This window comes from Lutjanus erythropterus, chromosome 13 (genome assembly GCF_056507025.1).
Source record: "Lutjanus erythropterus isolate fLutEry1 chromosome 13, fLutEry1.hap2, whole genome shotgun sequence".
NCBI lineage: Eukaryota > Metazoa > Chordata > Actinopteri > Lutjaniformes > Lutjanidae > Lutjanus > Lutjanus erythropterus.
This window is the reverse complement of record NC_139329.1, coordinates 30,465,003-30,586,551: the sequence shown is the minus strand read 5'-3', so window position 1 is coordinate 30,586,551 and position 121,549 is coordinate 30,465,003. Positions and strand designations below refer to the sequence as shown.

General features: G+C 40.3%; 1 protein-coding gene across 1 annotated transcript; it reads right to left on the bottom strand.

Moving 5' to 3' along the window:
- Positions 1 to 5,560: 5,560 nt before the first annotated feature.
- On the bottom strand, positions 5,561 to 119,326 carry nell2a (neural EGFL like 2a). Its single transcript, XM_084734413.1, has 20 exons — positions 118,933 to 119,326; positions 118,527 to 118,655; positions 104,242 to 104,392; positions 101,985 to 102,158; positions 100,160 to 100,256; positions 95,748 to 95,820; positions 93,544 to 93,626; positions 93,003 to 93,131; positions 89,837 to 89,939; positions 86,318 to 86,409; positions 84,250 to 84,355; positions 83,070 to 83,198; positions 58,459 to 58,584; positions 43,037 to 43,159; positions 40,516 to 40,611; positions 22,422 to 22,562; positions 19,656 to 19,849; positions 15,064 to 15,240; positions 9,697 to 9,921; positions 5,561 to 5,887 (listed from the first exon to the last, which is right to left on the bottom strand). The coding sequence occupies exons 1-20, from the start codon at positions 118,982 to 118,984 to the stop codon at positions 5,846 to 5,848; spliced, it is 2,442 nt and encodes an 813-aa protein (XP_084590539.1). The 5' UTR covers positions 118,985 to 119,326; the 3' UTR covers positions 5,561 to 5,845.
- Positions 119,327 to 121,549: the final 2,223 nt, after the last annotated feature.

Below are 121,549 nucleotides of genomic sequence, written 5' to 3'. Positions count from 1 at the left end.
CCAGCATAATTGAAGAATAAAAATCAAAAACCCCTTCAAAATATGGTTTTGTCGCAATTACCCTCCTAACCCTGCGTACTGCATAGATGGCAATTACTTAGTCTAAACATACACAAATTTGAGTAATTTGAGCATGCTCCTGTTCTCTGTGATTTCAAAAAAAATCTTTCTCCACAAAGATCTCTTGAACAGTGCAGTGAATTTAGCAGACCAATTAGAGCCATTTGAAGAATGGCACATCGCTGAAAAAGGTAATGAAAAAACTGTCACACAGCACAAAATATTGCACGCTAATGCATTTTTATCAATTTAAACTCTCTGCTAAAGTGAAACTGACTTTTCTCTGTTGCTTTGCTTCACCAGCCACAATCACAATGATATGTGTGGTCATTAACGGTGAATATAGGACAGGCAGTGAAGTGGACTCCCCGTGGGTCCAGGCATCTGTTGCAGAGGGTTCAGCACTGCCATGGAAAATTGAACATTTAGGAGCCAGCTGGAGGACCAGTCTGCCCTGCTGTGCCACCACTACTCAGGTGCCCACTGGCTGCATGCCACCACCAGCTAGAAGCCACTGGACCAAAGCAGGCCAGATGGTGCCCTTGCCAACCTACGAGCAGCCACTGCGAACTGCCCACTGTCCACTGCCCGTGTCCCCTGCCCTATCATTCAACTCAGGGATGAGTTTGGAGTCCGGATAACCCGAGGTAAAAAAGTTTTTTTGCAGGAGCGAGGAGCAGAAAAAGCTCAAGTGAGCAGAGAGTGTGTTGGAATATAAATGGGGCCCATTACGTTGTGTGTTTGTTAATGTAAGCAGCTGCGAGGTAGAGTCGGGGAATCAGTCGGTAGGAGAGAGACTGCTCCACGGGGAAATAAAGCCATCTCCAGGCTGAACTCATTTGTCCATGGCTGTGAACTGATGGATAATTATATTAGGAGCTTTAAGTGCTCTTCTGCGATACAAGTATTACTACCATCTCTGGAGGCACAGAACAAAGTAGGGAGGAGAGGAATCTGTGTGCTACAACCAGGATCGTCATTGCTCTGCATCCAAAATATGTGGATGTTGAAGTGTATTCAACACAAGGGGCCGCAATTAAAATCCACATCATGGCGCAACACTATTAGTATTGGATCTATGAAACCCACAAATTAGATTTTACTCATTACATTTACAGAATCAATCAGACCCTCTGTATCACTCAGGTTGGTGTCTGACGAGCAAGAGGCGAGATCTCTAATCTCAGTAGACGCCGAAAAAAATCGTGGCAGCATTTTACATTTCAGCTCAGAGGTAATAACATGGTAATAGTTTAGTTCAGTGGTTCTCAAATAGAGGTCCGGGGACCCCCAAAGGTCCAGGGGATCCATGACAGTTTTTCAGATTCATTCATTTAAATTATCATGATATTCACAAAAATAGGGTGCTTATTACATCATATTACTTCTACACAGAATTAAGTACAGACTTACCTTGAAACAAAAGGGAACGCTTGCAACATAAGTGAGGATGAATTTCAGTATACTGTATTTGCTAACTTGAAATATGTTTTCATCTTTGTTTTTGACCCTGTTACATAAATTTCAGTCTAATTTTATATGTATTACACACAGCTATTACAAAGGAAATTATATGGTATTTCTTTATTATTTCTTCTTTATTATCAAACTATTGCTCTCTATTACCATGTTATTACCAAGAGCTGTAATGTAAAGTACTACCAGAATCACACTAAAATGAGATTACCAGTGTTACATTTAGCCGCTGCAGTTTCATATATATACTGGTTACACATATCCTGTATGTTTACTCCCTGATAATTATATTGTGATAATTATGAGTGGGCTGCTAACTGTATTTATTCGTTTAATTGTAAGCTAATATATGAGACAACTACACTTAGTTTATATAAGGTATAAAGAAATATAGAAGATTGAAAATTGTACATTTATTCACCTATTACACAAGATGACTGAGTAAAAAAAAGATAAAATATTGTTGATAAAACATTCTCACCTCAACTGCATGGCAACAAAGCGAATTAAAGATGAGGTGAGATTACTTTATGTCGCAAGGTCAAGATTGAACTCTTCCAAAGTTCAAGGATGCAGGATGATCTTTTTTGGTGTGTAAATGATTATATGTATGTAAAGACTTTTAAAAGTACAGATACAGAGAAAAAGAAAATAAACATTAATATACATGTACATGTGCTTAAGGTAACCCTGGCCCCACTTTCTCATAAGGCTCCCTTTATAAAGGGCTTTTTAGTTGGAACCAGTGACTTTATTAAAGTGGAACTAAACAACTTTTTTGCTTGAACTTATCGTTTTGAAGTAAATGTGATTGCACAATGTAATGGCTATGGGATAATGACATCAACCACATTTAGATCGGTTCCCTTTAAGTCTTGCTTTCACCGTGTAGATTTGTCTGCCACGGCCACCAGTTTTCACAGAAAAATGATCTCCATTATAAACTTAATTAATGAACAAATTCACGCCTTTTTTCATGTTTTCTTCTAAAGTTACTCCCCCATCCACCCTGACGCCAACCCTGCTACTTGTGCAAAGCAATAACCTTACTCAAACTGTTATTACTCATGCACATGATTAAAATAGCTTTTGCATGTTCCCAAAATCCACATAGACCTTGGACAATTTCAGTGTACCCAGGGTTTCTGCAGGTTTAAAGACTTTTTAAGACCTTTCCAAGACCATTATCATGCTGAACATACACCTAGAAACAATCTTAAGTTATTACTTGTAGAAGTAGCTATTTTTTTTATGAGAAGAGACGCCATGTTAGCTCACACGCCACATCACGACTCGCTAGCTGTGTGACATGATCTAGCCAAGACCTAGACCTTGACTCTGAGGAAACTGAGCAATCCATTTATAGTGTTGTCAACGTTATGGTTATTGTTAGACAGGGAAACTGACAAAACCTGTTGTCTTTGCCACAACGTAACATCGTGGGCTAAAAAGTTGTCTGTTTCCACTTTATGGTTAAATTTCTTCTTAAATAAATTTCTTCTTAATAAAAAGTGTCAGTAAATTATGTATTAACCTTTAGAAAACCCATTATTTGCAACATATAAATATATTCACCTGGTAAAGAGGACCTCCAGATAGCATTAGCTTACAGCGGGCCCTTATTTTGTAAGATGCCTTTAAAAACGCAAAGTGGACTGTTTGTTAGCTTCAGCTGGGTTCTTTCGCTTCCAATGACGTTGAAGTTTAGACTGATTTGAGAGGGTCTCGAACGCATTTCGGACACTCGTAGCTGTTCCTCCGTGCGGCAGTAAATGTTCATGTTTTGCGCATCATACTTGTGACTTTCACTTGGCCAGTTCTTCAGATTTTTTGCAGCGGAGCTTTTGCCAGCTGGCCCGTCGGTCTGCTCATCAGGTGTTTTTATTTTCAAAAACACCGCCGTTTTTGTGAGTTAGCACTAAGTTTCAGGAGCACAGCAGCTTTGTGGCAATCCAGCCCAATACTGACAACTTATAACATGATGAATGATGTTTTGAGTCACAGGCAATTAGAAACCTGAGCACGGCAAGTAAGATTTTGATGGTATTTATTATTCTAAAATTATATTTTATAATAATTCACATAATGATCATTTGATTTTTATTAAAATTATGTATTTTAGCATTTTGCTGAGGCCCCCTACTTCAACATTGCTCAAGACCTCATTACCAAATATCCACAGCCAATTAAATGAGTGCTTTCACTACAGTTTAGGCCCACATATCTAAAATTAATGCAGCACAGTTCAACAGTCCCGTCATTAATCCTACCATCACGAAAGTTACAAAGTTAATTTGTTGTCGAAACTGTTTTAAAGAGATGGGTGTAGTTTGTAGTGTCGTTGAACTGTGTTACATTACACAGAGAGGTGTTTCTGTTATTTAGCCAACCCTCATTGATATAAATGGGCTGGCAAATATAATAGAAACACTTGAGTAAAATGAAATCCAGTTCAACAGCACCACAAACCGCAGCCTCCAAAATGACCATAAAGTTGAATCAACACCTCTCTGAAACAATTTCAACAACAAATTAACATTATAACCTTCGTGAAGGCAGAATTTATTGCAGGACTGTTTTATTGTGCCGCATTAGAGTTAGCTGGTGGACCTCACAAACTGCCAATAGACTTCTTTTCATGGCAGCCATACTGATATGAAACAGCAGGTGAACAGGGTTAATTAATGATGTTAATTAAGGTCCCGTTCCATTTAGTGTAGCAGGGTCTTTACAGTGAGCTAGCAGCAATATTTATTTTTTCCCCAAGATGGTAACATCAAGTTAGAAATATTTAATGAGCGTGAAAATTTGTTCATTCAATCATAGCAAACAATTGTTTCAGACGTCAAACCCTTTGGTGGCCACATAATCAAAAAGATGAATTCATATTGTTATCTTTTGTTCTGAGCTGCACCCTGACTCCGGACTTAGGCGTCGTCTTCAAACACACTCACACATGAGGCAAAGACAAGAATTAAATGTAAATGGAAATACTTTATTTCACTATTACACAATAACAAGCTCGGGAAAGAAAAATTACAAAAAAGAGAAATGGAACAAAATGCTACAAAGCACCACATAATATAGACGACTCATAAATGTGGCAACGGAACCTTATGCTAACTGCCTTTTTACTCTATCTAAGGTATCATCATCATCATCACTGAGAATTTAGAAATCAGCAAAAATGTTTGGACATCAAGCACAGTCATGCCAGTAATAGTAATATCTTACAGATTCATGTAGCGATGAGTCAGAGTGGGGAACGTCGGTGATCCTTAAAGGGACGGTTCACACCAAAAGTAAAAATACATATTTTCCCTCTTGCCTGTAATAACATTTGTCCATCTAGATTGTTTTGGTAGTACTGGCCGTCTGCCTTCTCTGATATAATGGAACTAGTTGGCACTCTGCAATCATTTGAAAAACTCAGCGGCACGCCTCTTTCCAGAAATCATGACCTCGTTACCGAAGATAATCCACAGTCCTCGTCATGAGCAGTTTCATGAAGGAACTATTTTCTTTCTACAGTAAAATCTACCGGAACTACTTTCTTGCTGCCGTAGAATCTACCGGATCTACATTCTTTCTGCTAGACAGGAAGTAGTTACTACATGAAACTGCTCAATACAAGGTCTGTGGCTTATTGGTGTTGAATTTCTCAAATGTATGCTCCTGGCGCTTTGAGCACCACAAGCTGAGAGCCATTTAGTCCCATTATACTGAAGAGAAGGCAGACATCTCTACAGCCGATACCTCCAAAACACTGCAACTCACACCAAAACAGTCTAGATGGATAAATGGCACTACAGACTAGAGGAAACATGTATTTTTGGATTTCGGGGTGAACTGTCTTTTTAAAGGTTCACTCTTAAGTGGTGAGACAGAACAAAGAGAGTGGGTTTGAGGAAACTGTAGTCCATCATCTGTTTGGTATGACATAGGTTTGCATTTGGTATAAAGAGTTGAGGAGGCAGACGCGGGTCACGGAGTATTTGCAGTTGTATTTGTATTGTATTTGACGTGCATGCGACACCAGATGGGCGGGGTCTACCAGGTAGAACGTACAATAATAACAAGTACCTGAAGGTTAAATTTGTACAGTTGTCTGTATTTGACAATGTGATATTGTATGAATTATCCTGATCTGTAACCCACATCCATCTGGTTCAGCAGGCTAAAACAAACCCTAACAACGCAAACACTGTTTGACCCACGCCTGTGACGAGGAACGTGAGGAGACATAGGGGTGGTGTTACTTTTTTTTTACATGGAGAACACTGTACAGGTGCCTTCAGGTCTGCCAGGACTAAAGGCACATGGGGTCCACTGAGCAACAGATGTGTCCATTCTACAAATGACAGAGGAAAGAGAAGGCAAAGAAACACATGAGTCGATCATTATCACATTTAAAGGAGCAATATGTAGCAATTGCACATGCAAAAAATGTCAAATAGCAAGTTGGAGCCATCAACTGTATATTAAATAGATTGAAATCCTATTTAAAGGTGCTAAATACCACATTCAGCTTAAGTAGATGTCAGCAAACAACTATTTGCCATATAAAGATATAGTGGAGTACTGTCTTATTGAGCAGAGAGTGACGTCACACTCCCTTCAGTTGTCTTTGTTCAGCTGGGACAGATGCATGTGCATGTTCACGCATACGCTCGTACGTATTTGTGTGTGCGTGAGTTTCCGTTTTCAACATGGCGGCCTGTTGAGTAACTGACCTCAGCTAAGCAGTACACTGAAATATGTTTCTGAAAACATTTTGGGGCAGAAATAGTCAATGTAGTAACAGATCCTGAGCCATTCCTGATCAACAGCGCCGAATTTTACAGCTTGAGATGAATTTAAGGAGTCTCTGTTAGGAATAATTGTGTCTGGAAGGGAACCCCAGATTTGTGAACCTCCTGCGAGATTTGCTTCAAGTTTATTTGTTAAAGTTTAGGGACAGGAAAGGAAAGGAAAGAGATCTTTTGTGGGTCTGAGGTTCCCTTCGAGACACAAGAGCCAAAATGGCAGCTGCCTGGATACAATCTTTCTCGTTTTACAACTAAATAGTCACTAAAATGTGATTCTGACAACATTTTAAGCAATGTAGTGACACACTCTTGCTCCATATTTAATCTGTTTTGACAGTTTGATCTGAGTTTTGTGAGCAGTGTTTATTCAGGTGAAACTTTTTGCTCTCAAACTTTGTTGAGTAAATGCTGGTGCTGGTGTGTTTGTTTCGGTCTGAGATGCTGGTGCTCTGCTGCTTCCTTTAGGGCAAATGTTGTATACAGCACCTTTCATGTATGATCTATGCTTGAAGAAAGTTGTTTCCCCCTGCCCCTCCTCCCTCCCTCCTCCTCAGACTCGAGAAAGCTCAGACAGGCTGCAGGGACCACTGCTGGACGAGTCCTACGCTGTAAGTTGATCAGCTGTTTATAACTGTCGATTGTCTGTCAACGGAAAGCTAAGGCTGAGCCCACTGCTCTGAAAATCACACAATCTGGACTTTGAGTTAAGTGGCTGCCTGTCTCACTGCCTGCCAGACTCAATCAACATATTGCTCAATTAAACTGTTATAAAGATCTACTCCTTCTAAAAGATTACTGATGACTCACTCATTTGACGAACATTCAGCTTTAATTTGAACTCTAATTAATGTCAAACGGGCGCACAGAAACAATTGTTCCGGCCTGGAATAGAAGTTTCAAATTGAGCATGCTGTGGCGTTGAGAAGCGAATATTTCAACTTTCCTTGATCTCTCATGACATATTGTGATAATTTTATGATTTATTACAGTTAATTTATCATGGATTTCTCCTTTAAACCATGGGAAAACAATTTTTGAATCTCAGCAGACAGTATTTTCAGGTGGCAGCGGAGCTGCAGCACACAGACTCAGGTTGGCATTTAGAATTCCTCTGGGTGTCACTTCGGCACCAACCGATCCAAGAGGAGCGACGTTCTAGCAAGAATACAAATGCGAACGGCCTCAGAGTCATTTCACTGTAAACCTGGGGGACTGATAAACTGCCTGAATTGCTAAAGGTTTGCAGGCACAGCTCTGAATGTGCAAAAATCAGCAGACTGACCAAACTGACAGTACAGAGAGCAAAAAGATGAAATCCATGTTCATGTATTTGAATTCAATGTAAATCTTTGAGTTCTTTTTGAAAGATAGCACAGAGACTTTGAATATTTATCAGTTTGTCCACTGAGAATGGCTGCTATCATTTTCTGTCAAGCAAGCAGAGAGAAAATATTCCATCCTAGAAACTCCAAGCAAGGGAGTCAGTCTTGGTGGATTAGTCCTAAAGCTGAGGCAAACAATTTATGCTCGCAATTGGTAATGAAGAGGATGTTCGCCTGCATAGTTTACTTTCTCAGTCATTCATCTGTGCCACACGACTTAAAACAAAAAGTTGTAAGGAGCAGCTTTCTCCACCTGATTTACTAGAACCAATTATCTCTCAGGTTTCTAGATGGAGTATCTGAGGCTGTATACGTGGTAAGTACTGCGTGTGCAAACATGTCTGCTTGTTGAACACAGTGTACAGAGAGGAGAGAGCAAACTGTGATTCCCTGCTGTAGCTGAGCCAGAGGCCCGGAGATGAGGGGCTGACAGATGTTTTCTCAGCGTGTGTTTCTGTTACTCCAGAGTTTCACTTCATTTTTATCAACGAAATAGTTCTCACTGAGAAGATTAATTATATTCTCATATCTGTATATTAAATATGAAGCCGCAGCTAAGCGGCTGGCTAGCTTAGCTTAGTGTAAAGGCAGGAAAACAGGAGTCTTATCATTGCTGTGTGGTTGCCAGGCAACCAGCGGAGACTCCAGGAAGTTATTCGCCTCAGTCAAGAAACAGTCTGGCACAAAGCCCTTGTCATTTTCAATTTTCAGTTTTTAAATGGATATAATGAGAGATATAATGTGATAATAAGTGAGCAACTAGCGAATTTTTTTATGGCCTGCAAATCAGAATGGCTTGGGTGTGATATGATAAATAAAACTAAGTTAAATATCTGAGCTACGTTTAGACATCTGAACCAATACTGTGTTGCTTCTGTCTTTTTTAAGCATATATGTGCTGTGATTTGCTCCAACCTGCTCTGCACCTGCTCAGTCAAGCCTCCTTTTGCGCTCATGTTAGCTAAGCTACCAACAAGCTACATTAAGTATGTATTTACTTTGCCAGCTGCAACAAGTAATAAGCTGCTGTGTCTATTGTGCAACACATGCATTGCTCTGATTAAAGAATACAATGTGAAGATGCGCTACAAGTGAAATCATGGTCAGTTTTCTTCAGAGGAATATCTATTACCCACCGTGAGACTTATTTGCAGCCATTAATTGATAAAGTTTACAATATGGCCCACTTGGTACTGAGGATGAACAGCCTGTCTTTGGACATACGCTAGCTGTTTTCTGCTGATCTGTCTTTATGCAGACAGATGTGGGAGTAGATCTTCATACATAACTCTCAGCAAGAAAGTGAATATGCATATTTCCCGAAATGTTGCACTTTTGCTTTAAAAAGAAGTAATAGAACAGAATAGATTATCTTCTGTATGCTTGCTAATAAATATAAATTGGACACGGCGATCTATGAGCCTTAATAATATCAAATAGCGATTTGAAAGCGATTTTTTCTAAAGGAACATTCATATCTTATTTGTTATACTCTCTGCTCTTTATTGTGCTTTTGAAAAGAAAACATAGCAGCTGTCACATTCTTATGAATATGAGTATAAATATCAGATTTTCTCTCTTAAGGCATCACTATCATGTGGAGCTGTGTGTGCTTTGGTTTTGTAAAGAGAGTGCAAGCTACTCCTTTCGTTTCATTGTCTTTTCTATTACTGTTCTGTTAAAGTTTGGTGAAATGTGTCGTTTCTATGTGCAAAAGGTTTCTGTGCAGATCAGCATCAACACCTACAGACATATTTACCACCATGTGTGATAAATACAGCCAAGGGGTGTTAAAGATGCACAAATTGCCTCTCATGCAAACTCCGGACCACAGTGTACTTTTTTTTTCAGCCAAAGCACAAAGAATTCTCCATTTCCAAACCATTTTTCTTTGCTGTCTCGTCTGCCACTGAACTAGGCGAACTGTAATTTGCAGTTTCGAGGCTGCTGGTGAGTCTGTGGCGCCTTACCTTGCACTGGCACAGGGTGCACTCGGTACCATGTTTAATCCAGGAGGAGCCACTGAAGCGTGAGATGTTGTGCTCGTCCGTGCACGTCTTGGTGATGTCGTTGCGGATGGTGTCGGCCTGGCAGGGGTCGGTGACACAGCGGGGACAGCACTCGCCCTCAGGCACCACGGTAAACTCGCAGTCCACGGGCGGGCACGGCAGAGGCCAGCAGTCCACCTGCCCCTGCTGCGGAGGCGGAGAGAGACAATTTGAGATAGAAAGACAGACAGAGAGAGGAGTTCAGAATCATCTCTGCAGTGCAAACGCACTATTGCATTTTCCAGAGCTAAACAAGTTATTCATGCAAATACACATATTTCTCCTGACGCTGTGTATTTGCATGCTAGAGGGAGCGTTTCCACTTGATGATGAAAAAAAAAGTTGTTAAGGTACCTAGAAAATATAGATGAGCAGAGCAATCTTCTAACACAGTCAGCGTTTATTTTTTTCAGAGGTAAATGCGCCAGCTTTTTAATTGACTTGTTCTAGTCACTCTCTCTCATTGTTGTTCCATATTAATCTCACAGCAAACTTCCAGCACAGAGCACCTTATTGGATTCCTCCTGCTGCCATCTTTTATTGGCCGGAGGAAACAGGTCATATATATTCTGGCCAGCGTTACACATGTCCTACCTGCTGTATGCTATATCATTCTGGCCTGACCCACTTGTGCTCACGCTGTCATCCGTGAGCATTTCTGCTTCACACCTCCTCAGGAAATGAAATACGAGCTCAGACTGTATGTTTAAACACACAAGGAGACACAAAAGGTACACACACACGTAAAGTTACAAGAGGCTCGATGCGAAGTGTCCCACTGGGGATATTTAATATCACTGGAAACTGTCTGGCTCAGCATTTTTGAAATGTTGTAGTAAATTAGGCTGGCTATAAAGCACAGGCGCACGCCGCGCTAATGCCCACTCCCTGCCTCCGCGGTAGTGTGTAAACATTTGAAGTGGGAAATCCCCCCCGAGTGGTACTCTTTGCTCGTAGCCAGAGGGAGGGATTGAACTTAGCCTCAGGTATCTGTCCCACGCTGCGATACGGGACACTGTCATCTTTGTCTGTTTATGCAGATGTGATCACAAAGGAGGGAGGGATTTGCCATACAGTCAGCCTTTATTTGCCTTTCACACGGAGCAGTGTGGCGAGGAAACTTTATCAGCCGAAAACTGAACTGAACTTTCTTTGTGATATTTCAGAAGGTTATTAATTCAATCTGTCTTTTCATGGTATCTCAGTGCAATTTAATTACTTTGTTTTTACACTGACAGATGTAAGGATTGGCTGCAGGTTAAAAAATGGCTCCAGGAGATTAAAACTAGTGACATTTATTTTAGCCTGCAGCTATCATGCGCTTTTCTTTTGTGCTCCACGACCTAAAGTACAACCTATGTCTGAGGGAAACCCCGCATCTTTGATCTTCTGGCGATTTAACAACCTAGCAAATCACAAGTGGCCCATGTGTGCGCATTCTGCAAAGGCCACATTCTTGGTTTCAAATGATTGCACTGTTAGCAGGAGAAGGATTCACATCTTGGTCTTGGGAGAATGTTTTGCCCATCTGCCTGCTGTCACTGTGTATTTTAAGGCCCCTGCTGAGCCTGGACAGCCATGGCTCTGCTAAGTGTAGCAGCATTCAAGGTTCATTTCACGTCCCTGTCACGCTACTGGAGCCCCTGTACAGTATAACGCAGCAGCCTTCTTCCTTGCCCTTTCAAGTGCTGCTCTTTATCCTGAGCGGCTGGTGGTCCTCTGCTGTGCGTGTACGTCTCTGCGCATCTTTAATTGAGTGTGTTTTATGTCATGAAAGCATATGTAGCCATGGTGACAGCTGTGCCTACATTCTCAACATGAGTACATGCGTGTTTACACCTTTATACTATGCACATACTTGTGTTTGTATTCTGTATTATGTGCTCTGGTGCTGCGGCCGGAGTGCCTGCATTCTCCAACCTGTTTGTGTCTGTTTATGTCAACATATATAAGCGCCGACAGCGAGCAGAACCTCAGCGAGTGTGCAGCCGAGCGAACCCATTTTCAGCCGACTGTGCTTCCCCGCTGCCTCTCAGCTGAGCGGTGATTTTCGAGCTTGTCTATAATGGCTCGCTGTAAGAAATCCAAAAAGCAGCCCTCGGGTCCGGGCATCAGGACAGCATTACAATGGCGGGGAGGGGAGGAGAGGAAATGGCACTGCTGTTGCTACTCAGACCATAAATCTGTCAGGCTGGAGCCAACTTATATTTGACGCAAGTATGGCTAATCTTTAAAAGCAACAAAAGGAGGGAGAGAAGAAGTTGTAAAGTGCTTTTCTGAGATCCAAGTGAAGACGATTTGTGAGCCACTGAGCAGAAGGAGTGACACTGGTGGTGTGGGTGTGTGGCACAGCTGAGTGTGGGTGACACAAGACGGTGGGGTAGAATGTAAAGCATGAGATTTGCATTTAAGATGCATTTGGGTATGTGTCGTGAAGGGCATCATGGGTAGGATTTATTGTTTTTGTCAGGTTTATTGGGTATCACTTGTGAAATGCCTCTGTGTTGTTTGAACACCAGCGCCGTGCAAACACTGGAAAAGGTCGACAGAAAATGGTGCATATGTCTCACTGTGAGAGATTCATGTGCTGAACACAATGTTATTTTGTTTTGTGTGAGAGAGAGGACCGTGTACAGAGGACACTCAACACCACAAAAACACACGTGCTGCAAATACTCATCAATCAACACCGGCGTACACTCTCAAAGCACACACGATGGAAACACAGCATCACATCCTCCCACTCTCGAAGTCATCTGCTATACTGCACATTAATTCATACTCAGATATAATCGATATATTGCATAGCCCTAGTATGGATGAGAGCAGCCGTACTGCACGTACCGTGACCACATCACATTTGGGTGAAGACATGCACTGTAAATGCAGCCAGACAGTACGTGCATCTGTGGCAAACACTTAATAGTCGTCACAGGTTAGTTAAAAATGTTACTGAGTAACAGACGTGTGCCAACTGTGCCTGTAGATTGAACTGAATCAGTAAAGAGTCTTAGTGATGAGGGAACTAAAGTTTTTACTGCAAACTAAAGTATCTTAACAACGTAAAAAGTAAGATTTGGGCTCCTAACAGCTAAACAGCAATTTGATGTCCTTAATTTATGCATTTAAACTCGGAATTTGCACTGACCACCACAAAAATAAGAGTGGTTGTTTTCACCCTTAGAGGGGTGGAGGCATGACGCAGGAGCAAAGTAGCCAGTTATTCGCATTCATAAGGGGCCTGACGATGTCTTTTTCAGGGACGTCCCTGCTTATTTCAGCACAACAATGCCAAGACACATTCTGCACACGTTACAACACTGTGCATATGTCTCGCTGTAGTGAACTCGGTGTTATTTTGTTTTGTGTGAGAGGCAGGATTACATGCAGAGGACACTCGACGCCGCAAAAACACACATGCTGCAAATACTCATCAATCAACAGCAGCGTACACTCTCAAATCACACACAGATGACACACAGCGTTACACCCTCCCACTCTCGACTTGAGGCGCACACATTTTCTCCTGTTCTCTTAACCTTGGAAGTATCCTTCAATAAAATGTATAATTCCATCACAGCAGACAACAGTGCAGAGGGTCCTTTGAATTCTTTAAAATCTCACTAATCACTCACTCCCTTTCTTCTGCCCAGAGATGAAAAGCAAACTTCATTTTCTCCTCTCTCCAACCTTCCTTTTCACCTCTTAATCACTCCCTCTCTCTTTTGCTGCAAAACTTCTCTCCTTGACTTTCTTCGCAGAGCACGTCTCTCATTCATGAGCATTTCCATGGAGACTGGAGTATTTGTTACATTTCTTGCGTGGGCACAGGAGTGGATGTTGTTTTAGATCTCGCTGTAACTCGCTCTTGATAAAAGCATTCACTAAATACCTGTGATGTACACACTTCCAAAATAGTTGGGATGCTACTTAAAACATAAATAAAAACAGAATGCAATGATGTGCAAATTCTTTTACCCTTATTCAATTGAATACAATACAAATACAAAATATCTAATGTTCAGATTGATATGCCTTATTGTATTTGTAAATATAAACTCATTCTGATTTTGATGCCTGCAACATGTTCCAAAAAAGTTTGGACAGCAGCAACAAAAGACTAGTTACTAATACTCAAATAACACCTGTTTGGGACATTCCACAGGTAAAGAGGTTAACTGATAACAGGTAACAGTATGTGATTGGGTATTAAGGGGGCAGCCTCAAAAGGCTCAGTGGTTCCCAAACAAATATGGGCCGAGGTTCACCACTTTGTGAAAAAGTCTGGGTCACCTGCAGGGTCGCCAATTCAAGTCCGGCTGACCAAAGTACATAGAATGGACTGGTAGCTGGAGAGGTGCCAGTTCACCTCCTGCGCTCTGCTGAGGTGCACTTGAGCACCTGACTATATGTACGTACATGTATGTGTGCCCTCACTCCTGACATCTCTCTGATGCATGTCTATTGGCCCTATCTATGTGTGTGTTTTTTGGGGTTTGTGAAGACTGAAAAGTGAAAAATCTCATTTCCCCAGGGGATTAATAAAGTTTGCATCCTCTCCTTCTTTAAGATCAATGTTTCTCAATGCACAGTTGCAGGAATTTACAGATCTCACTGTCTACAATTTATAATCATTGAAAGATTCTGAGAATCTGGAAAAATCTCTACACATAAGGGGCAAGACCAGAAGCCAACACAGAATGACTGTGACCCTACTACCACCACCACTACTACTACTATGTAAAGTGAAAGCCATAAATCAACAACAACTAGAAACGCTGCAGACTTCTCTGGGCCCGAGCTCCTCCGAGATGGACTGACATAAAGTAGAAAAGTATGCTGTGGTCTGATGACGCCACATTTCAGACTGTTTTCAGTAATCATGGACATTGTGTCCTCCAGCCTAAAGAGGAAAAAGGCCAATCCAGACTGATACCAGCATTAACATCTGCTGGTATGAGGGTTAGTGCCCCATGGCATCATGGGTAAGTGTTACATCTGTGAAGCTCCCATTAATGCTGAAAGGTACATACAGGTTTTGGAGCAACATATCCTGCCACCCAAAGTGTTTTTCAGGGATGTCCTTGCTTATTTTAGTAAGACAATGCCAAGACACATCCTGCATGTGTTACAACAGCATGGCTCCATAGTAAACAAGTGCAAAATACGACAATGAATATTGTTAATAGGAAAGGTGATTTACAGTGGTAAATATGCCCCATTTTTTGGGAGCATGTTGTAGGGATCAAATTCAAACATTTGGGAGTTTGTGCACCCATCACTACTCACCAGGCACTGGCACTGCTGGCAGTTCTCCACCCACGTGTCCCCGCTGCCGTAGGTGAGCAGGCCGTTCTGGTGCAGACACTGGCTGCTCAGACGCGGGTCGCACTCGGGGCAGCAGAACAGGTCGGCGTTGGGGTTGTCGCAGTCGCAAACCATCCTGCGACACATCACCTGGCCAGCCTGAGTGGGGTGGGGGGGGGCACAAACACATATATCACATCAGCACAATTAAACATTAAACACAGGCATGAGCACACACATGCATGCATAGACAAGGCCATTTGTTTGATGGGAACATTAAACATGCATGCTGATAATAAATATTGTAATAAAGGCTATGTAGCCCATTCCTAGCAACTGTTTTGAAGCTGTATTTTATGGTTACTCAGTCTCAGCTCGCACCGTAGGCTAGACACCCCAGACTGAAATATATTTTATGAATACTGATGCACAGAGGTTCCTCCAGAGTTCCTTATTCATCACTGTGGTGTTTGAGGAAGTGCTGTCTTGTTGTCTCGATGATTTAAGCTGCCTTACACATATACGAGACCTGCTGTGGGTCTGAATTCAGCTCATTACCTTTGTCACATACTTCTCTCCAACTCACATCTGACGCTCCGATGTGTAACTAAGCCTTAAAGGAAATAAATGTACCAATGTTTATTCCAGACATAATGTTAGGCACATGAAAATGGTTAGCTGACTAACAGAAAATCAATCAGGAACTATTATAATAAGTGATTAATAGTAATTTTTAGGCAAAAAAAATCTTTGGTTACAGATTCTTAACTGTGAGTATTTTATGATTTTAAACCACATATCTCTGGATTATGTATTTTTGTTGGACAAAACTCAATATGATACTCAATAGATATATTCTATGGCAACAGCTGTACATGTAGATGCTGCAGCAGGTAGCTCCTTCAAATTTCTCTACTTATCTCATTTAAATTGTTATTTCTTTGGCCGTATTGCTGAGACATGTATCACCCATGACAGAAATACACTGGAAATCGAAGCGTGGGGTTTGGATTGAAGAACAGTGGCTCTTGAAATAATCAACAATGTGCACACGGCATCTTTTAACACCCAGCCAGACCAGGTGGACGCACTGCTGCAGACCACCACAGGAGGGGAGGAGAAGAGAGGGAACAAGAGCCAACCTAATCCAGTGTGGATTTAAAGCTGCTCCTGGATAATGTCAGGTCAGGAGAATGAAAATGACAAAATGGGACTCAGGCTGGCCAAGAGACTGTTGTGTCCTACACAGAGAGACCTGCTCCACCTCAGGATCAAGAGTTATTTACTGGGTGTATATGTATATATATATAAATAACTTCATTGTGCAACCTTGTGTTGTGTGATGATAATACATTACTAGATATATCTATACATGCTATCAGTCAGGACCTCCAACATTTCCTTAGATATTTAGAGCTCTGCCTTTTGCCTGTCTTGTACCAATAATTATACTGACCCCAGTTGTGCCCATTAGACTAATAGTCAACTGGTGCAATCATAATTTACTCAAATTAGTCCTTTCATCAACATGGAGCAAAACAGAATATTGCATTAATGATCTTGACCCCCCCCCCCCCCAAAAAAAAAACAACACCAAGATAGAATGATGAAAGGGTATATACACCACTAGACACAACAACTTACTTTCTTAAATAAGCAATTTTCAAATTTAACAAAGCTTCAACAGTGACTTAACAGGCCACTTGTTTTGGTTGTGATCTTATGATTCTTTTTCGGGGCATTTTAATGCCTTAATTAGAAAATTAAAAAAGGAAAGATGACAGTAAACGAGGGGAGAGAGATGGGAAATGACACATAAATGTTGGACACAAACCAAGGACTTTGCTGTTCACCACCGTGCCCCCAATCTCATGATTCTTATTGGAAATTTTAATCACGATGATGATCTCATTATTGTTTAATTCCTATCCTGTGACACACTTTGTGTTATCTGTTTTTTATATTTTTAGTTTGTCACAGTTTTTGCTGCCTATTTTAGCCAGGAAAAAAAATAGATTTTTAATCTTAATGAGGCTTTCCTGATTAAATAAATGTTCAAAGAAATCTGTTATAATTGGAGCCAGTTATTGACAACAACCTCAAATACCGCAATTTGTATAGAAATTAGTGTTTAGAGGACAAATTTTTACAAAATGCATGACAAATATAAACTGGCATTTAAACCTGCAGGTTCTGCATTGCTCAAATATTAATTTGTCTTTATTGCCTCCTCATTTAGCATTCTGGACCACTTCAACTGCAGCGATACCTAGAGTTTCTGTAAATTGATTTTCCTTCCACTGCCAATTAAATAAAAGCACTTTAAGTTTTGCAATGTTTTAGAAATTAGCGACCCCACTGACAGATCCACCGATGCGGTAAACCCCACCCATCTGCTGCTGCAAGCAGATTGAAACAGTAAACGATGTGCATTCTGCTCGACCTCAGTCTGGACACATCCCCAGTCTTTGTCTCCTCTGTGGTGTTTGACCTTGGTTTCCCCCCCATCAGCTCTCCATATAACATCCAGCTGTGTCCGCCCACCTCCAAAACAATAACATGTTTACGCCTTTGCTCCCTCAACCGCTCAATACAACTAATTTTGACAGGCAGCTCCTCAATCTCTCAAATCAATTAATATGACTCATTTAATTAAGAAGCCATTTCTGCCCTGGTCCTTTGTAATCAAATGAATAATTTGCAGCTTGATCATTCACTACCGACACTAATCCACTATAATCACCTTCCACTACTGCCAGACACTTGGCATTAGGTTGAGTGAAACGCTGAAATGCAAAGTATGACTGGTCCGTGACCTGATAATCACGGAGGAAAAAAAAAATGTGTTTGGGATGATGGAATGAGTTTTCCGGATCAACTGTTCCCAGATGCCTTGTCACTGCGGTGTCAGAAATCAATCAAAACAGCTACATCAAAGGCCTGAGTCACTTTGGTAGACCCTTAAAAAGCACTACATGTAGCTCAGGCACTTTAATTAAATTGCTCGTCACAAAGGCATCACTGTCATTGTCAACAGCACTGTCACATCAAGGTTTATCGTGCCAGTATCTGCACCCACTTTTAGTCTCGCTCCGTGTCAACACATTATCCTACACATTTGTTTTAAATGTGAGAGAAGCGAGGGGGCAGAGTTTGATTCATCTCGCATTCTAATATTTCGAAAAATGACTTGGCCTGATTTGTTTGTTCACTAATGTGTCAAATCAGTGGATTTTAAAGGCCTGTCACATCAGAAAGTGAAATGATTGATTGTTTCATTCCAACTACAGACTGTACCAGGAGCTAGCTTGACAGCTATTAGCTAACTTTTACAATTCACACAGTATGTAAATTCTGTCAATACGGTTCTCTCTCACAAAAGACATAGCTTAATGACATGAAGAAGAGTGGGATTATGGGAGTTGTTATCTTCCACCACAGCTGATGAGAATCTATCTGACATGACTCAGGCAAAAAAAACAAAAAAACATATTAATGGATGAGGCGCTATTAAAGTTTTATTCATGTTTCATATATTCATGTTCGCCATCTTCCTTCCTCACTCTCTGACATATCTGACGTATCACATTTTGCCAGAATTCATAGCAACATATATTAATTTATAGCATAGCCACTAGCTACCACCAGCTAGCAGGAAACACACTGTTACCTTGAATAAATTACAGCTTTCTCTGCATTTGATAACTTTTTTGGTCTCCACCAGCTCCTGGCTTAAATATCTGCTCTTCAGCTGCTCCACTAAGTCAGTCGCTAACTTTGTCTGCTGTTTGATGCTAGACGAGTAGCATGCAGAGAGTTTTTGGAGCCGTTTTCCTGAAAACTGTTGGGGTTGGAGACCATAAAATCAATCAGCAGTGAGGTGAAAGACAACACAACACTGTAAAAGTGACAATAATTGTGGGATTGTTGATAATTACCAAATTTGAACTTGAGAAAGCTCTGAAAACAATTTACTTAATTGGAATTAGCAAATCTGCAGGCTGAGGTGAGTCCATTCAAATAAACAACGGCAAATAACTGACTTTTGTTGCAAGATTTCCTAAATGTTGATGTCACTGGGTCACGACACTATTAGGTGTGAGGTGGGGTGGCTTTGGCCCGTCATCCAACATTACATGTCATGTTTATTTTGTTTTTAAATGTCACTTATTGGTTGAAGGAGAACAGGTTGGTTACAGGACAAAATAAGGTGACATTTGTCGCTGATTGGCTCTGTGGGGGACGGCATCACTCACGGGGAAGAACAGGTTTACAGTTGCTTTGTTTTTCTTTGTTTAGACACTTGGAGAGCGGAGAGAAAGTAAACAAAGAACAGACAATTCAATCACAGACCACTCGGATGCACACACACACAGACTGAACATCGCTGTTCAGCTATCTATGGCACTGGGCACATTTCCTTTACTTCTATTTGTGTCTCCATCTTTTTTTTTATCATATCCATCTCATCTATCTGTCTGTCTGTTTCATCCCATCCATCTACCTCAGCTCTGGCTCTTCTCTGTCTGCCTCCCCTCCCTTTGTCTCCGCGTCCATCTCCCGTTGCGTCTTACCTGACAGGAGCACACCGAGCACCTATCGCTGTCCAGCACCCAGATCTGCCCGCTGTGCTTGACCTTGTTGTCGTGGATGCAGTCTCCGGTGCAGTTGTGCCCGTGGGGGCACCGGCAGTCATAGCCTCCCTCCAGGTTGAAGCACACCGTGTCGTTGGCACAGGTGTTCCTCCCCGTCTTGCATTCATTAATATCTGCAGGGCGCACAAAAAAGATGACATCATACATATGCTCAGCGCTGGTAACACAGTTTATGCAGGGCTTGTGGAAACGGGGATTTTTTTTTAAACTACAGGCCCCATAATGTTTGCCTTAGGAACATGGGGACAGGATAAGGAAGCATGTTCTGTCACAGAATAGTTTTAACTTCAAGAACTACACCTTTGTCCTCTTGAGCAAGACCTGCTGTCTGCACCTGCAAGATGCCAAACACAACAGCTTCAAATGCAGCTGTAAAATGTAGCAATACAACATTTTTCCGATCTTGGGGGAAACATACAGTACACAACTGTAATGTAACCCAGAAACCTACTTTTGGTCAAATTATAACTTTGCTTTTGTGAAACCCAGACAGGTTCTTTTTTTTGTGAGAGTGTCTTTAATGTGCTTTTTCCTGCCGCTCCCGACTCAAACTGACAGCCAGGATGGGGTCAACGAGTGGAGCAGCGCTAGCACTATTGTTACAGGCAATGCTTCCATGTTACTGTAGATTGAGGGTTTCTATTTTGACAGCTGACACTTCTCCTGACAGGCTGCATCAGAGAGAATGTTCCGGAAAATGAACAGGCTGCAAAAAGCAAACCAACGATTTGGGAGGAAAAACACACTGATAATGACACACCTATCCAATCAGACCATTACTTAGACAAGCGTAACAAAACATCTTATTAAACAATAGTTGAGTCAGTGTCTGATGCCGGGTGACGCATGTATTTCAAACACAAATCTCCTTAATTAAAAGGCACTATTTTCGGTGCTTCCTTCTCTGCCTTCAACGTCTCGATTCTGAAACCAGAAATTAAAGAGAAGACCCATAAATCTGTGACGGGACTGAGAAGCAAAATCAGGAGGCATTCAGGGTAAAATTAATGTGGTTTTCATTTTTGTGGAGCTATTAGATGCAAAAAATTATGTTCTGGTACCACTTTCTAGTAAGGGTACATGAATTACCATGAATTCAAATACGACTTCATGCATGATTCATGCAGTGCTTCACTGACAGGAATGTACAGGAATTAACAGTATCTCATGGACGACTTAATGCAAGAACAATATTTTAAATGAGAAATATGTAGCAATTATGCACCCAAAAATGAGTACAGCAGCCCAAATCGCCAATTGGAGCCACAGACTGTATATTAAATAGGTTGAATCCCCATCTAATATATTGTCGATGGTTAAAGCAAGTTGTTCCCCCTGCTCCCTCCTCCCCAGACTTGAGGAAGCTCAGGCAGGCTGCAGGGACATTGTAGAAGCCTGAGTTGAGTGTAACATGGTAATTTGACATAAACAAGTGTGGACGTGTCCTCCACTGTAAGTTAACCAGCTATTTAAAACTGTCACTTGTATGTAAAGCATTTATTAGGATTAAAAATTAAAGCAGAATGTTTGCAGAATGAGTTAAATATCTGTTAATGAGTGGTAAGAAATCAGTAATAGTAGATGTTTAAAATGGTTAATGGGTTTAGCGTTATGTCAACAGACAACTGACAGTTAAAAACAGGTGACCAACTTATAGTGGAGGACTCATTATCGCTTGCCAGTGTTGAAATACAATATTGCACTCAACTTGCTCTTGTGTATGTTGTGCTCCTGCAGACTACCTGATCTTCGAGTCAGGAGAAACACCGTTTTCAACCACAGATCATATTAAATACAGATTCAATCTATTTATTATACCGTCTATGGCTCCAACTCTATTTGGACAGCAGTACCAGTTTTTGGACACTAAGGTTTTCCACATTCCTCCCTTAATACATGTGATTTAACATCTATGCCACCTTTGATCATATGTTATTCATCAGTGTTTAAGACAGACAGGCACAGGTTTAGAAGTAATGGCTCTAACACTTGGAATTCAACAGAACACATGAGCATTGCTGTGACTCGTCATTTTTTTGTTTTGTCCCTTTATCTGCAGGGTTACCTATGAAGAAGACATGAATATCATTAATAACTCAGAAATCATGATGATTGAAATACCTTAGTTGTTGCATAAATGAATGTTTTGTTCTTGCATGAAGTCATCCATGAGATGAGAAGTCATGGAGGATGTATGAATAATTCATGCACCTTTGTTATAAGGTATTACGCATATTCTTGCTATGCTAAAACTTAGGAGCCAGAAAGAAACCCTCTAAAATCAAACAAAGTAGGTGCTATATCCTGTATCCTGCAGATTTTACATCCAAGCGGCATCACAACTTTAACAGTTCAGACACATTTCAGAATAGACACAATTAAATATTCACATTTAAAAAACATTTATGGGCATAAACTATCAGAAAGAAAAATAATAGAAAATAATTAAAGATTAAGATAATTTTTCATGGCATGAAAAATTCCAAAAATGTTGGCTGTTTCATTTCATGACACATCCTTAAAAAACCCACTCATTCCTATCTGTAATTTTTCACAGGAGCGATTATTGTTCTTTACAAGAAGACTGTGAAATTTATGTAATCCTAACATCAGACAACAAACGAAAAATTTTCACCATATTTCTTATATAATTTGTGCAAAGAGAGTGGAAGGTGGGCAACTCACCTACACACGATTCCCCATTGGTGGAAAACAAGCCGTTGTCATGGTAGCCATCACGGCACTCGCAGTGGTACCAGCCGGGCAAGTTGACACAAGTGGATTTACTATCACACTCAACAAAGCCGTCTGCACACTCATCAATATCTGAGGAGAGGAGAAGAGAAGAGAGGAGAAGAGAAATAAGACATCCATATACAGTACAGTCACTATCCAAAATATGCTCTTTACAGAGAATGAGCTATTGAGCTCCATTCTTGCCTGATAGGCATTTTCAGCATTGACTGATTCATAATTGATAACACAACTGTATCAAGTCTGTAGGCTTTATTGATCAAGAATAGTTCCATAGCCAGAGAAGGACATCTGTATCAATAAAAGATAGCAGGGAATTAATGAATCTAATATAACAGGCCTGTTCTTAAAGGCGGGAGATTGAATGGGCTTTTATTTTGAAATGACGTCTGCAGTCTAATCCTCCAGCACATGCAGAAAAACACAAATTCCAAGGTGCGCGTACAGTTTCATTGAACTTTGATTTGACACGACGAGGTTCTATAAGGTCCGGACAAAGAGGCTCATCAGAGGTCTTTGACACGCCTTTGAACACTCACCCACTGCTGTGGGTGGTTGTCAATAGATGGAGCTGATGTTTGTTTTCACAGAGCTCCACTTAGAAATATCCTTGACTCTGCCCTCCTCCTTCAGCTCTTTAACAAAAGACGTAGATTACTCGCTCTGACTTTCTTCTCTCTGTATTTTAGTCCCCTCCCCCTCCGCCGGTCTCTCTCTCTCTCCGTCTCTGTTTACAACAGACCAGCATTGAACCCTTTTATTTCAACGGGCGACCCTGCAACTTTCCTCTAGACCTCAACCAAGAACAAATCCAATATAATTTCCAACAATGAACATAATACACACACACAGAGACAGATCACTCTGATATGCCAGCTAACATTTAATTAAACTAAGGACCAGGCCCACACGAGAGAGGAAATAAAGCCTGTTATTACACAGTAGGGCTAAATATGTTAGCTCCAGACATGCACTGTGATTAAATGTGTCTGCATAGCCAGTGATGGCTTTTTTATGATTGTGCATGATGCATGATGCTCTGCTCTCATTATGAAAATGGCAGTGTGCCGTGTCTGACCTTCTCCACGACTGCCTGACTGCAACAGTATCCCCCATAGAGCGACAGGCAGCCGGGCTCACGGTCCCCCACCGCCCAGGCGGTAATGGGATTAAGATCTATTGGCTAATGAGCCCTCAGCCTTTTAATAGAATTTCTGCAGCAGATTAACCGTTGATCAAATGTCCCGCAGATTAGGGCCTTATCTATTTAAAAATTACCCGCATTTGTCTGAGTAGCAGGTTGGCTAAAAAAAAAAAACCTACAGCATATTCCCTTTTTCTGCATTTCAGGTTCAAAAAGCTCTCTCTGTCTCTCTCAGTGTAGGAGACTTAAAAGCGAGCGCTCGCATTTCACTAATTACATCAGTTTGGCGAGAGCAGAGCACCTCATTTTCTCCCCTTAGGACAGCAATGCTGGGTTAAAAGGACACTGCTTAAAAATCATGAGACCACAGCAAATAGCATAACTAGCCTATCTTTGAAAATTAATATGAATTCTCCCCACTCCTGAAGAGAAATATCCAATGCTCTTTGTTGCCTGCGAATTTCAGTGCGATAAAAGCGCAGGGAGCTTTTTAAGGGAAAAGCTGGATGAGGTGTATTGCAAGTGTTCAAAAAAAATAATAATAATCAAGCTGAATTTGTTCAAATCATCCTCTTCTCACCAATAAGTCTGTATGAAATTGTTCAAAGTGCAAATGCGCAGTCAGATACTATTTATAACAGACTGATGGTGAGGTAAAGTCTAAAAATATGCAAATGGGTTATTTTCAGCTGGTTTCATTCAGGCGTTTTTTTAAAAAAGCTTGACTGTCTGGCTACAACAACAGAGGGTTACACCCTCAACAAAAAGATTCTCTCTTTTATCTCAGCCAAACCTGTCAGCTATGATTACGGCACGACGCTTCTCCGCCCGCTGTCAAATCAACATTTTTTTTTTAACGTGCCGCCATGTTTCAGGACAGTGAAACTCGCTGCTGTCGCACCTTGGACTTGACAAGACTGAACGTGTGAGGTACAGCGAGGAATACAAAAGTCGCGCCTTCTCTTTTATCGTCTTGCGTAAATGATAATGGAAGATCATTGTAATTAAATCATCTACAATGACAATCAGACAGGGGCGCTGCCTGGAAGCTCTCTCTCCACCGAATCATGAGGCTTCTGTTGAATCATAGATGTGGATGGCGCAGTGTTTTTCACTTGTTAAATCATGTCATGTTTTTCTTCTTTCTGCTCTGAAAAAAAAGGCTACACAAACAAAATAAAATCTAGCTTTCTGTCTGTATCACCTGGAGAGGTCGAGGCCGTGGAAGAACAGTTATTTTGAAGTTATCTTGCTGACTGAAAGGACGTGAAAACTGACATAGAAACAGCAACACAAAAAGAGAGGAAGATTAGCTAGATGAGTAGGAGGAAGAGGAGGGAAGAGATGGAGGAGGAACAGAGCGAAGGAGGAGAAAGGGAGACGATAAGACAGACTGCAGTTATCCTTCTCGTTATCCTGAGTGGCAGCCTGGAAACAAGGGCTCTATTAAGGCAGCTCTCGGAGGACAAAGTGAGGAACAAGCGGACAGACTTTTCCTCTGCACCCTCCTGGGCTTGTTATGCCACTCTGCCACGAGCACTTCCCTCCTCTCTTTCTTCATCCTCGGCCTTCACCTTTCCACGTTTCCTTTTTTTTCCCTTTTTTTTTCACTCCGCCCGTCTACCTCCGTCTCAAAGCTGAGGCAAAAACAGAGGCGCCCTCGGCATCACCTTTCCTCATCCCTGCAGTTTGGTCTCGCTTTGAGCAGAAAAAGGCAGAGTTTGGAGTTTAGTCCAGCCTGTCCTCGTCTTTTCATCTCTGCCTTTCATTGTCCCTGCTCCCACCAACCTCTTCACTTTATCCTGGCAGCCTATTCTGATCCTGAACACGTACAGTTCTTTGCTTAAGGTGCTTGTCATAAGCCTTAGTTAATAGGTAATAAGGCCCTTATAAGATGGTTATTAATATTAATATGTATTAATAAGACTATACAAGGCTACTCCTGGATAATGCTCGGCCAGGAACAGAGAGACCTGCTGCACAGCATCCTGGATTGGATGGAGCAGATCGCAACATGCAAGACTTTGACAGGTCTCCATGTTTTGACATCGATGATCCTTTATGCTCAAACAGACACAATTGATGGACAAACTCTTAATGTGAGAACATCGGCCATATTATCACCATCTTGCTGCTGCTTTTTACATAAATCCTGTTGCGAATTTAGAAAATGCTATACTGAATTATTTCTTGGATGTATTCCTCTGTGTGAAAGAACCACAATTAAATGACCTTCAATCTTTCAATAAGTGTGAATAAAAACATCATTAACTCATTCATGATTCATAAGCATTTATAAGGAACATGCAAAAGTTTTTAAACTGCTTTAGTAAAAGTTAATAAAAGTCTCATGAGATTCTTATAATTCTTTATAATAACTTGAAATTCCCTTTAAACTAATCTTATTAGAAGTATCCTAATATAAAGTGTTGCACTGCCCTCATCATCACCTTTCCTCATCCCTGCAGTTTAGTCTCTCTTAGAGCAGAGAAAAAACAGCATTTAGAGTTTAATCCAGGCTGCCCTTATCTCTTCATCCTCTCTTTCATTGTCTCTGCTCCCAACAGCCTCTTTACTTTGTCCCGGTTGCCTGTTCTGATCCTGGACAGGAGCAGTTCTTTGCTTTTACCCCGTCTTCCTTTCCATGTCTTCTCCATTCTTTGACTGACAGATAGCCTTGGGGGCCGGGATGCGGCTCTGCTGCGTTGCATCACTCAGTGCAAAACCTGCCACTGCTGCCACATGTACATCTCCCGTACAGTAACCTAATTCAACCTGATTTCCATTTCCATGGAGGACTACCTGATAATCCTGACAGGCTCCAGGAGGAATCATTCAGAAACATTTCTGAATCCCGTCTCAACATTTCCTCCTGCTCCCAAGTCAAATGCCTTTTGACAATAAGTGGATTTTAAAAATGAGCTGAATTTGTCATGTCAGATCACGTTTACAATGACGGCTCAGCAAAGGCTGCGGAACCTTTAAGTCAATAATAATGTGTACAAAGCTTTTATTGGCCCGTACATGACACAGCGATAAGGTAAGAAATGGATTTCGGCTCCCTGCTCTTTCATGTACAGTAAAGAGTAATTGAGTGATTGTCACTGGTCCTCAGTCTTCATTACGAGAAAGAGCAAACTCAAATAATCAATCAATCATCGCGAAGCCCGAGGCAAATTGAGTTACACACTGGGTTCCAGAAGATGAAACAGACACTGAAACACAAATCCATATCTGCAAGCACTTGAGTGGGAGAGTGGATGAGTAATCATGGCAAATTGGAAACAAGCCTTGTGAACAATCGGTAGCTGCAAGCGCATACAGAATGCAATCACTCTGTATCACTTACCTATAGCTGTAAAATTCCTCCACACTTTGAAGTACAATGAAATCCTAATTTGTAAACTGATTTATGCAGTCAAAAAAACATGTAAAGTGAATTTCAGAGTGTTTTTTTATATATATTTGACAGCAAGAAGAAGACAGAGAGATATCAGAAATGCTCCTTTAGTCTCCACACCTCTGAGCGGGAAGACAGATGCATGTGTTTGACTGACAGCTGGGCCAACAGGGCCACAGATAGACAATAAGATATATTAGATCTCTTTCAAATATGTTTATTGTGAAGCATGTACACAGTATTAGAAGAGACTTCTGTAGAGTGGATATGCCTCGTTTCAGAGGCTTAACAACAAAAGACAAACAATACAAGTGAGTAAAAAAAAAGATAGAACAAGCAAAAAAAAACAAACGAAATAAAAACCATGAAGCACACAGATCAGGTAATGTGCAAATAACATGCACTCTCCCCACAACCTTCCCATCACTGAGCTGCGTCACCTAGGGGTGATAAAGTCCTTCATACTGTCATTAAGGATCTTCTCCAGAGGAGGGTATTAGTCAGTGTTGTTGTCCAGGATTTCAAAAGTCGAACATGAGAATACATTTCTTTGCACAAAGGAGACCACAGGACAGGAGATGACTGTGTGTAGGTTTTTAGAGTTTAGGGACAGACCCAAATCTGAATACGTTATTTAGTAAAGCACAGATATTGAGATGGAAACGGATATTTCATCCATCTGAAGTTGGTCAAGATTATCTCAGCATTATTAAAACAGGTTGCATCTACCGGTTTAATGCAACAAGATTGTTCCCTTCAACTGATGGACATTTCCATATATTTGTGTATTTTTACTGTCGAGTTTCTATTTCCAATACTAAACGGAATTTTTGATTTATAAAACTTAATTTTCAACTTGATTTTCAATATCCTCTGATCAAGGGGGAGGTGACGGACTGTTTCACACACATAAATCTTAATTTAGTTAAAATAAAGACAGAGAGAGATGTAGATGAAAAGTACAGTATGAAGATGTAGAAATATTTAATTATATAAATTCTTTGATCCATCATAGGCACAGCAATTGCTTTGCCAATAAATATTTGGTAAGAAAATAAAACATTTGCCCAATTTAATGTGACCTCCAATATAACCCACACCCACTTCTGCTCTTCTATCCAAACGCAGAGACCTCTACGGCCAGTATAACCAAAACTGGATCTGATCTCATTTGGACTTTAACTATCCTTTAAAGGAATGAAAATATTGCAAACTATTGCAACCCAGAATTCTTGTAAGTTAGGGCATAATGCAGAGCTATGAAATAAATCTCAGCTCTGCTGGGTCACATTTCTCACAAATTGGTGACATTTCTGGGAAGATTTTATGTAGCTTTAACTGAGTAAAACCTGTGTAATACTTTAAACTGTATCAAACAGTGTCTGACATTAAGGGAACAGATATTAACATATTTCAGACTCTTGTCCCAGATGTCCTCTGCTATTTATACCCCCGGTTCTTTTTCCCAGATCATATTTACTCATCCATGGTCTAGCAATATATTGTATACAAATTAAACTGTATGTCTTTCCACTATGCAGTCTGTCAGACGCGGGACAGTCTGTCAGGTGTTGCGTTCTCAAAAAGACGAATCTTCACAAAGTCTCTAATTTGGAGATATCTAATATAATATATAATATAAATAAATGTGCTGGTTACTGTAGTTTATAGCTAATGACTCAAGGAGCAGCATCAATATATTTGTATTAACGATGGAAAAAAAGTGAAGTGTTGCTCATGGTGACAAACCCACAGAGACTTGTCACCCACTCTGCAGCTCCCGTCAGCTCTTCTGAGTGCTGAAGCATCTTTTAGCTCATAGTTTTGGTTTGAATGGCTGATTCAGTCTCTCTTCACTCTCATCACCGGTTCCAGCCGCAGCTGTTTCTAGTGAAAAAGCTCTGACAGACTCACAGAGTTAGCAACTTCCTTGTGATCACAGCGAAGCTCTGAGCAGCTAAAGAGCCACATATTTCTCCCAGGAGGTGGTGGAAACCAAACAAACAGATCTAAAAGATGACAAATGAAAGATGACAAATGAATGCTAATGTTGTTCTGTGTCTGCTGCTAAGCAACGGTTTTCTAAAAGGTTCGGGATATAAACACTTTAAGGTGTCAATGTTGGGTTGACAGCTTGTGGAGCTGCCCTTTAAGTGACCAAAAAAATCAGTTAATGCAGGTTCAAGTACAAGGACTACACCATTTAGCACCAAAACTGACCGGACTTGACATTTGCACTTCAATGTGCTACAGCTGACTTTGTAATTTGCTAGCAAGCCTGAAAAATATGTGGTGAAATTGTATGAGGATAGTCAGTGTCTTAACTACAATAGATGCTGAAGTTAAACAATGAAGCTTAAAAAAGGTCCACCAAAAAAACAATATCAGTTTAATATACTATGTATTTATAACAATTTCACTACTTTTCTTTACTTTGCCATCAGGCAGGCTTTTCTCACAGGAAACTGCTGTTATATAAGCCAAATATCGCTCTCTCCAAACTAACCAGACTCCATGGGTGAAATCAGTAATATTATCTTGCTGAACGCAGGTGTTGCTGGTCTCCTGCTGCAGTGATCCATTAGTTTGTTTGTGTTATTATGTGGCTTTGGAGAAGCCGGAATATCCAGACCAGCAACTCCTGCTGTCTACGAGGTAAAATGACTGATTACACTGATTGAGTTTGGTTGGTTTAGTGAAAGCTATATTCGGCTTTCATAACGGAAGTTTCCCATCGGAAAAAGCTGTCTGACAGGAGAATGAAGCATTGAAAATATTCTGAATATAGCTAAACTTAAACTGATGTTGATTTTGTTTAGGTGTGCTGTTGCCGACCCCATTCACAGCAGTACATTTTTTAGCTTCCATGCCAGTACTCTTTTCTGCTTCTCCAAACTGGGAGCGTGTCGACAAGCATTTACTGTAGGTAATAAACTGACTATTGGTAAGTACCTCATACGACCTCGCATCAAATAATCCGAACTATCCCTTTAAAAGTGTCTGCACGCATTTCAGCACACACTTCATTTCCAGCAAAATAAATCACAGGATTAGGAATCTGAGTTTTGGAGTGAGATTGAAGATGATACAGGAAATAAATATGTTATTTGAATATTAAATCTATTATATGTTACACAAATTTTCACTTTATTTTACTTTAATTTTTGTGTTTTATGGGGTTAAAGGGTGGGATGGCATGGGAGGGATATACAGTAGCTATAAAGTTGTTTCATACCACGGTTTCTTTACTTTTGTGAAGTAACTACTGTAAGGGATGACAGACCGATAAAGTATACAAATAAACAAAATTAAGTGTCTGCATGTAGAGAATTTACCCACAGACAGATAAATAACTGCTATGTGCAAAGACAAATGGTTCCACCATGAAACCAAAAAATGAAGAAAGATACATTTTCCACTTCTGGATGCCAATTTTCTTCTCAAAACACAGGGCGTCTAATTAACAGAGCAGAGCTGTATGCTGCATTAGAGGAAAACATGCCATTTAATTTCCATTGGCCTTTACAGCACTGTAGCTGTCCAGTTCCCAGTGCAGCTGACTGCAGTGCAGCAGCTACAGCAGCGAGCTATCCCTGGGAGATGTGTCATTTAGGTAGAAGCAGCAGGTTGCGCTCAGCTAAACGACAGCTCCGGCCATTAGCAGGGTCTAATTAAGACACACTAATTACGGGTGATGGAGTGAGTGCTTTGTGAGGCCGTCTCTAAATAAATAATGAATACATAATCACTGTGCTTAAACAAGCCGCTTGAGCTTAAACAGTCACAGGCCCCCGGGCCTTGTGGGTAAAGCGTGGAGAAAAAGGAGGGAGAGAGGGAGAGCTGCAGCGATGCATCACGGGAACTGTCGGGGGGAGCGGGTGGGCAAAAAAAAATTTAATATGGTTTTAAATATTCACTACCTGAGCCTGAGTGTTGGGTGGGAGTCGCCCAGGGGAGATTTCAACTATGATGAGGTAGTGATGTTTCTTTCTTACCTAGCATTGTGTAATACTTGCTGTGGCCCTCGCTGTTTCACGTTACACAACAACAACACATCAACAACTGCAGGCAACTCTCCTGTCCTGCGTAACTGAACCTGCACAGGTCTGTTTTTCATGCTCATCTTCACACTTGTATCCGTCGAAGGACCAGTGTGTAGGATTTAGCGGCATCAAACGATGAGCTTGCAGGCTGCAAATACCTCCGCCTCAACATTGTTTTTTTAATGTTTCCGGTCACAAATCTACTTCACAAAGTCAATTTTACCTTTTTGCAAAATTTATTTAACCCTGAATCATTTACATTGTTCTTCTCCCACTGTTGCTGCTTCTGTCTTTCTATCCAGCGTGTATGGTTCTTAAAGTTTTAGACCCTACCAACTAAAATAACTAACCTACAACTCCATCTCATGGAAAAGGTGACCAATTACAGAAGAGCATTAATGTGTTAGCCAGCTCTTAGCTCACATTTCACATTTGTGCTGGGTTCAATGTTAATGTTTTTGGGTTTTTTTTTCACATACCCAGTTGGCCAGTTGGGTCAGAAATCTACTTGCCTGAAGTCAATTGTAACTTGCCAGACTTACTTGCCCAACATGGCATTTTACTTGCCCAGGTGAGCAGATGATCCTTATTGCTGAGGCCCGTTTGTGTCTAGCCCTCAGCGGCCCGATTAGTTTCTCAAGTGGCTCACCATGAAAAGTAACTGCCACCGCTGTTGTGGTGGCCGTCACACCTGTGCAAAACGCAAAAGGACCTTCGTAGAGCCAGAATTTGGCTTGGTCATTCTGGGCTACTGTAGAAACATGGTGTCACAACATGGAGGACACACACCTCTGTAAAATAAATGTTCATTTCGGAGGTAACAAAAACACAAAGATTCTTATTTTTGTGTTATTATACACTAATGAAAAAATACTTATGAATATTATATGTAATTTCTAGCATATTCTGCCAATACACCCCCTTAAATCTTACACACTGGACCTTTAATGTATCTGCTCATATTCACCCGACCATCTGCGTGTCTTGCTATTTATCTTCCTGCTATTCTATCTCTTGTTTTGTCTTTCAGTCTGCTAAGTTTTTGTCTGTCTGGTCTGTCTTTCAGTCTAAAACTCTGACAAGCTTCCAATCAATGTAAATGAGGTCTGAGGGAACAAATTGTTTGTCTGGCCCCGTTCAGCTCTCCGTCCTGGTCGATAATTCAACGTGACCTCGGGGCTCCTCACTCCTCCTCTCACCGCTTTCAAAGTTTCCTCATGAACTCAGCAGCCATCCACTCATCTCCTCCCATCCTCCTCCTCCTCCTTCTGCTCTTCTTCATTGCTATTTTTCCTCTTCCATTTTTACATCTCGTTATAAATCACCTCCTTTTAGCTTCCTCCCTTCCTCTCATCTTATCTCCTCTCATCTGCCATTATCCAATAATTAAACATCCTCTACTTTCATCACTTCTTAACTGTCTTTTTATTCTCAAACTTTGCTTTTCTCTCTCTTCTCTTCCTCGTAGAAAAGGTTGGAAAAACTTGGAAAAAATACTGAATATTTCATTGGTGTAACAAAGAATACGGAGGCTCTGATGAAAAGGCGCCATTTCACTCACATAAACAGAACATTTCCCTCCTTAGATCACTTCCCTTTATGAGAGTATCACTTTGGAAGAGGGAGTCTGCTGGTAAATGATCACGACTTGAGAAAATGAGAGTTTTTCCCTACCAATAAAACATCAATTTACAGTGTAGGTGTATTGCACCGGGGCTCCCTGATGGTGCTCTTGAACATAACCCTCCAGGAGTGTGTAGGAGTCACAAATCTAAACTGCATCATTAACACCAAACATAAAAATCTTTTATCTCTCTCTCCTTGTCCTGAAAGAAGGTTGTTGATGCTAAAGTAGCCTCAGTGTGATTCAGCACCGCTGATTAAAAGTGCTCGTGAGGACATGAGACTGCAGATGAATTGAAAGATGAAAGGGAGAGGTGTCCATCCACAGCATCTGATCAAATGCTCCTCTCCCCCGAGGAGCCCGCAGTGTCCTTTTGAGAGGCCATCCGAGGACAGCAGAGACGGCCATTAGTTATAGAACTGACAGCGTAGTGACAGAAAATTTTAACCGGTGGCCAAGGGCCCTAACAAGCTTAGAGGGACTTGAAAGGAGAAGATAATGAGCTGAAAATAAAGGAAATACAAAGGATACATTCACATTCATCTCATAGGAAGGAACAGTTCGGAAATTCAGTCAATAAATACGCAAAAGAGACAGGGATGTTCACAGATGTCGTGTCTAATTATTTCATGCAGGGGATACCGGCTCCTAAAAAATCTTTACAATCCAACGGAGCCTGTCTCCTAAAATCATCTTAAAGCCCAGATGATCATAAAGTCCGTTCTATAAATCTTCTTATATTTGTGGACTATTTTCTAAAGACTCATACATCACAAGCTCTTTCAGCTAACTTATCTTGATGGAACAGCAACATGATTTATTTAATCTGTTTGGTTTTGTTTATTTCAATTAATCATTAAGTCTATACTTTTATCAACGAGTGCTGTGATATATACTTTGTGTATAAAGTGGTGTTTTACGCAACGTGAGTGAAGATCTTTAAATGCAAACAACAAATAAATAAATAGCCCCGTAAGCTAAGATAGGATAAAATAGAAATTATGAATGATGATATCCTGCTTTTCAAGGAAATATTTATTTATATTTTTGCTTGTAAAGTGCTTGATGCTTTGCAACAAATAACCATGAATTGTGCATAATTATATCTGCCAATTTCCATTACAATTCTCCTCTTCATCAGTCGTCCAAAGGTGCCCAGAGCAACCTTTGCAATGATGACTACACTTTGATGGACAGAGGTGTAAGCTACAGTAATCAATTATAATAAACCATTCAGGTATTTCATCCTTATTTTTCACTGCACTCTTGAAATAAATTGGTTTTCACTTACATATGCCAAAGCCAGCCTGTGACTTCAATGTTATATCAATCTCATCTTGCCAAAGTGCCACTTTCCCTGATCTTTTGTTCTCTCTTTCAGTCTCTCATCTTCTTTTATTCTGATGTGTTATGTCACTTGTGTTTTTCTTAGATATAAGCTTAAGTGCAATGTCTAGCAACTAATTTGTTTGAAGCACGCCAGGCTTACTTTCTTACACCTCCAGTCAGTAATATATAAAACTGCTGGAAGCTCTGATTGTTGACTTTAAGTTAGGCTACTTTTTAATAAAATGTGTATTGCATGCTTCACATTTTGTGTATCTTAGAGCTACAACAAAGAACTTTCATGTTGATTTTGGAGAAAAGCCTTGGATTTCCACCACCATAATGTCAAAGAATAAAAATGTCACCCTGCTTCTTTCTAAATGGCTAGTGTACTACTCACAGCAGTTTTGTCTTGGACAACACAGACTCATTTCATCTGACTTCAAGGAGAGTCTGACCTGGCAGCAGCCAATAAGAACAACTACATAGAAATAATAGTCTTCTTGTGAAGGGTCTTATTTGTCTTATTTGTTTATGTGCATCATATTGAGGCATCCATGGTAACTTTAACATATATATAATGGTTTATTTTATGGCAATAAAAGACTTGTTAAGAAGTTGCTTTTCAGGCCAAGACAGGCAGCAGCACAGATAACATGGCTGCAGACATAAGACAAATATAAATATATATATATATGAAATATATATAATACAAATGAAAATAAAGGATAAGTTATAGAACTATAAGATATCAAAACAACAACTTTCAAAACATCTACACCCATATCTACCTGTTTCCAGGTCATTTAGAATCGCTTTAAAAGCATCCAATGAGATTTACGTGATTTTGAGAGTGATTTCAAGCTGAGTGAAGCATTTAACTGCCCCCTTTTTGGAAAGTGTCATTGTAGAGATTGTAAAGCTCCCTGAGGAAAAATTGTGATTTGTGATTTTACGCTATTCAAATAAAATTTGACTTGACTTAAATTGTACCACACACCATGGGCAGTGGACATTAAAAAGCGGCGCATTTGTTTTTACTCTATAGTGCTGTTTTCAGAAAAATACGTGGGAAGATTTAATCTCTAAAATCAATTTATATTGGGAAACAAGGCCTGGGAAAATACATTGGGGCAACCTTGCTTCTCTGCACTTAACAAACCTTATGAGAAAAAAAAAATCACTTGAAACAGAAAACAAAATGGAGTCACAGTCAAATTTAACAGCGGCTTCAGCCTTAACAAGACACAGTGTTTTGATTTTACCACATCACAGAAATTCAGTTATAGGTAAGTGATCAATCACACAAACTAATTGCTGCACTCCTTCTATTTGGCATTCAAGCAATTATCGGTAAAAAAAAAAAAAAAAAAGAAAAGAAACAGGCTTTAACAGACATATTAGGCCTGACTGTGAAGCATCCTAATAGCTACAGCAGCACATTTTTATTCTCTGGTTTTCTCCAAGCTGGGGGAAGAAAATGGCTGCCCATTTTACTGAAAAATAAACCTAATATTCCAGCATTTGCCCATCTCTCACCCGAGCCATATAAGGAACAGCACCAGCCCGGGGCTACAATATTGACTATGCGGCATGTTCAGGGCACACATTACATGGCTGGCCCTGCGTACATTTATATCCATGACTGAAGTGTATGTGCCCTGCCGCAGCTGTATCCTGCATAATTCATGATGTGTCAGAGTTCTTCTCTTGCTGGTGTCTGTCTGTCAGCACTGCATGTCCCCTGTCCCTCCCCATCCATTCCCCCCGAATGGTAATGACAAGCCACCGAGCGCGCACACACACACACACACACACACACACACACACACACACACACACACACACACACACACACAAAATGATCATAACACAAACAGAAAACACATTAACACACATCTACATACAATTACACCCAGATAGACACAGAATTTTACCCAAACATAGCCACGTACAAGAATCCAAAACGGGGAAGCAAACTGTTAGTGTCGCCTCATAAGTAAATGTGTGTGTATGGTCCTAGGTGTGTGCGTGCGTGTGTGTGTGTGTGTATCCACGCTGCCTTGAAGAGCTCCTGTTCGGTGTCTTATGACAGGCCGTCAGTCTGCCGCTGCAGCAGCAGAAGTGCTGGAGTCCCCCGAGAGGCCTCTAAAAGCTCACAGGGTTTCTCGGGGTGGGGAGCCCAGACTTAGTGAAAGCTTTTCCATGTTCATCCACCCAGCCCTGCTCCTCCTCCTCCTCCTCCTCCTGCAGCACCGACTCTGCGCCAGCCTCATTCCGCATCCAAATGCGGAGAAAACTCGCTAACCCCTACCCTCTAACCACCCATCCCTTTCCTTACATTTCCCATCCCATCTCCGCATCTGTCAGTTTTTCCCAACATCTCTGTATCTTCCTTTCCACTTCACCTCCTCTCACCCCCCTCGTTGTTACCTCCCTTTCCACTCCCTCCTCGAGTTTTGCATCTGTCACTCTCCCCGTACGTCTCCATCTCTTCTCCCCAAACTGCTGCTCCCACCCCCTCCTCCCCACCAGCAGAGCAGCATATCCAACAGTACATTAACCTCCATACATCTCTGTGAGCTTCTCCAGTAGACACTTGGCTCACTGGGAGCTGCTGTTACACTGCGAGGAGACAGTAAGGAGGACGCCTTCTTTCACACTGAATGACTGGTGAAGTCTCTAAACAGTGCCAGAGGCTGTAGCCCTGTAGCACTGGGGCCCTGACGGTGGTCCTGCACTATAAAACCACAACACACGAGGACGTAGCTGTCACAAAGCCAACTCGGACGAGATTAGGAAGGGAAAAGAGAGATAGACATGCACGCTGAAGCAGCAGCTGCGGTGACAAACATCTTGTCGCCTGAGGCATAATGAGCGTGCAGGAGGCTTGGCGTGCATGTGAGCGCTTGTTTGTGTTCGCGTCCCCGAACCTGGAATTCTAATCAGCCTCAATGATGAGAGAGAGCAGAGGAGAGGAGCCTAAAAACAGACTGATCCCTGAGCCACCAATCATTCATCCCCTGATTCCTCTCATGGTGTGATTAAGAAAAAGACAACTGTATTCATGGAGAAAATTGTTTGCAACCAGTTGTTTTTCAGTCACATTTCACAGAGGAAAGAGGATTATAAAGGGTTGGTTCACCTAAATTAGACTAAAACATATTTCCTCACTTACTTGTACTGATATTTAGTCACGCAAATAGTTATGGTTTCATTTATTATTATTAATAATTAGATTTTGGGAAAACGAAGATTGATGCCACTCTTATACCTGTCATATAAATATGAAGTTGCACCAAGAAATTTTGTGTTCTATTAATAATACATAAACGAGCAATAATGTCTTCATTTAGTAAGCTTTAGTGGTCCTGATATTTATTTTCTACCTTTGGAAACAGCCAGGTTAGTTGTTTCCCCCTGTTCCCAGCCTTTATGCTAAGCTAACCTGTCTCCTAGCATTAGCTTCATATTCAACAGATAGGCATGAATTATATTGATCTTCTCATCTAACTTTTGGCAAGAAGAAGAAAAGATGAAGAAGTGAAGGGAAATTAGTCCCTATAAAATTTATACTGAAGAATTACATGCAATTAACTTACAAAATGAATTTAGTTGTAATCTGTTACAGTTACTGAGAAAAAAATATGTAATTTAATTACAGTTATGAATCAAAACTTTGCCTGGCAGAGATATGGACTCTCTTTTTTAGTATCTGCCTGAATCAAATCAAATTTAACTATTTTTGTTCGTTATACCCTTGAAATGATCTTGAACAGAGTTTTCAAGGATTTCTGACATTGGTGGAACGTCACACTGCTTTAAGGAAGGGAATGAACATTTTTTTTAAACATTTCTGTCATATGATCTGCCTTTCACGGTGACTGACCGCAATAACAGAAAAGACAGTAGTCAAATCTATGGATACATACGGGTCACGCAAGGTTAAATTGATTTTTTCAATGCAGTGAGCATAATTCACCTGCAGTAATTGGGGTGAAGACAGAAATCTCAAAAACCCGTGCAAATGAAACCAAAAGTATTTACATGGCTAGATACCATTAACATTTCAGCTCTATGAATTTCATGGAGATATTAAACTGATTTTGAAAAAGCTGATGAGGAAGCAGTTCTTGGATCTGACAGCAATGCAACACAAAGCTGGAGCTCCTGACGCACAGATAAGCAATCAATGTCTACAAAAAAAGTCACAGCTCTGTGTTAAGGTAAAGAAAAGGTCAAGAAAATCTATATGCACACGTGTCTGTCTATTACCTGTGACACAGTGTTCATTCATTGAGTATTGAGCACTGGTGTGATGGGAAAGTTGAACGTGACTGAAAACTCTCTTGTGTATGACTGAAGTTGTGCATTCACTGTACTTGCGATCGTTTTACCCCGAGGAAGATCAGTGTATGGTCGATATGTGGCTTGTTTTTAATCATGTAACTTCTACAGTAAAACTTTTAAACTTTTTAACTTTAACAAAGCAGTGTGCTTTGACTTTGTAGGGTATTTCATCCCTTTTTGCGGACAGGGATATCCATTAATGAAGACCAAAAAAAAAACCTTCAACCCACCCTCGATATGATTGATCTGATGAAAATAAAATCGTGAACTCTACAACAAAGAAACGTTTCCCACAAAATTTAGCATTTATCGTAGATCTCTGCTTTTCACATACCGAGAAATGAATAGAATCACCTTGGACAAAGCTGCCGTCCTTTGATGGACTATCCGGTGAGTGTTTTTTGACGCTCACAAAAGTGGGTAAGGGTAGAGAGGGAGACGAAAAAGAGAAAGGCAGGGATCTAAAACACTATAGAAGGTAATGAAATGTGTGATTGCCTGGACTGTGCCATTACTAAGAGGTCCTCAGAACCTTCTCTGCTGCAAAATGGGGAGGAGGATAAGTCATTATGGTTAGGTGTGTTAACACATTCTCAGTAGGTCTAACACACACACACACACACACACACACACACACACACACGCACACACACACTCCTCTTCCTCAGCATCTCTGAGCACCATGAGGAAATTCATTTACTTTAAGACGGGCAGTAAAAAGGATGCCTCGTAAAAAAAAGGTCCTTTATGTGCAATCAATACCTGAACCAATGAGCAAGCAGAGAGGCTCAGTTTGCTCCGCTCAAACACAAGCAGCACACACTGAGAGAACCGTCATGACTTGACTTTCTATTAGCTCGGCTGCTTTTGTCCTGAAGGACACTCCAGGAAAGGTTCAAACGGGTTATGAGGAAGGTGTTTCTGCTATAGATTAGACATACGGCACGTCTGCCACGACCACCGGGATTATCATCTTTGCTGGTTAACTTAAATCAGCAGCACTGCAGGGGACGACACACTGAATAGGATTCAAAGCGCGGAGTCTTATCACAGCATTGTGTTTGACATATTTCCACGTAAAAGAGCAACGACTGATATGGTCTCTGTTATAAACACAGGCTGACTTAATACTCGGTTAAGCTATCATCGCCTATCGGATATCATGCATCAGGAGTTTTTGCAGCTGTAATTCTGATGTGGCTCGGAGCCTACGCTCTTAGAAATAAGGGTTCTCCCTAAAGGACTCGTCAGAACCATTTGCTTCTGAAGAACCCCTTTATGAAGAAAGGGTTTGTCATTAAGAATCCTCTTCATCCAAAGAACCCTTTTTTAGAATCAAAGATTGTTGGAGTCCCTGAAGAACTCTTTCGTCAAGGGTTCTTTGTACCATATTATAGTTCTTGAGAGAACCCCCTAGGTAGGTTCTAGATTGAACCTTGGAATATGAAAACTTCTCAGAAGAAACCCAAGTGTGTTCTAGGTAATAAAAAACTTGGAATATAAAAAAGTGCTCATTATGTCGGGTTCTAGGTAGAAGATTTCCAAGCGGAAACTTTATCAAAGGAATCAAAAAGGGTTCTCCTATAGGTACAAGCCCAAAAACCCTTTGTGGTTCTAGTTAGCACCTTTATTTCTTAGAGCACATGAGGAGGAACGGCACACTGATTAATATGAGCTGTGATATGAGGTAATTCCCATACTGCTGCAACTGCAGTTCAAACTCTCCGTCAGGCCGTTGGAAGAGGTACAAGCTCATTATTCACCATGGAGCGCAGACACACACCGTCAGACGCACTCACGGACACAGCAGAACGGAAACATCTCAGCATTTACGCCTGTTCTGTCGAGATCAGAACAAAGAAATCTCCACAAAAGCGAGAATCATCGCTGCCTTTTTAAACAAGAAGCCCCGATATGCCCGGATAACTAAAGCAACAACTTTGATGTTAAGTACCTTTCCACTCTAATCTCCCCTCCTCTTTCTGTTTGTCCTTTTCCTGTTAGATCTGAAGAAAGTAAAACAGCCCCCTCACTTTACGTCACCTTCTCGTCCCGTCTTGCGCGTTCAGGCAAAACTCTTCCTCGAGATTTATTCTGAGGAGAGAAATGTAGGAGTGGAACTAAAAATGAACTCTTACCTGTCTCACATCTCTTCCCAGTAAATCCTTGCTGGCAAACGCAGTTGTTAGGTGAGACGCAGGTTCCTCCATTCTGGCACAATCCGTCACACATAGCTAGAGGTAGACCAGAGGAGGAGAGCTATTACTCACCAAGATTAACGAGCATTAACTATGTAATTAGACCAGCAGCAGCTTATGTATTTGCATACAGAATAAGAGCTAATTTGGTGATGTGATTCATTACAGGCTCTCACGATATTATTTCGGATGATTAATGGATCTCACCAAGGTTAATTCAGAAATGTTCATTATCCATGGCTAGGCTGTTAGTTAATGTGTCCCCAAAACACAGAGAAGTCATTGAAGTTGACAGAATGCAATGGAAATAAATGAAATATATGCACAAATCTGCATCCCAAGAATCAAAATTAAAAACAATAGAAAGCCCTGTCCAACACCAGGAGTACCACACAGAGCGTCAGGTTTTCTTAAAGAGACAGTTAAGGTTTATTTCCATTGTGGTCTTCTAGTATTTAATTATAACACAAGATAAAACAAAAACAGCAACAACAACAAGACAATATAATCAACATTTAAATATATAGCAGACAGCAGGGAAGGTCACTAACAGCTAAGAATTAAAATTGTGTATGCCATATTGTGCTTTGTAATAATTTCATTTCAGGACACTTTAAAGGTGCTACATTGTATTTCAGTTTATCTTGATTTTATTTTAAACAGAATAGTCAAAACTGAATAAAAAAGGCAGAGATATTCTGACCTTTATTGGGAAGTTTGGATAAAGCTCTGAAAACATTGGATACCACAAAATGCAACCAAAAGCACCTTTCATAAAATCCTCCTCCTGCTCTTGCAAGCCCCAAACCCTGATGACAATGACATCATGAGGGTTTATTTTTAGACCTAAAACGATTAGGTCATTGCATCTTGTCTTTGTCTTGATATGATATGGTAAAAAAAAAAAAAATCATATTACAATTATTTTGACAGATATTGTGACATGATTTCCAATTATTAGGAATAATCATTTTTGCATGATAATTTTCATTTTCACTGATAACATTTCTTTAAATCATGATGATGAGAAATTTGTCAGCGTCTTTACCAAAAAACATGTTCTCTTACATCCGAAGAACAAGATTTGCAGGTCAGGGCATCTCTGCAGCGCTACAGTACTTCATTATAATACTATTTTGTTAAAAATGTTTCCTTTGTCAGAAAATTGCTTTGGATGTTGCACTTGGCTATACTAAGATTTCCAATAATTGTGCAACCTTATTTCCAGCCACGGTTATTTTATCAAAATTAAAAAGCTCCTCCGGAGCCACAGAAGGCATAAAAATATTTTCACAGGATGTGTAGTACTTCCCACCATGAGTTAATTGATCTTTATGTGTAAAATCAGCGCAGTTCCCCTTTAAATAGATTTTTAATCAAGGGATTGATTAACCAGGTAAGGTCAAGTCAATTTTCTAGTAAGAGCAGAGATTACAAATAGACCAGCAACCACAGAGAAGCACTCATTAAACCTGGGTCACACAAGGCTTTGCAGAAGGTGCCCGTGAGAGTACAACCACAATACAGTTTCCACGGTGGTAATATGAGGTTGGGAACCTCCATATATGAGGGATGATTCTACTTTAGAAGAGATGTGTGAATATTTCTCAACAATGGCTCACTTTCTTTCATCTTCCTTCTTTTGCCTTTATGCAAAGACAGACAGGACACAGGGGAGCCGCATGCCACAAAGTTCTGCAGGCTGGAATCGAATCCATGGCTGCTGCTGAGGGCTCAGCCTCTGTACATGGGGCAACTACCAACTGAGCTACCAGGGAGCCCCTGATAAAAACATCTTTAATTGGTCGATCCCTCAATCCCTGGATTAGTAAGGAGAAATCTTTATTTTGGTTGACTGATTTATCTGTTTTGTTGCTCAATATGTGATCATTTAAGGACAAGACTCTTTTGCAAAATGTCCTTTATTTTTGATGAATGATTCCAAATTTTTGAGCTGTGATTTTTGTGGCAGATTTTATTTGTAGAAGCTGAAACAGAATAAAAAGTTCTTTCTTTGCAAATTAATGTAAGAAGACCATTCACACTTGAAAAGTGCCAAATATAGCAGCTTGGTCAGTGCCTCTATGCCTACGACACTATAGGTACCAGTCTAGTGTCCTTCCTAGAGGCACTTCTTTAGCTTTAATTCATTGATGCACATTGGAGTAGGGTGGATCGATGGGTCAAACAAACACAGGACTTTCACCCAGGAGACTAGGGTTCATGCCTTGTGTGAAACCAAGAGTCAAAGTTTATACGTTTATCCTTTCTAAACCTAACCAAGTAGTTTTTGTGCCTTTATTTTGAAGATCTACCTGGGCACTCCATATTTGTAATTGCCAACTTGACTGCAGCGCTTTGCACGTGTAAAACTGACACTGACCAAGCTGCCATATTTCACAAGATTAAGTGAGAACATCCAGTCCACCAATAATAACATAATTAACATGATGGTGCTTACCTTTGCAGACTGTCCCATTACCGGTGTAGCCCGGCTTGCAGGAGCAGCTGTGGCCTCCAACCATGTTAAAGCACAGGGCGTTCTCATCACAGTTGTGGAGCCCGCTGAGGCACTCGTCATGCTCTAAGGACAAAAAAAAATAAAAATACAACAGACATCACTGCAAACAAGCTCATTAGTCTCATATAGATTTGTGCTAGATCTTTTTTTAACAAGTGGAAAAAATGCAGCAGCGACAATGCCATCCCCACATCTGCAAATCACTATCAAGAAAATAACACTTGATTAAAGAAAACTGTTTATTTTCCTTGTAAATATGAGGAATGATGGCATCCAGCTGGTAATTTATTTTACTTTCCATTAAAAAAAAAAGAGATTTGAGACTCGGTCTTGGAGTAAATGACTTGATAGTTAGACAGCTGCGAGTCGACTAATAAGACATCAGTGACTAACAGCCGGCTGGAGGACGAGCCATGTCTCTATATCCCAACGTGATCTGTCATGAGAAACTGTTTGAGATGTTTTCATATAATTTGTTGTTCTGTTTTGGCACTGTATGAGGGATGGAGCAGTCTCAATGATGAATCTGAGTTTTATAACAACTGAAAACAAACTTGCTTCATTTGCACATACATGTATACATTAATGAGGTGCTGTCTAGTGTTGTACTTTGCATTAATGAGCTACTGGCTGTTAGTTTGAGTGTTAAAAATTGGCACAAAAGACCATGAAGTACCAAGAGAAATGTTTTCTGTAAGTTTCACACAAGCATTAACGAAATGTCCCCTTAAGAACCAGGCTCTCATCGCTGCCGCTGCTGCTGTGGAGTTAGCGATATGGTTTGTTATGAATATCCCACTGACAAGCTTGACTAATGGCTACAGCCCATGACAACACACTGTATCCAACTGGCAAACAAAATCTCTTCCCCTCTATTCTATCTGGAGAGGGGACTGAGGTTGAAAATAAAATGTAATAAAAGCCTGGAGAATAATCTGCAAATATTGTAATGATGCCGCATGGAAAAATACCACAAAGTCAGAGCTGAGTAAAGCAGAAAACAAGTTAAACAGCTGTAGTAAGAGAAATATAGACGGAAAAGTGTGGTAAAGTCTTCATATACAGAGTAAAATCAATTTTGAGTGGCAGAGAAGTATGAGATACTAAAGAAACAATATTAAAATATTATTTTGTGGTGAATCTTTTTTTAAAAATATGTTAATAACACCATTAAGTCAGATACTAAATACTGCAAGCCCCTGCAGGCACACTGAAGGATTATAATACAGGGTGTGAAATTATAAAGTAATAAACGTAGTGTTTTTTAACCATAACATGCTAATGTGTCTCTATGGAGCTCAGTTTGTGTGTTGGAGACACTAAAACTGTTAAGTGTCTTTATTTTGTTACTACAACCCCAATTCCTAAAAATGGGATGCTGTGTATATGAGAACATAATGTGATTATTTGCACATCCTTTCTGATCTATATTCAATTGGAAAGTTACAATACAAAAACAAGATATTGTTCAAACTGATAAACTTTATCATTTTTTGGAAGTATACACTCATTCTGATGCCTATAACATGTTTAACAAACCTCTATGTGGCGTTTAGCATTACTGTCACACATTAATGCCCATGATGCCATGGACACACACCCATACCATCACAGTCGCTGGCTTTTTAACTTTGTGCTCCTAACAATTTAGGCAGTTTGTTTCCTCATTTGACTGGAGGACTCAACCATCCATGATTTCCAAAAACAACTTGAAATGTTGACTCATCAGAGCCACAACATCCTTTTCCACTTTGCGTCAATCCATCAAGAGGACCCCGGGTCCCAGAGACATCTGTAGCGTTTCTGCAGGTTGTTGATATCTGGCTTTCACTTTGCTTGACAGATTTTTAACTCGTAGATGTAACAACAAACTGCGGTCACTGACAAATTTTTCCAAAGTGTTCCCGAGCCCATGTAGCATCCTTTATACAGTCATGTCAGTTTTTAATGCATTGGTGCCTGAGGGTTCAAAGGTCATAGGCATTCTACCAACTTTTTAGAACTGTACTGCAAGCATCAAATTCAGAATAAGTTTCACACAGCCTCAGAACTTTTTTTGAATTGGGGTTGTATAATAACCTTGTGTTGGGTGTATCTGGCAACCCAAATAACAGAATACTAGCCCATTATGGTGACAGGTTACTAACGGTGGATAAACCATGATTATTAAAGTGATCTTCTTGTCATAATAAAGCCCTCATCTTGTGTTACCCTTTTTTGTGTTAAAAAAAGGGTCATCAGACCAATTTTAGATGGGAACAGAATAAATAGGCCTATTTTGAAACTGAAGGCTGTAAAAATGAGACCATTTCTTATTTTTACGACCAGATTCTAGTGTTGCTGTTCCAAATTTTATTGTCAAGAAGCTGTGAGCTCAGATAAATGTGATGTGAGATCTGTGGTGGCTGCTGGGTGTGAGCATTTAACTGACTTGAAATAACATTATGTTTAGCTGTCATATCGGTGCATGATATCAGCAGTTTATAGCTTTCATTACACCAAACATCACAGCTCACTCTTTTCTTCCCATGTTTTAAATCTCTGGACCAACTCCACTGCTGTGTATCTAACCTGAAAACAAATCCTTTGCACTAACAATTAATGCTTATCGCCCTTAAACTGTAGTTCATCGCACTGTGCTGACTTATTGAACCCTTCAGGCCATCTCCTTTGGTTTGTTTACGTGGTGAGATGTTTTTATTTTTAGTCCCTGTGGCAACCAAGATACTGAAACTGCAAAATCAATTGAAAATCTCTTCTGATGCTGCCATAAGACTTCAACTAAACAGTTAAAGAATTGTAGATCATTTAAGCTCCTCTCCATGGCTGTATGAACAGGCATTTTAATGCACGCCCTTCATCTGCCCCTGAACACAAAGGCAGATCTTTATCCCTCGGAGACACACAAAAGAAGAACCCTCTATCGTATTTTGGAGATTCACATAAATATTGCTTTCTGATAAGTACTTGCTTACTGAGCACTACATCAGCTGAAGTGTAGAAAACTTCACGGACTTGCTTTCACCTTCTGAAATGTTCCTTTCCTTACTTTAACAACTCTGTCTCCTGACACGACCCACAAGGATACAAAACTAAAAACGATGCATCTTTTGGCAGGGGAGATCTCCATCAAACTTCAGTGTTTGTGAAACATTTAGTAATTTAGCCAGACAACTTTTTTATTTTTCGTATTATCTTGTGTATATAGTGCAGAGAAAACTTTCAAAGGCTGCTGCAAGGACAAGGAGCCAACTGCATCTCTTAAAAAAGGTTAAGACTCTTGGAGAACACAGACCGAAAGACTTTAGCGCTAATCTGAGGGCAACAGTGTGTTGTTAGTTTTGCTAGTGAATTGGTGGGCAGGGAATGTAAATCAATTCATCTCTCCCAGCTCCCTCTTGCACATTTTCTTATCCCAGTCAGGAGAGCAGACGATGGCTTGTATGTGTGTGAGCATGCATGCACGATCAATGGACCTGAAGCTTATCCGCAGCTAATTTTGAATACTACTGGACTGATCAGCTCAAAGGTCAAAGGACAAGGTCACTGTAACCTCATGTCCATCCTGTTCTTGTGAAGGCAATATATCACGAACACCTTGAGGGAATTTCTTCGAACATGGTCCACCTGGACTCAAACATGAACTGATTTGATTTCGGTGGTCAACGGCCAGCCTATGCTAATTATGACAAAGTTTCACACAAATATCTTATAGAAAAAAATGATGAGGTGATGACAATTTATATCCCAAAAGGTCAGAGGTCAACTTCACAGTGACATCATAATGTTCTGCTCTTTATCGGTCCTCTGCACTCCTCTGTAAAAAAAGACAAAGGTCTGTGAGGACAACATGTTTCCCACTTGAGATTACACTCTTCTTAAATGACGACTGGGGGCCACAAGTCATCAAAAACTTCTTCAGTTCAAAATCTTGTTTCATAACTTATGTGGGGGTCATGTTAATGTTGACAGAACTTTACAAATGTCTGCTGGTTGCATCTGGCAGTTGTGGTGACATTGCAGTAGGTGCTTCATCATCTGTTGCCTGGCAGGTATCTGCACTCTACTGAATGACCTCTTCTGGTTCAGGCATTAAGCAGATCTGAGGAGCCTCCCTCAGCCACAGAGATGCAACATTTTCGTGTCTAGTGCGTACTTATGGGTTACTTGGGGCTTTTTCAAGGCACACGGTCGTGAAAAACAGTGAAGTTTGAGGAGTGAAAGATGGCACCTGAAGAGTGAGAGGATCAGAAATGTGGATGCTTGTTGCAGGAGACCTGAACCGCATCATCCATTTCCCTGCCATCATCCAATCCATTATATCTCCCGAACAGACCGTGGGCTCATCCAAATTGAAAGTGACATTGTGATGAGCTCCTCCATCGAGGCTATGATGTATGTGTGCATGTGTGTGTGAGATGGATTGAAGGGCACTTAGGAGGGCCGGCTGCTCTCCTCTTGTTGCTGCATCACGCATACATACACACACACACACACACACACACACACACACACACACACACACACCTGCTGTTGGGCCAAATTAAAGTCTGCTCATAGGCATATAAAAACAGTAATAGGAGCACAGGAGAGATGAAAGAGAATAAGGCGTTTTTTGTTTTTTTTTCCCAAGGTCACATCTGCCAGAGCAGAGAACAGCCAGCCGTCAGTCTGAACAGACAGGACCAGCAGAGCCACCAGGTGCCCGCGTGTGTGTGCGCAGGGTGTGTGTTATCACCCTGACCCCTGAGTTTGGTACTGGTTACTTGTAATTTTGGTTATTTAGGAACTTAGGCTTATTACGCTTCTGCACTCAGGGTCAGCGACTCTAAATTTAATCAGGAGCTAAATCCCTAGAATGTGTGTGTGTGTGTCTGTGTGTGTTAGCTGAGACAGAAAGAGAGAGAGAGAGAGAGGTATTTCCTCGCTGACTGCTGCTGCTCAGGCTGTAGACAGATAAACAATCAATTATGTACAGCCTGTCACCAGGGATCTTTCTCAAGCTGGCCGTCTCTCCTCCTGCTTGACTCCCTCCACCTTCTGCCAAAACAACAGCAGCCTCAGCGAGGTCTGACCTCAGGCTGCTCGCCTCAAAACATTGTTGCCGCGACTTTAACTTAGTGATCTCATGATATGTATTGTATGGCAGGGAAAAACTGCATTTGTCTGCGAGGGTGACATAGACACTGGAAAACAAAAATCCTTGAAAATACTGATTGTTTGGACAAATGTTGTCTTCTGTTTAATTTAAGATACCATAAATGGTCTCATTATACCTATAATATTCTCTATACTGCAGATGTATTTTCTTAAGGCATCAAAGGTGCATTTCTTTACATTTAACACTAATACAAACACATTAATTTGGATAATCACTGTATATAACAAACACAACTACTGCTTGCCAGAAAAGCAGGGTTTAAGCAAACACTGAGTTTTCTTTGTGGGCCAAAAGTTGTAATTCATGGGAAAATGTTTTGTATTATGGAATAATATCTGTCAACATATTTAAACCTGAAATAACTTGTTTTTTTGGCCACATAGGGGAAGAACTTATTTGCACATCCACCAGTTTTGAGTCATGTTTCTGGTCATCTGATTAATTTAAGTCCAAAATTCATTCTCTTTTTAGCTCTGTTTTTCTAATCATACTACAAGTGATCGCTTTTATGATGTCCCAAGTTTTCACATTGACATTTTATAGATTGTTAATGTAAAAATATCAATCAAAGCTGCTCATCAAAACAAAAGAGAGCCTTTGTCCAAATCCTCCCTATGCAAAAAGCAATGGTACATTTTTTAAAAAAATCTATTCTAGGCATAAAACAGTAATTATTCAAAGGTATCCCTTATTATGGCATAAATAAAGGTACCCTGTGGAGTTTTTGACCATTAGTAGCACTATGGAGCACTGTCCCTATGAGCGGCTAAGCATTTTGTTTGTGTCCTGCACCAGCAGGAAGATGCATGTGCATGCAGAGGGTACTGGGGCGAGGTGATACACAGACCGGCGAGCTGGTTTCACGCTACTTGATTGACAGTTGTTGGCAGTAATGAACCAAGAAAGGAAGAAGATGACTGCTAGTTATCACAACATGGATATAAACAATTGTAGGGTTTTTTTTTTTTTAAATTGGCTTTGCATGTGTTTTTTGAAAAAGAAAATTTATTTAACATGTTTGTCAATCTTAATGATACAAACAATGTGTTCTGTAAGTCAACAAAACTTTTGTTTGTTTACAAGAAAACTCTACAGTGCACCTTTAAAATGTAATACACATAGCGCCATTAGCTTCCCCAAACAGCAGCAATTAAAGGCTTATAAGTCCAACTGCCTCTGTGATTCTGTTATTCACACAGAACTTCTGGATTTCACATAAAGAAGGCAAAAATTCTGCTTTTCTAAATCCCCCCCAGCAGCCAGACCCTTTGAGTCGTCAGGCTGAAAGTCATCTTTTCTGATCTCTGTTGTTGTCAAACCCCCTGCTCCACCTTTGGCCCCTGTCCATCCCTTCCTCCACGTCTTCGCCCAGCCCTCCCTCCGTTCCTCTGCCTCAGGGGCCTCGGGTCTGGTTATCACAGGATTAGAACAAGGACACACACCCTGCATACACACCTCAGGCACAAGCGCACTCATGCACATGTACACCTAGCACACACGCACACCTCAGGACAGACTTCTTTAATAACATTCAAAGGGAGAGCACAACCAATCCGCTACCTTTCATGGATTAGCTGCTAATCTCACAGAGCGAGGAGCACCTTGGGCACTTTGGGGAAAAGACGAACAGTAGAGGGGAAGAAAGAGGGGGAATGTTGACCTTCAAGATCAAGGATAAAGCGCCGATCAAAGAAAGGGGCAAAAAGAAAGTTGGGGATGTTTCCTTTGCTAAAGGCTCCACTGGATACAGAGTCTGAGCCACGCCAGGACATTTGGTCGCACATATTTCATTTAAACAAGTACATGGAGTCCACATGTTCCAGTCGACCACCAGCTGGGATCTGAACCGGGGACCTCCGTCGCCGCAGGTGGTCTTGATGTAAAATACAGACTTCTGTCTGAGCTCGCTGACCCCCTGACAAGCTGAGGAGAAATATAACCAGGGATCCATGCTGCTTCGTCCAGGCTTAAATCTGCGGATCAGTCCTTTAATCCACTATTCTGCACATAAACACTGAGCCATGAAATGAACTGCAGTCAACTTAATCCTCTTTACTAAGCAGGCTGGTTCACATACGACACTGTAATGCATGTGGAAATATGGCTATCAATACCGGGACATTGTTTCTGCTGAGTTTGCGATTCATTAATTGGCGAAAGCCATTGAGGATGATAAAGACACTCGTATATCATGTGAATGTACAATGTCAATAGGTACTGAAGGGGGGGGGGGGGGGTTAATGTTTCCTTCCACAGCTGTAATATTTCTTCTGTGGGGAACTTAGAGGAATCAGCACTCCCTTTGGACTCTTTGCAAACACAAGCAGATGTTCAATTGCTATTAATAAGCAGTAGATTCCTGCAGCTACTAGCTTAACATCTTCTTACTTTTATTGTCAATTACCATCACCAGGACCAGAGAGGTGACAGTAAACTCGTATCAACATGTGGAAATAAAAGCACCCTGGTGTGTTTTCCAGCATTCCTTAATTTCTTCATTTACGGACCTTGAACATTACTGTTAATACCTAACTTTGCTGCTCCCTGCAGGGGATCAATAAAGGTATGTCTTATGCTATATTCATCTTTCTAATATTGGCTGAGATGTGGGATGTACCTACAGACTGAATCACTGTGACGTTGTGCAGCAACAACAACAACAGTTAGTTCCCGGTAGGCAACTGTCACTTGATTTGAACTGACCCTTCCTAAGTCCCGCCTCTTTTTGCTCTGTGCTCCAAGAGCTTGGCGCCATCAGTCAGTCTTCTCCTTTCCCATTTCCTATACTTTTATGATAGGCCCATCTATGTTGAAAAGAAAATGGCTAAAATGTGTTTCGCTAGCTAACTAGCTAGCTAAGGATTGATGTAGATTTGCTAGGAAGTAACGAAGCATTTTGCTGACATTAGCCAACTAAAATGTGACTACATATGGCTTTTACAGGTTTTGCAGCAACATCTTTTAACCAGCTTCAAAACTAGAACACAGAGGAGTTGGAACTTCCAAATTCCCAGTTGGAAATTTCAAATTGGTGCTACCCCTTAAGTGAGATTTCCAACTCGGAAAGTCAGAGGAACCTCACCAACCCCAATTTCAAAATCCAAGATGGTTGCTCCATTCATCAACTCAGGTGAGACATCATTCCCAGGTCTGACTTCTGACCTCCAGGTTAAACCGAAGGCACCGCAGAGGTATTTTATTATTTCTGCTCTCATTTTCAGACATAACTGTATTGTTTAAAGATACATGGTTAAAAACAGTGGCACAACCTATTTTATTTGTTGCTTTGCCAGCATCTTTAATAAACCACCCAACAGTGACTCTCACTGTTGTTGCTGCTAGTTTGGGGTAAACTCAAGCTGATAATCAAATAATTTAAATAATTAAAACTGAAGTGAAACGAAATAAACCCACTCTGGAAACTAATTGAAACTAAAGTGAATTGAAAACAACTGAAAATGAAATAAAAATAAAAATCAATACAAAAATAAAAAAACCTCTAATAACTCTGTTACCCGGAAGTTGCTGTAAACAAAGTTTGTGATTTGTTCTATAGTCATGATTGTGTTCGGTATCAAGCTCACACTGACGGTGGATGTGTGGGAGCTGATAGTCCAATAACTCAGGAGATTACAACGGTAATTTGACGGAAGCCGGGAAAAAGTCATTACATCAAGCCTCTGCATAAGCCGTGGTTTAATCACACAAATTGACTTTTATAAGGCGACGCATAGCTGTGTATTCCACTACAGCGACGTGAAGGCATTTTAATAGGAGACTACATAAAATATAGTGACACAGTTTAATCCACTGGGTTTGGGGGTATTAATCTTCATTGTGAATCTGGGGAATGAGCTCACAGTGGAAGAAAAGACAAATGAGTAAAACAATAAAACTTGCCCACAGCTCAGGAGATTAGAGAAAACATGGTGAGTGAAATCACATAAGGTACAGTGGCTGTCTAAAGATAATATGGAAAAATACTGAGTAAGCAAGAAGGTTTCAGTCTCTAAATAAATCACAAGAGCACAAGAAAAGAGATGAATGTGCATTTGTTAAAAAATATATTCCTCAATCTCAGCTCTAACTTGTTTATGCCGCGCAGAAGCCTGCTCATAAAAAGACACAAAGTCACAAATCCTTAACTTTGCTCTATTATTTCCTGATTTCCATTGACAGGGGAGGAGAGAGGCTCTACAGGGGGCCCAGATGGAGCAGGAAATGGGAGTTATCACCGGGTGTTCGTTGTGTTGCTGAGTCTTACGGCTTTAATTCAAACTCCAATGGCACGGCAGGAAGGCTGCGGGCCTAAATCCTCCGGCGCGCAGCGCAGGCGGCTGCCAGCCCCTTCACTCTGTCGCCGCTGAGTTAGTTTGCATTGGTGCAAATTGCTTTTTTAATTACCGACACTGTGAAAATGCAGCATGTTGCCTCCTCTTCAGAGATGATGCACACAGGGAGCTACTTAGCATCGTGTTTCACAAGCTGCAAACAACTGCTGAGGAATGAGGCGGATCTGCCACTCACCACTGTGGAATGACATGGTGTTATTCTAGATGAAGGACAGAGACATTACATTATGGAAGGATTACTGACTCAGATTTGTCTTACGGATTTTACTCCATGTGTGGTCCCGCATTTATGACAAAGTGATAACTTTAGACTGCGCTACTGGTGACTTTACAACACGCCTCAGAAAGTCTTTCCGTGTGTCTGCAGCATCAGTTATTCTGGCATTAAAATTTGGATACAAAATAGCAGATTTTCTCAAGTAAAAACTAACATCTTATTTTACACAGATGTTTGCACTTAAACTCCTGTGCTAACATTTATTTTTGTTTACAATTTTGCTCCAATATTTGGATTAAATTTTGAGAGGCTGGGGCTTGATGACAGGCAAATACAAAAACATTTATGTACCCTTAACTGGACTGTAACTAATGATTATTTTCCTTACAAATTAATCTGCTGATTATTTTCATCATTAATCAATTAGTCTGTAAAATGTATTGGTTATTTTCCAATCCAGTACAGGTGAAAATGCCCCAGAAATACTTTTCAGAAGAAAGCTTGATTGTGAAAGAACCAAGAAACCTGCACACTTTAAATCAATTGCACTCCTCAGACCTTCAATTGGTAAAAAAAAAAAATCATCTGTCTAGATGTATTTTATGCAGTGAAGGTCTGAGGAGAATAAGTAAAAAAATTCATAAAGACTCCCTCTTTAAATCGTATCTGGTGAAGTGAATACGGTGAGAAACAGTGATCACGCAGGATTTCTTTGTTCTTTCACAGTCGGTTTTTCATCCAACACACCTGTTGATATGAATTTGCCAGAACTTTGCAGAGTTTGATTCCCTCCAGTCTAAAAATCCCTGGTTACAGTTTTAGCTGGAGGACCCAAGATGAACGTCTCTGCCTCAGACAGCTCTACGTAGACTTAGGGTCGGTGGAGGTGAACAGAAGTTCATGTTGCTGTTTTACAGTGCACTCTTAGAGAGTATTAGACAATCTGGAATAACAGGCTGGTATGGTGACCTGTCTGTACAGATGAAAACACAACTTATGTGGTACAGACAGCGATGGGTTCCTCGAAATAATCAAATAATCAAATAACCCAGCTCTTATTCTGTTGTAGAAGATGCACGTTGATTCATTCTAAGAATTAAATCCAGCCTTTGTCCAAGTCCAAGTAGATTTTTCAGTTATCTGTACTTCACTTGGGGATCTATTTTTCTGACAACTTTTTACTGTTACAAAACTCGCACATCACTTTTGTTTTAACACATTTGAGGGGAATTATTGATTATTTCTATCTTGCGTCACCGTGCGCATCCCGATCACGTCACGACTCCTCGGTGTATCCATCAGCGCGTGTCACACGAGAGTGTGACAGACGTAACGAGACGAAAACGTAAAAGACATGACAAGAAACAACAGACAGAACGGGAGACTCGACTGAGGAGAAAAGGCGTCTAATGAATCTGTCAGCTGCCTGTGAGAGGCATTTTAGCTCTGCAGGACTGATTTTTAGACCCAAAAGGGCACGCCTTTATTCAAAACACATTGAGAAACAGCTGCTGCTGAGGCTGAACAAAAAGATCTTGGTAGTCCTGTAGCGATGATGGAATTTCCAACAAAAGTAAAAAGGCTTAATTAGACCTGAAGTGCGTTCTCCTGTTGATCATAATATTTCAAGTTCTGCTGACATTGAAATTCCCACATTGAAGCAAAGCTAATGTTCTTTATTTTCAGGAAATTTATCTTTTTTTTTTTAAAGTTAGAACAGTTTAAGATCAATAGTATTTGAACTATATTACGACTCAAGCTTCAGTTAGCTTTGCACAGCAGGTTTTACTTTTAGAATCTGAATACATACTGCATTTCTTCACTTTAGTAAAGAAGTTGAATCAGTAATTCTACTACTTCTAGTATGTAAGATTTTATCTTCTGTGGAACTGCAGGACGGAGTCCAGAATAAATTTCCCCACAGGGATATTAAAGTGTGTTTTATCATATCTTATCAGAACATGAAAAATGACCAAGATTTGTGTGATTGTCCGCTGAGTTAACAATGTATTTGTGTTATTCAAGGCACCCCTGTGGCTTAGGGGTTAAGACACCAAGTATGTACCATATAATGAAACAATATATGAACCACCCATATTCATTACTCCAATCCACCCTGAGACCTGTGTTTCAGCTTTCTCCCTAATAAAGGCATAAAATACCCCAAAACAACAACAACAAAAAAAAACAATTATGGCAAAGAAAAAAGATGTTATGTTTGAGGTTCGTGGAACTATCTGACTTTAAATACCAAAGCAATATATCAGGAAGTGGATCATCATTGACACTCATCTACCAAACATCAGTGATATCTGGGGCTGGAGGACACTAAAAGACGATACCCACCCCAGCCACAGCCTGTTCACCCAGCCGCCGCCTCTTCAGCCAATTAAATCAAAATCATCTAAATCTTGTTACGCAAATAGTTGTTGTAAATGATAAATAAATCTTGTTGCATCCTTAAAAATGCAGTATGGTGGAAAGAGTTACCCCCAAAACTTAGGGAAAGACAATAAATATGTATATTAAACCTATTTTAACCAGACTACATTAAAAATTTGATTATGACCTTGAAACAATTACGTCCCAGCAAAAATCTGTTATATTACACTTTTAATATATGATAGTATATATGATGCAGGAGGGTATTATGACCAATAAAAACTATTAAAAACGATTGCAATTCGCCCCATGTTAGGTGCTTTTTAAAGTTAGATTGATGGGACTAATATGATTGCTTTATATCTCATACTGATAGCATATTGAAGTTACTAATCAACGTTTCTATCGCAGTGTTCACATCGCCCAGCAGATAACTGTTTATAGTTTGTTGTGGCCTTTAAAATGCGTGAATGAAAAAAATACACCTTAAGGTTATATTTTATTTTGCACACTGTTTGATCAGTCGGAATGATGCAACATGGGCCTTTTCTCTCATCTGTATGAAAATTTCTCTTATCTACCACAAGTTGAGGACAAACTATGGTGAAAGAAGCCATTATGAACGAGCGGGGCTACCACCACAATCGCCCACAGCACAGACAGAGAACAAAGACTGTGAACCATCCACGCAATCTTTTTAGATTGATTTGGTTTGCTTTTGAAATTGACTTTGATTTCAACTTTGATCAGGAACAAATGGGTCTGCCGCCTCCACTCACAGTCTCACAGTCTCTCTGTTTCTCAGGTTCTCAGTGGCTTTCTTTCCCCTTATCACACACACACGCATGCACAGAGGAGCACATTCACACACCAGACGAAGACTGTACACACACACACACACACACACACACACACACACACACACACACACACACACACACACACACACACACACACACACACACACAAACAAGGCAGAAAGTCCAATAACACTTTGACATTTCTAAAGAGGCCTGACGCTAATCTATGTTGCTTTTCAAAGTGAAGATTTCAAAGGATAAAAGTCTTCACACAAACTATGGAAATCACTTTTAAAAAGCTCAAAGTTGCACAGATAAACAACAAGCTTGTCTCATAACATAAAGTTCAGAGATTCATTCTCAGGCTTTCTTATAGAATAAATACGTGTGATTAAAGTTTGAACAAAGCAGGGAGATGGATGAACTTTGTAATCTGCACAAAGCAAACGCAGTCCAAAATTGATTCGACACTTTCTCTCAGTGTTCAATCTTTTTCTCTACTGCCAGCTTGTGCTGAATCATAAAATAGTAAGGCTGGTATTGATTTCTGTGTGTGTGTGTTTTATTTTTATTTTAATGCGGTGCTAGTAATCAGAGCAAAACCAATAAGAGCAAATCAAACTGAGACATTAATCCCTACGCATATTAAATGAACAGACCGTGCATAATTGCAGGGTGGCAGATTCACAGACCACTGTGTCTAACCAGGCGCCGTCTGGAATATGACAAAAAAAAAAAAAAAAAAAAAAAACTGAGGGGGAGGAAGTGCAGCACATTACTTAGGTTTACAGAGTGTTTTACAGGTGTTGTATGATAAATGTCTCTGTTTTAACATGATTTTCTATTACGCAGCTCCCTTATTCAGTCTCGCACTGCACTCTGACACTGATAACTCACTACATTTATGTCTGAATATCTGGCTGCCTCTCCCTCTCTCTGGCTCTGGAAGTCTGAGCCTCTCTTGGCTGCAGAATTTATCATAATGAAATCAAATGCCATCCTCCAGTGGATGACTAAAGATGCAAATTAAATCATTTCTAACTGGCAATAACCTACTGTAGGTATATATAAAATGCTTCTCCTTAAATGCTCCTGCAAGCTGCAGTGAAGACATCCTTCTCTTGAATTTCTTTACACCTGCATGCCTCTCCTTGGCCCTGTTCAGACCTGGTATTAACATGCATCCTGGGTGATCTGATAACAAGTGGACAGCTCCAAATACAGGAGTGAATGTGCTTAGGACACATTTGAGATCCGCATGTCACCACATAATTCTAGCAGTGAGAAGGCTTAAGTGTCCTGGGCCACACTGAAAGACTGCCTACTCAAATGATGTTCATCATTTGGTTCAGGACTCCCTTAAAATATCGCGACATTTTGAGAGTTTTTGAGTGAGGAGAAACTCTATTAACTTTTTGAAATTCTGTCTAAGACAAATTCTTAGACAAAGACTATTTTCTCTGACTCACCCAGAAATTCCACCCGGCACGGCACGACTGCGCTGTGGCTCTGATCCGTCCTCTGCACGGCTGCAGCGCCCACCAGCAGCGTTTCAGCAGCAGAGTGTTTTGCCCACCTGATCATGTTTACTTGCTCAGTTTTTGTTGATTATGTCCTCTTTCCTTTCTCTTTGTGCTTCTACCATGGATAAGCAAGGTACTTGGTTAAATAGTTTCTTTTCTGTCTTTCTTTCGTCTTTATGATTGCGAGTCTGCACGGGGTCTTTTATTTTGAAAATTAACCAGATTCTCCCCGCCTTTTCTGTGTCTAACTTCCTGCCCATTTGATCTGCTCTGTGCTAATTGACATAGCATCCATCAAAATAGACTTTGAAGCGGAGCGGAGCGCCGCGGCTGGTGGCTGTAATGCGGTGCAGCCGTGACTGGTGGAAACTGCACTAATACAGTCAGATAATGACTGGAAAAACTACCCAGAATTCTGACAAAGTGTGCGTTCAAAATCCCAGCGCAACACAGAGCTCTCCTGCCAGGCTGCTGCAGCGCAAGTAATGTGAGGCTCACTGTGGGCTGACAGAGGAGTTTAGTGTTGTGCTGAACTAAAAAAATAAAAAAAAGGAACAAAAAAGGGCCAAACAGACAGTGATGGACACTCGACTTACAAAACAGCCCTACTGTTAACTTGCATACAGAGCGAGGAAGTCAGATCTGATCACAAGTGGTCACTCAAGACGCATATTGAGATGCATTGGTGTAAACTCACATGCTTAGAGCTTTCCACTTGTGATCGAATCAGTGAGGATGCATGTTAATACCAGGTCTGAACAGGGCCCTTGTTTCCACACACCTTGTCTCCTCATTATTTGTACTGTTTCAAGCTTGCTCGCAACCTCCACACAAAATGGTTGCTGTAGAAGCTGAAGCCCACAAGAGTAAAATCAGTGCCCTCTCCACTTGTTTCCAGCCTGTCAGAAGGGCCGCAAAGGAGCTCACCTGTGCAGGAATAGTCATCGATCCTGATGTAGCCCGTATGGCAGATGCACATGAAGGAGCCAGGGGTGTTAACGCACATGGTGTTCTCCCTGCAGTAGTGCTTCCCTTCGGCGCACTCATCAATATCTGAAGAGAAAAGAGAGGGAAGGGGAGAGGAGAGGAGGAGAACAAAGCTGGGTTAGATGTGGATTGCTGTCACATTTCTATCAACTGAGTCTGTCAATTTTAAATCATTTTCTGATGGTAGAAGGTCAGTTTAAGTTTAATAAAGTTATATTAATAGACCTTCACATACAAATCAGTATGATATTTGTTGGTAGATTACAGGCACCCTCTTGTGGTGCAGCTCAAACAATATTTTTAATCAGTATTCTGTATCGATACCTTGAGCCTCAGACCTCAAATTTGAGTGTCATGATCGACTGTGATTTACTTTTTATTTTTCAAGCCCCTTTAGCTTAGTGATATTTAACAGCTTTTCCTCCCAAAACGAATGTAAATGTCCTCATTACAAATCTTATATGTGAAGTTTGAACTTTTTTTTTGCATGGTGGAAGAAATGTTTTCTAAGCTATCTACCAAACTCTGTGAAAAGCAGAGGAGTGGGAGTTAAGCAAAGTTTGGACTGACTTTAAGTGCAGTCCTGAAAAAATCTGGGAGACAACCAAAAAAAACAAATCAAACCAGATGACTGTGTTCAACAATTTTTACTTCATCTGAAGGTACAAAAATGTTTGAAAGGGTGCTGCAATTAAGAGACTTGAAAGAAAGGAACGGCTGATGTTAATTCTAAAACTATAAAAGAGCTATAATTTGTTTACAAAATTATGATGTGTCGTGACAAACATTTAATTCGTTTATCATATTTGTTGATGTACATATTCGGGTCAAGACAACCTTAACACATAATCAGTGCTGGTTTCTTTGAAAAAAAAAATCCAGCTTTTCACAGCTTTAAACAAAAATAGATTTTTTGTTCAGGCCCTCTAGAGTGACACATCTAACACCAGTATCAGTAGGATGACAGAGAAGGTTAGGTTTAGGTACAAAATTACTTGGTTAGGTTTGGGGAAAGATCAGGTTTAAGAAATGAGACTTAGTTAAGGTTAGCGGAGCTTTGTTGTCATGGTTACCATAATAAACATGGTTTAGGTTAGGGAAATGTTTGTCTATTTTTGGGCACAAGATTATAGTTAACTAAAACTCAACTTGGTATGAAATTTAACATTTTATTTAGCTGAAATAAAATAAAAACTAGATTTCTGAAAAAAAAAAAAAAACTGAGAAGATATTGTGTACTTACAAAACTAACCAAAATAAAATAAAAACACACAGAAAATGTCTTTAGTGTTTAGTCTTTGTCACTTTGGTCACATTTGTCGACAAGCATGAGGAGGCATTTGTGCATAATGTTTATTGAGACTAAGATGTCTACATGACTGTGAATCAATTGTCTGAACTTCTTAAATCTTGCCCCTGACAAATTCCTCCCATATTATAATTTTAAAAAAGGTAAAACTAACACTGAAACAAATAAAACCTAAACTAAACCAAGCAACTGCGCTCTAGAAGCTAAACTGAACTGAAAACAAAACAGAAAAACAGAATAAAAACTAATAAAAAACACAACTGTAATAACTCTGCTCTCATTCTTAGGAAGGAAGTCTATTTAGTCGTTACAGTGACATCCCCCTCCATTATACTGAGGGTGTCTCCCTGGTCCTGGGAACCACCCTGTGCAGTTGGTCCTGGTCGGTTCTCACTACTGAAGGTTCCTAAAGGCTCCTACGCAGCCAGTGGGAAAAGGCTATTCGTCTTCATCAGAGGGAGACAGAGGTCGAAATGCAGAGGGTCCTTGAGAGGTGGGTGTTGAAGCACTTAAGGTTGCACCACTCGATTTTCAATCTAGTCAAAGTAAAGCTCTCCACGTAGTGGCTTCGCTGCTTTTCCGCGGAACACCGCTGGTCATTCAGTTCATCTGTGTGCTCGAGGACACTTTAAATCTCATATGCTGTAAATAAATACTGTAGAGTCAGAGTTAGAATTATTCCACTAGAGAAGTTAATTCAAAAGGCCCTGCACTCAAACGCAAGGTGTCCTCAATTATTCTTGCTGATTAAAGCTCTGCTCAGTTGGGCAGAGGCATGCTGGGACTCAGATGAGGTCACCGAACTTCATGTATAAATAATAATAATAATGATAATAATAATAATAATAATATATGTGATCCTATCGTAACACATGGAGCAAGAGGCGAGTGAAGTAGATGTCAATAGTAGATGTTGACATGAAATAGGAACCACAGGTGTTAACAATTATATTAATTAAGGTCTCGTTCCATTTAGGGTAGTGGGGCCTTTACAGTGAGCCAACATGCACCATATTTTGTCCTGAAAATAATTCAACCTTAATCAGCATCTCTTTTAACACCTGTGTTTACTATTTCATGTCAAAATGGCTGCTGTGAAAAAAGGTTTATTCTGCTCTTAAATATTAACTATGTCTACTTCATGTGTTCATAGTCCAGTCAGTACATATCCACACTGTCAAGGCAAAGGTGTTTAATCAGGCAAAATAAGTGGAAACACATGTGGGTGTACCACAGGCATCTAAGCCCTTTATTAGACCTTTTTCATGGCAGTCATATTGATATGAAACAGTCAGGCTGGCTTATTTGTTTGCATTTTTAGAACGGCTTTATTTGAGAAAGAAAATTCAAAGGGGCTGGGAGTTTATATTTCCTACATCTGACCTGTATATGTAGGAATTTCAATGTGTAAAATGCAGCTTTTTATTTGTACCTCCATTTTATTAGTTTTCACATCTGGAAAAGAAACAATCCATGCAGAAGTAGAGGAAATAAAATGCACCTTCATAATTCAAGGTTAGAAGTAGCTTGTTGTTTTAATAACCACAATGTTGCATATAACATCTTTTTTTTTTTTTTTATTCAGTTTGACTCTCCTATATTTCCTCTGCTTAAACAGCCTGGGGTTTTTATAATATCTCTGTGCTTAACAACATACGTAACCAAAGAATGAGCTAATTAGCCTACTAATAGAATGATGACCTTCGAATAAACAATGTAAACATTCGTAAACATGGAATGTAAAGCAGGTTATGTATATAAAATCACCATAATATTCTTAATTCGTATTTATAAACGATGAAAGGGCTGGATTGAGGCTGTTAAAGGGCCAGATTCGGCCCACGGACCACTGACTAAATAGACCTGTAGTAGGGTAAACGTGTATCCAGTGATACTAAGTAAGGAGCTGTTCTATTTAGTGTAGCAGAATCTTTCCAGTGAGCCAACATCCACAATAGCAGCGCTCTGACTGTGTTTGACCTGAATCAAACAGAACATTAATAACTATCATTGGTAACACCTGTGTTTAGTCTACTATTTCATGTCAGAAACCCTGCTGTGAAAAAGGCCTATTGAGCTTTTATGAACTCCATGTTCTAAATTCATGAAGTGCTTATCAGTAGTAGAGTATTTCATATCCCACAGTGAAACAACACAGTTTTCACTTATTTTGCGAGATTCATCTCCATCACTCTGCTGTTGCACCTGTTGACAATATGCATCATTATGTCCTTTTTCCCCTTAATTTCTCTGTGTGGAATTGGTGGGCTACACTGAGTTTGGCATCCTCTCATAATGCCCAGCATAGCTCCGCCCGACTTCAACCAATCTAATGGATGAGAGCAGCCACATGTCACAAACCTGTCTTGAGAAGGACCACGTCACCCTTTAGGTGGCAACAAGCACTGTAAAAACACCCCGTCAGTGTGTGCGTCTGTGCCAAACACTTCATCACAGGTTAGTCAGTAATGTTACTGAGTAAATGACATGTGAGCCGATTGTGCCTGATGATCAAAGTGAACCCGAAAAGAGTTTTGGTGACAGTGCAACTCAAGTTTTTACTGTGAAAAAATACGACTCTACCATAAAACACGTGATTTTAGAATGGAGTTTGGTTCAACAGCACCAAAAGAGAAAAACAAAGTGACTTAACGATATAAAAAGTGACAGATGTCTGAAATACATTCCCTGAAGATTCAGTGCGTTGGTTGTATATGTCAGGTTCATTCACTTTGATGAAGACAGACTGAAAGCGCCTCTACTTCTTTTATCTTTTCTATGTAACAGCGGCAATCATTAATCTGCAATTGCAAGTGTTCACCTGACTGGCCAGAGGATTTGGGCTCCTAATAGCTAAAAAGAAATACAGTATTCCTCTTTGATGCCTTTAAACGGGCAAAGACCTCCAACTTTGTATTGACCGCCAGTCAAATTAGAGTGGTTGTTTTCACCTAAAAAGGTGTGGGGGCATGAAATAGGAGCAACGTACCTGGACGGGGCTGCTCTCATCCATCAGCCAGAACACCTGAATAGAGCCACACTGGACGCTGACTTAATGTGAAAGGGCAGATACTGGCAGCCACACAGAGTTAACAACCAACTCTGCAGCTCTTTTTAGCTTTTGGCCACTTTTACCTTACTGTTGTAGTTATTTTGTTGGTGCATTTTGTTCTTGACTGTAAGGTTGAGTCTCACTGCTCCCTATTTATAAAAAGTTATGTGGCTGTGCCCAGCTAACAAGCTCAGGTAAAAAAAAAAAAAAGTGTGTACCCTACCTGTCATGAAAAAAACAGAAAGAAGGAGGAAAAGATCGGTGAAGAAACTTGGGCACAGAAAGTAAACACTGCAGTCTTAAAGAAAAACACAGCCGTACGGGCATCAGGTGGCCAGAAAGTCATATCCAATGGAATATTCATGTGGCCTGACAATTAGACTAAATTGCTGTTTTGTTTCACCTCTTTTCAGTCTACTAGAACAACTTTTTGGATCAAATTGCTAATCAGCAATTAAAACATCTGTTTTCAGCCAATTTATTAAAAAGTCAGTTGATCAGAAGTTTTTTATTCTTACATTTGGTTGACCAAAACTGACCATATGGAGTGACAACTGCTGCCTTCAAAAGGATCCAGTACATGGGACATCATGTACACGACTTGTGAACTCGGAGCTTTCAGAAAATTTCCACGAGGTTGTGAATACCACAAAAAAACGGGCCTTCATATGAACTCTTCTCGTAAACACGGTAAACATGACCGCATTTGAAGACAGCAAATAATCAGGAGCAGCTGCGAGTTCAGATGCATCGCTTACGTTCAGTGTCTCCAACATGGCGGACCCCTGGATTGATGACGCGCCGTGGAAACACTGTGCTGTCTCAGGTTGTGTTTCTGTGGGTTTGTTTTGAAGGGTTTTTGCCCTCTATTAATTAAAACCTAGTTAGTGCAGCTTTAAGAACATGATTTATTAGATTGTCCTTTGTATTTCCTTCTCACTCTCAGGATTCCATATTTAGATCCATATTAGCTGTTGCTAAGGCAACAGCTATTCCTGGGTTTTAAACTGCATGCCAAACCATCAGACAGAAGATGCACAACACTGCCAGGGTAAACAAAATAATCTTGATAATGTGATGCAACCAAATGCAACTCGATGCAAATACAAGATGAACCGAACAAATCCGACTGTGTCATGTGCTCCGGGGCCATGTTCCCGTTGATAGTCCAGGTCAAACGTAGGGCCCTTTTTTGAAAGATGAGTTCCACAGTCCTTGACATTGCTAATTTATTATTCATTCACTGTATTCAGCGTCTGTTAGAGCACAGGAGAACATTCACCCCTGGATACGGTTTTGTGCCAGGTGCTTTTTGCGAAGAGCTCTCGAAATTGAATTTCAATAGATTTGCATTGGCATTCACTCGGCTCGCGTGTCCTTGGGTAGAGCACCGCCCACCAACCCGCAAACTAAGAGCTCAGCACCTGCCTACAACTGTGGCATTCACATTTCCTTGGTCCTCTTCCTTTCACAGTTTCATCAATACTTGCTGCCTCTAGCTATTCAAAAAGCTTCACGGATAAATGAAGCAGACAGACAATCGTCGATCACCTATGAAAGTACATGTGTCCTTCACTAAATGAATGGAGGCTAATTAAACCCTGTGACTGGCTTTGAGAGACAGTGAGAGAAACAGAGATGTAAAGAGGACGTTGAAAATGGGAAGTGGAGGGAAGGGCAGACAGCAGGGCAGGTAAGGAGAAGAACTGAATTAGAGACAAAGAGGAAGTCACGACGAGCTGTGCAGAAAAGGGAAGACGAGACAGCAGGGGAGAGGGTGAATGACTGAGATAGTGAAGTGGGAGAGATACAGACGGAGGACAGAAGGGGGTGCAGGGAAAAGGGCAGGCAAAGTAGTGGATTAAACACAGAAAGATGAAGCATGAGAAAGAGACAGTGTGAAGTAGAAAGTGTGGAGTGTGTGTAAAAGAGGGAACAATTGAGATAGCAGGAGAAAGAGATTTAGATGGTGGAGAAGCAGTGAAAGGTATTAACTGTCAACTGAAGAGACAGAAAGTAGGAGAACAAATTCACTCTGTCCGCAATCGCAATGGTAACCTTGAGCGGAGGTCTTAGGTGACAGCTTTCCCACTCTCTGATTGGCCATCCGTTGTGCGGCTTTGATTTAGAGCCTATTAACTGTAAGACACCATCCATCCTGCCGCCGGTGACAGCAGTTACGTTTGCTGAAACAATATGTTAGGAGGTGAGATGATGAGGGGCACCACACCGACGCGCGGGGGAGAGCGACCATCTCCATCTCCATTAACGCACTCCATTTTCTTGATTGGCCTGTCACATGGACACACGTGATGCGCCAAGCAAAGAAGGCCGGCCAAGAGTCGGCAGCAGCTTTTATCGCTGAACGGAGCGCTCGGGGTCAATCTTCTACCACGCCACGATGGATGGATAGAAAACGGCTCTCCTCTCTTTTTTTTCCACCTTTGTGCATTCCTGCATGACTAGTGAATCAATCACAGTCATATCTGAGGAGGGCTGGTAACTTGGCATTATTAGGACAAAAAATGTCCTTGTTTTGCATAAAACATTTGTTCCTGCTGTCAGGCACAAATTACAGAACGCTAACAGCTACTTTAGTATTTAGAGCGATGTGTGAAATCAGAACTCTGCAGTTAATATCCATTCAAAATCACACTGGCATTTTTCATAATCCAAATTCTTGAAAATCCAGAAACACAACATGACCTCGCTCTACAGTATGACTCCAGAGAAGTTAATTCTGTTTATCAACAAAAGGAATGTATATTTTCAAAAAGTGATTTAATAAATCTTTTTCACAGCAGCCATATTGTTATGAAATAGTCTGGTAAACACAGGTGTAACTGATGATACTAATTAAGGTCCCATTTAAGTCAAACTGGAAAAACTCAATGGAAAAGGACCTTCATCAGTATCACTGGTATCACCTGTATTTATCCGATCATTTCATATCAATATGGCTGTTGTCAAAAAGGTCATGTTGTTGTTTATACAGTGGAAACCACATCTGTCCAGGTCAAACTGATGAATACAAGTAGATAATTATCATAACTAAATTGTTTTTTTTTTATTTCTCATGCAGATTGCCATCTAATTAACATTTGCATATTTATTGCATGAATATAAAAATGGACAGCTTCACCACTTACTGAATTTTATTGACCGTTTCAAGATAAAGTACAGTTGTTTCAGATGTATTTAAAATTATTGTGGCCTGATGTGCCCCTGTGCATGTCAAAAAAAACAGAAGAAGAAAAAAAGAATTCCTGTAGTTTTATTTTTTTCACATATTTTGTTAGCATCTAACGATTATTTTTTAAATGATTAATCTGTCAATTATTTTTTCCATTAATCGATTAATCTGTTGGTTAATTTATTGATTAATCAAATGATGATGTTATGATGTTATGATGTTATTATTCAATGATATAACAATGCATTTACCTAAAATACATATAAAAAACTTGTCTCATTAATATTTCAATATTTTATTAAATCATAATCCTGAAAAACAGACAAACAAATCACACTAAAATAATGATGATAGTGGCATATTTTAAAATTTGTCTAATTTCCACCCTCTTTAATAAACTCTATGTCAGACGCCTGATCAGAAAAATACTGGACCTCAAATTTTAAAGGAGCTATGATGCATATTTATTATGTTATTTAATAACTAATCACTGTCATTCCTTCACTGAACTGAAAAATCTGTTTTTCAACTTAAAAATTAAACTGGTTATGACTACAAGTTATTTCATCACTCACCTCATTGTCATTGCAAATAAGATGATCACTGGCTGTGTATTTTTGCATCACTGTGAGCCAAACAATGTACTTTTTGTTGGGTTTTTTTTTTCTGAAATGAATTACAGAGAGTCTCAAACATTAGTTTTAGCCATTTCTGTCTCATATGTGGCTGATAAAGTGAACAGAAAGTACAAAATGGCAGAATAACACCTTAAGATGACTCATGGTGTGAAGTTAACAGCAGCGGCGCAGACATCACTTTTAACACAGCGCTGATGAAGAGACTTATAGAAAATCTATCTTAAGTGACTTTTACTAACAGAACGATGTTCCACATGTTGATAATCCTCATATATCATGTTTGGGTGCTGACAGAAAGTAAACAGGACGATGCTGCTGCTGCTGCAAGAGGACGACAGGTTACTCGGTGCTTCACTTCCAGCATCGAGCAGAGCCGTTTGTCCTACTGTGAGCTGAAGAGAGCCAAACTAATGCATCTCTGTCTAAAATACGACAAAACATGATCCCAGCAAAGTCTTGCTCTCTGCTGCTTGTTCTCTGGGTAAATCCATGCTCTGAACAGGCGTACCAGTTCATAGTGCGTAGGGTAACATATTTGTGCTGATGAGCTGGAAAAACACTCATGTAAGTGTAATGCCCCTGGTGCGATTCTGGCCAGGGACTTTTGTTGCACATCATATCCCTCTTTCTGTCCATGTTTTCCTGTTTGCATCTGTCAGTGTATGCAATAAAAGGCAAAAATGCTGAAAAAAATCTTAAAATAAGAGATTTGCTTTGAGTTAAATGCAAAAATCAGCATGCTAACATGGTCACAACGCTAAGCAGGTATAATGTTTATCATGCTCACTTGATTAAAAGTCACTTTTTATGCAAAACCAAAAGCGTCAACCTGCTGGTGGCAGTAGAGGAGAAGTCAGAGGATCACTAAAGTCAGCAGCATTCGTCCTCTGAGGATCATGCTTGTCTGTACAAAGTTTCATAGCCGTCCATTTTCTGTTTGTTAAAATACGGGCAGAAACCAAAGGAACATGTGCAGGCTGCAGCACTGACGAGGACAGGGAGGGCGGCTGCTGCTTTCGTGAACGTGCACAGCGTTTCACCGAGCTAATGATGGCTCAACTTTTCCAACTCACCACAGCGGCTCACCGTGTGACCATGGCAACCACCGACACCACAGAGAGGGGAATGATACTATATAGGAGCTGATTTTACAGGTATCTGAGTTTTGGAGGGCCTACCCCTTCACCAGCAGAGAGCAGACAGATCGATGAAGAGAAACATCAGCTTCAAAGTCTGATTATCTGGCCTGAGACAGCAAACAACATTTATAATACTAGTTAGCAAAATTTGCTTTATGAATCACGTCATATTGCTATCCTTCTCTTCTATCTGAAGCTCTCTATGCTGTCCAACAAAGCCAAAATGCTGTAATTCCATATATCATCAGAATGTAATTGAGAACAAAACCATTTTTTATGCCATGCAAATGTATAACTTCAAAGACTATGGCACGTTAAATGTGCAGTTACAACAAAACACAGTTCAAATCTGCACATCCAAAGCAGGGTAGCCAAATCCTTAAAGCCTTGACCAAAGCCCCCTAACTGTTAAAAAAAGAGAATTAAAAACAGCAAAATTAGTCCTGCTAAAAAGATAACTAGCCATTAGCTTAGCAGAGTAGAAGGAACTGACAGAATTTAGAGTTTGATATGGTCAAACTGTGGTTAAATCACATATTTCAAGTTTCTCCAAAGGTTTAGGTCAATTATTTTTTGTGATAAAATATGCACAAACAGGAAAAACAAAGGAATTGCATCCTATCCACCTGTTACCCAATAGCCTTATACCACCTTTGTAGAGCAGTATAAGCTACTACTCTTGACCCTGATGTAGGCCAAATCAGCCTCTGTAACATGACTTAGCATATGTATCTATGCATTCAAATCCACAGTGATGCTACACATGGTATCGCCAAGTGTTGTTATATTGCTGGGGGTCATAACTCTTCAGACAAGTTTTAATATTTCCACATTTACTCATCCCACAACTAGTAAACAGGGAATAATAGCTTATACCTCTCCGCTTGCATAACATGTAGTTTGTAATAGGGAGCATTCTCACTATCTGTGTTTCATACTGCAGTAAACCGAGGTCTGGGAGTAGGGAGATAACACTGCTATTGCCTTTGGATGTCCCGCAAAGACACCCCAATCTGTGCCATTCCACCAGCGGCCCCCCCTCTTCCTCTTTCCTTATCTCTCTTTCTTTCTGTCTTTTCATCATCTATCCATCCGTCCCTTCCCTAAACAGCTCACTCACTCGAGCAGATGGTTTTCAATACGTGGCAGAGGGACGAGGCCTGCCAAAACATTGTCTGATATTCCTCAGTAGCCACTTCCCTCATGGCCAGATTTATAACAGTCAGAGGGAAGAGCGGAGAGACAAAGAGCCGTCCCTGCTGGCCAAACAATGTCCCACTCAGCAAATAATCTCCACTGTTGGCCTTGGTTCCTCATGGGTGGAGAAAGGTGTCAGAGGACATTACAGGATGGCTCTCTTGGTTTAGGGGAGTGTCACTGGATCCAGTACTGACTTATAGGAGGTGGTTCAGGATGTATGGAAAAGAATGCTTGCTTCAAAGGTACACCAAGCATTTTAAAAAGGCAGTATGTTTTGAATTTGTATGTGATTAGCAAGTATTTCAAATTCAAGTTTTTGTTTTGCTTTGAAACAATTCTTTTTAGTGTCCCCGGGATTGTATTTTAATACACAGCTGCAGGGAGGCAAAGTTAGAAACTTTCATATTTTAGAGATAGTGTCTTTAATAGCACTTTAAAGGAATAATCCAACATTTAAAGAGATACACTCAGGGTCTGTGTTCACATTTTTTATTTCTGGCAGAAAACGTCTGGCAGGATGCTGAGATGAAACATATGTGCTGCGAGGGAAAAAAAAAAGCTCTGTGTGGGTTTGACATTGTGATTGACATTAGCTAGTTTAATGCTACATTAACAGTGGGTTGACTACAACACTCACCAGCAACGTTCAGTGGCTGGCCAATCTGCTCCAAGAAATTAGCTTTTCAGTCTCTGTCTCTCTCTAGTTTCTGACATTTAGACAGACAAGGACAAAACAAGCTTTTCCTCCATTTTCTTGGTTACCAGGGTGACAAGTCTCCATCTAATACGCGATTGGTTGCCTGAGAATGAAGTGACAGGGACGACATTAACCTTTTCTGAAAAGTTCAGAGATTTTGAACGAGATGCGGCTAGAGTGGCCACACAAAAAAGGCAGAGCACTCAGAAAAAAAGACGCTCCGCCCTCATTGGGAACAACTGAAAAACAGGACACTGGCACGTGGACACGTTCCCTTATTTGCTTTCTTGTCGAGGAAATGATTAGCTTAGCTTTGCTTTGCATAAAGACTGGAAGCAGGGGGAATCTACTATCCTACGATGACTTCCTGAAAGACAATTGAGGACACGTTGGTGAGAGTTAGAGGCGCTGGTAGGTGGATTCTGTTACCTACGGACACTGTTTCCATGTTTGCAGTCATTATGCTAAACCAGTGGTTCTCAAACTGTGGAATCTAAATGACCAGGGGAGTAAATCTAAGCTGAATGAGTATGATTCATGCAGGGATAAAAAACAAACAAGAGTTTGCTGATGCTATCATGGTGAGCTTTATTTCACTAAAATTCAACTTGCATCCTTTTTTATTAGTTGCTTCCCCATGTTGCTCATTGTTAATGATTGATGTGGAGCATGGACTTTTTCGTCTTCTGAAGTGGGGCATGTCAGAGAAAGTTTGAGAACTACCATGCTAAGCTAAGATAACTGGCTGCTGGTGGTAGCTTCATTAGAATGGACACACATACTGGCTGGTATAGACCGGTATGAAACTTCTTATCTAGCTCTTGGCAAGAAACTGTTCCTTTGATATTCAAAACTGTGCTATTACATAACTGCAATTTATCTCTTTCAGATCATTTTCAAAAATCAAAGGTTTTACACAAATGAATTAATCCACTGATTAGTTTTTAAATTAGTTGATTATTCACTTAGTCCTGACAATAATTCTAAAAATTGTGACCATGTTAGCAGAACCAAAAGTGATGTGCTCAAAATACTTATTTTGTTCCCAGTGTAGGTGTAGACTTTGCTTTCATTGTGTTTGCTGAGGGCTAAGTGTTGTGGGCCGTTAGCACATTGTGATGCTGTTGATGAATGATGATGTGGTTGTATTGCACGATGTGTCTCTGAAAGGCAGTTCAACGAGCGAAATTACTCTAAATCCTCTCCACTTTCTTTCATTCAGGAGAAAATTGCTGTAAATGACAAAGTAGCGGGGTGTTTTTTAATCAGGTTGCTCCTTTATTGTTGAAATCTTTACGAACAATTGCTGTTTTCATATCTGCTTTAATGGAAACCACGAGGAAAAAAAAAACTCAGACAAAATGAGTTTCTTTGAAATGTAACAGAGCAGCTCATGGTTTCTTTTCTGAGACATTACTTGAGCATGAAATGCAGATATATTTTTTTACGAGGCAACTCTTTTCAACTTACCAAATTGGACAATCACGCCTAAATAAACAGGCCCAAAAAGACCCAAAACAAATATGCAAAACGTCACTGCCAATTTGGGCAGGAGCAGGAGCCAATTAAGATGACTGAGTGGAAAAAATCCTATTAGGAAGCAACAAGAGTGAAAATCTGCATTCTGAAAAGCACAGTCATTGTCTAAATACCAGACACTCACACTGTGATCAATCACTGTAAACACTTAGAAGCCTGCTACCTGACTTAGAACAATGAACATCAAATAAAGAAAAGACGGAGGAGGAGGAGAAGGAGGAGGAAGGGAGTGTGTGTGTGTGTGTGTGTGTGTGTGTGTGTGTGTGTGTGTGTGTGTGTGTGTGTGTGTGTGTGTGTGTGTGTGTGTGTGCGCGTCTGCTGCTGGCATTGCAAGAAGGTGTGTGAATGTGCGCTATTGTTTTTTTTTGTTAATGTGTGCACTCAATCCGTGCACATTCACCACACGACAACCTGACAATTTCCACATAAAAGTTCCATCAAACCTAAAAACAAATCATGGATCCGTCCTTGCAAATATCTACATGTGCTTGAATGACGGCATCAAGTGCATCTGCATGTGTGTGTGTGTATGTGTGTCCATATGTCACATTAAACATGCACTTAACACACTTCGACTTGGCAGGACTTAAATGAAGACCGGTAGACAAAACGGCCTTGTTTACGCGTGGCAGCGTAAATGGGGTTTTGCTCTCCATCATGGCTCTCATTAATCCAGGAAAGATTTTCCACCACGCGTAAATCGATGGAGCATCATCATCCATCACTCTTCAATCTGTGAGCGAGTGCAGCCTGTAGGGCAGAGGTCTAAACAATGAGCAACATGAAGCTGAAACCGTTATTAGAGCTCCGTGACAGGATGACCTGCCGGTTATTTTAAATCAGAGCCCTCAAAACATTTCTGTTTGCCACTGCGTTTTATTAAGTCAGGACTATTCATATGTTTATTCTCTCTTATTCTATTTTAACTTATTTATACTGAAATACTTCACTGTTTCCTGGATCCTATAATGTTTTTTTTTTCATACCGCCTCGTGTTTCTTTAACATCTTCTTAAAGTCTTATTTAAATCTGCTTCTGCTATTGTTGCATTTTTTGTATTTCATTTAACAAATGTGTATTTATGTTACATGTTGTTGCTTGTTGGTTTATGTCAAACACACAGGGTTTACATGTAATAAAAATAATATTATAAATAAAATGCACTGTTTGCAGAGATCGACATAAGAATCTTTATTGGATATTTTTGATTATATCAGATAGAATGGAAAATTTATTGCAATAAAACTCAGATGCGGTTACACACTGACTGATTTATTCATTAATTTTCTTTGCCCCGATTATTACTAGCAGAGCTCAGTCATCCATCAAAGACATACATCATAAAATCTAATTGCACTGTGTTGTAAAATGCTTAATTCATTGATGAGATGTAATAATGAAAGCAATAAACAGTTATTTTTTCTCCGTCATGGGGGATATTTGGATCTGTCACTGGTAAAGTAAAAGTTGATATACCACGCTGTAAAAGATAATACAATGAAAGTAAAAGTCCTGCATTCAAAATTCAATTCATCATCAGAGGTAAAATTCTCATTATACTATTTTTTACAGTATATTATTCTTTTGGATTATTGCTAGTGATGCATTAACCTGTAACAGCATTTTATATTACAGCCAGTCGAGGTTGAGCTAATTTTAACTACTTTATGTATCATTTGATAATAATCTCTACTAACGCATCTGGTTTAATAGATGATCAAATGTTTTTTGCATAAAAATAAAATCTGAAAAGTAACTAGCAATAATAAGTAACTGTAAAGTAAATGTAGTTTAGTAGATAGTACATTTTTCTCTGAAGTGTAGTCGGGTAATAAAGTACTATTAAGACCATAAACTGCAAATACTTACAATGGCTCCCCTCGGTTTTACGGAGCTTAATACCGAGTTTCATTTCTTTCTTTTTTTTTTGTTTGCTGTCCGACTGCAGCTGCTTTGGTTCACTTAGCCTTGCTTCATGTTCGCAGAGATCTACATATTCAATGAATAATTTTAATTATATCAGATAGAATGGAAAATTCCTATAACGGATTATTACTAGCAGAGCTTACTCATCCATTAAAAGAGCATCATAAAATTTAATTGTAATGGGTTGTAAAATCCGTAATTCATTGATGAGATGTTGTAATAATGAAATATTCACAGTAGCCAAGCAATAAACAATCGTTGTGCTCAGAAGATGTGTTAAGATCCTTCACTGAAGGAAAAGTGAAAATAGACAATGGAATATTTTTCTATTATGGTTGCATGTGGCTACATAGCAAGCATTCAAAAATTCAATTCAAGTACATGTGCAAAATTATTATCAGGAAAACGCTGTATTTGGTGATAGCATGGGGCAGATTTCAGTAAAATAAAAGTCAAAAAATCCATTGTACACTGCCTGCTCAGCAGCAAACAGCAGACAGTTGGAAACTAGCAGCCAAAGAGCCAGATATTCCCTCAGGAGTTAGTAAAGACCAAAAACAGAGATAAAAGTGAGTGAATATTGGATTTATATTGATCAAGTAGACAGGAACAAGACTCCAAGTGAACGATAATGTTGCCCCCTAACTGCTAGACAAGTAAATACGCAGCTGTTTGCTAACAAGTTTACTCTATCAGCTTAAAAGGTGATGATGTCAGGAAACCCGGTAAGATAATGTGCAACACCGTGCCCAAGAACTACAGTAAATGTACTCTGGTCTTTTGTTTCACGTAGGGTTTTTCTACACTTAACTACAACAACTTAACCACGACTTAAAGCACAGACATCATACAGTTGTCACCGTACCAGCATGTTAAACTTTGATATAATACTAGAATAAAAAAAAAAACAATACTCTATACCTCATTCGATATCACAGCAAAAAGAAAAAAAGGTTTGGTTTTGCAGCAAGGCAAAATTCAGGCAAGACAACAAAGTCTGACCTTAACTGAGGTCTTGAATGAGCACATAAATCATTTCTTTTTTGTAGCTTTCATATTGTCGATACTATAATCAGGTGATATTGTATCGTTTTAAACACGTGGTATCAAAAAAGTATTAGAGTACCGATACTTTTGACATCTTCAATACAGCAGAATCATCCAGGCATCACTGATGTGAATTTGAAATGAAGAAAACTGCACCTGAGTGTGAAGCGTGTAATCTCATCTGGTAAAGGAGCAGACAGGAGATTTCTCCCATGTGGCATTTGAAGGATATTGGTTGAGCAGCGCTCAGATACTGTTATTTACAGTGGAGGGGACTGTCTGGATGATGGTAGGACTGTCTGTTTTGGGTGACATTTCAGCTGGGTCACAGAGGTGAGGAGTGTGTAAACACACACAGCCAGTCAGACTGTGTATTTGTTTGCCTGAGTGTGTGATTCATCTGTGTGTGTGTGTGTGTGTGTCTGTACGTGTGTGTGAGGGGGTCACGTCCGTCGCAGGTGTGAAGCTCAGACGCTCGTGGCTCATCCCACCAGTGATTGGGTTTCGGAGCGGGCCGTGCTCTTCAGTCAGTGCCAATTAGCCTGCTGCAACCTTGTGACATTCAAAAGACAGCGGTGGCAATCGGATCGGTCTGTGTTCACATATGATAAGCTCACACACACATGCACACACACACGCACACACACACACACACACACAGTCAAGGCTTACAGGCAATAAAACCTCACTGTGTGCAACCAGGCTAGACTTTATTTTCAATCAGTTAGCTTACATAATAAAAACAATCCAACAAATTTAATTAAAAATTCAGTTGTTGGCCTTGTTCTTAATTGTAATGCTATATTTTGTTTTCAGTGAATTGATCTTATCTTACTGGTCTGTGCCATAGTTGCCCAAAACCTATTAAAAACAATTCATTCAAGCCAAACCGATGCACAGGATAACATGTTCCTTCATTATGATGACCAGAGACACTGTAGATTACATGGAGTCAATCCGAACCCATCATCCTGGTGCTTTAAATACTCACTAAAGAACCACGCTTGATAATCTGCAATGGAGAACAGTCCCCAACAAATTTACTCCAACTGGAGTATAGTCTCCTTTCATCTTTTGCTCTCATCTACTTTAGGGGACTACTGAGCTTTTTAATAATAAAATGGAAACTAAATATTTATGACATGAATTTAAAATGTATATTTTCAATGTGAACTAATAGGATTAGGGCCAAATGGAAGTCAGAGAGTTCTGGGCGATGGACTAACACACTGTATGTTTTGGTCTTTTTATGTGATTTGTTGGAGACAAGTAGATATAGAATATTACCAGCCTGTCTATGTAGGAAAGTTTTCAATGAACACCACAAACAGAAATCCATTCATTCTCCACTGTATTGCTGAAGATGAAGAAATCTCAGAGACAGATACCTCATGACCCGGACAATTAAACCAAAACTGACAGCACGGCACCAAAACAGGTGAGAAAATGTTTATTTGTAATCAGAGATGGGCCCGATCGAATATCGGCATCAGGGCCTGATGCTGACGAACCACTGCAAAAATGGCAATCACCAACGTAAACCACCATGTTCTGAACAAACACATGACACACACTAACAAATCTGCACACACCTGCATTTTAGAACATAACATTCACAACATGCATCATGGGAAATGATGCAAACGAAAACCGTCTCTGACCCAGCTGCACATGTGATTGTCACAAGCCAGAATCCACAATGGTTGAAGGACGCCATCACACAAGTTACATTACACAAACTACACAACCTTTCCAAACTGTTCAGCTTCATGTAATCTTACCACTACTACTAATGTTCATATTGATATCTAACTATCTTTAGGACTATCTAAGACTTTCAGCCCGAATCTGGTGTTTGCCATATCCAGTTTGACTTTAAAAAGTCTTACTAGCAAAAAAAAAAATGCATGAAATTGAATTGAAGCCACATTCGGAGGTTATCTGAAATGCAATTCCAATCACATTTCTACAGATGTGTCTCAGTCTGGACACTTTAATCCAATTTCAAGTGTCTTTTGTGCCACTCGCAACATGACACACAACTCAAAACCAGGGTTACAGAAGTGTATCAGAGTTGCTAAACAGAATACATGCTGCTACTAGCTGAGCAGTATTGAAAGCAACGGTGCGACAGAGGAGTTCTGCATCTTAACAATGCGATTGTTCATCTGAGTCACCTGCAAGTCAAGTCAGATTTATTTGTATAGCACCAAATCATATCAGTTAACTCAGGGAACTGCTCATGTACAGCAGGTAGACTGCATTCTTTATAAACTCTGAAGTTATTGATGCCTGCATTGTTACCACGGCTACCCATGCCGACAGGTTGGTGATGACAGTCCGTCTTTAAGATCTGATCTGGGAAACAAATCTGATGTTCCTGCAGTGTGAAAAAAGCCTAACACTGTGTATCTACATATTTATGTCAGTATGGTATCTATAAATCATAATTCCAGTGATGTGCACTGCCCCTGATAAATTAAGCGTGTGATGTGAGTTAGTAAACTTTCTAGGATAGGCTTTAAATCTAAATAAAATGCTGTTTCATACTTTGTCTCTTTCCATTTCCTCCATTTTACAGAATATCGTTTTGTATTTCACATTTCCCATATGGATGCTACAAAAAAAAAACACCCAAGCAGCTCTTCTTTTTGAGCAATTTTGACAGAGAATTTCTAAAGTAGGGCATTTCAAAACCAGACAACAATGGGAGATGTCTCTCTGCCTGCAGTCCTCTACAATGCTGAGATGAATAATGGTATTATCTCAACACGTTGAACTATACTGATTGTTCAATTTAGAGACAATCACACAGTCTGTCACTTCTCCACCGCTCGGCCCTCTGTCTAATTCTGTCCTAAACACACGCACGCATGTAGCAAAATAGGCCTTCAGCCTGACTGCACCGTGAGGATTGCGTGGAGGGGGAAAAAAAAAAAAAACTGGGCTCTCTTTCTGTTGGAGAACTCGTACACAGATATGCACCTGCACACATACACACACAGACTCGCACAAAGGCAGGGCTAGTATCCCCCTGAGTTTTCCCTACTGCTGCTTCTATGAAAAATTTACACAGAAGTGATCTCATCGGCTATTTTGAGCCCATCTCTGACCTAGGAATGTTTTAAAGAGCTAGTATCTGTCTCTGCTCTTTGTGATGTTTGTCTTTACGTCTGACAAGACCCCAAAAATTGTAGTGTGCATGTGTAGACAAAAAACTATGTTCGTGTAGGCCTCTATGTCTTTCTGTTTTATGATCTCCCTGCTGTGCTCTATACACAGAATTGCCTCCAAGTCTGACTTTTCATCTCATCTCACAGTAACAACTGTACTGAAACTCATCTAGAATTGAAAGCAATTCCACTCATCCTTCTGTACATCTCCTCGCAGCCACAAAACAGTACCTCTTATATGAACACAAACATTCACTCGCCCATCCACGGGATCCTCGATGTTTTGGCAAGACGGTTCGTTTATCGTCCACGCAGGACACACGCGGAAAATCATATAGTAAGTAAGTTACAGAGACACACAAAAAAATCAACTGCGTTTGAGAGAAGGCCATCGGCAAATTGAGTCAATTTCAGGTTTCTCTGCTCAGTCTCTGATGCAAACACTCACCGCAAACACTGCCATCCAATTTCATAGCCAGAGTCAGGCTGCTCTTGAGATGAATAGTGTGGCTCTGAAGTGTTGATGTTGGAGGCGCAAGTCTGCCTGCTTGTACTTAGTTTCACACTGGCAGTGGGATAGGCTGCTCCATCCTTATTTCAACAACAATGAACTGATATTACATGCGTGATAACGATAAAACAAAAAGCGACCGCGCCGCTTCCGGCTGTTTTCAACACATTTTTAGAGCAAAACAATGTTAATGCGTGGGTGGAACAAAAATATTGCCTTCACTCATGACCAATTAAGAGTCAAATATTTGTTATTGTGTTTTATCTTCCTCTTTGGCACTTGAATTAAATGGATCAAAGCCATTTACTGGGGTTCAAATTGCGGTCAGAGTATTCCCGGATACAGTGATGGGAAAGACACATGCATTAATTGATTTGTTTTGCACTTGGGAGCAGTGCAATAAGATGCATACACAACACTGACATGTTTCCACTTTATGAAGTTGTTAAGGTGAAGGTCTCAGCAATCAGTTGCCTATCTATACATCCAGCAGACACAGAGCAACACTTAGAGTTGTGTTTCTGGACATCTGATGAATTAAAGTCTGATATTTACTCTTCTTTAAGATGGAAATGTCTGGTTCTTTATCTGCTGAATGCTCCAATTTGTTCATCAGCTAGTTACCCTTTTGGTTTATTTGAGGTTTTTCAATTAAAGCCCTCGCCGCTGCGACTGGAAAACATCTTGATGAGGGTGGTGGGAGTGAACCAAAACAGGCAATAAAACTAAAGCAAGGAGCTGAAAGACACGCCAAACAGCTGAGGGTAAACACAGACTATGATTTTCTGTCAGTTCATCACTATGAGTGTCCCCTTTCATGTTACACATTTGATCCATTGTTCATATAAAAAATATTGGCAAGCAGGAATACAAAAAAAAACTACATTACAATTAAAATAACTGCATTCAAAATTGTAAAACTACAGTAGTAGTAGTAGTATCACAAAATGTGCTTAAATCTGCGGTGTGAAACTTTTGTCTCCCCCTTCTGGCAATGAGAGGTATTACACAAGCACTGCTGACGAGTGCTAACAGCTGCACTTTTCCACCATGTCGCTGTCTGGTGGGCCGCGGGAGCATTACTGCAAAACGGTTTGATTGAAATTACTTTGCCACTGTTAGCTGTGACATAAAATGAAAAAAGAATGTGGTAAACAACACTGCACTAGATCAAGCGCCAAAGTATGCGGTAAAGAAATATGACTCTGAATACATTTAATTTTGATTCATAGTGGCAGGCAGCAGGCTGAACTGAACACAGCCCAGTTATTTCTCATTTATTTTGGAAAATGGTCCTTGGAAATTCTTTAACAATCAGAAATGGGCCTTCAGTCACAAAAGGTTGAGAGCCCCGGCCGTAGCTTACCGGTACGGTTGCTTCCCCTCTCAGCTCTGGGAAACAAATCACTGCTGGTTGGTATAAAACACATCACGACCTGTACAACAGTGCAGGAGTGTCGGCGCAGATGCCAGATTAAAAAAGGTCTAATATACAGCGAAATACAGAGAAATCTACCTGGCAGGTTAATCAGGATTGTGAGAACTAATTTGGCCTGGGCTTGACTGTAATGGATGTTTAGTTGTATATAAAAAAGTCAGGAAACTGCAGGTTTCAGTAAGTCTGAGCCCTCATAGATTGTTATATTATTACATATATTTTACAATTATATTATTGTTACAGATGTATGCAAATATAAGCAATTTGTTGATTGAGGTGGAGCTACTTCTAACCACATATGGTTTAGTAGTTTTTCAATGTATCATGTTTTGCATGTAAAATCTTAATCTGCAAAGTAATTAGTACAGCTCTCCAACAAAAGTAATTAAAAAGTACAGCATATCTGAGTAATAAGTAGCATAAAATAGAAATATCTGAAAAACCTACAAATGCCTCAGAGTTGTTTATCACTGCGCTTGAGTAGTATAATAACTTTCCACCACTGACTGTGATTTAAAGGACTAGTCTGTAGGATTTGGTAGCATCTAGCAGTGAGGTTCTACACTGCAGCGAACTGAATACTGTTCGCTCCCCCTTACAAGCATGTAGGAGAAACTACAGTGGCCATGAAACTTGAGAAAAATGCAAAAGAGGCTGGTGGTGGTTCAACATGGCAGCCTCCATGGAAAAGGACCCGCACCGTCTGTAGATACAAACAGCTCATTGTAAGGTAACAAAAACACAATGATTCTTATTTTCATTTATTACTAATGACAATTTGTAAATATCATATTCCATTCCTTCCATAATCTACCAGTAGATCCCCTGTAAATCTTACACATTGGACCTTTAACTCTGTTGCAGTGAATGATGTCAGGATTTGGCATTTGATCAAAACCTACAACCAACAGCATCACTTCCCATTAATTTAAGACAGATAGCATCTTCAATTATGCAGGTTCCCTAAGACCGTCTAATTACCAAGACAACTGCTCACATCTGTAAATTAATGCGAGATCTCCTGAAACTGTGAACCACTACTCCTTCATCTCGTACTGTGGCTCCAGCAACAAAAAAGCTCTGCAGCTCAACTGACACTTTAGCCTCATCTTGATGAAGGTGACAGGAAATATATTGCAGGGCGTATGTGGACTGGCGATAAAAAAAAAAAAAAATAGGCCAAGGCTTGAACTCACAAACAGATGCTGTAAAACTGCACACACACAGTGAAAAAAGAAGCTCAAGAAGGCTGAATATTGACACGGCAGCTGTCAAGGTCATACGCAGAAGCATCTGAATAACTTTGATGCCGTGTTTTCTCATTAATAGCCGAGAAGCACAGGGGTAGCAGTTGTGACATGATGTTTACTACATATTTTACTGCAGGATTGCATTGGAGATGATGAAGTCATCATTTTTTAACGACGCATCTGGTAAAATTCAGTCGAAATGTGAGATGAGGAATTCAGCTGAAGCGCCGTCAATTTCAGCGCATGAATGTTTGAACTCCGAGCAGGTTTTTCAAAGATTCGCCCTCACCTGCTCGATGAGGCAGAGAACATGTCTTTCAATCGTCTAATGTGGGACATTGAGGAGGCGATCAAGTAAAAAAAAAATGTCAGTTTTAAAAGAGAGCAGTGCTGTTATAATCAATGGCATTGTGGTTTACTTAAAAACATGCCTGGAGACATCTGAGCCTCAGTGTGCAATCAGTAATGAATGACCTCACTGATGATAGATGGCACGACTTTAATTGCTCCCGCTGCAGAGTGACACTAAATACATGCAAACATAAAGGCCTTCAGCATGTTTTTATATCACAAATTAATCAACTGCCATAGAAGACAAACATTAGTCTGAATATGCATTCTGCAAAGCAGTTATTGCGTGCTGTGGTCACATATAATGAGGGGATTACAGTCTCCCATCACAAAAGGATTATGTGATAAAAGCATAAATTCAACAAAGTGTTTTCATGGGTATTTAGCAAATGTCTACATGTTTTTTGCAAGTCACTATGTACTTACATTTTTTAACATTTAATTTTTAGTTTATCAAGCTAACAAATAACAGCTAAAATATATAAACATGGAACTCAAGTGGCAATAAAGCTTGTATGCCAAAATTTTGGGAGGAAATCTTTCAGGTGTCAGGTCGACAGAGAGTAATGTGACATGTTCAAAACATTAAATTATGCTCAGGATTAAAGAATGTATAACAGAATACAGAATACTATGGAGTTAGATGTTTTCTTCTACTTTTCAAGGTGATATAGGTTAGATTCCTGGATCAACAAGGTGAAAATGTGAACTGAACATACTGTGGAATTGTTTGCTTAACACAATGCTCCATGAGCTACAGAGCTTCATGCTAGAAAAGAAAGTGAATTACAAATTATGTATAGCAATAATCTATCACACAGCATGAACACTAGACAACTGGTTAAAAGACATCCTGTTTACACCAAAATTATATATTCAAAATCCGAGTAAATTTCGTGTTAAAGGAAAGTTAACAGGGAGTCAAGGTCTTTAGTTGCACAGCTGAGAACAGGAATCCTTCCTCTGGCTCCTGAAGTTGGAAGGTTTAAAAACATCCAGGAGGACGACAGGTTGTGTGAATTATGTGATTTCGGAGAAGTTAAGAGTGAATCCCTTTTTTTTTCTTCTGTTGCGTCCTCATGATGAGTTAAAAATACTTACAGTAAATTAAATATCTGTTCAAAACCTATAAATGTTTTGCACTGGTGATGACAGAATAAATGGTTGGTTGATTCTAAAGCTTATAAATTGTCTAACTTTGTCTCTAAAGCTTGGAAAAAAAACATCAGTATGGATTATTTGTTTAGTGTTATTTGAAATTGCTACTCTGGCTTCTGGTCTTGTAAGCCTATTTAATCTGATAAAAGATCAAATCAAATCAACGATCATTCAAATAAAAGCCTAGGAACAAAAGAAATATAACTAAAATTTCTTACTAACGTTGTGTATTTATTGTGCTGGATTATCTACCCCGGGCCTGAGGCAGGTCTATGATACTTGCTTTTATATTGTTCCAGGATGAATAGCAGGAAACACTATCTTCTGAAGGGTGGAAAACAAGGCGTGACATCTCCCACTATGCTCGCTGTGAGATGACCCCGACAGGCATAAAAGAACAACTTACAACTGGCACAAACAAAAAATAACACTTATAATATCCTTTGAGTTTAGTGAGAGATGTTTTTCATGGCTATATGAGCATGTCAAAAAGGAAAAACTAAAAAAAAATGTCTCTTATAATACTCATAAAACACTCAACGATTGAACACGGAAGTTAAAGGTCGATATATTCGCTCCTCTGACCCCCACACTCTCACTCTCCACCATGTCATTTCAATGTCAAACATGTTTTTGTGGTCGTCTATAATCCTTTTGGGATGGAGACGTGTGTGTCTGCAGAAGATATGTGCGTTATATCAAGCAGGGAGAGCGCCATGACAACTGTGCATTGTTCAGTGTAAAAATAACACTGAATTTAAACTACCACGTCCTCCAAAAGCAAAAAGCAGCTTCCTCTCATGACCTCTCTGATGCAACATGCGTGCATTTACAAACAAAAAAAACAGCCACATACAGTAAATCTGCTCTTGGAGGGCAAATAAACTTCAGCTGGAAGTCAGGGTTTGTTATTCAGAGCCATGCCGTTACCTTCACAGTAGGCATTATCGTCTCGCAGTGGGCGGAAGCCATCCTTACAAACACAGCAGTCTCCAGCCTCCAGGTTCACACAGTCGGAGTGCTCCACGCAGCCGTGGCCCTCTGAGCAGAAGTCATGACCTGCAGGAGGCACGGAGAGGAAAAGGTTGAGACCCAGAGGAGACAAGACGAGAGGAGTGATGGACGCACACAGGGCCAGCGGAAAGGTTATGTCATAGTATCACAACCTTTTCTCCGAGCATCCATACTGTGGCTTTTTCCCAAGGTACATTAGCAAAAAGAATTGACATTAATTTGCTATAATTTCCCTCTGTTACATCTGACTTTATAATCTTAAAGGGAAAAAAATGTAACATAAGATATATTTGTTCTGAGCTAAAAGTGTGAATAATGTAAATCGCATGAGGAAGTTTTAGCCAATTTTCTACAAATCACCAATACTTTATTATTGCTGTTTTCAGATTGATTTGCTTCTTTACAGGCAGACATTGATTTCAATTTTACCAGCAAGGAAGAAAAACATACAAAATGGAAAAAGAGCAACTTAAAGGGAAAGTTTGGATTATCTGATGTAGGGTTGTATGAGGCACTAACTCCAGTTAGCATGAGCAGAGAGGAGCACCAGCGTGGAAGGTAAGCGATAAACCGCTGTGGACAAGGTCAGCAACACTTAAAAAAAAAAAGATCAATGTAAAAATCTAAATCAGTTTCAGTGTATGTCTTTTCCAAAGGACAAGCGCTATTAAGGAAGCCAAATATCGCTTTCTCCAAATCAACCAAACTCCATAGCAGAACACAGGAGCTGCCAGTCTACCTCTGCCTTAATCTGTTTGTTTGTTTGAGTTATTGTGTGACCTCTGTCTTGCAAAAGGACAGTTCAGAATGACGATAGTCACACAATAAAACAAACAAATAAACTGAGGTAGCAGTGGCCCAGCAACTCTTGTGTTCTGCTTGGTAAAATGCCTGATTTTGCCTATGGAGTTTCGTTGCTTTAGACTGAGCTTTACGTGGCTTATAAAAGAGTAGTTAACTTAACAGCATCTACTGCAGGTACTGTGTACCGATTAGAACCTCATACAACCCCAATTAAAATAATCTGAACTATCCCTTTAAAGCGATCCACAATTGCATAGCAGTCATGTAGTATAGGACGATGTTTCCTCCATACCTCTACAGACTTTGCAGCATCTGTCACTCAGGGCGATCTGCTCCGACTCTGCACAGTCGAGCTCTGGACAGGGCTCACTGGGGACCACTCGGTGCATGGTCCTGTCCTGTGGTGGACAGAGACACAGTCCTCATGAGCTATTTTTTTTTTTTTAGGTCCACTCTGCCCCCCTTCATTTGCTGAGGGCCGGGATGTAATTATGAAGGTAATTATTCATCTATTGTGTTTCCTCTCCCACTCCCCCTCCTCCCTCTGTGTTCATTACAAACCAATTACTCATTGGTCAATAGCAGTTTTTTTTCTTTCGACTACTTCTGTGAGGGAGAAAAAAAAAGCTGCCTTCTTCTCTCCTCCTGTTCTCCTCAGTGATTTACATCATGATTCATGATGCATCTTTATTATACAAACAGTGAATCAATCTTCTGGATTATCCCTGCATGTGTGTTTAGTCAGAGTGTAAAACCTGATTAGGGGGTTCCTTTTCCCAGCATGCCTTTGGCAGGTCTCTCTAATGATCTCATCCGTGTCCCTCTGACTGATGCTAATTCAGAGTCATTAACACTAGACACAGTTGGACAAAGACAATAGACTTTCTCCGTCTATTTGTAAAGCACAAATATTTTACTTGAGGATCATTGACAGGACGTCTCTGTGAGGCGTAATGACCTCAACTCAACTTGAACATACACTCTCTCTCTGAAGGGCCGGGGTTCTACCCAGAACCACTTGCTTGTCAAGGATTCTTTAAGAGTTCCATTAAGAATCCTTTTCATTAAAAAGAAACCTTTTTGGAAGAAAGGGTTGTTTTCAGATGAAACCTAGAACCCCCGGAGTGGGTTCTAGATAAATCCCTTGAAATATAAAGGTTGTTGGAATAACTCGTTGTGTGTGTTCTCTGTATGTATAGGTGGAACCATTACACCTCAGGAGGGTTCTCTGTAGAACCTCTCATTGGGGGGAGAACCTTTCATAGACGGTTTTAGGTATAACCCTTTATGTTTGGTTTCAGGTAGAACTGAGGTTTCCAAGTGGAACTTTTATAAAGTTTCTACCAGGACCCAAATCCGTTTCTTCTATAGGAACAAGCTGAAGAACCCTATATGGTTCTAGTTATTTCTAAGCATGCAGGCTGAGTTTGCTCGGGTGAAAGTCTGGAACAAACTTCCCCAAACAACTTTCAAAACAAGCCGTATACCTTCTACTTCTTGCCACCCACCACCCAAAACTTGCACCCTCCCTGCAGCCAGCAGGCAGACAGAAGATCAGAGGCGTGACAAGCAGCTGTCAGGGGAAGCCTGCAGGAGTCTGCAGCAGTGGGCTGACTGACAGCACTCCCCGTCCCCATTTCTTTGATCTGCCTGGGACTGCCAGTCAGTTAGCTGGGACTACAGATGGGCCAGGTGTGGGCAAGCAAGCCAGACAGCTGTCTGAAACTGCAGATTCTAATGGAGCTTTGCAGAATTCATGGAGGAGCTGGCTGATATGATGGAGTTGGGTGATTAAAAACTTCAAGTCACTTTTCTGTGATTGATTGGGCCTGCCTGGCATAATGTCATCAAGTGAATTACTCCCAAAAGTGAGCGACCCACCCATCTGGTGCGCCAGGCAGACAAAAGCAAATACTCTGAATAATTGGGAAGCTAATATGATTTGGGACCACTGCGGTATCTGATGATTGGTTCTGAAGAATGACCGTCTCGTCCGGAGATTGACAGGTGCACTGCTCTGGACTCAGAATGTAAACTTAATTAGATGGATTTGGCCAATTTCTTTCGATCACAAAGAAAACGATGACAAGCCAGATCAGTGAAATTCAGCTGATGTGGACAATCTTGCACGCTGGCTCACTCAGGTTTGATTTATCCTCCCAGGTTGGGCCAAGATAGCTGTGGAATGAGTATTTAGTGAGCTGTCATGCACCGCTACATGGAAGTAATGGACTTGAAGTGCTTGGTTACATGAGTTATTGTGGTGCCTCTTCCTGCAGAGGATTGATAAAATCATTTTGAATAAGTATGTGTAAGTGTGTCTCCGCTCTCTCAGGTGTGTGCGTGTTGACATGACTTACCCTGCATTCAAACAGCAGGCACCTGCCAGAGGAGTCGCGCACAGCCTTCTGATCCCCCTCCACCAGCTCTCTCCCACCAAACAGGCAGACAGCTGCTCGCAGACATAGAAACACCATGAGTGTACACACAGATAAACACACATACACAGCAAAAATAAACATACACGTAAAAGCGCACTGCTCATTTGAACTCACATTTCATCAGTATCATATTCAGCATAATAATCTGTATTGTTTAGATGAATGTGAACACCATGCATGAAATAGATTTAGTTAGAAGTGGATTGTTTTACTTTCGTTAACACGGCAAAATAGGGCATTTGGCCTTGGTAGAGGTCTGCAGACTCCAAGTGCCCCTCAGGTTGCTTATTTTACATGACTAACAGTCAGGATAACAAAATATGTTTCGTTACAGAACAATAAAAAAAGAAAAAGCCAGCACATTACTCATTTGTTACCCAATAATCTACTCATAATCAAATGTCATTTATTATTTTCTCAAGCTCTTTAATAAGGAACTTCTCCTCAAATGTATTCATATTTAAATGAAATCTACACCCCTACATTTGGCTGTGGACATGAACACTGGCAGAACACCAGGGGTCTTTATTTAACAGCACTGTTTTACATGTATGATACAATCTGTCCTTGTTATTTAGTCCTCAGGTAAATTGAGCCAAGCCAAATCAAGCATATCAAACCCAATTAAGCAGTGCTACTAAGGACGCGAAGAAATAATTAACATGTGGAGAGAGCAAACACTCTTAACTGCAACACTGAGGAGAATCCGTCTCATATAAGTAAAGGGCAAGAGGGGTGCAAAAAGAATCACATGGGAAGTCTGTGTTTGATGAGCAGTCGGGGTCAGACAGATTCAGACTGATATGAGGAAGAGAAATGATTGACACCACAGGTCAGGCCCTATCACAAAGCGGTGTATCATGAAAGCGAAGGACTTCTGAAACAGCCATTTGACGTTCTGCTTGACAGATCATCAAAAAAAAAAAAAAAAAAAAAAAAGACAGACTCAGAACTCCTCCCCGCAAGGCCTTGCGCTGCCAGATAAGGCTTTAATTTGGAGAGCGAATCATGTCTTTGTAGTGGGGAAACTTGCGGCACTCTTCTCTCCAAAGCCGTAGCATGCGTAATTAGCTGTGTGTTTGTCTACCTCGTTGAGATAAGTGAGCACAGGGGTGTTGAGTTTAAGGGGATTACCTGCTACGTGTTTATATTTGTGTAACACGGCAGCAGATTTGGAGTCATGCTTTAAACCCCCGTGTTGCAGCCCCGACCCCATGGGTCAGTGGAAATGATGCCGACGCAAGCTGATTAGGATCCAGGGGCCTCATTACAGAATAAAAATCCTAAGTGCTTGTCCTATCCTAACTTAAGTTTCAAGGATAGGAAAAAATATATCTTCCTATGACAGAAGCAATACATAAACTCGTGGCTGTATCCAATCTGATTTCTGACCTCATATCTTCAGGAATCCTAAGTAGAACTGTGAACTTGATTCTTCAATCAGTACTTTTGTTAAAAAAGTTGAGACAACTCAAAACTTCAAGGCAACTTACTGCAATAGATTTTTGAGTTTTGAGCCCAAATCAAGCACTTTCAATTTTGAAATAATGTTAAAAAAAACATGGTTTTGCCAGCTTCTGATCTTTAGTTGAGATAATTTACCTATCTTCTCTGGATAAACTTGAATATCTGAGTTTTAGAAAGTCAAAAAAAATGTATCAGTCCACTGGTCAAAGTGAGCTGTGAACCTGTTGTTGTTACTTGGGTGCCTGAATGTTACATGGTTTTAACTGAATATTTTGAAGTAGTAACCATTATTCTTTTTTAAATATAAAAAAATAATAATCAATGACAATTAATAATAAATAATTTTTTGAGGAGTGTCGTCACCACTGCGTTATTTTTAAACGTTTGCAGTATGTTGTCTCCCTGTTTCCACCACTTTTTTGGAGTTGTTGTGACATTTTAGCAATGTTGCAGCAACGTCATTTAACAAAGTACAGGAAACGTCGAGCAGAGGACGTTGAACAGACATTGCAAGAATACTATAGGGGCATCAGATACAGACTGAACAGAATATGGCCAAGAACTGATCCCTGTGGAATCCCGAATGACATGAGAGCAGCTGAGGGACAAAAGTTATCAACACTGACCTTGAATACTCTGTTTATATAAGATGAAAACCAGTTTAGCGCAGTTTCACCTGAGTCAAAGTCTGTGGACAAGTGTGTGATCAACTGTATCAAAGGCTGCAGTCAAATCCAGCAACACAGAAGCAATGTTGGAATGTTGCAGGGATATACAATGTGTGTAAGGAATGGCATCCTAATTTAGGATTTCTAACTTAGGAAATTCTTCAGTTAGGACACTTCTATAATAAAAAATTCCTATCCTAATATAAGATAGGATGTTTCCCTAAAAGGGAACATGTTTCTACGATACCGAAGATCCTAAATGTCATCTTAAACTGAGATAAGACAGGATTTTTTCTGTAATGAGGCCCCAGGACTAATAGTTCCCTGCTGATAAAGAGTTAAACCGGCAGCAATGGCAGCAGTGTGTGGGAGTGTGTGGTGAGAAAGTTCTCAAATGAAGTCATCTTGCACAAGATGTGGAGTGAGATCTACTAAGAGATACTATATGCATGTGAATCTGCTGTGTTTTTCTGTCATTCATGAGGTCGGTAACCTTCCATAAGTGACATGCGGGAACATCAGTTATTAAAAGCACTCTTAATTAATTTTGCTCTATATTCTCTTTCTAGCTCTGTCTGCTTCCTAAAAGCAAATACATCACATCACTTTAAGTTTCATTTGGGTTAATATCAGAAGAATGCAGGGGTGAAAAAAGCTAATATCCTCTGAAATCCATTTTTATTGAGAGGGGAATTGAGAGAATATGAGATGCAGAGTGCTGCGGTGAGGAGGCTAATAGGAGTTCATTGCTGAACTCAGAGTGTTTTGGGAAAAAAACAGACCCTCTATGTAGATATGTGATGAAACAGAATTATTTATCCTGCGAGAACATATCAGCGCTCTAAAGTTAAAAAACGGACATTTAAGAAGACACCATCGCCAGAGAGAGCGTGCATCATCTCCGGCACTTAATGTTTCTTTCTTCCTCACTTTTCTCACAGCTTCAACATGTCTGCCATAAATAGGAAGTACTTTACATCACATGCAGCTCTCTCAGATTCACTGGCTCATCGTCTGTGTGACTGGTGGCCATCTGCGTTTTGAAGCCATCTAGTGAATAATTGATTGGTCCATGTATATGCAAAAGGTTGGAGCCATCTCAAGAGGCATGTTAGGAGGTAGCTTAGCAACACAGCGGAGCCCTGGTCAATTGTCAGGCAGCCCTAGTGGAGGCGTGATGTGCGCTCTAAATCTGGTGGTGTTGGTGCTTGTTTTGCTGTTGCGTGTGTGCGTGTTTGTGTGCAATTGTGTCCATGATTGTATGAGTGTAGGAGGGTGACGAGGTTAAGGGTACTCCACTCACGCTGGCACTCCTTGCAGCAAGCACCCTTTACGTAGGCAGGCGCTGTGCCCGCCGGGCACTGAGGGGGAGGGCAGGAGATGGCCTCGCATTGCACCGTGCCATTCTGGTGAGGAGAGAGAGAGAAACACAGCACGTTGTTTAGAGTGACTAAAAGGCTGGTCGACACCGGTGTGATACTCAGGCTGATACTGATAGATTTCACATCAATATCAGGAACAAATAATGATTTTAAAAAAATGAGATGCTGATTAAACCTAATAGCCAACAAATATACACCAATACTGAAATATCTGTAATAAACTATCAGCTGATTTATTGGGGTTTTCTTTCAATTAACTTCTTTTTATTACTCGTCGCAGATTAAAAAAAAAAAATTGTTTTGTCAAGAATTAAAATGCAAATCAAAATTTCATCTGCTGAGGAAGATTGCTAGACATAGCTGAAATGTGCCCCCAGTTAATGAGATATTTGTCTCATCAACATTCATTTTCAGACGTTTGTGTACTTAGCTACATAATTAAGGCGGAAGAGTTATGCTCAGTATAAAAACAAATGGATGATGTCATGACCAACAACTTCGCAATATCATGATCTGCTCTCATTTTTAAACTTGTTCAGTGAGTTACAACCCAGGCTTTTAGGCTTACTTAAATGATTATGGTGTGATTTTTGCAGGGATCTTTATCAAACAGAGATGTTTTCTTTAGTTTGTAGAGGATGATGTGTAGGCCAGGACACCTCTAAAACATGACAACAACCTCAATATCTCAGCAATATTGTAGGGACTGAGACTGAATAGTTACCAGTAATGTCGATATACTGACTATATAGCTATGTAATAGAACGACTAGAACAGGCTAGTAAGCTCATAAAATAACATCACTTTAGTGTAATGCAGAAACAGTTATTGTATATCATGATCACAATATCCAAAAGATAATAACTAGTGTCATATCACAATATCAATATAATATTGTTGATGAATTTAAATTCTTGATGGTGCCAATTTGCATCTGTAAGTTCACTAATACTGAACTATACTCAAACGCCTGTGACTCCATTGAAATGAATGTATTTTTTCCTTTATAATTTAAATTCCACCATTATACAGCTGGCGTGACAAGGCCCCTACTTATCCCCCACTCTGGTTTATTTCTTTAAACATGCTGGAAAGGAGGATTCTAGCAGAAATCAAGGACATGCTTACTCTCTAACATGACAGAAACTCCGTGTTGTAAATCTACTCGCAACCTACAGTGGATTTCCACAGTAACCTCCAAATCGAATACATTTAAATGCTATCTCCTCTGCTCCTGCTTTTCTCTGTGCCTATAATTAACATTGCCTCCACGGATGAAAGCTCTGTGACAGCAACATCTATGAACCTGATCCACATAATTGATAACATCTTAATGCATGACCTTTGCATTTTAAAGGTCAAAGCTAATTGCCACACATAAGGTAAGGAACATATCCCATCTAATTCCTTAATTGCAGCCCGGGAATGGCAACACACCGTTCCCGGCGAATGAAGCGATTTCATTGGATGAGTGGGCAGAACAAATCCCTGATGATAATTATCATCTGTCAAGAGCAATTAGGTGCGGTGCACTGAGAGATATGTGATTTCCTATTTTTTTTTTTTTTGCATGTTGGGTAGTGGTGCGCGAAGGCGTCTCATTGGCTGGATGGAGGGGTTCAGTAGCAGCGAATGAGTATCATGTTCCAAAGCTGAGTAGACTGACAGGGGGTGAAATCTGTTTGCTGATGTGGTACAAGCCCCAGATCTCCAATCGCTTCTAATTCTCTTTTTGGCAATTATTCACACTTTATGCAACACAAAGTAGACCCTTGAGAGAATTGAGCATTACTAAGCACCGTTGTTGATGTGTCTAATCCTGAGCACTGTGGAGGTTTTCAATACAGTATCTTTTCTCGGGTAACTGGGGCAACCCTCCTCTGTATGAGAAATAATGAGAATACAAGCTGTCGACAATGGGGCCCCTGCACTCCGCACCTCCACCCTCGCCAAACGAACACCCACACACACCCCCACCTTCACACACTTGATGAACAGGGGAGCAAAACAAGAGGCAAGACCTACAATGAGAACAATGTGTAAATGTACACACACACACACGCCTCTTAGAAATACGGGTTCCAAAAAGGTTCTTCCTGAAAAGCTGAGGTTCTACTGCCTGGGTGGGTTCTGGATAAAACCCTTGAAAAATGAAAAGGCTCTCACTAGAACCCCCTGGCTGGACTCTTGATGAAACCCACAGAATATAAAAGAGTTCTCGCCAGAACCCCCCTGGGTGGGTGAAACCCTGAGGAATATGAATGGCTTCTTGGGAGAACCACCTAGATGAAAGGTTCTCAGTAGAACTCCTGGGTGGATGCTAGATGAAACCTTTGGAATAGAAAAAGGTTCTTGGTAGAACCCCCTGGCTGGGTTCTTCTTAGCATGACAAGGTGAAAAGATTCTAGAGAGAACCCCCGAAGAGGGTTTGGAGTGAAACCACTGCAGATTTTCTTTAGAACCTCTCATTGGACATTCTCGGTGCGTCCCTTCCCAGATGGTTCCAGATATAACCCTTTATGTCGGGTTCGAGGCAGAACTGTCTGAAAGGATTCCAAGTGGAATCTTTATTAAAGATTCGACCAGGAACCAAAAAGGGTTCTCCTATGGGGACAAGCTGAAGAACCCTTTGTAGACCATCATTTTAAAGAGTGTACACACAGACACGCACACCAAACAACACGGTGTTGCAGACATGATGAAAAATGCATGTTCTCCCTGTCTCTCTTCCTCTAACACACAGACAACCACACACACACTCAAATTACACACACACACACACTCACAGTCACACACATATCTATTTATTTTATGACACACTCACATGCCTGCAAGCATGTATGAATGCATGAAACAACCACACAATCTCACACAGTATGACGAGCACATGATTCCAGATTCAGTATGTTCACACACACAAGCACACACACACACACACACACACACACACACACACACACACACACACACACACACACACTTAATTAAAATTGAATGCCCTCCCCTTGCTCTTTATTACTCCAGCATACACACCCATGTACCCACACAGACACACACATACACACAGTCTAGTGTGTGAAGCCCCACCGAGCATGTGCAGTTCCTGCAGCCATCTGTCCAGCCCTCGTCCTCCCTGTAGACGACCCCCTTGACGCTGCAGGTTCTCTCACAATAGCAGCCATCCAGCCCATTCATCTTCTCCTCCGCCCTGGACAGCTGCTCACGCCACCCCCCCCGAAAAACAAAAGGCAAAGACGGAGAGAAGATGAGAGTCAGCCTCGTTGCGTGTCTATATTCACATGTAGAAAGCTTCAAAAGCAAACCAACGGCATCACAAAAGTAAGTCATTAGACACAATTAACCCCATTTACACATGCAGTGTCGGTGCCAGAGCAGAAAAGATTTCAACAATAGCCAACGTCTAATGTTAATTTGTCACTGACCGCCTGTTGCAGCGAATGGAGACGACAGCAGCACATTACCATGTGGATATTTTACGCTATGGCACAATCTGCACACGTAACACTTCATTTAAAACAGCAATTACTGTTCTTAACTCTCAATTTTTGGGCTAAATGTCCAATTAATGTCCAATCAATCCAAGACACATTATATGCCATTACATTACCTTGCTGGATGTTTTAGCAAGGATATCCTGCAGCTCCATGATTTTCTGCACGAGTCCGTGGAAATCGTTGCAGGTTGGGCATGCTGGGATACAAGAAACAAGACAGGATAATGTGATGAAGTGCACATAATACAATAACCTGTCATTAGGATCATTTATGATAACTGTAAATTAAGTATGCTAGTTACAGATAGAAACACAATTCTTTCAAGAAATAATGTTCTAACTAATACTTTTAAAAAAAATACATTTCAATACTAACTTAAATGGGATTTAAAACTTAATACAAAATTCCTGGTAAAAAAATTGGTTTAGAAAATTACTAAAAAACTACTATATGAGTACAGAATTACTGATGATGCGTCCTCTCTGCAAGAAGACTACAATTTCTTTAAACTGCAGTAAGCAGTGTCCTCGGGTGACTTTAGGATGCGTGGAGACAAAATCTGTGTGAAAATAATTTCAAACCATGAGATGTTTGTGTCTTCCCTGCAGAGCCAGCCAACGCCTTTATGGGGTCCTATGCAGAATCTGATTTGCCTCCACCAATATTATTAACAATTGTTAATGCGCGATCATTCGCACACCGACTGCAAATCCAGCAAACTCATTAGCAGTTTTATTAGTTGTAGCTGTGTTGTTTACATCGTACTCATTTCAGCCTGACATGTTTTTGCCCTCCTATTGTTTTTAATCTTAAAAAGGTAACAAACTCGCCAGGCTGGTCAGGTGTTAATTTGCACTTTGATATTCAAAGCAATAGGGATTCACTGCGTGCACAAGCTTGACACCAGCTCTGACAGAGGCAGCTGAAATTCATTATTTTTTTGGAACAGTTTGAAACAGTTTTAGTTAACCAGCCTGTTAACATGATATTGCATTTTTGTACTATTTGTGTCAAAAGTAGTCTCACAGATTACCACACGCTAAAAGTCACGCTGAGCTGAGACTTTGATTGACTGAAGGTAAGAGTTAAGGGCATCTACAGAACTCAACAGTGATCACCCACTTTTTCAGCGGCGCTGGTTGTAGAAGTGAATTTTAAAACTCGAACCAAGTCAACCAACTACAAGATTAATCATGATCATTTCATTTGGAGCAAAAACAAAAAAGAAAAAGAAAAGAAAACAGACTGGAAAATGGATAAAAAGGTGCACAATTATTTTAAGAGTGAACTACTGAGCCCATTAGCCATTGCAGATTTGTCTTGAATTATTATTATTATTATGTTCATATTGTTGATAACAATGTTGTAATGTGTTATAGTATGTGTTTTGTCTGTGTATAATCACTGTGACATAATGACATTATTAGTATGACTTGTGTTAGCTAACAAACTAGCCGGGCTGCTAAAACCTCACTGCTGAGCTCTATTGGGAGAATATGGTAGAAAAAACATAATATGCATAAATATGTTTTCATTAGTGCATAATCACCTGAAAATAAGAATCTTGTTTTCGTTAACTTAGGACGAACTTCTTAAATCTACAGAGGGGAAGGGGTCCTTTGCCATGATGCTAATTTGAACTGCCATGTGTTTACAGCAGCCCAGAAGGGACAAACCAAACACTGGCTCTAGATAAGAGCTTTCGCATTTTGTAGAGTTTTGCAATGTAGCCAGTGTAGCTCCTCATCCTTTCAAGGGGAGGGTGAGGCAAGCAGCATTCAGTTGGTTGTAACATACATCACCGCTATGCCTCTAAATCCTACACACTGGTCCTTTAATGCACTTTTCAATTTTTTTTTTTTTTTTTTTATCACAGCCAGACATAATCTGTTTGATACAGACAAGCTTCAAAGTGAATAATATTTAGTTTTACCTTTTAACTTTTGCTACATGAGTTCAAAAGAAGCTGCATTGAGCTGCATTTAGTCTAAGCTATGGTAAAAAAAAAATATAAAGAAAGATATTCCACTCTTCTACAAGGGATACTGTGGGAGTTCTCCCTTTTGCTGATTGATTGAGTATTTGCAAAACATTTTATTAACCAAGGTTTTATTGAGGGAAGAACTGTTTTGCAATTGCTAAGCTGTTTTAAAGCTGTTTTACTCCACTGAGGAAAGAGTCTTTTGAAGAATTTAAGTAAAAAAGCAAATCAGGGCAATCAAGCGCCTGGCAAAATAAGCGCCAGAGGTAATTTAAATTAAATTAAACACTCAATAAAATTCTTCTTTAATGTGTTAAGTAAAGAGGCCGCACTCACTTCTGTTTAGATCTGGACACTGTGAGATGTATCCCTGTGGCATCACCAGGATCTCCACATCCTGCATCACTCCCTGCGCACACACACACACACACACACACACACACACAAAAAAACTTTTCAATCAAGGAGAAAAACACCTTACAGAAGGCAGGCCGGCAGTAAAAAGGAGACGAAGCATGTTAATTTGTAGTAAGTGGATAAGGACCCAGAGGGGCGGCGGTGTCTAAGCGTGCTTACGGTACATTTTCCACATGAGATAACATGGAACCCGAGTGCACGCAGGACATGCAAACACAAAACCAACAACCCTGTTTATGACAGCTCTGGTAACTGCAGCAATCGTAAAAACTGAACACAAGGAAACAGCAGTGAATCTGAGTGCAAATGTATTTTTCAATCTGTGGACTGAGAGAGAGAGTTAGTTGTGAGATAATATGCTGCTCGGATGAATCAATTCACAAGCGAACACCAACAGGAAGTTTAGTGCACCAGTGATGTGGGAGTTTCAGTAGGTAGATGGACTTTTCATTTTGTTTCTCCAATCTCCTCTGATAAGCATAAACAGGAAATACAGAATCAATTTGATATCATGAGACCCAATTTGTAGCTACTTTTGTTCTGTGGCCGAACCAAAAACACATACATACACACACACGGATACTCTGTCGCCATGGTAACCTGGCCCATTTCATTCCTGGACTGCGTGTGTTTCCCTTACAGAAGTGGAGGGGGTACAACTTAGGAGAAATTGTTTTTTAAATTGTCTTGCCACTTCAATTTACCGGCCATAAATTTAAAATCCCGCGGAAATGATTTGCTGATTTTTCACGGCAACGCGCTGAAATGGAAGCAGATTGTAGCCGTGTCCATCAAACTTGTACTGAAACCATAAAACTATACATTTATCTGCAGCCATCGGACATGTTTTCCATCATGCATCGACAGGAAATGTTTTTTGGAGAGTGAAACAGTGAAACAACAGTTTGGGCATCTGAATCTTCGGTAATGTGACATACTGTACAGCTGAGTGCAACAGAATATGTGGGCGGGGTTTAGTTACAAGAGGGATTTAAATTAAATCCTTTTGATTTGACTGGATCACTTAGAAGTGGTTTAGTGACTATGTTGTGATACAGGGGTGGAGAGAGATAGGGAGCTTTTAATTATTTAATAAATAGTTTTTTTCATCTGATGTCCAAAAACCCTCACATGATATCCTGCAATCCACTAAGACTGTTGTGTAAAAATCTGATTTGTTCAATGTGCTATTTGATACACTTCATTTTCCACTGTGCTTTTTACTGAGAGCTGTGCAACCCTCTGTTCAGTAATATAAAAACGTATTGATTTTTTAAATGTGGATGATGCACAAAGATTGAGTTGGCTGTTCACATATGAAACATTTAGATTAGCGAGTTACCTGGAGAAAGTCTGGGAGATGACGAAAGAAGCTCTTTATCAAAATAAACTGCAGGTTCATAACAGTTCTTCACAGTACACAGTTCATCTGATATCTATTCATATGATTCTCCTGCATGTTTTCTTCTTCTTTCAGACTACTGTAATACTTTATAGTGTGGTGACTTGTATTATTTGTTTTAGCTCCTACATGTATTACAGGAAGGTATGTTTTGTGACACAAAGAAAAATTAACTAACATGTATGTATCATTATGCACCGCTGTCATTATAAATCCTGCCACCGTACTTAATGTATAGACATGCATATATGCATGTACATAATCATCCACTCCATGTATGTACATTCATTCAATATTTATTCTTTGCACCATTTGTAATGCTCACAATTGACTTGTATATAGACTTCTATTTATATTGTTGGCAATGCATCCTTTTGCATGTAGGCACTGCAGCCACAGCTCTGCAAGCAGGAGAACACAGCTTTCTTGGACACGATAACAAGCAGTGATGAATTTCTCTCTTCAGCTGACTACATTTACCATAAACACTGACTGGACACAAACGTGTCAAATTCCCCTTTAAGAAGTTAAAATATCTAAAAACACTAAAAATATTCTATATATTTTATTGAGTTGTGTATTTACACTATCCTTAATGTTTTCAGCAGAAATCAGAGAAGTCTGTAATTTATTCAAGGTTACAGGGTGTTTCCTACTAGCTGCTAGAACATCTGGGAAAAGATGGCACATGTTGGATACATCAGAGAGTGAGGACGGTCAATGAATGTGACTAAATGTAATGTGAATGAAACTTTAATACATTACCTCATCATAACTTTGATGTAGTTCTCTGTACAGATACTTTGCCAATAAAGCCTTTTCAGAGATTGATGTATGCATACAGTCCTGAGTTTAAGATGAATCATTAAAAATAATTTGATGTTTTACAGGAAGACAAGAGGAAAAAGTCAAAGTTTAACAGTTAAAGGGATAGTTCACCCAAAAATGAAAATTCAGTCATTATCTACTCAACCTCACGGTGACTGATGGTCAAGTTTAGGTTTTTTTGTCAACAAAACACCGCTGAAGTTTCACAGGAAAACAGCGTTGCAGAATCTGTCAAACAATTTAAGTGGATGGGGACCAGTTTTCAAACAGAAAAAAATATCTAAAAATTAAATGCCTCCATACTGTTTGCCTGTCTCTAAAAGCCCCAACATGCGACACACAACCAGTTCAGACAGTGTGCACACACACATACACGAACGTGGCTGCAAGCTAAGACTTGGATTATACCGGACACGCTGTATGTTTTTTTCCGGTTCTGTTTATTTCATGTGAAAACTGTCCTGATTCTACAATGCAGTTTTCCTGTGAAACTCCAGCAGTGTTTTGTGAACTAAAAAAAGTAAAACCGATCTTCAATCAGGATGAGGGTGAAAAGATAATGCTTGAATTTTCATTTTTGGGTGAATTATCCCTTTAAAGGAGAGCCTGCATAGTAATGCAGAATTATCAAAACAACCAGTTACTACACTTTTCTTTGCACCTTCTGGATGAAGAAAGTAAACTCTCCAGACTGACACGGTTTACTGCAGTATGCATGCAGAAACACATGGGATGTTGACGGTTGCCTCATCTGTACTGGAAACGTGAATTTGTGAAAAATAACAAGTAGCAGGGTGAGAGGTTGAATCACTTCCGAAGCAGTGATATATATTTTCGACAAAATGCAAATGATCATAAGAGGACATACCTTTTCCTGCCAGAGTAAAGAAAATAACTCCAGAATGAAATCTGACTGTGAAATAAAACCTGATTTGCATGTTTCAGCAGTTGCTGCTTCTTGTTGCATTTGGGATTGTCTGAAGTAACAGAAAATTGTTTTCAAGTTTGGGTGTAGAACAATTTGCTCCATCGGCATACAAATCAACTACAAATGCCACAGCACTGATGAAATCCAAAAAACCGTGTCACTAGATAAGTAAGATAAAACAAATTTAGTTACCAGCTTACGTGTGTGTGTGGACTTTAAAGAAGAAATGTCTTGAGTTGTGGAGCAGAGATGCAGTTATGCTTATTCTGATGCAAGTCTTTACTATTACTGTTAGAGACGTGATTTTTCTCGTCTCCAGCTGACACCCACATACCGACACTGACTGTCTGTGTGTGTGAGTGTGTGAGCGCGTGTGTACTAATGAAGCAGTGTGTTTTAAAAGGAGATGTGTCTTCCTAGCAACTAATCAAGGCTTCACAGAGCGGCGAGGAGAGATGCTGCTGCTACGTGACAAGATTAGTGGGTGACCTCCAAGGCTTCTTTCATCTCCCAATTAACACAGAGGAAATTCAAGAGCCTGGACACAATGTGTAACACATTACGCACACACAGGTACACACATACACCACCACCACACCATCAAACACAGAGCCAGTCATCAGCAGACTGATTAAAATAGTTATAGTAGCTGGTAAGCTGACATTTTGCCCAAGCTTGTCTCCCCAGGTGGGAAATTTTGGAGCGCAGTCCAGTCTGGGAGAGGCGATATATGTCCCTCTGTCTGATAAACAAGACTATAGACTAAGCTTAATGAGCATAGTCCAGAGGCTATTTAATGATTTCTCCCAAATCAGCGTTGTGGGGGTTGCTGAGATAATTGCACTGGGCTTAGCTGCAGACTAAGGGAAAGGGAACAAACAATGACAAAAAAAATGTCAATTCCTAGGGTAGGCAGAGCAACCCTCAAATTAAAATTGTAAGCCTTGAGAAATGCATGCAATTAAATCCAACAGCTATAATAAATAAAACCAAACAAGGCAAACAAAGAGGGAGAAGATACAGTATAAATCGGGACCGAGAATGGGGCGAAAAGCTGGTGCAACAGCTGGGATGCATTACTTGTTCTTGCCGTTCTGAATCATTTATCACACATCAGGACATCAGGCATCAACATTCATACTCTGAGAGGAAAGTTTGTGCACCAGTGCTAACCTTGAAGAAGCCATGAGCAGCATTTCTCTGTCCGAGCCAGAACGAAGCATCCTCAGGTATGTCCATATAAGGGGCTTCCACCACCCGCTCATAGATCCTGCAAAACAAATACAGATCAGTTAGATGAATCTCTGCAAGTTCTATTTATAATTTTCAATATTTTTCTCTTTTTTTTTTGCCAATTTAGAATAAGCGTTTACCCCTGCACTGGAGGTCTTGCCCTGTTAAATTCTTCTCTTAACTCTTTCCCTGAGGTGGGTATAGATAGCCACATGCTTTCTGTGATGCACATGGTGCAGCCGTCTGCTTCCTTTATTGTGCCAAGGACGCTCTTCACACACAAACAGTAACACCCCTTTCAGGCAGCAGATGCACGTACGATGAGGATCAAACTCAAGGTATGTTCGACCTGTGACGGGCCCGTTTAATGAGACAGCTGACTGAGGTTAAGGAGACTCTCAACTGTGGTGTAGTTACATACACTTCACTTGCAGACATACACTTAATTACACTGAATAATGTATGCTCTCTTCTTTTCTTTTGTCTCTGTCATTTCAGGAAATTGGTTAAATGGTGTTTTAACTTAGATTTAAAATCATTTTTCCCTCCCAACCAATCCTGATCAAAAGGAGCGTACTGAAGGAGAACTGCTTGATGCAAGTTGACCCATTATGAAAATCACTGACGCAGTTTTGATGCATGTCACTGGTCTCATTTAGCCACTTGTTAGCAACCACATTTTATGAGACACGTAAAAGCTTTACATTTCATAAGTGGGGTATTTACTGATATGTTTTATGTTGCAGAACAAAACATGAAAACCTCTTAAGCTTGCATTAACCTCAGACCTTATTTCAGGCAAATAATGTAGATGATGGAGCCAGAGGTGAAAATAAGCTATTTCATTTTCATGTTTTAGGACTCATTCCTGCAGCACTCTAGAATGCCAAACCAATGACAATGCTGTAGTCACCATTCTTATACTTTACTGTAGCTTTAAAATTTAGAGTATTTACTTTTAACAAAATTATTTCACCTTTGCATTCTTTGTGTGTTCTGTATGACTGGGTTTAAAACATTTTGAGTAACTATGTGTTTCGAAGCTTTAAGGACCTTTTTGCTCCATAATAATGACCGAACAGGATTGCTACGACACATACTGCTGTACAGCAGTATATCATTTACTGGTCCACTTTGTACATTTTTTGACCAAGGACACTTTAATGAAATGTAATGAAATAAGAACTGCAAAACTTCAATAGGGTTTATCTGCCAATATCAAATATGAAGTACTGATACCAGTGCTCTCTTTTTCTGAAACTTAATATCTGTATAACTCATCGTGTAGAGCGTATGTAACTTAGGTAACCTACAAGTAAATTTTGCTGGATCACAAAAACTCATTTAAGCAACTCAGTGAATATAAGTGAATTTCATGGCAATATTGACAAAAATTTAAAAAAATAATATGGATTGATTACATTATGGTTGAAACTGGGGTTGTGTGCGACTATATCTGGTTGATGAAATGTTGCTACCCTCTCTAGTCGGCACCAGAAATATTAGTCGTTTAAAATAAATGCCGGTTAACTGTTGCATCTATGATGTTATACAGCCACTAGCCGGGGCTGCAAGTGGGCACTAAACCACCGAGGTGGAAAGCTTGACAAACATGATGACATCTTGTGATATCCATCCATTATATGGGACTATATTTGCATTTTCAGTTTGAATGAATTACTAAGCTGGATAACCTCGCTTGTCAACACATTATTTCACATTTTGTTGTCAAATCTAATGAATGTATACTTTCCCAGCATCTTACCTGTTGCAATCGACGTGTAGTATGACATGAGAGGCGCTGACGGCCACAGAGACCTTGTGCCACTGGTCATCAGCCAGGCTGTAAGGGAACACCTCAGTGTGGGCCTGCTGGCCTTTGGTACGATAGTGAAGACGCACCTCGCTGCGCTGGCCGCTGCTCTCCAGCTCCAGGAACCTGCAGAATAAAGTAACAGCCACACAATGACAAGTGTCTCCGTGAATTTGCATTCCGTGCATTGTACAGTATGTCTTGTTGCGTTAAAGTCTCATTACTGGAACCAAATTCTTATTTCTGTTCGCACAAAAAGCTGCATGCATCACCGAAGTGTCTAAACTCATCGGGGCTCCTCTCAGCACAGCACAGAGAGAGATAAACACGTCACTCATTTCCAAGCAGTGCACTCGCATCTCCCCAGATTTGCAACACCGTTTAGAATTTAATCACATCACTAGTCAAACATAATGGTACTATATGGCTGTTAAGTGCAACATCAGCAAGACACAACAATAGCTCACATGTAGAGGTTCAACTCCTTACAGCAGCGTATTAGTATTCTCACAGAATCCTCTTCTCCACACCACTGAGATTCACCCAGCATAGTGACACTAATGGAAAGAGCTGCCGATACACACTCATCACCTCTGCCTTTAAAGACAGACTTATTTAAACTAGAGTCATTTGCTGGAAACATTATTCAAAAGAAAAAAAAATAGACACTCATGCAAGTGTAGCATCAGAATTGATTTATCAGCAAACCAAATCTAATAGATTTACTCTCCCCCGGCCATGCATGCACATTCATCCCAGCTCCATAAACGCAGTAGCTCACACTTCTGACGCTGAATTAGTCTTTGCCGTGTCTCCAAATGAAACCATGCAGTGCTGCTTTGTTGCATATGAATGGCTGGGAAAGCTAATCAGCAGCGGGGAAAGTCATTAACATCCCTGTGAGCTCTCTTCTCAGGACTGACTTTAATGTACAAACTGTTCAATCAACGCATTATGTGGATTCAGATTGCTGTTCTGATCATCCAACGGCTCAGCTACCACAAACTAATGGAAAACATTAGCATGCTAACTGCAGATAGTGTCTCATCAGTTTTCGATCCACGATTACAGACTCAATGTTTGGATCGCTGATGGACTGTGAATAATACACAGGCATACGCAGTGCTTTGCCTTGTTTACTCGACTGGTATGTAAAACATCTAAATGATCATCAAAAACAAATATTCACGTTTTAATCAATATATTACAGATTGCTGATATGACAAAACAGAGATTGGTACTACATTAATTATGGTTTGTCAGCAGGGCATTATAAACAGCTTTACTGTTCTCTACATGACATTTTGGGCTCTTTTTCTGTGTCACATTGCTAAAATATGCATTTCAAATTAACTAAATCATTTATATCTTTTCAAAAATGTGTCTTAAATGTATTTTAACATTGTATACAACACTGATTTGAAAATATGATCACTATGCTTTGTTGTTATATATCTCAGAGTCTATTCAAATATAAAAAAAAACTGTATGAATGGCATGGGCCACCTTTTTCCTTGTATTATAAAATAGGTTTTAAAGCAGAAACATGCAAGTCTCTAGTGATTAAAATTGAGCACTGCATTCCAAACAGCAAAATGAAGCAACAGACAGCATATTAAATGGGTTAAATCTCTCGTTTCCTCCCGCCCACTCCTCCCCAGACTCAAAGTTCAGGCAAGCAACAGGGACACCAAACGAGAGCGCGCCGCAACATCATATTTTGACGCTGACAAGTGAGGACGTGTCCTACACTGTAAGTTGATCAGTTGATCTAAGCCTGTTATTCTGAAAACAAAAGCCTGCTGCTCCAAAAATAGACCCTCTGGAGTTTGAGTTCAGTGACTTCCTGCCTCACTGCCTGCCAGACTCCATTAACATATTGCTCAGTTTCAACCATTATAAACTTCTACTCCATCTAAAAGATTATTAATTATTTCTTACAACTTATAAACAGACACTAACTAGTTCTACAAACATTCTGCATTAATTTGAACTCTAATTAACGTTAAACGGGCAAACAAAAACAATTATTCTGGCCTGGGAAATTAAATTTAAAGTAGCGTAAACTATCGAGAAGCCAGTATTTCAACTTAGCATGTTTTCTTAATCTCTGGTGACATATCACAGTCATTATATGATTTAGTACAGTAAATATATTACATATTTCCCCTTTAAACATATTATGATGTGAAATGTGAAGTGATCGTACCTGTGCTCGGAGTGATGAATGGACAGGATGACCCCGGAGTTGAGGTGATCTTGTTTGAGGGTCACCAGCACAGTAAACTCATTCTTGCCTCTCAGCTTCTGGACCATTTGCTCTGAGACCTCGACAGGAGCCACCACTTCCCTGGAGGACCCTAGAACAGAGACAGAAAATAGCAGATATTATTCAAATGGCTGCATTTATATAGCTCTTTTATCCAAAGCGCTTTACAATTTGCCTCTCATTTTCCCATAAACCGACGGCAGTGAGACACCACGTGGGGTGATGGCCTTACCATCGGCAGCAACCCGGGGTCTCGCACAAGGACGCTTCGACATGTGGACAGGAGCAACAAACCCCGTGATTCATCATGATACAATATTATATTGATTCATCAGATGATAACATGTCTATTTAACATATTCAGTTACATTTATGTTTCTAGTTGGGTTCAGGTGGGTTAAGTTTTTTTTTTTCTCTTATTTCTTTTATTTTCTACAAGCCTCAAAAGGGAATGGTGTCTATATTAGTCTTGTACATTTTCAATAACATTTTTGCCAGTTGCTCAAGGAGATAATCTTTTACCTGTCAAAAAAATAAATGCAGAATCAGTAGAATTTGTCTGAGGTGTTTGTAAATGTACCAGAAAGATTTAATGTGTTTAATGCCAAATTTGGGTTGGTAAGGCATCCCGAGAGGCAAAATGAAGAAAAAATAAGGACATACAGGCAGGGACTCTGCAGATGAAGCGACCACCACACACATCTGGTGGGTCCTAAGTGATGATTGAAAGGGATTACGTTTATATGAGCCTATACACTGTTTTGTGGCATATAGACTACTAATCGTGTCTCTCTAATATGTGTGTTCTATTAACCATACAAAGACTTTTGTTGAATATATTAAGGGGAGGATGACACAAAAGAAAGTTGTAGCTGCAAATTACGAATTGTCAAGGGATTACTTGTGAACATGAATATGCAATGCTTGAACACATTACACACATTACAGTGATTTAAGATGGTATATTTTACATGTATTGAGCCACATTTACTGACAGTGTGCTACAGATTTTATGTGGACATACTCAAATCATGATTCTAGACACTTTCTCAACCTCAATTATTTCCCTGCTCTCATCAGCGGTCATTCATTATTTAACCCATTGATTTCTGCAGTAAAAACACAGATGAGATGATACTGTTAATGAAAACTATCTAAGCGATGTTGTAGTGAATCTAAATGTGGTATTGGCATTTTAGACATACGAAATATTTAACAGGAAAATTTGCTGTACAGAACGAGAGAACATTCAGATGGGATTTCACAGGCCTGTAAATATTTGATGCATTCACATTCATAAATGAAAAATCAACACCGAACACATTTATTGGTATAAAAAAAGTTATGGAGATGTTTTATAATGTCTGATATTTCCTTTAAAAATAATATATCAACATGTTTTACAAGTCTGAAAACTGTGTTCCCCATAAACTTACACCTCATTGAAACTTTTTTTTGGTTTGTTGTTTTGATTTCTAAACCTGAGTTGATAAAGGCTGATGTAACCTCTAGACTTCTTAAAATAATGATGCGGATGTTTATCAAATTAAGGCATTAGGAAACTAGCCAGCCACTTCCAAGCTTAAGTGGTTTCAAGATTAAGTCGGGTCATTCACCTCAAATAGAACTTGACACCATCCATTTAATGCTACCAAATATTGCACTAAACATATGTTCGCTTTTATCAGTTGATCCTGAAAATTGAATCAATGGATCAAACACTTCCTCCTTGGCTTGGTGCAGGGACTACAGATATGAAGCCAAGGATTTGGGGAGGAAAAGTGAAGGGCTAATGGCGCTGGTGTGGATGGGAGGGCATTTTCTGTGTAGTTAGCTCGTAAGCTCCTGTTCCCACCAGTGTGCCCCCACCCTCCTCTCTGACTCTACACAGACGTCTATGCTACTTTAATGGATGTATCAATAAATGATGACGTTTCTCAGAAGCAATCACATCAAAGAGTTCACTTCCAGCTACGGGATGCATGCAAGATGCCCTGGCACATTTAAGCGCTCCAGGAAGCTAGCATGGCGGCTTTTCCTCAGTGTATTAACATTACTTCCAGCCGGTGGGAGTAGCCAATTAACACAATGTAACGTGAAACAGAGAGCAATGTCATGATGGAGACTGGCAGTGTATCCATTGATTATATAGAATATAGTGTTGTCATACTTCTCTTCTTCTACCTTTTCACCATGCTAGCATTAGCCTTCTCCTCCTGTATGCTTTTAAGGCCATCAGGGACATATTTTGAGCCTAAACAAAAATACTAGACTAGATTTGTCGCTCACCAGAGGAACTGCACAGGGAGCAGTTTCATGCATTTTGCATTGCCAGCGGAGTATCATTCCGGTGTCATTGGCTGAGGTGGGACAGATGGTCCAATGACTGCAACAGGAGTTCTGCCTCGCAATAATCTGCCGCCATCAACAGATCCCACTTAATAACCAAATCCAAATGACCACTGTTGACAATAATCTCAGAAATTATTATTGTTTTGAGGTGTGTTCTGATCCATATTACTGGATCGTAATTAAAGGAGCAATATGTAGCAATTATACGTCCAAAACTGAGTACTGCAGTCCAAATAGCGTGTTGGAGCCTGTATTTAATATACAGTCTATGGTTGAAGTGAGCTGTTTCCTCCTGCCCCCTCCTCCTCAGATGCAAGGAAGCTCAGGCAGGCTGCAGGATTCAGTGACTGCACCCCAAACTCCACTAACATATTGCTCAGTTTTACCGTTATAAGCATTTACTACTACTAATACTTTGCTAAAGTATTACTATTCATTTCTTATGACTCATAAACAGTCATTCAGCGAACATTCAGCATTAATTTTAACTTTAATTGACATGAAATTGGCAGACTAAAACAGTTATTCCATTGACAATAGGACTGCTGTTCATGTTGTTCTGAGGACGGATTTGAGTGTGACACTAAACAAGACTAAAGTGGACTAGTTAGAGCTGCTTTAAGGTGAAGACTGTTTGAGTTAAATACGTCACAAGCTATGTGAATCAAGTTTGAAGCTTTCACTGTCCATCCTGTATGATTTAGAAAGAAAAGAAAACAATTCAAGCCCGGAGTAGAAATTTCAAAAGAGGATACCATGGCTCTAGCATTGTTGTCAGAGAAGCAAGTATTTCAGCTTAGCATGTTTCCTTAATCTCTGATGACACATTATGGCATTTTTTTTGATAAATTACAGTAAATATATTACAGATTTATCCTTTAAAGCTACAATTGGGTGCCCATAATTTAAATATTGAATTTCCTTTTATAAAAATGCTCTATGCAGTGAGTCATTTTCCACTTTTGAAGCAAAAATGAGCTCAAGCCAAACAGGATTTACAATGTCTATGACACTATGTGGTGGTCAGTCTATTGCCATGCCATGTGTTGAACAGAGAGTACTGTGATATCTCAATCATGAGCAAAATGAGCGCAGTGGGAGCAGGTGTCAGGGCGGGGTCCATACTGAGAGAGGGCTGATGAGGCGGGGGGGGGGGGATGGTGAGGATCGTGGAGCCCCTACCACTGGGCTGCTCTACAGCTCGGCAGCCATGGGCCTTTGATCTATGTGTGGATGACTCTCATCACCAGTCTTTATACTTTGAGGGGGAATGGGGCTGCTTCAAATGGGACTTTGGGGGATTGGAGGGTGGAGGCATCATTTAAAAGGAGTGATGAGATTGGTCTGTGTAGAGTTGCCCGTACGAAAAAGCGCAATGATCTCGACACTCTTGACAGGCACTCAAACGAAGATTAAGACAGCTATAGCAGTAACGTCCCTGCATTCCTAAAAACATACATGAAAGAGCGGCGGACGAGTTAGCGCTGTGATGAGAGGGCCAATGTTCCCTTCAGCCAAATCAATGTGGCCCTGCTGAGGGGGGCCTTTGGTCGATTATCTATTGGCAGGCGCCTGGATGGGGCAGCCACCTGCTCCTAACTACCACTCTGATGTGAGATACTGACACAAAATAGCTTGAAAATGATGATCTAGCACATTAAAATTCCAATCAGCACATTTTTCAGCACAATAACACAGCTCTTGTCATCTATTCGAGCCGTTTACAGGATATGAGGACCGGCTGATTGTGAGAAAACTGTGTTTTTGAGTCATACAGAGTTTTATCAGCTGACTAGAGATCTCCAAAAGCCTCCGGCTCAATAGCATCCCTAGGAAGCGCAGCTTTGGGCTACAACCTAATCTTATCTCCTGGGTACATTGTGCTTTAATGGTTACACTCGGGCCACGATTTCCATCCCTCAGCTTCACTTCTAATCTTAAACTGTCTAATGTGGTCTTATTTTGTCTGACCCCTAGTACCCACGCCGCTGTAATCCCCCCACACTCCCATCACTGCATTCTCATGGAGGTACATTGGCAGCGCTGCACAAATCACTAGCTCACACATTTAGCATTTAGAGCAGGTGCCCTGCAGCACAGCTTGAGAGTCCAGATACACCCAGCTTTGCCACAATCCTTTTCTCACACACTGTTTTCATTTCTACCTGTATCTACAGAATGGAGGATTTTGTACTGGAAAGAGATTCGGTTCCCCCTTTTTTCCAGCAACAAGAGGATATTTTTATGTTCATTACATGTTTGGCTTCTAATTTAATTATTTCCCAGAGGAAATTGTGACTAAAAACAGTGTTACAGATATTAGATAAGAGGATCATAGACACTTTTGTATGTGAATAATGAGGACTTTCATTCTTCAGTCTCTAGTGATTTGCCAGAACAAGATAACACCTCCTACGTCTTTGCAACAACTCTTCAGCAATTTTGCAAATAAGCCATTACTTGACCAGTTAAGAGTGAGTGAGGCATGAGATGCACTAAAACACAAAGAGCCAAGAGGGGCCCAAATAAACACAGTGATTCAATCAGCAGAGGACGGGACACAATACTAGGATAAACCAAGTAAAAATGTACTATTTTCTTATTGCATAATGTTTTCGATTTGAAAAATGACAGAGCACATTTCAAACAACACATTTTATCTGCCGGCCTGAGCACGGAGAAGGATGTGTGTGTGGGAGGGTTAGGCAAGAGAATATCTCTCCAGAGGGATTAGAGTAATGATAAACTCTCCACCGGCAGCTAACTCCAAACCTTTCATTACTGTCAACACACACGCATATGCATCTGTGAGCACACGCACACACACAAACAGGTGTAGACAGCAACCTGGACAGACTCACACAGATACTACAGCGCAGAGATTTTGGATAGCCTGCAGCTCCAAACAAACGTTGAGACAGACGCAAAGATATGCAGAATCATGGGCTGACACAAAGATGAATGCATACACACACACACACATACATCCACCGACCCCCCAAAAGCTGGTTGTTACAGCTCCTGAATATTCCACCATGCTCAGTCAATCTGCATTCGACGGACCATCTCCCCCCACTGTGTCTCCACTCTCCTGGAACAAATACTAAACCGAGCCAAGGGCACCTCCAGGACTGCTTTGGCCAGCAATTTCTCCCCAATTCTCAGATCACCTCCCCAGTGACTGCCTGTCTGACATTCACACATACACAGAGCTAATGACAGCCTTCCAGCCACCCAACTGTATAACTGCCTTGGGGGGGGCGGGGGTTGAAGAAATATCTCCCTCCATGGTCATCGGCGTGTTCCTGTGTGGAACGCAGGATCAAGCTTGCTGCAGAAAGCAGAAAGCAAAACAGACTTTGACCACAGGGAGCTGGCGATAATGTCAGTCAACAGTTTGGAAAGGTTAGGTAACTTTTTGGGCAACGCAACAGAATACAGAAAAACTACACCACAAAAGAAATGAGATAATGTTACAGAAAATCTGTGTGGATTGGATTATACTGACTGAGCATGGCTGTCTCAACCCTTTTCACAGCAGCCATATTGATATGAAATAGAAGGAAAAACACCAATGCAACTAATTAAGTTCCCATTCCATTTAGTATAGCAGCGCCTTTCCAGTGAACCAACATGCACAACAGCAGCCCTCTGACTCTGTTTGACCTAAATGGAACGAAACCTTAATTAAGCCCCTTTTACAATGGACACAAAAACCCACTAACACACTAACATTTGGCTTTTGTTGTCAGTGGGAAAGGGCATTTAGTCCCGGGTTAAATTACTCTGCTGAACTCATCAATATTTATAGGCTCCAGCTCTGATTGGCAGAGATGTAAACACATCACCCGGGCGCATGCGCCATTTTCTCCCTTTACAGTGGAGGCAATTAAGGCTTGTTGCCCCCACTGGTAACTTCTGCAGCTCTCTCTGTCCTTTTTTTCACAAGTGCTGCTTGACTTGACTCGACTTGACTCGTCTGAGTCAGCTCAATGCAGCAGGATTTGCATGCGATTGAAGGTGTGTATTTACTGATGATGCATTCATCTTTAGTTGAACGGTTGATAAATCCTTCACAATAACACCCATCATTTTGTTGCATGAAAGCTTTTATTATGAAGTAGCAAAGTCAGGAAATGTTGGGTTTTCACCAGTAATAACCGCTGAAAGTGAACATGAAACAGTAAAGAAATCCTACAAGTACAAAATGGGATGCAGGAGTAAAACTAAACTTCAAACCACAGAGATTCACTTAGAAGCCACAAAAATAATGAAAGCTGAACACACAGACGCTTTTAAAACTCTGCTTTCCTGCACATCCACGAGTTGAGTCTCAGTCTTGCAGTGCATATCATAAAAAACTAAAAAGGCAAACTCTTTTCCTAAAATGGCCTATTTTTAGCCAGGTTTAAAAAAAAAACTGCATATACCAACATGCAGTTTGCTTCATTTTTAGCTGGGTGAGAATGTGACGTCTGTTAAAGATCCACCGCCAGATCACACAGAAAAGCTTCGAGCCATTTTGTCTCTCACAGTCTTAAAAGTGTTACCCTCGTAAAACAACTGAAAAGACCTGCCACACTATACAATTACTTCAACACTGACGACTTGACAAGAATTTGCTGAAAATGGCTGTTAGTTTCTCGAAACAAGACAGAGGCGGATTGCTGAGACAATGCAATTTGATTCAAGAAAATTCTTGAAACAATGAGCCTCACACTCATGTGGTTCACATTTTATCCTAATACAGCAGTTACATGCTTATAAGGGCACCGAAGAAGTTATAGGTCACTGAAAACATTCCTTCTGTTCATACTGGGGGCAAAGAGATCCCTTTTCAAAGCAATTTTGAAGTGACATAAGATTGGGACAAAATCCTCATTCCCCCTCCTGTTCAGAAAGTTCGGCTTAAACTAATGTGGGGCTTCTGCAGCCCGAGTTAGACAAATCAGTTGGGTATTTTCCAAAGTTAGACTCACTTTGTGTTACTGTCCCTCTGCTGTGACTCAGCAAGGAAACACTGTCTGTAGCAGCACAGCAGCAAAGAGGGAATTTCTTACTAAAAGTAACTTTAGAAAACAAAAAACCCCAACTGATTTGTCCGACTCAGACAGCAGAAGCCTCATTTTAGCGTCTGCTAAACTTTGGAGTGAATTTCTACAGGTTCCAATCTATTACCTTGAAATCACAACAAGAAGGGATATTTTTGCAAGTATGGGCAGAGGGAGCAATTACAGAAACCAATGACCCTTTTAATGTACATCAGTACTGTTTTCAGATAAATTTAAAAGAAACATTAACCTATCCTTTAAGTTCTTCCAAGGATTGAGGACTTCATATCTTATTCTGTGGTTTTTAGATCTTTCTTAGTCCTGTTTTAACATATTAAAGCTGAATTGACTGAACATTATCCTCAAGCTCCTTTAACTTGAATTTCAAGGGTATTATTGCTTGTTTTTTGGAAGGGGAAGTCTAAGAGAAATCAACCTGAGTGACATCACCAGTGTTGTCTTATGGGGGTTTGGATGATATAAATTTTAAAAAACCTTTGAGTGGCACAGTGGGAAGTGGTTAGAGCTGTTTTTGGATTCTGACTCATATTGGAGTCAGAACATCTCGGCCTTTGCCGCTATGATTCTGACCACTCTTTTTTTTAAATTCTCTCTTGTACCCGTAACTACAATGAGTTCGTCTGCACCTTCATACCAGCGCCAGGCCAAGAAGGCATGTTGGCCAGCCATGTGGAGAAAAACATTCCCGTGCGTCACTGGCAGGGACTGAGCATTGGCCGCTTGCACAAATAGAAGAGGAAGTCTGACCGCAGGAAATGCTCCCGACCTTACAAAGCCAAGCATCAGTAATTACAAGCAATGCAGGTAACTCACCACAGGAGAGAAGAAATTGATGCACTCCTGAAACTGTCTCCTAAAGGCAGTATGGTGTTGTATTTTAGTCTGAGCTTCCTCTTCATAATGAAATCCATCATGTATTTGGTTTGTTGTATTATCATTTTACATGTATGTGGTACTATTTTGTCTTCTTTCTTGTGCTACTTTCATTGAGCCTCTTTTAAAATATTTCTAATAGTTTTAAAGCCTAGGTTCAATTAGTTCAATTCATTTTTAACTGCTCTATTATGAATTCATTGTTTAAAAACCACCTATAAAATATTTTGATAATTGATTAATTGGTCTTTTTAAGAAAAAGAGGGGAAAATTCTCTGGTTGCAGCTTATTAAATGTGAATATGTATTTATTTATTTATTTACTCCTCTGTGACAGTAAACTGAATATATTTGGGTTGTGGACAAAATAAGACATTTGAGGACATCATCTTGGGCTTTAGGAAACAGTGATCAACATCTTTCTCCTTTTTCTGACATTTTATAGACCAAATAACTAATCGATTAACCATAAAACCCCAACTATTTTTATAAAAATCATTTGGTCATTTCACCCCACTGGCAGAATCTGTATATATGCTTGCATTTGTTTAACACTAACACATTACTCTACATTAGATTTTATTTTGTTTCTTTTTATAGGGGAGTTTTTGCAGTGTGTTTTCAGTGTATTTTGCAACAAGAACTGTTATGCAATAAATGGGAAAAAATACATTAAACATAGGGAAAATACAGTAGGTGTTCCATTTAATAGTGGTGGCTCTTGTTATCCGAAGCACTGAACAGCATAAAGAGAGCATTGAAGTTTAGCATGAATGCTACACTAACCTCCTTTGTCAGTGTTAATTACCTCATCGATTCCTGCAGATAAATTCTCATTTTGCTTCCTTGGAGTTAGCTATAAAAAAAAGCACCTTCTGAACCTACTCTATACAGTTCAGCAGAAAGTACAGTTGCTATCTTCCTATATAGACTCTTGACTCTACAGTTGAAGGACTAAGCCGTCCTCCCACCCATTGCATCACATCCCTCTATAGCCCAGTACTCCGGTGTAACATACAGTATAGTGTGTGTGTGTATACTAGCATCTGACATGTTGCCCCTGCAGTTGGAACTCCTTGTTATCACTCCTATTTGAACACTCATATCTGTTACACACAAACATTAATGCAGGGAAAACAAACTCAGATTCTCACATAGTCCCTCTGCCTTCCTCCTTCCTTCACACGCTGTGTTGCTGTATTATAAACGAGTCTCTTCCATCCTGTTACACTTCAGTGTCACTGCAGTCAGGGACATAATCACCACAACATACAGAGAAACACCTCACTGGCAGTGTTCAAGCAGTGTGAGCGAGAACACGCTTCCGAGACAGACAGGATTCACACACACATACAGATACAATTACAGGGGAATCTTGCTTTGCAGCTGAAAGGATGCTTCTAGCAATCGTGTTGTTTGCACTTCGAATGAGTTTGGTCCATACGCTCGTAGCCAGAGACGGAGAGAGTGTGGGTGTATGTGTGTGTTGGGGGAAGGGAGTGCTTCTGGGTGTGGCCCCTGTGCTTGTTTATACAGAGACAGATATCTGAGATATTAAAAACTGCGGGGGGAAGTGCTAATGATGTGGTGATTTCGTGGCGTGGCTGAGTATCACCTGGCATCAGGACATGACAGGAGCCTAGCCCGGGGGCTTTTCTCCCTTTCTATTAATGCCCGTCCCTTAGGTCCACCTCTCCTAATGCCATGCAATGTAGCGCTGACAGCTACCTTCAAAAGCATCAGCAGGGGTGCACTAAACAGCAATCCCCCAACTGCTCACTGCTCTGCTCTTTCCCAAACACACAGAGAAAAAAACACATACTTTAGCAGACAGAGATGCAAAGATATAGCAAACAATGTGAACAGCACAAACGCTTATCCACACACATGCGCATTAAAGGTACATACAGATGTTGTTATTTGTATCTATATTAGGTGTGCATGATTGGTCGACCGAATGATTACACGTCATCCTCACTAGTCAGCACCAAAAATACAAGCCGCATACCACTAGCCAGCACTGCAGCCCTCCTCTCCTCTTGCTAATGCATCTATGGCCTGGATTTTGTTATGAGCAATGTGAGACAACTTGTAAAACCAGCATAGTTTGTCAAGTATTTTGATGTAGAAAATGAAAATAAGTTCGTATGCAGGCCGTGCCAGAATAAACTGGCATATAACCACTTGAATGGATGTGTAACCACAATCAGCACAGGCATGTAGACGTTAACCTGCAAGGAGAGCAGGCTGCTGGTGCTAGCACTGCTAACGTTAGCCATGCTGTGTGGCGTGTGTTTACACAAGTCACATTAATGCAGGTAAATATTTTATTTACTAAGCTAATATTCATTGGCAATGTAATTGTTGAGCCACCAAAGCATCAAATTCATTTAACACTGACACATAATCAATTATGAAATAATTTCCCCACATCCTCATACTCTACTTTTCATCTCTTTCTCTCTTTTTAATTTTTATTTTTTTTAACTACAGTAAAATTTATTAATTGAATCACACCACCACCACTCCTTTAACTGGGCGCACAGAGCAACAGGAAACTCAAAAAAGGAAGTTTAATGAACAGAAAGATTCTGAATTACATTGCAAATAGGAAAAATAACAGTAAAGACATAATAATATATTTCTTTATACTTCATTAATTCTTTCATGTTTCTTGATGTGCTGACCTTACTGCAGTTCACAGTACTAGAGCAGTGGATATATAGGCCTATATTAATATTAAAATATTAAAATTGAGCACTTGTGTAAAAATGTAGTATTCTTTACTACGTTACATTTTGGAAATTATTTTTTCCACAAATAATAACCAGGAACTTTGGGTAGGGCTGGGCAATATAGTATATATATATATATATATATATATATATATATATATATATATATATATATATATATATATATATATATATAAATAATATCTCAATATTTTTAGACTATGTTGCAATATACAGTTCAAATCTAAATAGACATTTTCTATATAATAACATATTGTAAATTCATAAATAGTGAAAACATGGAATGCCATTAGGGGAATTGGATTGGGGCTAGACAATCAAAAATAAAATAAAATCATATATCATGAGCAAATACCTTGATGTTGATACTGCAACAATATTGTAGCAGGGTCTTTGCAAGTTTCAACAAGTTAAAATTAAGACTTTTTAAGACCATTGTGAATGTACTTTAACATCAATACTGGCAAAAAGTACATGCACAGTTTGCATTACTGGTTCAATGTTGGTTTCGTTTTGCAGTTGTTACAGCGTGATAAATACTTTTTTTTTTTTTTCAAAAACACATTGAAAAGCAAGACTAACATTAATCAGTAATGAGGATATAATGACTAAAGGGCCATTCACACCAAGAATTATACAGCTGTAATCCTCCATCCCTTAGAGTTAGAACAAATTTTAAAATAATATTTTTACAATTAAAGTTACAGTTATTATTCTTGGTGTAGACAAACTTTAACTGGGTAAAGACAAAAAATCGAACAGCTAGAGCAGTCTGGAAAGTTCAGAAAATGACATCACTTTACTTTAAAGCAGCCTTTAAAACCAGGAGAAGACAACGCTTATTATGTGTTACAATATACTGTAACAATATCCAAAATCCCTAATATCTAGTCTCATATCTCAATACTGATATGATATATAATTGCCCAGAACTAACTTCATTATTTGTGCTTTTCCGAATAACAGATTCCGGGTGCATCCCTCATGCACATATACACATTTCTATACTGTGAATTACCCTGCTCCTTCTCTTTCAGCTCTCAGCAGCTCCCCCCCTCCTCCTGCCTCCACCCAGAACCCAGAGATAACAGCCTTCCCTTCGGGCAGGCAGGCAGGCAGGCAGGCAGGCAGGCGGTGGAGGGGACAGCCATGGATATGTTCTGCCTGCTATCTAATGAGCGTCGGAATGTCACCGTGGGCCTGTCTGCTGGTCCCAGCCAGCCGAGCATCCATACATGTGGAATCAGCACAGTCTATCAAACAGCTGGCAGACAGCTCTGCTCCATGTTTTTCTGTCCCTCGCTCCTTCCTTCCCCATTTCTGTCTGCATCTCTACAGTATATATGTGCCTCTCCCTGTCTATTTCTGATCACAAACAAGCAGAGGCCCGGGTCTGCTTCGCCGGTACGCCTCTCCCTGCCTCTCCCTGCCTCCCCCTCACTCAACATCATTGACTTAACATAGACATCCCAAATGAAGAATGGAGGCGAGCACTGCCATAAATAACACGCCGCCGCCTTCTCCGCCTGTGTAACTGAATGTACTTAGCAAAGGTAATGCAGAGAAATAGGAGCGTAATGACGGAGAGGTGCCAGGCGTGTTTTTCATTTCGTGACAAAAGCTGTGGGAGCCTCTCTGTATAACTGTCTTTGTTTCTCTTGTTCTCCAACTCTTTCTCGCAGCCTCCCTCCCTCTCGCTACCTGCCTGCCTGGGTAGAGCACTTCTGAGTGTTGTCTACACAGAGGACATCAAATGGCCTGCCTTCACAAAGATGCTGGAGTTGCTGCTCCATGCAGAAGTGCTGCTGTCTCAGCGGCTGTGCGGGGAGATTAGAAGATATCAGCGAGGAGGAGGGAAGAAGAAAACTGTCGACAAATGATTGTGGTGTTTCTCTGTCCCAAAACAACATTCTTGTCACTTTTGTACATTATGTGATCCGTGTCGAGATCCTCCTCCTTGTGAAGATTTGAATGTTGCCACGTCTTTTGGTTTTTTGCCACTGATATGGGAGCCAAAAGCAATTTCCTCTGTTGCCACTTTTGGCTGGGTTACGATAGACATCTCCAATCCCTGTGATGGGGCTGTTAACGGTCTCGTAATGAGTGTGTGACATCAAATGACAAAGATGTAACACTGGCAAAAACAGTGCATACAAAAGTCAAGCACGACTGCGGCTTTGACAACTCCATTTTGCACGGTGCCATTTACTAAACGCCATAGATAACATATTTAAGCCTACACACTGCCTCACAGCTGACAACACGGACATCTGAGTCAGTCTTCCACCCATTCATATTTTGCCTGCACACCCCAGAAGATCACCGACGGGTAAACTCCAGCGAGGGGCCCATTCACTGACATCATCCATCTCTGTGAACGCAGGGTTTTTGTCCCTGCCTAATCTGATTATGCTCAGTCTTTCTATGATTCTTTGCATGATCTCCCCCTCAGCTCGCTCTACTCACCCCACTTTTTCACGGGGACCTAACACTGCCTATTGTTCAGGCAGGTGGCAGTCTGAGGGCCCCCCCCCTCCAAGCTAAGTCCCGTTAAATAGGAAAACTGCAAATCCACTGTACGGCGCTACTACTGACAGTCTCTTACACAGAGAATCATATACAGGCATATGGAGCAACAGTATTATCAGATGATCTGACATTTTCACTAAAAGGTCCACATCAGGCTTCTCACTGGAGGAGCTTATCTGTGGATTACTGGGCTGCATCCTGTTAGTCTCATGAGTTGTTATAACAAAATATTCAAAGGACGACACTGGGCTGCAACTAATGATTATTTTCATGGTTGATTAATTTGTTTCTTCTATATAATATCAGAAAAATGTCAACCAGTTTTTCTAAAACCCCAAGATGACGTCCTCAAATGTGTTGTTTTATCCACAAGCCAAAGATATTCAATTTACTATCACAGAGGACTGAAGAAATCAGAAAATATTCACATTTAGGAAGCTTAAATCAGAGAATCTTGACTTTTTTCTTTAAAAAGTTACTCAAACCAGTTAACTGATAACCAAAATAGTTGCCAGTTAATTTAATAATCGATTAATGTTAATGCAGTGTAGGGTGATAAAAGCAGTTTGGTCAGCACTGCCTCATCAGGACACCTTTTATCTTCCATCTATATAGAATAATACAAGCAGTGTGTGTTACTGTACCTTGGAAGTGGAAAGCTCTAGACTCGCTGTGGAAGCCCTGGACCTGAGTAACTCCATCAAAGCCTTCTCCAAGCGTTAGTTCATCAAACACGCTGATGCGCAGGGCAGGGTCAACCCCAAAACCTACAACTAGTGTGCAAACACACACAAAAAAATACAAGATTGTCATTGTTATTAGCAGGCAAGGACACCTGTGATGCTATAAAAACATTCCTGCTGGCGTCAGGGGAAGAAGACATGGGAGGTTACTGTACTGTAGACAAGCTGCTAGATCAAGTAGATTATATCTGAGAAGCCTGGGTGGCAAATGATCCAAACCAACACATATTTCTATATGATATGCATCTTATCATATGCTACATGTTGCAAGAGATGGTTACTGTACAGTGACAGCCCTGTGTCCTACCTGAGCAGGCGCAAAATATGCCGAGAACCAGAAATAGCTGTAATAATCCCATGGTGAATGTACAAAAATAAAATTAGTCCATGTTTTGTCCACTTCCGAGAGACAGTATTGTTCAATCACATGCGAATGATGGATCACCCTCGCGCAGAAGGCTATTACCAATCCCAAATACTGAGCGGAGGCATCATCACAACTTTAGATGCCCAACGATGCAAAAAGCAAATCCGGATAGAGGGGGAAAAACAACGCAACAGAGTAGAAATTATTCCATGTAACGCAGGGGCTGCTCCATCAGCACCGTCCGCGGCACAGGTGGGGAGCAGAGGACGCACAAAGCGAGCTGCCGCTGCCTCACCAGCTCAACAGACGCTCCTACAGCAGCGTGAGAGAGTGAGAGCTGCGGCCGCTGAAGAGAGGAGGGAGGGGAGGAGGAGGAGGAGGAGGAGGGGGAGGGGGAGGAGAACCTGTCGGGGAGCGTGTGAGAGAGAGAAAGAGGGACAATGAAGCCCCCTTGTGGCCTGAGATGAGAAGACCTCTGATGTATTCCAAACAGGCGCGCATTGATTGCAGCCACGCCTGTTGTCAAGAAAATGTCTACAGTGCAACTTAATCCCTGATGGGAAAAATAATTTAGCTACGGGGAGGTGAATTCCTTGTAATTCCTTAGAAGTTTCCTGGAAACAACTATGTGATCTGGCAAATTTATAGATAAAATAGAGACAATGCTCAGCTGCGTTTAAGTTGAAATTAATTCCCTTTTAAATGTCTAGGCCTATGAATTTATCCTCAAAATGCAAAATGAAAAAAGAAAACCCTCCCTCTTCTTATTTTTCTCTCATGCTTGGCCCTAATACTCTTTGTAGCATCCAGTATAAACCAACATAATGAAGAATTAAGGGACGTCCACACTTGTTTGGTGCAGCCTTTCTGACTATTTAGTTTGATCTGGACCAAAATTACAGGTGTGAAACCACCCTCCATCCAAACCAAAAAAAAAAGCCGGTCGAGCAAAAAGAGGTGGTCTTGGTCCAGATCAAACTGAACCATGGTTCGGTTTGTTTGCCATCAGGTGAATTCGGTCCTCAAGGAATTGTTTAACGGCATTCTGAGACCAAACACAAATCTTACAAGTTCATGGGTTTTCTTGTCAAGATTCTCAGAACCTTGGTGCTAACTAGTGAACTAGCCCCCATTTCCGCCAGTTTCAAGTGGAACCGTTATGATCTCAGACATCATCAACAGAGGGCGCTGCACAATACACAACAACCTTATGATATACAACAACCTTATGACATAGGTTCTTGGAACTGTAGCTGGCCTGGTTCCAGGTTGGTGGAAAAGTGCGCTCAGTCATCAAAACCTTTGAGAACCCCTGGATTAAAGAGTTGGCAAAATTAGGTAAATGCCATTTAATAGTGATGTAAGCCGGATTTCAAATTGCATTTTCTTAAATAACACATTATTAATTTGCAAATGTTATATTCATAATGTAAAATAAGCGTTAAATGAATGTAGGTTAGCGTCATTGGATATTTCCCTCTCACTTGGAACACTACACGTTCTTGGGGGAAAAATCCAATTTTTAGGCCTTAATTCACAATTCATGTAAATTACTTAGTCCAAGAAATCAAGCAGGCCGACGTCTGCGTGTTTAACATCAAAACAAAATTAACTGTCAATGGAGCACCAATGAAAAGCAGCGATGGACCGAGGAGAGTGAGCTGCCCAAATGAGGGGTGTCCAAACAGGTGGGCCAACACATCTTACCTTTAGCCTAGCAGCCGAATGCTCAGTTTTCATGTTGTTTCACGTACGCACAGGCGGCCAAGCCCTGGAAGCCCTAGAAACGAGAGTATGCCAGGTTTCCCAGGGCTGTGTTGCTTTGACAGTACTAAATGAAGACTTGCTATTACCAGTGACAAAACACAGATTATACAGTCTAGAAAGCAGAATGAACAGCAGAGTTTATTTCAGTTTGGATAGGGTTAGTTTTTAATGAAAATATGGGCTTTTCGGAGGGAAGGAAATTGTCAGTGTCAGCAAAAATTGTGTCAGGGTCTGCAATGAATAAAATTAAAGTCATCACCTTGGTTTGTTCCAAATTTAATGATTCAATGGTAGGCTCAATTTTATTCTATGCTGCAGGAGTGTGAGGCTTTAAGGATGCCCCTGACATTAATGCTAACCCAAGCTGTGAGGTGCTTTCTTGGGGTGCATAAATATACTGCTAAGTGGGCTGTTGAAGCTGATATTAGATGGGAGCCATGTCTTGTAAATCAGAGATGTGAAATGCCGTGCCCAATTGCTGGAGGAAAGGCTGACCAAAAAGATATTTATCAGGTAGAGCACACAATCATCCTTCATCAAGAGATGTGGCTGCAATCTTTTCTGTTTCTGGTTTACATTTCAATTTAGTAATTTGCAGTGTAATATAAATAGGCAAAAACTACAAGAGACCCACAAGGAGTAATGGGAGGAAGGGATTTTGAAACAGCCAAAGCTCAGACACTACATCCAGATCAAAGAAGATTACATACTATACACTGATCAGCCACAACATTAAAACCACCTGTCTGTCTGTGTAAGTCCCCTTTAAAATGGTAAAACAGTTCTTACC

Bases quoted from the DNA above. Each gene is read 5' to 3' on its own strand.
- nell2a (XM_084734413.1), bottom strand. From the start codon at position 118,984: ATGGGATTATTACAGCTATTTCTGGTTCTCGGCATATTTTGCGCCTGC. The intron at 104,393-118,526 runs GTACAGTAACAC...TCTCTGTTCTAG, and splicing joins TAGAGCTTTCCACTTCCAAG to GGTCCTCCAGGGAAGTGGTG. The intron at 58,585-83,069 runs GTAACGGCATGG...TTTTCTCTTCAG, and splicing joins CGATAATGCCTACTGTGAAG to ATATTGATGAGTGCGCCGAA.